The sequence below is a fragment of the Nelumbo nucifera genome, chromosome 5, assembly GCF_055504915.1.
Source record: "Nelumbo nucifera cultivar China Antique chromosome 5, China Antique-T2T, whole genome shotgun sequence".
In the NCBI taxonomy this organism is placed as follows: domain Eukaryota; kingdom Viridiplantae; phylum Streptophyta; class Magnoliopsida; order Proteales; family Nelumbonaceae; genus Nelumbo; species Nelumbo nucifera.
In genome coordinates, this window is record NC_142653.1 from 34,044,766 (window position 1) to 34,148,245 (window position 103,480).

At 37.5% G+C, this 103,480-nt stretch overlaps 3 protein-coding genes and 1 non-coding gene across 6 annotated transcripts; 1 reads left to right on the forward strand and 3 right to left on the reverse strand.

Annotated features, from left to right (window-relative positions):
- The first annotated feature begins 10,955 nt into the window (after positions 1-10,955).
- On the forward strand, positions 10,956-12,757 carry LOC104599889 (Plastid-lipid associated protein PAP / fibrillin family protein). 2 transcript variants are annotated; one of them, XM_010262633.3, is made up of 7 exons: positions 10,969-11,388; positions 11,516-11,631; positions 11,719-11,841; positions 12,002-12,100; positions 12,213-12,257; positions 12,392-12,465; positions 12,579-12,757. In XM_010262633.3, exons 1-7 carry the CDS (start codon positions 11,088-11,090, stop codon positions 12,661-12,663), a joined length of 843 nt encoding a protein of 280 aa, XP_010260935.1. In that variant the 5' UTR covers positions 10,969-11,087; the 3' UTR covers positions 12,664-12,757. The 2 variants fall into 2 exon arrangements, with proteins under 2 accessions (XP_088744170.1, XP_010260935.1); XM_088888044.1 differs by lacking the exon at positions 12,002-12,100 and having other exon boundaries at positions 10,956-11,388.
- An 842-nt stretch (positions 12,758-13,599) lies between these two features.
- Positions 13,600-13,683, reverse strand: TRNAL-CAA (transfer RNA leucine (anticodon CAA)). Its single transcript has one exon. It is a non-coding gene; the product is annotated as a tRNA-Leu (tRNA).
- Positions 13,684-19,094: 5,411 nt separating this feature from the next.
- LOC104599888 (pre-mRNA-splicing factor ISY1-like protein) lies at positions 19,095-20,796 on the reverse strand. Its single transcript, XM_010262632.3, has 2 exons — positions 20,640-20,796; positions 19,095-20,234 (listed from the first exon to the last, which is right to left on the reverse strand). The coding sequence occupies exon 2, from the start codon at positions 20,215-20,217 to the stop codon at positions 19,330-19,332; it is 888 nt and encodes a 295-aa protein (XP_010260934.1). The 5' UTR covers positions 20,218-20,234; positions 20,640-20,796; the 3' UTR covers positions 19,095-19,329.
- An 8,139-nt stretch (positions 20,797-28,935) lies between these two features.
- LOC104599887 (exocyst complex component SEC5A-like) lies at positions 28,936-100,675 on the reverse strand. Of its 2 annotated transcripts, none has more exons than XR_016076027.1 (21): positions 100,105-100,675; positions 88,522-88,673; positions 87,436-87,530; positions 74,588-74,782; positions 74,249-74,376; positions 73,979-74,137; positions 65,377-65,481; positions 62,919-62,993; positions 62,601-62,738; positions 62,294-62,485; positions 45,758-45,901; positions 44,579-44,705; positions 44,253-44,463; positions 39,357-39,472; positions 39,021-39,258; positions 38,122-38,218; positions 36,741-36,818; positions 36,574-36,630; positions 31,012-31,161; positions 30,170-30,345; positions 28,936-29,429 (listed from the first exon to the last, which is right to left on the reverse strand). XR_016076027.1 is itself a non-coding variant. In XM_010262631.3 (21 exons), the coding sequence occupies exons 1-21, from the start codon at positions 100,501-100,503 to the stop codon at positions 29,208-29,210; spliced, it is 3,294 nt and encodes a 1,097-aa protein (XP_010260933.1). In that variant the 5' UTR covers positions 100,504-100,675; the 3' UTR covers positions 28,936-29,207. The 2 variants fall into 2 exon arrangements, 1 of the variants encoding a protein (XP_010260933.1); XM_010262631.3 differs by having other exon boundaries at positions 30,170-30,385.
- Positions 100,676-103,480: the final 2,805 nt, after the last annotated feature.

Consider the following 103,480-nt stretch of genomic DNA (forward strand, 5'->3'; position numbering starts at 1 on the left):
AGCCCAATCTTAGTTTTATTGGACTAAACCGGGTTGGGCCTGGGTTGATAAATTTGGGCTTAACATTAGGTTGGACCAAATCCGAGTCTGAAGTTTGCATCTTTAGGATTAGGCTTTGGTTGGCCTTCAACCAGATTTGCACCCGTAGTTTTATGGAGAAATATGAGTGGAATGTGGAAAGTTCTAAACTTCAATCAGACCCTTGATATTTTAGACTGGTACAGTGAGAGGCTCACTGAAGTTCCATTGGACTCACCTCCTTCCTACGGACCCAACGGTCCATGTCATCCAAACTCTGTGTTTCAAAATTAATGGGAGTGAGATTTAGCGGCAGTTATCTTATAGCATCCAAACACCAAACCAGCGGTGGCAAAAATGAAAGGGGAGGAGGTAGTAAAACAGATTGGGAAGGAAAGGAGATGGGTTCAGGTTGTTGCCTCAGTTTGGTTGCCGCCGGCGGTTTTAGTTGTTCACAGCAGTGGAGTTCTCATTGGCTCCCCATAAAACGTACCCCACATGTGCTGCATATGACATCTCAACCGTGTGCCGTGTATTAGGCACATCTCCCCATGACAAGTACGGGAGATGTTCCCAATTCGCACTGAACTGTGCAGTGGGGCACATGTGGGTTGTGATGTGTGTCACAGCAGTGCAGTTCTGGGAAAGAGTTCTCACTCCTAGCTTTGGAGCACGTAATTGACGTTAAATACTCTCCCACTATTCTCACTCAAGAATTTTACTTGAGGTGGCGTGATGGAATCATAGGACGTGGGTTCAATTCCATTGGTAACTTTGGATTTGGACTGTCTAAGCTTTTGAACTTTGATCAAGGCAACCAACCGGACTTGAACCTGAAGCATCGAAAGTTCTTATATGATGGGAAGGGGACGCATATCATAGACCAAATAGACATCCAAGAATCATTTGTTCTAGCATTTCTCTAATTTCTTCAAAGTTCTATTCCACGTCAAACGAACTAAAGACATAGTGGTTGATGTTGATGAACGATGACGAGTTTGAATAGGTCTATTGGGGGTTCAGTTACGTTAGTTTTTGCCTTCTTGGTTCAGTTTGGTTTGGTAATTTTAAAAAGAAAATTCTATGATGCTGGAAAAACATCAATACCGGAAAGGTTTTGACCAATCACAATCTCTGGATTTTGGTGTAGGCTCACCTGATTGGCTCCTACTTTTTTTATGATGCTGGTTGATTGGTTGTAACTTGTAAGTTTCTCCAGTATCATGTCTTTTTTGGCGTCATAGTTGAATGACTCGGATCCATTTTAAAAGTATCAGTTTTCAACTTTTAGTTTGATTTTAGAAAAAAATTTAACGGAATTGAACCGAAAAGTGAGTTAAAATAGAATGATGCAACACCTGCCTCAGTGACACTCTAAAATTTCACATACTAGTGGCCTAGCGGGGACCTGTGCGATGCACATGCTTTGTTAAGTGACAACTAAACAATAGAAGCACATAAGAATAGACAATTGTTTTATATTTTAATTTTTTAAATAATTAATAATTATTTATATTTTATATACTACTTTTAATAATTTTTTACAATACAAAAATAACAATAATTAATTTTAGTTAGGGTTGTTCATTAAACAAATGAAACCGACCAACCCGACCCAACTCGACCCAACTAGGTTGGATCAATTTCAGTTTGGCCATTTGTAAATTGACCAAAACTGAACTAACATGACCATAGATATATATTAATTTTTTTTGTATTTTAAATATATATTTTTTAATATAGGAAAGTGGAAAATTTCTCATATTCCTTAGCCCAAAATATTTTATGTTAGGCATTTAACATTTAAATTAAAATTTTTGATAATACCTTTATAATTTTTTGAATTTAAATTTAATTTTTAAGTTCATGAACTGACCAGCGAAACTGAAAATCAACCCAAACCGATACAACTCGAGTTGGCTGGCTTTCATTAATGGTTAGTTAGTTTCCAGTGATCAACTCCCCAACCTAACCAAGTTGATTTGGTTGGCCAAACAACTTGCAATTAAATCGATCCAACCTGTAAACACTCCTAATTTCAGCTAAACTAATAGTCTAATCTCTAATAAATAATAATAGTTTAATCTGCAATAATTATTGAAGATTTATAGTGAAAATACATAATTATTGAAAATAAATTTATAATGAAAATACAATACAGAACTAATAAAAGTATAATAAATAAAATAATTACAAAAATATAGTAAATACTAAAAAATATATTAAAAATAATAAAGAAACTGTGTAATATCAAATAATAGTTTAATCTATAATAAATATTAATCAATAAATTATATCAAAAATACATAATTACTAAAAATAAATTTACAACAAAAGTACAATAAATTAAATTTAAAAAGTTAAATATTAGTAGTTTAATCTCCAATAATTATTGAAAATTTTGTGTTAAATAACAAAACAAAAATAGATTTCTACATAATTATTGAAAATATATCACAAAAAACAATAAATAATTCTGAAAATACAATACATCTTAATTTTAGTATTTATAATAAATATAGACTAAGAGTTTAAAATTATTATTAATAAATACCAATTTTTTTGAAAGTTATTTTCTAGAACTATTAATTGATATAAGTGAAACTAGTTTTAAATATTATTTAGTTATTTAAATAATATCATTATTTTAAATTTTAAATTTTAAATATTAATTATTTATTGAATTTAATAATCCATAAAATTATAATTTATACTATTATTACATAATGTCGTTATTAAATTTTTAAAATATTAAGTTATTATTAATTTGAATTTTATGAAATATATTACAATTATTTTTCTAATTTTAAGAAATTTTTAAATTTATTATATAATTTTGTTATTTTAAATATTTAAAATTTAGTTATGTTAAATATTTCATTATTTAGTATATTTATTTTATTATATATTATTTAAATTTTGTCATTATTTGAATATTTATTTTAAATTTATTAAAAAAAATTAATTATTTAGCTATTTTTAGTATTTTGTTATTTAAGATATTTAGTTATTGAAATATTTACATAATATTTTATTTTTTAATGTTAATTTTTATCATTTGAATAACATTTAAATTGAACAATCCGCAAAATTATAATTTATATTGTTAGTACATAATTTTGTGATGAATTTTGTAAAAATATAATTTATTAATAATATGAATATTATTAAATCTATTTTAATCGTTTTTGTATTTTTATAATTATTTAAAGTTATTATATAATTCTGTTATAATATATAAATAATTCTTACATAATGTTAGTTTCTTTAGATATATAGATAAAAAATGCTAGTAAAAAAAAAGATATAGATAAAAAGTGGGGGAAATGATAAATAGGAATTAGAGATAACTTAAGAGATAAATAGGAATTAGAGACAATTTAGGATAAAGTGGGGGGAATAGTGGTGCCACTTGGCTATTAGGAAAGCAAATTTCCTTTTATTTATCTATTGATTGTTTCCTTATTGGGATAATGAGCAATTATGTGTAATTAAAAAAATTAGAAAATTGAGAAGGGGGTTTGAAGCAAGGAGAGGCATGGTGACATGGACAACCTTGCTTTATATATATAGATAGATAGATAGATTGGGATATGTAAAGACATGTCAAAATCATCGTTTAGGGAAAATCACATTATCCCTTGCACCTTACTATTAATCTAAACCACTCATATGCTAGTGGGATGCTTTCTATGCTACATGAACTTTACTAGCAGGGACTCATGCAATGCACGAGATTTATTAAGCAAAAGCTAAATAATAGAAAGGATCATTTACTAAAATACCCCTTATAATTTCATGGATTTACTAAAATCTACCCTATAGTTAAAATTTTACTAAAACATCACTTATAATTTGCAATGGATTTAATCAATCTTCTATTAGATGATAGTGAAAAATGATAGTGTTGACCCTAGTATTTATTTAAATACATTTAATCAAAATAAAATAAAAATAAAAATACCATTTTTGCCCTTTATAGACACAAGCAACCATTATATTGGCTATATTTGGTTAATTTTGTTTTTTATACAAAAAAATGTTAGGGGTATTTTTGGAATAAAAATCATGGACCTAATGGCAAAACAAACACTCTTTAATGAAAGGTTGATTAAGTAAATAAGTTGTAAAACATATGGGATGTTTTAATAAAATGAAAACTATAAGGTAGGTTTAAGTAAATATGTAAAACTATAAGATGTGTTCTAGTAAATGACCCAAATAGAATCACATGAGAGTATACAATTGTTTTATATTTTCAAAATTTTAAATAATTAATAATTATTCATATTTTATATATTACTTTTAATAACTTTTTTATAATACAAAAGCAACAATAATTAATTTCAGTTAGGTTTATTCATCAAACTGATGAAACCGATCAACCCGATCAGCTCGACCCAAGTTGGTTGGTTTTCTATTATTTTAGGTCGACTTTGGCTCAAAAATTTCCCAATTCGACCAAATTGGATCAATTTCACTTTGGCCATTTATAAACCAACCAAAATCGAACGACCTAACCATGGATATATATTAATATTTTATAATTCAAATTTTTAATATGGAAAAGTGGGAAATTTCCCATATTTCTTATTATAAAATATTTTATATCATAAATCTAATTTTTAGATTTATTTTTTAATAATTGCACTATAACTTTTAAAATTAAATTTAATTTTAAGTTTAAATCTTTTGAACCGACTGACCAAACCAAAAAATCGACCCAAACCGATACAACTTGAGTGGGTCGATTTCAACTAACCAACTCCCCAACCTGACCAGGTCAATTTGTTTGGCCAAATAACCTACGACCGAACCGAACCAACTCATGAATACTCATAATTTCAGCTAAACTAATAGTCTCATCTTAGATAAATAACAATAGTTTAATCTCCAATGATTATTAAAAATTTATAGAAAAAATACACAATTATTGAAAATATATTGATAATTACAAAAATACAATAAGTACTAAAAATATATTAACTTAGTCAATAAATAGTATAATCTCAAATAATAGTTTAATATCTAATAAATATTAATCAATAAGTTATAACAAAAATACAATAAATACAATAAGTACAATAAATTAAATTTAAAAATTTCACTAATAATAGTTTAATCTCCAATAATTATTGAAAGTTTTATACTAAATAAAAAAACAAAATAAATTTATACATAATCAATGAAAATACATTTATCACAAAGACAATAAATAAGTATTGGAATATAATAAATATCAATTTTAGTATATATAATTATATAATAAATACAGATTAAGAGTTTAGAATTATTATTAATAAATTTTAAATTTTAAAATTTATTTTCTAGAATTATTACTTGATATAAGTGAAAAAATTTATTTACAATATTATGTAAAAATATTAAATTATTATTAATTTCAATATTATGTTATAATTGTTTTTCTACTTTTTAGAAATTTTTTAAATTTATTACATAATTTCTTTATTTTAACTATTTAAAATCTAGTTATGTTAAGTATGTTGTTATTTAAAATACCCAGCTATTTAAATACTTAAATAATATGTAAAATATTTAAGTTTTAAAATATTAGTTATTTATGGAATTTAATTATCCATAAATCATAATATATACTATTATTACATAATTTAATTATTAATTTTGTAATATATTAAATTATTATTAATTTCAATATTATCTTATAATTATTTTTCTACTTTAAAGAAATTTTTTAAATTTATTACATAATTTTGTTATTTTAACTATTTAAAATCTAGTTATGATAAATATCTAGTTATTTAAATATTTAAATAATCTATAAAATATTTAAAACTTTTTGTTATTTAAGTTTTATTTATTTAAATCTATTACATAATATTCAATGTTTGGAAAACATTTAAATCGATGATCCAGAAAAACATAATTTAAATTGTTAGTACATAATTTTGTGATATATTTTGTAAAAATATAAAATTATTTATTAGATAACTTTGTTATTTTAACTATTTAAAATATAGTTATGATAAATATTTAGTTATTTAAATAATCTATAAAATATTTAAATTTTTTTGTTATTTGAATTTTATTTATTGAAAGCTATTACATATCATTAAATATTTGAAAAGCATTTAAGTTGATAATCTGGAAAAACATCATTTAAATTGTTAGTATATAATTACGTGATATATTATGTAAAAATATAAATTTATTTTGTGTTTTTAATTAATATTTTAAAGTTATTATATTATGATTTTGTTAGAATATTTAAATAATTCTTAAATTTTTTTAATCCCAACTTTCTTTAGATAGATATTGATAAAAAGTAGGGGAGAAGATAAATAGGAATTAGAGATAATTTAGGAGAGAAACTCTCTACTAAATTAGAGATAATTGTGGAGATAAATAGGAATTAGAGATAATTTAGAAGATAAATAGGAATTAGATATAATTCTGGAGAAAGTGGGGAGGTAGTTTAGGATAAAATTTAGGAGAAGAGATTATTTAGGTTATTGGGAAAGTGAATCTCATTAGTTGTTTTTAAAATGACATGGAATTAAAAAACAAAAAATTCAAAAAAAAAGGAGAAAATTTATTGACCGCTCTGTTTTAATATAAATATAGATCTGTTGGACTTCAAATCCTAAAGAAAAGGGATTATGACCTTCCTTCCATGGGTGAAATGAGTGGGAGAGCAATCCATGGATGACCATAAATTGATTGGTGAATGCCTTGTGTGGTGGATAATCTTAGGGTTGTTCATAACAAGACACAAACCGACCAACCTGAGTTGGCCGGTTTTTCTTCAACATCGGTCGGTTTCAGGTTACAAAAAAACATAAACCGATGGTTCGGTGTGAAAACCAAAACCGGACTGACTTAGATATATATTATATATAATATATTTTAGATATATATTTGTGGATATATATATATCAGCTTTATTTCGGAAATATACATATTATATATCAAATTTCTGATATATAAACTTTCAGCTTTAATCCATCAAATTATTTTTAATTTCCAAGCACCCAGCCTTCGCTTCTTAGACTTGAATCCTTTACTGTTCACACCGAGAGAATCATTCACAAAACCGACCCAAACTGACTCAAACCGACCAGGTCAATTTTATTTAGTACTGGGTCGGTTTCGGTTTCATTTCTAGGTAAACCGACCATGTCAAGTCGGTTGGAAAAACGCCAATAAACCAACCCAACCCAACCCGTGAACAACCCTAGTTAATCTATATCTATATATTAAAATACAATGTGTCAAGCTAGCACTTTCTTGGTTTATGATTTATTCTCAAAGCCACTTATCTTTTTCTTAGTACTTATTAATGAGCCATGGCCATGGGGTCTTCACCCAACCTCCTAAAATTGTAAACTATGAACTTGGTTAGGAACATGGTCCAAAATATTGACACTCGCAATTCAAAGGGGCAATACTTTTAGGTTGTGTTTAGTTTGAAAGCCCTCCATTTCACTATCTTTTTCTTTAAAACCAAAGACAGTCTAAGAATATTGCCCATTGTTCCTAAACAAACACACCTTATCTTTCCCTTTCTTTTCCTATCTTTCAAACCAATTCCTTCCTTTCCCTACTTTTTATTTCAAACCAAACACAACCTTTGATTAAAAAGTTGAACATGGGCATCTCTAAGAAAGGCATTGAAATGGCCACATGTCTTAAATACCTTCATTTAATTTTTCCAAGGATTTAAAAGCTGATAATATCTTTTTTTTTTGGTAAGAAAAAAAAGCGATAATATCGAGACATACCATACCTTGAGATATTTTGAACCTTGGTTAGCAACTATGATATACAAATGTTTATTGTAAGTAAGGATGATTGTTTCCCCTATAGTTGATTTGACGGTTTGGGGTGTTCCATCTCCAACTAATAGATCCAAAGGGGAGGTACCTACCTCATTTGGGTCACCCTTTTATTGGTAGGACCTCCATAAAAAAGTCTATTGTCTACATTCAATTTCCTCGATTATTTCTTTTCACCACCCTTTTCAGTACAGCTTTGGTTGTACAATACAGCTTGTTTGGTTGGACCAAAATGAACTTTACATCCAGAAAAATAGTGAAGTATAGTACCATTAGGTACAAGTCCAACCTATGAATAGTGGATTAACTAAAAAACAAAGAACCATGTAGAGTAGATGGATTTTATCATAGATGAACTCATTGCAGTTAAGGTTAAAAATATTAGAAACGCAATATGTATCGGAGAGACACTTTTAAGAGATGCATCGAGATACACCTAAGATACGCATAGATACGGACAAAAAATGAAGATACATATGAATACACTAAGAAATTCATATAAATCCTAAAAACTTATATTAATTACAATAAATATGAGTTTTATATCACTATAAATAAGCTATTTAAACATAAAAATCCATATTTCAATGATTTATACAAAGTGTGAAATATTGAGACATAATTGGAAATTGTTGAAAAAATGATAAAAGAATTAAAATATTTGTGTATGCATACATTACCATAGTATTTAAAGAATCAATATAATTTGTATTAATATTTTTCATTTTTTAGAAAATAGGACTGATTGGCCTATTGGACCAGTTGAACCATGACTAGATTCAGTTAAAAATTTTCCAAAATTGCCGACCCGACTAGTCAAACTCGAAAACCAGTGAATCAATCCTAGTTTTAGAAAAACAATCGATTTTTTAAATTGTTTTAGCACATTAATGCAAACTTCTAAAGGCCATAACTTTTTGCTCATATGTCCTATTGCAGTGACCTTTATTTTTATTTTGGATAACTTTTTGAGATACGTGCCTCATAAAAAATTAAAATTAAAATAAAAAAATATATGTTATAAAATAATACAATTATATATATAATATTACATCATCACAATTTGACCTCGATTGAATCTCTCCTTTTCTAGATTGATGTCTAGCCCGGTTCTTTAAACATTGATATTTATTATATATATTTTAATGATGAATTTTATTTTTTATTGGTAATCATCCACTAACAAAAAAACTTAATTAAGAAATAAAATACAAATTTATATGGCAAACATTGTGGTATAACATAGTGGTGGACTTGTAGTTGTTAGAATCAAATGACTAGGGTCCAAATCCCTTTATCCCTTATTTGTGATTTTTAATAGGCAAGTTAGTGGCATGTCAAATTCAAATTCGAATTTGAACACTACCTTAAATGCACTATTCATATTTCTTTTAATAGCGTGTTATTAAATGTGATAATTAATTAAGAGTCATTAAATTTGAATTTGAAAAGTTAAACCTTGGTTGCAACTACTACATGCTTGTTCAAATGGGTTGAATTTATTCCAAATGGCCCAAAGGAGTGTAATGGCATTCTCTTGTTTATAATCACCTTTATGTTTCTTTTCCTCTAGTTGGTCCCACCACCCCGTGACATTTTCAACCTCCACCGATCATTGGCTTAGGGATTAATGGATCCATTGTCATCCAAATTTATCTTGCCATTTGTTAATGTTTAAAAATATGATTCATATCAGGGGTGAGTATGGGTCGGTTCAGTTTGGTTTCATGGCAAAACCTGGAACTTACCCGGTGAAGGACGGTTCCAGGTCAGTTCTAGCCTTGGTGGTTCCAGGGTCAATTCCAAGGTCTATCTGTGGAACCTTTTTCTTTCTTCACTCCCCTCCTCAAAAAGACAAAAGAAGCATATTCTTTAAGAATTTGATTTTCAATAAATATAATATATAGTTTGAAATGTGTATTACTTTTATTGATTAAATTAAGTAACTTGATATGTAGATTATCATTATGTGGTTCAAAACTTATAATTAAATTTAAATTTTGTAAATATTACCTTTTACATTACTTATTCTACACATTCAAATATTAAAATGAAAACAAATGATCAAATAAGTTAAATAACTCAATGGCCAAATGAGACATTGGCCTTTATAACCATGAATGCTTGGATTCAAATCTTTATAATCCAAAAGTATTTTTAGGGTTTATTTCAAGACAAGTTCGGTTCTAAGGCAGGTTCCACTAAGGCCAACCAAGGTCAATTCATTGGGTTAGTTCGGGTAGGGTAAACCCCTAGACCTTGGAACTGGCCTAAATGGATATTGATTTCAAGAATTTAGAACCAGACCCTACCTTGTAACAAATTGGATGTGATCAATTCAAAGCCAATTAGAAGTGAATTCCATTCAATTCCATTCCAGATAAAACCTACCTATTTGCTCACCCCTAATTTATATCCTCTACTTCCCCATAAAAAAGACATTCCTCTTGCGCTTTCAATCCCGAACTTTTTGAAAACTTTGAATGACAACAAAAGACATTTCCCTATGTTGTAAGGATTTGGATAAAAATAAATTACCGGATAGAACCTATCCAAGGCAAGGACCAAGGTCGGCTCAGGTTCGTTTGGCAAAACAGCCCAAATGAACTTAGATTAAAAGTCAGAAATTCTAAGAAGTAGACCAACTCCTGGCTCAAGAGTGAGGAGCCGGAAAATTGGGCTCAGGCTTGGTTCAATAAGCGAGCGGTGAGCCGGTGATCAATCAATGTTGATGGCGAGTCAAGTCAGCTCAAGCTAATTTGCAGATGTACTCCCAAGTGCTCTCTCGGCCACACATCCTCCTAATTTATCCATTGTAAAAATAAAGCTTTTAAAAGCGACATGTGGATCAATTTATTTATTTCTTGATTCTGGGGTTAATTTCGGCCCATACAATTTGCTATAGTCTATAGTCTATACACCTCGCATATCCAATGGAAAAGACAAAAGATGCTCTCTCTCTCTCTCTCTTTACAATAATACAATAAAACAAAAATAAATAATAAACTATTTTCTTCTACATTAATAGAGTCACTAAAAAGTCTAAAGACATCACCGCTTTATCAGGACAAGAGGCAACTACTAACTGGTCTAGGGTCCCAAATCATCAACCCTTTTTTCAGTCCTTTTTTTTTATTATTTAATAAACGATCCATGTATCTATAAAACATAAGCAAGAAAGTCCGAGTCTTGAGATTATTAATAGACCTGGTTCCTCCTCCTTCCTGCCCATTGTAAGGAAAACTGTTCCTTCGTATGCTTGTGACTGAATTCATGGCTATCGAGCTCATACAGCCACCCATCAGAGCTTGTCATGTAGTACCTACAACACACAAGATGAGAAAGATGATAAAAACTAGCAGAGCAACCCCAGCCACCCATTTAAAGCTCAAGAAGAGCTCAGGATTAGGTGAGCAGGCTTCTGGGCTTAGACCCACTTACATCGTTAGAGCTGCAGAACGGGGTTCTGGTTTGGTTGGGGAACAAGAAGCAGAGGTATCAGAAGAGTCCAAGGCAATCCCCCAGATCAAAGCAGCTCTTAATCAGGCTTTACAAGGTATATTCATCTCACCTGTGTATCAAATTTCAGTTCCTTCGCTCTCTTCAATTTGAAAAATTATCAGCTTATGTGGGTAATGCGAGTGGAAGTTGAGTTGAAATGGAATGAATAAACATGTATAAAGGCATCAACAGAGGCATTTTTGGAGTCCCATCGGCAAAGAAGTCTGAAATTTTAGGTCTGGTGGAGCTGCTGGAGGCCCAGAATCCAACTCCTGATCCTACTCAAGATCTAAACAAGGTAAGAGTAGTTGGTCTTTTACTCTGTATTTGCTTTATGCAACTGAAATTGGATGGTTGGTTACTTCTATTTTCTGATAATTGCAAGGTGGGTGGATGCTGGAAACTCATCTACAGCACAATTTCGATTCTCGGTGCGAAAAGGACCAAACTAGGATTACGAGATTTCATTTCTTTGGGAGATTTTTTCCAGAATATTTACGTTGCTGAGGTACTATATCCCAGTTTCAGCTCAAATTGCACAGTGAAGATGAAAAATTAGCTTTTTCAATAGTGTTTCCTTTTTCTTTTTCTTCAGAGAGAGAGAGAGAGAGAGAGAGTCCTCGTCTTTAATTGATTATTTTCAAGATACATGTGATGGAAAAATGCAGGGTAAAGCAGTTAATGTGATAAAGTTCAACGCAAGAGGATTGAGTTTGTTGAATGGAGAGTTGATCATTCAAGCCTCCTTCAAGATTACATCCAAATCAGTTGACAACTCTATTACTCCTTGCCAAGAGAGTTACTTTTGTTTTACAGATTCTGCAAATTCTTTTGGCTTGTAAGTCCCTAACATCCTGTCATCTTTCCTTCTTGTTGCAGAGAGTTGATATAGAGTATGGAAGTTCAACCATTACACCTGATCAGGTATGGTGGGCTTTTCAAAAGACTGTCATTCAATGGTTTATTTTCTGGAAAGAAACTAAAATATTACCTGTAAGGAGCTCTTCCACTCTTGAACTAACTGTTGCTAACTAAGATTGTTATGTGTGAGACAATAGTTGATGAATGTGTTCCAGAAGAACTATGATCTTCTGCTTGGTATCTTCAATCCAGAGGGTTGGCTGGAGATCACGTATCCTTTTTCTTTTACTTACAGTTCAGTCAAATTTGTATCGTTTTTTTGCAGAAATCAACACTCAAATGGGAACTACTAATTGTTTTTCCTTAGACTCGAGTTATATCCAGATATGTTGACGAGTCCATGCGCATTGGAAGAGATGATAAAGGCAATATCTTCTTACTGGAAAGATCAAAGCAGGAAAATTCCTAAATAGTTTTGTCAAGAGAAATCATTATCCCCATTTTTTTCAACCAACATACATTCCATGTATTCATGTCAATTTAAATGAAAAGTAATTTACACAGGGCATCTCTTGCTTTTTTTCCTAAAAATTTTTAAACAATTCTGTCAATTCAGAATCAAGGGAAAGAAGGGAGCTAACAATATTAAATTATTAATTCTTCCCTTGAGACAAACATAGAAGCATTCATGTGACAGGGCAGTTGTATTCCAACAAAATTGGTGACCTCCATTTTCATTTTGCCAAGGTGTGTATCCAAGAGGAAAACTGTCAATGAACTGAATCAGGTTACTGGCTTGCTGCAGAGCTGTCATCTGAAACCCCATCTACTCCACTAATTAACCAGTCACAGAATCATGTCAAAATCAGTCAATCATTTGACGAATAATTTATAGCAGGCTCAACATGAGATTTTGACATGATTCTGTGACTGGTTAATTAGTGGAGTAGATGGGGTTTTGATCCACATAATTTCTATGGAACCCATCAAATGGTGGTTGCTGGGTGTCAAGGCATGGTCTCCTAAACCGAGCTATTTGCTCATTATGATGCAGCTAATAAGAAATGGGCAGACTGAGAGCCGGGGGTGTGGAGGTGCTCCGGCCTCCTCCAGGGCACGATGGTTAGGAATGGATGGATTTATCAACCTTGTTAGCATCATCACTTCTTTAACAGAGCGTGCGTGAATCTCTGCTGAACTCATAGGCTCATATCTTTATTATTTACATCCTACACTCCATCCAAACGCCAATAAATATTGCATAAAAAATAATCGCAGTAAAGGTCCAAATATTGCAAGCTGGATAATTTTCCCTTCCTTTCCTTGCTTTTTCCTTCAAACCAAACATAACCTTTAAGATGGGAAACCGGATCTGCTCCTCACACCTAGAGCCACAAAAATAAATTGTCAGAAGTGGGTTTTGAACCCACGCCTTCTCACGAAGACCAGAACTTGAGTCTGGCGCCTTAGACCACTCGGCCATCCTGACAACTGAGTGAATGCTCATAGTAAAATATTTTATTGATAGCGAAACATTCACTACGTAATTCAATAATTAACACATTCACGTACAAGCAATTCCAAAACAAGATAGAGGAAAGCATAATTGCTTTGGTGAAGAAACTCGAGAGAAAGAATTCTGTGCAGTCGAAAAACCTGTGCAGATGAATGATATTGTTGCATCTACAGGAGAACTAAGGTTAAAGTAGGAGGGGGTGTATTAATAAACCTTTCTCTTTTTTTTTTTGTTTTTTTTTTTTTTCAAAGACTCAGGTTGGAACGACCACAAATACATAGAGTACAAAGCCTTATATTTTGAATTATTTTGTATGTATTTACACCGGACATGTACTTGTACTCTTTCCTAACTGAACTAAAGGGTTTAACCTTGATGCCAAAAAGATATGAAACAGGAAATGCTTAAAACTCAGGAGGGTGATTCATGATTGATCAAGCCTTTCTGGTACCCTGTCTTTCCGACATCATAGAATTTTTCTTTTCAAATTTTCAAAAGGCCACTTTTATGCTATTTAATTATTAAGAAATTCTAAAAATACATTAAAATAGATGTGTCATTGAACAAAAGATACAATACGAAAGCGCAGGGCACTTTGAACCTCCGTTGTAACTAAAATAGGAGATAATAAAATTGAAGAAGAATAATGGCAAACAAAAAGGTGGGGGAAGAGAGAAGTCGTCTTAACTCTTTTTTAAGTGTTCCATCTTAAGAGAAACCTCCTAAAAATCAAGTGCTTGGAACAAAGAGTAAGATAAATTGTTAAAATCCTCCCTCTCTTAAAAAAAGCTTTAATCTCCTAGAATAAATGCTCCTGCAAATGAATGCCCATCACCCACTAAATTGGCTTTTAAGTGTGAATGTTTTTTTGTAATAATAGCTTAAAAGCAAACTGCAAACTTACTGTTGGAGTTGCACCTTCAATCTCCATCAGAAATCTCTTGATGCAAAGTAAAACATAAGGTCTAAATACTACTAAAAATGTTAGGTTTCATCAAAAAACATTAGTTAAAAGAATTAAAGGAATAGGAATTAGAATTTTAGACCCCAACAATTTGACAAATGGAATTTTCAATTCATACATTAAAACTCGCCCTTAATGCAAGACCAGCCTCAAGATGCGATTGTGACTCTTATGGCTGCTTACTCGGTTATTTTTCTTGAGCTTTCACATAAAATAGTGTCAAAACAAGAGAGCATTCAACCTGAATTTCTCATCCAACACCGAGTTTTGTATGTAGTAGTTCCATAACTAATGATCTTACTGTTTCATTTCACATTTTCACTGGAGAGTTGGGGAAGACTTTATTAGAGTTAAGAGATTCAGGTCTCTGTACTGAGCTTGTTTTTATTATTATTTTTAAAGGTAAAGTATTGTTAGTAGACATAAGAAGAACATCAGCACCCCTGTACATAGAGGGGCCGTACAGTGGGGACTATACAGAAGTTTATGCATCAGAAAGTTACTATGGCAAAAACAAAGTACTGTGATAAAAAATGAAGTGTAAGAAGCTCCCTGAATTTCTTGCTTGTTGACAGCCATTAGCATGGCTTTCCTTTTACACAAATGCCTTGTTTTCAAAGATGTCAGCATTTCTCTCAGACCATGTGCACAAAATAACTGCAAAGGATGATATGTCTAAATATAATCTTACCTCTTTTAAGTCCTTGTATATTTCAGCCTTTAAAAAGTCTTATTGTGGCTGGGAAAACAACCATTCCACCCAAATGTATTTAAAGCTATATGCTAAACCGCCTTTATGAAGGAACAATGCAGAAAAAATGATTTTCTTGGTTCAGTTGCAACTTTGGAAAAATGGTGCTAGACAGGGACAATCTGTTAAGAAGAGGAATGGTGCTAGACAGCTACAGCTGTGTCATCTGCATTGATGAACCTGAAACGGTTAACCACCTTTCTCTGCACTGAGCTTCCCCTTCTTTTTTATGGTAATAGCATTGAGCCTTCACAGTAAGTTTCCTTCTCAATTATTGATTTCAATTTTTCATCTGCAATTGAATGTTTGTGAAAAGAACCATCCTACTGAAACAAAAAGAGGTTAAGGAAAGGAAACAGATAAAGATAAATTTCCAGGAAAACTTTCATTTAAAAAATAATTTTCAGTATTGCTAAGCTGATGACAAAAGGAATTCATATTATTAGGAATTAAAAAATGTACCAAACAACTTGGAATGATAAGATAATGGAAAAATAGCCATAACAGGTAATTCCTCACAGTTCAATGCTATAGTGCCTAAACTTGCACTAGAAGCAGCTTAACAGCAGCCACTTCCAAATAGAAAACTGTTATGGGCCCGGGAGTAGGATCTCGTCACGGGTCGGTCCACGGGAAAAACCCCTTATTTTCCCTTGTTCCTCCCTTTTCTTGAGGAACATATCTTGGCACCTTAATGGTGATTTGTTCAAGAGATCACCAACTCTCCTCTTCTCTCTTTCTTGACTGAAATTTTCGATGCCTTTAATCAATATTCTCAGCTCCTTAAATAGGAGATTACAAGAGATAAGAGTCCTACTTTTAAAAACACTCATTGCTAATTAGGAAGACTCCCTACTAGTCTATCCTACTGAACTGATAAAATAAGATAAGATAAGATAAGATAAGACTCCCTTAATCTATCCTACTGAACTGATAAGATAAGATAAGACTCCCTACTAATCCATACTACTGAACTGATAAAATAAGAACACTGAATAGATAAGACTCCTACTAATCCCTACTACTGAAAGCAGATAAGGCAAGAATACTGAATAGATAAGATAGGATGAGAACACTAAATTATGGATGTTGCTGCTGCCGGCGTCCACATCATTACTCCCCTCCTGGACTACGAGCTTGTCCTCAAGCTCGAATTCAGGATAGGTGTCTTGAAACATAGTTAAAGGAATCCCAGATAGGTGGAATGATTTTGCCCTCCTGGATCGGGTTCCAATGAAGAGGGTTCATCCTCAGACAGCTGTAGTGAGATACCAAGATTTGACCATGCGTAGATGCATTCTTTGCCGCAGCCAACTACAGCCTTAAGGTACTTCTGAGATGTCTTGAACTGTAGAGTACAAAGATTGTGAAGGCCAAGCTGGTGCCACTGAACCACATCATCTGGATCCTCTTCTATTGCCTGCTTTAGTGTGTACAAAGCCCGCTCTTCCACTTCCGTCAAATCATTATGTCCAGTTCTAAACGTTGCTGCAATTTCATGTTGAGCCTTGTGAACCATGGCAAGTCCTGCCCATGCTATCCAAAGCTCAATTGTTGCAGAGTCCCCTTCTCTGAGTATTGAAGCCATTTCATTCGCAGACCTTTCTACATCCTTGATACGATGAAGCGCAACAGCATATCGAGTTGACATGCAATTAGGCTCCAGTTTTGCTGCCTTCTCCAGGCACTTTCCAGCACTACTATGATCACCAACCAAATAGTATGCATTAGTAAGATTCACCCAAATATGTGCAGCCCTAGGATCTGATCTGACTGCAGCTAACAAACACTCTTTTGCAACATTTGCAGCCGCAACATGAGGCATACAAGCTCCTTCACCAGCACTTGCCCCAGCACCTGCAACAACTTGAAGATATGCAATCTCAAGATTCTGCAACACCTCGACGACACCGGATTCCTGCTTAATCGGGACATTCTGGGTGTTGCTACCCTGGGCTAGGGCAACGACCAGATGCTCGCCCGACGATTCTGCCACGTCTGATCGGCGGCCAGTTGTGGTTGCAACCCCTCCGGGTTCCTTTCCTTGTTGGAAAAGTACAACTCCATCAAGCGTCTTAATTCTCGGACGTCGTCCTTGATCTCGCGCACCTCCGTGCTATTTTCCACGATCTTGAGCTCCAGTTCATGAACCCTAATCGTCAACTGCTCAAGGTCACCCATGACGCCTTGCTCTGATACCAAGTTGTTATGGGCCCGGGAATATGATCTCATCACGGGTCAGTCCACGGGAAAAACCCCCTGTTTTCCCTTGTTCCTCCCTTTTCTTGAGGAACCTATCTTGGCGCCTTAATGGTGATTTGTTCAAGAGATCACCAACTCTCCTCTGCTCTCTTTCTTGACTGAAATTTTCGATGCCTTTATTCAATATTCTCAACTCCTTAAATAGGAGATTACAAGAGATAAGAGTCCTACTTTTAGGAAGACTCCTTGCTAATTAGGAAGACTCCCTACTAATCTATCCTACTGAGCTGATAAGATAAGATAAGATAAGACTCCCTTAATCCATCCTACTGAACTGATAAGATAAGATAAGACTCCCTACTAATCCATACTACTGAACTGATAAGATAAGAACACTGAATAGATAAGACTCCAACTAATCCCTACTACTGAAAGCAGATAAGGCAAGAATATTGAATAGATAAAATATGATGAGAACACTAAATTGCTGCTGCTGAGAACACTAAATTACTGCTGTTGCTGCTGCACTAAATTACTATTGCTGCTGCCGGCGTCCACATCAAAAACCCTCCCTACACCACCTTTTAACCCAAGTGTAATAGACATGCTTTCTGCTAGTAGCTATGAAACAAAAACCGTGCACATTAAAGTATGTCCTATAGAATGGCACCACAGAAACCAAATTTTCTACTTTAAACACCTTTATGTAATCGAATTCAATTACAATTGTGTTTCTTTCTTTGTAAAATGATGTAAACTTTTCAGAAACAAATATTTGAGCTATTAATTCTGTCCCTTTTACAATAAAAAAAAAAAAAACAAAGAGGCTTGTTCAAGCAGAAAAAAATATAAATATATATAGCCCAAAGGTTTAAGCAGAAAATTTTCCCCTAATTTTATGCCGAAACAAGCATAGCATGAAAAGATAACTTTTCATCAAGCAAGACCCAACAACAAAGGACAAACATATTTGATCCACAAATATGGATGGATGGATCTTTTGACCAATGGGAATGATTTTTATGAACTCTGTGAGTTCCATTATATATGCACCAGGGATTCAATGCAAGGCTTCAGATAGCATGGAAGTAAGTGGTGGGCAGTTCTTCAAGTTATTGAGTTGGCTAGGGAGAAGATTATGAAGGAAGTTCTTCTATTTTCTGCTGCAGCATCCATTATAGAAAGTTTAATTGGAGCTAAAGCAAATAGGATGGTCTCAGAAAGTTCTATATGATAATGTTTTCAATTGTTAGACAAAAAAAAAGATTATGTTTTCAATCTGTTTAACTATTTCGATAAGTTTTCTGTGATGTAGGTGAACAAATCAAGAAATAATACTGCTCATAATCTAGCATACAGAGCTTGTAAGTATGCTAGGGATATATTTTTTGATTCAGAAGGTGTACATGTAAATACTTTTCTGAAGTAATGAATTAGTAGTTGTTCTTTTGACAAAAGGAAAAAAAGTTAAGTTTTCATCCTGGAAGGAAAAATACAACTCAAAATTTTCAACCAGAAAAACAAATGGTTCATTTTACACTACAACCTAAATGAAAAGATAATGAACAAGTAATATTAAGGTTACGAGTAATAAAACATTTCTTGCTTCCTTAGAGTTTCATACAAATTTAAAGAGAGATTGGCATCCAGTAGAATAACATGATATCCTCAAACCACAGTGGATGCAAAATTGTTGGAACAGCTAATGCTGAACATTAAGCATGGCCTTTGCTTCAATTTGTTCTTCCAAGAGATTGTCACTCGTGTATTTACTCAACAATTCCATCTTCTTCTTCTCGACAACCATCCTTTCAATCTCTTTTTCATCTGGAAGAGGCACATGAACGACAAACTCCTGCTCTTTCTCGCTCTCTTTCTCCTTTGCCCTTCTTTCCTCCTCCACAATATCCTCTTCTTCCTCAAATAGTACTGTAGCAGCACTTGCAACTTCCCCGCTCTTGACAGCCATCTTTGCCTCCTGCTTAATCTTTTCCATTAGCAACCATTCATTAAGTGCAGCCTCTCTCACCTTCTTTTCTGCAGGAGCCTCAGCCTTTTCAAGAACCCCATCCTCATCATCCCGGTAACCATAATAGCTGGCGTCTATCCTTTTGAAGATTTCATACCTAGACCTCCTCTTCTTCAGCTCAGGTGGTTTCTCAAACAGTTCTCTAACACCAGGCAATTTCTTGGCCGCACCAAAATATCGATACCCAGGACCTCTGCCACCAGGATTGGGAACATCAACAATATTTCCTTCCAAATCAGTCATCTTAGCAGCATGTTTGGTGTAATTCGGGCCACCTAACTCTACAATTCTGCGTTCCCAATGCCATTTCTCCCTAATGAGTTTGTTTATTTCATCGTTCAGGTCACGAAGCCGGTGCTCACCCAGGCCCTCATTTTGGATATCAGCAACCTTCCGACCAATCTCTCGCATTATCTGTTGTCTCCATTTGTCAGCTTCAGCCAGATCACGGCATTCGGAAGCTAGAAACGGTCGGCGTTCTTTAGGTTTCTTTTTCTCTTCATTCTTCAACGTGATAAATCTGTTTAGCATAGACTGAGCTTTCTCCTCGTTTCGAGCCATCTTTCAATATTTCAGCCCTAGTAGTACAAACAACCGAGATTTTAGCAAGAAAAAATCTGCAGAATAAAGTCTTGAAAACCTAATTTTGTTCAAAGCTATAGTGGAATATCTAATTTAGCCTCTTGAGCCTAAACTTTAAATAAATGCCTGCAGAATTAATCTGAAGATGCATTTTTTTCTCTGCAAATCAATAACAATTCAAGCTCGTGCCAAAACATTGAAGCAAGAAAAGGAGAACAAATCCGCAGAGGTGGGAATAAAAAGGCTTTTGATCTAATTTGGTACTGGAGGTTTCACAAGTTTGGTTATGTAACAGACAAAAAAAAACCCTAGTAATGAATCAAGCAAAATCTGAAGTTCCGTTTTTAGGAAGCGAAAAACCAAAGCAAAAAAGAATGATTGGACAGAAATTCGAGACTCACCTTCGAACAGTAGCCGCTAAAGCAGTTATTCACTCGCCGATTAGAGAGAGAGAGACAGAGTGCGCGAGAGCAAGCGAACGAGAGAGAGAGAGGGAGAGGAGAGGGAGGGGGACGCAAACGCGCGCTTTGGTGTGTGCTTTCGTTTTTCCACTTTCCTGTAAAAATGGAGCGGACAACTGGGCAATTTCCAAACAGTGTTTCCAACATCGCAGACTCAATTGAAGCCAACGGGTCGGGTCCAACAAAAATAATAGCCGACCCGATAAGAAATATTAAGGACCCGAAATTGAATAAATCTCCAACCGGGTCTGTAGTTTAGTTCTTTTTTTCATTGGGTGGAGATGGAAAAGGAAAGAAATTAAGATTGGCTTTGTATTGGATTTGAACCTAAAAACTTGGGTCTCAAACTCTCCCCTTAGCTTGATTGGGCTTGGGTTGAGCCCTCGGGTATTGTAAACCTAAATCGGATTAGATTTGATTTAGGGTAAATAATAGATAGGTACCCTGTACTTAAGGGTAGTGACAGAAGGGTATTTTGAATTTTTCAATTGCAATATTTGAGCACCTCGAACTCTTAAAAATGGATACTTGGGTCCAACCGTTAGTATTCTGTCAATTAAATATTACATAATATCCTTCCATCAATTAAACTTATATAGTCTAATTAATTATCACATAAGTTATTAAGTTAGTTAAGGGATCAACCACTTTTGGTTAATGTATAAATTAAGTTTTTGATCATTTTTAATTATTTGATTTTTATAATTTAAGATAAAAAAGGGTAGTTTTGACATTATATAATGTTTAATTGATAAAATACTAATAGATGGACTCAAATGCCTACTTTTGAGAGTTCAAGATCCTGAAGTATTGCAATTGAAAGTTCAAAGTACCATCTGTCACTACCCCAAAATACAGAATACCTATTTATAATTTATAATAAATTGATAGCCAATAGTCGTCCAAACTTTTTCAAATGCACCTTAAAACCTTAACTTTTTCATGGTTTTTGTTTTAAACGATTTTCATGGCAGAAGAGAATTATAAGATGGACCTAACAACGATAAATTAAATTCATTGATCTAACAATAATTTGTGTAAAAATGATTCTTTTTTATTTTTTTGAAAATCCAAAAACCAGAAAATAATTTACTTTATATAAACTTAATTATTTTCATGGTAAGGAAAAGCTATAAGATTGATAGATCCATTAACCTAACAACAATTTAATGTGTCTTGCAATCAAGTTTTAGTAGATTGGGAGCTCAATTGTTTTTATTTACTATTAGTAGAATTGTTTATGATATTTATACATTTTAGACTCTTGATATTGAGTGCAATGTATCTCCTCATATAAATTATTAAAATATATATTTCTTATGTGTTTATATGGTTTTTCAAAAAATTTTCAACATTAGATGTAGTGCAATTGATATATTCTTGAGATCAGCTTCTCTGATGTATTCATATTGTTGGCCTAATTGGGGCTAGCATCATCCTTATGGTTCATGGGGCTTAACATCCTCAATCCTCAATAAGAAAATAAAGTTGTGCTCTCATCATTAGCTTAAACTTATCCTAAACTTGGTATTGAAACTAGGTCATGCGTTTGAGTCCCCGAGTTACGGGGAGAGGGGTGGAAGAGATTGGGGCCTGGCTGAGGCCAGCATTGCCCTGAGGACTCAGTCATAGGACTTAATAGAGTTCAAATCAGCCCCCCACAAAACTGTTCCCACATTACATCCCCACTATGTATTGGGAACATCTCCCGATGATAACATCATCATTACTGATATTATCATCGGGAGATGTTCCTAATACACGGCAGGGATGTGGTGTGGGACGTTATGAGGAACTGATTCGGTCTATACTTAACATTCCCACCCGCGATAAGAAAATAAAATTGCACCTTTATCATCAATTTAAGCTTTCAGTATAATAGTAAGCACTTGATCCTAAACATATCTATCCATTGTATATATCAATGTACCTCTAAAACATATCATAAAACATATAAACATGTACACACATATTTTATGCATGTGTTATGGACAGCCCGGGCCCATAACAGCATGCATCTATTTTGCAAAATAATATACACTATATGATACATGTATGCGAGATCTTCTTTTTATTTTGCATAGTTGGACAGTAGGACTGTAGAACCCAACGATAGGTAAATATGAGCAAGAAAATCTTCAAAGTTCAAACTTTACCAACCCACCTGAGTCTGCCAATGCTGTTGCCCAACCGAGTTGTGATACATTTGGCTTAGATTGAATATCCCCATATTCATGAACCTAAATTTTGGGGTGGGTACCGGGGGATGCTCGCCAATGTGAATGTTTTGCTTTCTAAAACAAAAATAACTGCCACATCAGCAAAAAAAAGTAATGTTTTTGCTGATATGGCAGTTGTTTCTGGTTTAAGAAACAAAATCATATACATTGGCCAACACCTTCCATATTCTGCAAACCAATTTCATTCCTTATTCATCAGAGTCCAGAATAGGCCTAAGAAATACAAATGGAATTACAGGAGAGCGCATACCTAGCCAATTTATAAACATCTCAGTTGTAGATTCTCGGGGTATAGGTAACTGAATAGCCTTGAAGGTGTGAGAGAACAATTCAAATCTCCTGCCCAGAAGAATCCTACCCACATGACACTTACAGCTGTATATTAGAAATATTTCTACCCATGAATGGTACCATGCAAACATGGGAGATATTCTCAATGTACAAAACCGAGGCATGGGTAGGGTTCTTGTGGGTAAGAGAGAGAAGGCTGTTGCTACTCATAATATGAATCTAAACAGTCCAAAGAGGTTAAGAATGATCCTCCAATAAGAGCTTAATCAAGGATTCAACGTCACCTTCTTCAGTAATGGCTAAGGAAATTCCAAGGGAGATTCCAAACTGGTTCATTTTGATATGGTTTAGTGAAGAAATTCCAAGGTTAAGAATGATCACGGCTTCAGTGATCAGTGCTGCCGGTTTAGCTTCAGTGAGACTCACTTTAGTAAAAAGGAGAATTTGTTCATTTTGATATGGTTTTAGAAAACTGACTTCCCCAACTGCCTTATGTTATTAAATAAAATAATAATAACAAAAAAAAAAAAATTTGGCCCCCACGACCCTTGAACTTTGCCAAAAAATTACTTTAAATCCTAAAAAATTAAAAGGGTCATTTTTTCCTTCAAGTGAATAGAATCACTTTAGACAACGTTAGTTGTCGATGACGGATCCATTAGGTAATGAATAAAATAATAAAAACATAGCACTACTCCAATTTGAAAAGGCCACTAAGCCACTTTAGATGTTAAAAAATCTATTAGTTAAAATAAATTTTATTAACCTTGATGTAAATTACTTCAAGGATTTTATCAAATTAAAATCATTAAATTAACAATGATTACGAGTAAATTACTGTTTAAACACTACTTAATTAGCTTAGCTAATAGTAAACTAAAAATCACTTAATTTACTTAATTAACTTAGTCAATTTAGTAACTCAATTTGCTTAATTTCATCAATTTATTTAATTACTTTATGTATTTAGTTTAGTTAGCTTAATTTCTTTAATTGTTCTATTTTCTTAGCTTAATTTATTTAATTTACTTAATCAATTAGTTAATTCACTTAATTACATGGTTTTAAAATCATCATTCACTTGGGTAGTCAAACCATTTTATCTTGGCTTAGAATTTTAAAAAAATGTTGACTTCGTCAACAAATAGCTAACCCGTACGATTGAATTGCTAAGCACTCATTGAATGGTTTTTGGGGATTTTTTTTTTCAAAACATCACAAGCTGGTCCATTTGAACCAAACGGTTGAACTATTGAACAAGGTTCAAAATATAGATATCGACCTGATACGTATCGTGTTGGGGGCTTCCCGATAGAGGTGTAAATTGGGTCGTGCCGAACTGGCATGGCACGGCCCGCATGCAGTTCGTGCAAAGTGCGGGCCGGACTGGGCCGTGCTTCCCTCTCTTGAGATACTTCGGGGGGTTGGCCCGAGCCCCATGTCAGGTTGTGCCATGGGCTTGGGCTGAACCAGGCAAAACTGTTTTTTTTTTTTGCATTATGTTTTTTTTATTTTTTTTACTAAAATACTTCACTTTCCTTAATTCAATAATTCCTTTGAGCTTTGGGAACAAATTGGAAAAAATAGGAATTTTATTTCTTGAATTTGAACAATACAATGGTTAATAGACAATGGATGAATGAAATATAGAAAATGGAATAAAATAAAAAAATATATAACACAATTATAAATTGAAAATAAAAAAAATTACATTGTTGAAAAAATAAGAACTAATATAAATAAAATTGAAAAAATAACAATAATTTTAAAAATTGAAAAAAAATTACAATAATTGAAATAATTTAATATTGAGTATACAAAAGAATAAAAAATATTGACTTCATCATTTTTCTTCAACTTCCAACTCCACCTGTATCTTCATCTAATTATCTCCTTGATTGTCATCATCTGCTTCAGGTGAAACATCTGGTGTAATGTCATGCTCTCCTTTGTTTTGTAATTTATTTTCAGCATCCAACCAATCTTCAAGGTAGATGCACATCTCTAGACTTTCATCATTCATACAGTTTCTCTTGGTGTCCAACACCTTAGTACCTACACTAAAACAAGACTCCGATGGAACTGTAGACACCGAAGGGGTTAGTATATCACGTGCCATGGCAGCAAAGACTGGATATTTTTTTAATGTCTTTTCCACTAGGCTAAAATATCAAAATTATTATCCCATCCCTCGTTATCGGAGGAATCAATTAAAATAGAAACACTTGCTCGTAAATTAAAATTAAGTTCAGTAAATGAACTTTTTGATGAACTGGTAGTACATTTCTGCCTCTTATGTAGTAGAGACCGAATTTTGTCTCAATTATTGGAAATGGAACTAGTTGTTTGAGAAGTGGAACTTTACAAGATTTCTTATGCCCACCCACTTGATATTCATATAAACTATATACATTTCAAATAATAAATTATTTTTTTCTATTTTATTTCCAACTTCAATATTTGTGTTTTCACAATATGATTCAAGTAAAATTTCTAAACCATCTTTCCTAATCCTAGGATCTAATATTACAACTAAGCAATAAAGGAGAGAAATTTTCTCTCAATATTTTTTAAATTTACTTTCCATTATTTCAATAATACTTTGACATTGTGGATTTTTCCTATATTTTGCAAAACATTCACTAATTATGAATAATTGATTAACTAAAAGACAAATAGTTGAGTAATAAACACTTGAAAATTCATTAGTTGCATCATAAAAAAATTGTAAAGAATCTTTTATACAAATTGTCATTTTTCAATCTTCCTCAAGTATAAGATCGCATGACATTTTTGCATTATAAAAATCACTAAGAATTTGTTTGTAAGCAATACAACTTTCTAACATAAAATAGGTAGAATTCCATTTATGTTGAACATCTAATACAAAATGTTTATACTTTAAACCATAATTTTGACATAAATATTTAAATTCTTGTTTTCTTGCTCCAAAACTTTTAATATATATTATACAATTTCTAATTTTAGAAATATGATGAGAAATAATATTTAAGGCATCTTGAATACATAAATTTAAAATGTGACATGTACATCTAATATGAAATAATTTACCATCTAAAAATGGTTTTAATTTAGATTTTAAAATATTTATCGTTGAATCATTATTACTAGCACTATCAAAACTAATAGAAAAAAGTTTATTTTCAATTCCATAAATATGTAAAGTATTTAAAATATTTACAACAATAATTAGGCTAGTATGTGGCCATTCAAGCCCAATAAAACTTAAAATTCTTTTATGTAAAAGTCATTTTTCATTAATAAAATGACTGATAACACAAATATAACTTATGTTAAATCTAGATGTCCAAATATTAGAAGTAATTGCAATTTTAAAATTAAGATTTGATAACATAGAAATTAAATTTTGTTTATATGAATAAAATTTTTTTAAAGCATCTGTTCTAATAGTATTTCTAGAAAATTTTTTAAATTATAGATTTACTAATCTATGTAAAAATATTTCAAGTTTAGTATCTTCAGCTAATAAAAATGTTTAGCATGCACAATATATTTTATTAATTCTTGTTTCATTTTTTCTTGGGAATATTTAAAACTACCAAAAGTCCCACTTCCTATTTGTGTTTATGATGTTTTTTTCCCTTCTTCTTCTTTCATCAAAATGGCGTTTCAAATGTTTGCCAAAGTGGTCAGTACCACCACTACTATTATAGCTAAAGTCACTCCTACATTTTTGACAAACGGCTCTCTTTCCCTTTCCTTCAACCTCCTCTATTTTAAATATTGTCTAAACCGGGCTAATCAACCTAATGTTCTCCATTTTCTTTCCCCTACCTCTAGTAGCAATACTAGGGCGGGAACATCAGCAATATCAGCAGCAACATCCATATTGGCACTAACACTATCATATTGCGACTGAACATCGACATTGTCGACATTAACTACATTGGGGAATTGGTGTCAAAAGCGAGAGGAGTCGTCAACCATTTTTTTAATTATAAAAAATTAATTTAATTGCACTAACCCAGATTGCTAGTTCGAAAATTCAACTTGATTTGAACGGTTGAAACCTCCAAGTCTCCCAAATTGCTAACTTGAGATACCCGAGCAACCCTTCTACTGTTGAAACTTGAATCAAGTTGAGAATTGGAGAGTAGAGAGAGTATGAGAGTATATGTGAGAGTATGATGCATGAGAAGAGATTGAGATTTGAGAGAGTACAAGAGACTAAGAGAGTATGAGAATTGGTGTGATGAGAATGGTAGAGGATAAGGCTATTTATAGGAATTGAAAATAATGTAATTCCCCAAAATACCTTAAAAACTAGTTGTTTTTTCGATGTTGAGAGAAGTATTTTGATCATTATAAAGTCATTTATCGCTTTACCTAAATGCCCCCTAAACTAGTTTTTATATAGTTATTGGGGGGCATTATTGTCATTTTATTTCACTCAAAGCCAAAATACATAAATACCCCCCTATATAGCTGTGAGGGCGGGGGAGGGTCTCCAACGACTAGTTCTTCGGATGGCCGAGCACGGCCAACTACAGGCCTACATGTCGGGTCGGGCTAGCTTGGCCCGATTTACACCTCTACTTCCCGATATGCATAGGGGGTGTTTCAAGGTCTCGATTGGTTCAGGGGGTGAGCGAACCTTAAACCGACCCCTCCGAACCATATTTGAAAAAAAAAACTAAAAAAATAAAAAAAAATAGGTACCTATACACACTGATAAGACTCTACCGACATATCAGGTGTATCAATACTTTGAACGTTGCCATTGACCTAAAAATCGATGGCCAAAGCAATTTTGCTTTTGGGTTAGTTTTTAAAAACATGCTTAATTAGCTTAATTTACTTATTTAGAACAATTAACTTTGTTTATTTACTTTATTTAATTATCTTAATTGGTATAATTTATTCAGTTTACTTAATCAATTTTACACCACCATAGACCTTAAAGTGATTTACTTAATTAGCATTATTAAAATGGCCTTTTCAAACTTTAGGGTCTAAAGTTTTTCAAACTTAAGGATTGCCACAAGAGCATGCTTTTATTATTTTATTCATTGTCTAATTAATCCATCAATGACTAATGCCTTAAGATGGCTTTTCCACCATAGCCTGAGGGCAAAAATGACCCTTCTTAATTCTTTAGGGTCTGAAGTGGCTTTTTTTGGGCAAAATCCAGGGGCTATCAAAGAAAAATATCCGAAAAATAGGGGAGAAACAATTGAATCGACTATGGCCTAAGGATTTGCTTGTTCGAACCAATAATCTTGAAACTTGTGGAACGGTTAGAAATTTGTTTGTTCCAATCTTAGAAGCTTGAAAGTTGGAGGGGAGGAAAACAGTTAAGGCCATGATGGTCTAGGACATTTTACAGGAGAAGTTTCTCTCAGAAATGGATTAAACGGAAATAGCCAAATAGGTGGCTTCCGCTTTTGCAAAACTTTGATAGAGAAATTATTATGGATGACACAGATTATAGGAGGGCTGGATTTCCCTGAAAAAGCTATTTGGCAATGTTGGACCGCCATGGACCCACGCATAGGGGACACTATTTTCTTTTCTTTAATATTCATATTGATTATTAGCTTCTGAGTTCTGAAGAGTACTTTTTCTTTACTAGATACTAAGCTGTGATGTTCCCATCCCTGTTCCACACAGAAAACTGCAATAGGAGTGTAAATTTCTTTTTGTTCAACCTGTAGACCTTGTAGTATATGAATCTTTTCGACTTTATTCAAAAAATTGTCATGATTATTTCCTTTTGATATAACAGTACAATCACTAGATAACCACTAGCTTTGATATTGGAAGATGGATCCCCAAAACTATGCTCTTCTATCCATTTGATATCACAGGCCAATTGCAAACCAACGCAGAGAAAGAATACAAAGATGACAAAAAAAATAACAAAATTAACAATGATTACAACACACAAATTACATTAAAAAACATGAGAAACAGAACAAAAACGTAATTTACCAGGTCATCTACGCCTATGGCGTGAGAAACTTGGGGATCCAACAGATTGTCTTCCTCTGTAGTTTCTGCTGGGAGAATCCACTGGTCCTCTAGGTGAGGCATAAGCAATTTTGGCAGGTTCTGGAACCGAGTCCAATGGAATTGAATCCACAAAACATGCTGTGTTGATGCGAGTCCTCTCTAGCTCCGCTTGAAGAAATTCAGAGCTAGACTGCTGTGCAAGAGCCTACGGAACAAAAAACGGAATCACTTTAATACAACGCACTGAAAAAGAACATAACATATTCATGCTACTTGGTCCATATACTTTGGAAAACGTCGAAGGGGGATCCGCCAGTGACGGGTCACACCAAGAAGACCCCCTATGAGAATTCACAGGGCGCCCCATAGCATATCCCAACCGTGAATTGGAAACATCTCCCAATGTTGCCAGTGGGAGATGTTCCCAATGCACGCTGAGAAGTGCATTTGGGGCGTTTGTGGGGCGCAGATGTGATCTCCCCCTATGACAAGAGTTAATCAATCAAATGGGTTCGGATTTCCTCACAGCACGTTGCAGCCGCACACTGGGAACGCCTCCATATTTTTATGTTTCATGGGGAGATGTTCCCAATGCACAGCTGGAAGGGATATGAGATAGGTGTAAGGACCATTTTGTTAGGAGGAAATCTGGATTCCAATTAAATATCCTAATCCTAACCATTTACAAGTTACGATAACCCAACAAAAGCAGTCTATAAAGCAAAACAGAGAAAGAGAACTCTTAAGATTGGACCAATTGAGGATTATAAGCTTTTGAAGATGCAACCCTCTAAATGGTGGATGTACTAAGTTTCCCATGTACGCGTTGCATGTGTTACACCTAAAAGATAACAAGGGACTGTTTCCAATCCATCTATGTTGATGTGAGCATTCACCAACGTTTAAAGCATCCACAATAAGGGAATACATGAGGTAACTCCTTACAATTAGGTCATCTGGAGATACAGACATTCCTTGCTGTCGATCATCTACAAGTGCTTCCTCACTCCCACGAGTTGGCCGACGGTGATGTCCTGGAACCTCAGTTGATTCGGTCCCACTTTCAGAGGCCTTCTCCAGTAACACCCCTTGTAAAGATTTCAGAGATTCACGTGCATCGGCTGTGAAATATGGATTCAATATGGTCTCGAAATACTCAAGCTGCAGAACATATGTACGTGCATAATTAAGTGTCAAGGCAAATAGACAGGCCTAACAAATAGTCATAATCTATTGGACAGATGTACACAGCCTTATGCCTGCACATACTGAGAGGCTGTTTCCAAGATTTGAACCTTGGTTGCCCAGGTCACAATGGAGCAACCCAACCATTGCGCCAAGGCCCACCTTCAATCTACAACCTCAATTATTTCCAAAAAATTCAAACTAAAAGGAAAATTCTGATGGATCATATGATTGTTTGCTTTTTTTTTGTCTTTTGTCAAAAGTGTAATATCAAAATCTTGTCAATGTCATGATGTTTCAAATAATTAAAAAATATTTCTTTGCTGGTTGTGAGAGTAAGAGAAAGAGATCATTTGTTACTTTTGTGATTCCAAATAATGTTGCACGCTTTTAGATAACCAAATGTATAAATGCCAGACATTGGAGACTGTTACTTTTGTGACTCCAAAAAATGTTGCATTTTTTTTGTCACAGAGGAATTAGGGGTGGGGAAGAACAGGGTGCACGTGAACAATGTTGCATGTTAAGTTTTAGAGCATTCAGCAGTTCCACTAAAGTGTTTTCCCAGGAAAATGAACAATTCAATTCTTAGGACTGCTCACCTCAAGCATAAGCTGACAGAAACCATTTGCATCCAATAACTTCAGATCTTTCGTATCATTCTCATGGAAAAGGTTGAGAAAAGTATCTACCAGACCTTCTATAAGAATGCCTAGTGTCTTGTCCAGCAAGGGCTTAGCACCAGCAAAAACCTGCAGCATGTAATAATTTTATGCCATAACTGCAATTTTCAAGGCAACATTGGCAAACTGATTTACTATCCTTGTCCGAGTCCCTAGATTCTTGCATTATCCAGACATTAAAGATATCAACAACAAATATGATAATTAGAAGCATGAAGACTAGATATTTTGAAACATAAGAGACCAGAAAATTGTTTCACCTAAAGGAAATAGGGGCCATGACTTAGTGCAATGCTAAAATCTTGAGATGAGAAGCATGAGAATGGACATTTGATTCTGAGAGAGGCAACTTTGTTCGAGAAAATGCCATAGGTTGGGTCTTTTTCCGATCTACCCAAGAACAGAAAGTGAGGACAATAGAATACTATAGGCAACAAGACATAGTAAAGAACTATTGGGGAGTTTGGGATGAAAGAAACAAACGTCTCTTTGACAACAAATTCAGGCCCCTGGAGGAGTTGATTTCAGACATTACTTACCTTTACCTCTGGATGATGAACTCAGATCTGTTCAAAGGACTCCCAGTCAATGATCTCAATAGAGATGCTTACCCCTTTCTGTTTCTCCCTCACCTCCATCAAACATCCTTGAGACATCCCAACCCCATCAGTGAAGGAGTGATGACCCTAAACTTCAATGGAAATGCCTTAGGTAACCCTGGCTTAGCTGGTATTGGAGGCATAGTAAGGGATGAAAGGGGCAACATTTGTTGGAGCTTCAGCGGTCCAATTGATTTGGCTGATTCCACAAAGGCTGAAGTGATGGCTGCTCTCACAGGAATCAGAATAATAAAAAATTTGGGAATCCAGAATTTAATCACTGCAGGTGATTCGGAAAATACTATAAAATGGTTAAGAGACAAAGAGGGGGGACCTTGGAGATTGAGTCACTATTTGGCAGAGGCTAGGGACTCTTTGGACTGTTTAAATGTAAAAATAGTTTGGATTCCTAGGGAACACAATCATACAGCAGATGGCTTAGCCAAATGTGGTGTGCATTTGAAGCATTTGTATAACAACAAGCTTCCTCCTTTGTAATTTGTAGGGGTTCTTCCCCTGCTCTGTACATCTTCTCATGTGCCTCTTCTTCCTTTAATGAATCCTGGTTAAATTTTCTCAAAAAAATAAAAAAGTCAAGATGATATTGGTAGGCAGATTTACCATAGCAGGGATAAGAGAAACTGGTGGAAAGTGGGCACTTTTTCCAGAAGCCCCAAATCTTCTCCAAACTGAACCCCCCCCCCCAACACACACACAGATACGTAGTGCCAAAATACTCCTAGGAATGCCTGAGAACCAATACAGAAGTACAGGAAGAAGTCATCAATGGTTTTCTTGATTTTTAGAATCAAGAACTCTTGAAAACCTAACCTTAAATTAGATTTCCCAAAATCCTTAAAGACAATTCAAGTATAAGTTATCAGTTTCTTCAAAATGCCATGTAGCTTGCTGATCCTAAGTATGCATGAGTTTCACTAGTTGAACATCGCCAGGACCTTGATGCTAATACCTGTTTAATTTCTAATCACTTATGTGTAGAATTATTACTGAGAAAGTGCAGAAAATGAGAATAGAAGAAAAAAACAAGGGCAAGTTTCTTAAACTACCCCTACTGTTTAGCAAATTTACTAACTCTACCCTTACACTGTGTTTGATTTGAAGGAAAAAGTAGGGAAAGGAAAGGAAAGGTAGAAAAACCTTTACAAACCTTGTATGGCTTTCCCTACCTTTCCCTACGTTTTCCTTCAAACCAAACATAGCCTTACTGCTTAACTATTGTCTTAAACTACCCCTATTGTTTCTGACAATTGCTATTGTTGCTAAATCATAACGGAAAAGAATCCCGTGAGTCAGCCGGTAATGATGCAAGTGACAGTATTCCGGTTGTCCTCTACCATGTCTTCTGACCCATGTATCCTGCTGCATCCTGCATGCGCTTCTTCACATAATCCAAATTCTCAGTCATTGTCCCTCCCGTCCCATACAAGTAATTCAGCAACCAAGACATAGACAATAACGCTGCCAGCCTCAAGGCACCCGCCGCGAGGAACCACATCACTGCTAAACCGATGGTGATAGTTGCAGGGACCAACACCAGGCTGAAAATTACGAAGAGTGGTGTCACCACCACAAGACCAATGATCGTGCCGGTTAGGGTTAGTCCTGCAGGGGTGAGTAGGAAACCACCAATGGGTAATAGTGTGGCCATGGCTAGGACTTGGGAGTTTGAGGATCTTCTATCAGGAGAAGGCCCTTGATGGTCTTAACTGGATATTGGGAATTGAGTAGGAGTTGCGCCATTGATACTGATTAATGGTTTTGTGAACCAGAAGATCAGAGATTGGGTTACAAGGTAAGTTTTGGGGAAGTTGGGTTTTCTTGCAGAAAGAGAAAGACAACAACCCGGATGGCAACCTTGATACTATATCTCTCACCGACGAGGTCCCACCAGAAGATCTGTGAGAGACTGGTCATCATGTCCTCGAGCTCCTCGTCTTTCATGTCTGAAGAGGTTTTCTTCAGATTCCAGGTGTTTTCTTGACAAAATTGGAAGAGGAACATTGCAACAGTTCTTCGGCTCAACTGCGCACAGTGAAAGACGAGGAGTGGAATGGTTGTGCTGCCGACTTCCATTGGGGAGTGGTTCGCTGCAGCTGCCGCCGGGAGAGGGACTGAAGAAGAATAGAGAGGGAGAGGGATGAAGGGTAACATTGGATTTTAAAAAATTTATACGTCATGTGTGTACGGATTTTGACGGAACATTAATGGATGCTAACGGCAGGATAGAGCTAGTCAATTGTCATAAACAGTAGGGGTGCTGCAAGACAATAATTAAACAGTAAGGGTACAGTTAGTCAATTAGCTAAACAGTAGGGGTAGTTTAAGAAATGTGCCCAAAAAACAATAAGAAAGGAACATTTGTAAGAGGACCAAAAAAGTATGGAGTATATGCATCAAGAGATTTGAACATTATAGAACTGAAGACTTTAATGTATGGCAGCAGGTCCCTCAACATTACAAAACTCCACATTAAAGGTGATTCAAGGACTGTCATAAGATGGTTACAATCTAACAGGCTCAGTTCATGGTGTTTCAGACAAGTGGTGAGGGAACTCAGGCAGCTTTCAAAGAGATTTGAAAACAAGATTCACCTGGATTCAGAGATCAGCAAATGGGCAAGCTGTTTCCCTAGCCAGACAGGGCATAAATAAGGAGATACTGCTGGTAGTGGGCTACTCATCTGTTGTACATATCTTTCTTCATTTTAATAAAATGGTTCTGTTATCTATTAAAAAAGCATGAAGTGTGTGCCTCTATAACATTTATAATATCAACCTCTAATTAACCATTACTACTACTCAAAATACTGCACATAAAGAAAAACTTATCCTTCAACAGTATCTTATCATGTGTATGAACCTGGCTGAGTATGTTATCCGTATAATGTGTACTTGTTTACTGGGTGTTGTGCATGACCGTTGCTTTTACCACCACTAGGTCTACCTCTATATTCGGTCATATCTCGTATAAATGGATCAGCCCTGGCTCAGTACCAGGCATAACTATAGTTGCATCCTACCGGTCATGGCACGGTCTTACTGATCCAGCCATGCCAAAGAAGTGTCCCGGATAAAACCCACCAAATAATTGTTTAACCTCTTCAAATTCCAAGTAATGCATAATATATTTGTTAGCTAGCTGATGAACCTGAATTAAATATAGTCCAGAGCAAATACAAAGCAAGAATTATTAATTACCCACAAAAAATTACGACTTTCAAACTACAAAACACATTTAGACTTATTCAGTAAATATAAGAAATAATTATCATGAACAACCCCAAAAAAAAGATCTTTGCTACCTTCATATTGAGAATTCTTAGAATATCTCTCCAAATTTATCAAGTTATGAACATTTTTTTTTATGAATAAGATGATAATTTATTAAACTTTAAGATAAAATTTTACAAGCATCCCTTAGAGAGGCACGGGATGATACCTCTCTATAAACAGAAAAAAAAAAGTTAGAAAGGAGCCCAAAACAACAAATCCCTATTCACCCCTTGCTTAGCCAACATCTGCCATCCCATTTTCAGATCTCCTTACCCATTGTATTCTGAGATTCATGTTCCTAGTAAGCCACTTAAACTTCTCTGTTTCATTGTTGTAGCACCAGATTATAGAGCCCGGGTCCTTTAGCCACCTCACCACCACTTTTGAATCACCCTTCTATCACCACATTTGCTAAATGTAATTCATTGGCAATCTGCACCCCTTGTATTGCTGCGAGCAACTCTGCTTTGAGAAAATTACCCAAACCCACAGGGCCAGAGAATAAAGCTACAAGTTTACCTTCTGAATCTCTCAATACCCCTCCTATACCTGAGGGGCCTGGATTACCATGACTGCTCTCATCAAAATTCAGTTTCACAAAGCTACAAGTTATGAACAACATTTGTACTGAATATGTGAATGATATGATTTTGCACAATACGCACTAAGCATTATAGGCTCATTTGCTTTTGCAAAAAATGAAGTGTTTTTTAAGCCTAGAAATGATGTGTATTAGAGTCAGCTGTCAAAGGGTAGTTTGGTCATTTTGTCTCACTTTAATTGAGTAGTGTTATGTCTTTTATGCTTCACTTTAAGTGTTCTGTCCCATCCTTAATTAGGAGCATAACTGTCATTGTAACTTACATTAGAAACATATAAATATAACCTGGCCGATTAGAGAGAGTAGTTTTGAATCCTCTCTAGATCAAACCAAGGGTTTTCTCTCTTAACTCTTCTTTCCTTCTCTTGCTCCTATTCTTTTTCTTTCTCATTCTAAGACTGAAACCAGTGCAGATCGAATCAATAACAATGTGGTATAGGATGCACATATATATATATATATATATATATATATATATATATATATATATATATATATATATATATATATATTCAAACATCATATTGCAGTCATTCAGAAGACTTGTGCCTAAGAGCCTAAAAATACCACCTAAAAACCAAATGTGAGCACCATTATTCAGAATATCTGGGCAATACTTGCCCAGAATGCTTGGAATGCATTTTTGACAATAATAGTTATAACCAGTCTAACCCAGAATTTGGGCAAGATCTGACTAAGCTTCCATACCATACATGGAAATTTTATGAATATGGTTTTACAGCTTGTAATATAATCAATAAAATGACCAATTTTATGATTCCAAAAAGCAGTCTTGAACCATCTCTTAGACAAGAATAAATATTTGCTATTGCATAGGCACTAAAATGAAAATCCATTAACTAGCAGCTTTCAGACATCATGGTAACAGCTTCACTGAAAATCCACAAACATTGAAGTGCATAGCATGCATACATATGAAGGAAGCCAATTAAGTTGCTGTTTGAGAACAAGAGCATGTGGTGGATACCTCTGCATGCACTGCAACGAAAGTATGCAGTAACTCAATGGCCGCATCTCGCACACCCTGCAAGATACTTTCAATGAGACTCATGAATGAAGTGCTATAGAGAGGATTTTCTAGATGAAGAAAGAGATCAAAAGAGCCAAGTACTAAGGTTTCTATTAATTCTATACTTTGACAGGAGGTGCTCCTCCCCATTGAACTCCAGCTTTCAGTAGATAGTTTACAGCAGCAATCCTGATAATATTTGCCTGATGAAAAGCATGAGGAGAGCAGAATAAAGACTTCAATAAGATTATTTAACCAACATTTACTATAACAAAGTGGAAATAGTATCTTCAGATTTCTCACTATTTGGATGGTCCACAGCATAACTGCATATCTAAAATAAAGTTCATTTGGAGTTCTGATTGTTTGTTTAGTACTTCATGTCAAAGTAAAATTTTGAAATGTACTTCTTCTCAGTCAAAAAGATACAAGAGTAGCATCCTATAGCAAAATTTTGTCAGGTTAATGTACCACCGTATGACTGTTAGTTTGATCCCATCACAACCACCTGATGCAGACATGGAAAAAGGGAAAGAAACCATGGAAGAAGAAATAAACTTTCTTCAAATTCTCTTTTTCCACATATGCATCATGTCCATGACCACCCAAACATCCTGCCCCACAAAAGTGAAGAAAGGAGAGAAGATTATCAATACATGATTATAAAAAGGTAGAGGATGCAGCATATATCTTGCCAAGGGGATTCATATACAGCGGAGATAAGTTTTGAGTTCCAAAGATAATGTGCCCCATTAAGCCTAGTTCCAAGATAGCTAGATATTAGTGCAACAAAATGTGTAAAACAATGATCTTGCCAAAATCCATATTCCAAACCAAGTTTGTAATGGTGTTGCATTCAAAAACTTTTACAACACAGCATGAAGCAGTCTGTGAGAAATTCTAAGAATGAAACTGGTTTCAGCCAGGTAATGTTTGACACATTTTCTGATTTTTAGAGAATTCAAATTGAATGGAAAATTTGCAACTTCTGGAACTGCTTTTCATGGTATTACATACTACTAGCTACAGAGAAGTTCATGATCCAGTTCAGCTCAATGCAAGGTGAAGTTCAGCAAGAAGAACAAAGGCAACTGCTCCCAGCCTATGCAGTTTCAGATTGTATAGTATTTTCTCCCATAACCTTTTTAACTTCGCATGACAAGCCTATTATCATTCCCAACTTGGCTTATAATGTGAACAAACCTAATGCAAATCAGTAATAACCACTCTTGTCCCTGCATAATTGATATTTAAGTTTACAAGAGTCGCACAATGGTTCATACCAGCACAATCAAATCCACGAATAGAAAATTTTGTTGCAATGGCTGAAATTTCATATCCTGAATAGGTGCATTAAACTAAAAGGCATCTCAAGATATTGTACAGAACAATAAATAAAACGAAACAAAATATTATAACCAAATGATTCTACTATCAAAACAATAAATAAAATGAAACAAAACAAGAATTCCAACAACCATTTCTTCAATCAATTGAAATACATACCTTTGCAAAAGTGTACTGTGCCAGGACCTTCTCTTCAAGTGCAGTGAAAGACATTATTAGATCTTGTATATCACTGTCTTCTTCTTCATCCTTCTCCCTGCAACAACACCCTTCCAGCAGGTAAGCAGCTAAAGGTAATTGAATTTTAGAATGAATTTCACAGCTTGATGAACTCTATCAGAGAGTAAGATGATTCCTATAGTGTAAAGCAACTCTAACTGACAATGTCTAGCCATTTAAGCATATTGAGATACAAAACCCCTAATAAAAGATGAGGAGACATACAATTTTATTTGTTAATTTATTTAATATTTAACCAGTTGAACAGTTTTCAGCATGCAGACCAACGATAATGACAGTTAGCACCACTACCCATTGAATACAAAGACAATCCAAGAAATGCCAGAAAGGATGTGGGTTGAAGAAGAAAACATTCATGGATGTGAACTGAGATAAGATTTGTCTAGCCAATCAACTTCAGTTTTCAAGTTGGCCAATAACATTTTAATAGTTCTTGCTGGAGAAGAATATTTCTTGGTGTTCAAATTAGTAGATACAGTAAAATAACAAAATAAGAGACCGGCTTCAGTCAGTGCAAGTCCATGCTCACACCGTTCAAACAGCCTCTTGCAACCTTGCATTGGGAATATCTCCCCATGAATAAAGCACATAAGTACGAAGATATTCCCAATGCAAGGCTGTAAAGGCTGTTCAAACAGTCATTGCACTGACCAAAGCCGAACTCACAAAATAAGGAAAAAATAAATATTTATGCCAGAAAGTTGGCAGAACAATCACCCTTTCAGATGCAAAATATGATCAGATAAGAAATAGTTAAAACAGATGTAAGGCCTAAAACATTCATCCATATACCAGGTAAAAAGGGGAAGAGAACACACCTAGACTGCAACCAAATATGTTTGTACTTGTTGTACAACTCATAAGAAAGTTCATCTTTGCAATATCCAATATTGCTCAAGATTATCAACAACTTCTGATGTGGATCACCAGCAATATTGCTAGGTGGAAGACCCTGATCTTTCCCTTCAGGTTCATGTAAATATCCATTTTGTAGGTGTGAAGTTTCTTGGCTTGATCTACTCTGTGTAAGTTCACCTCCAATCTGCTCTAACTGACCTGATTATTATGTACATCACAAGATAAACAATCTTAGCACTAGAAGAGAAAAAATTGCAGGTTCAATAAAAATAGTGATGGTAATTGAACAACTATACCTGCAAAATCAATGAAACAGTTTAGAAGTGCAAGTCTAACAGATTCTTGGATTTCTTGAAGATGCAGAAATATGTTCTCTGATTTTGTGGCTTCACTCCTCAGGCTCATTATCATCCTTGAATAGATAAAGAACAAGATTATTGAATCTGGGAAGAAGACTCCACTTTGAAGGACTGGACATTGTTCTGAATAAAGAAAAATATATGGTCTGCATGTTGTAAAGTTTAAACACTGCTTTTATCGAAAAAAAGAAAAAGTTAACACCATGCTCCTCAAAGAAGGAACTCGACCCAACCTGTCCACGATGTAAAATGTCCATAAATTTCCTAATATTTCACAACATGTTTCCATTTCCATGGGTAGCTACATGAAATTTGACTGGAGTCAACACACTCACGAGTGAACACAACCAACACTATGTGGAGTGCAAGAGATAGTATTATAAAATATTTGGTGAAAATATTATAGAAATGTGAAGTAGCAATCTGAAGTGCAAGAGATAGTATTAAAACATAAAGTTAAATATTAGTTTTTGTTTATGTAATAGATTATTTGGTTGATATACTAGAATCATTTGAATGTTCCATGAGTTTAAATTTTGCTTGAATGCATTCTATCATGTAGTTTTGGATCTTAAGGTTTACAAGGCAACTTCACAGCATATTATTTTTTCAATAACCTTAGTTTCTTAGCTTTATTTAATGATTTGGAACAAAATAATAATTTAAAAAGGCGTGCCTATGCTTCTTTTATCATTTCATAAAATATCATTCTATATTTTTGCATATTTTACAATGTTTCCAGCATGTCTATAATTTTACAATATATCTGTATGATATTTCTAACATGTTTCCTATGTTTGAACAACCAACACCAACACTTTAAACCTTGAACCTGTCCCATATATAGTGCATCTGCATTCAATCAAGCCTATATATATATATAAATAGTTCAATGTTGCAATGTCAATGGCTTGAGATTAGCATGTGTCGACCTCAACCCAAACATAACCCAAAACTCGATAAAGTCTGATCCAAACTTAACCCAATAGGGTCGGGTCAGTGCAGAACCCATTGATAGGGTGCAAATGGACCATATCATGATCCGATTCGAATCCGAATCCTATTGTCGGATTTTCTAATCGGATCGGGTCTCACATAACATAATTCACCCAATTAGACTAATAACTGGGTTTTTTTGTTATTTGGGTAAGCCCCATTCAGGAAATCACGTAGATGTTCCCTTAATTACATCTCTGCTAGGGGCAGAGAAAACCCTTTTATTCTGATTCAGAAGTACAAATGAATAGACTAAACTAAGCAACATTTTTCTACAGAATTTTCCTTTTGAAAATTCCGGTATATATTCCCTCTTTGTTGAGAGAAACACAAGCAAATAATAAACAAACTTTTTATACATAACAAGTAAATAGGTATCACAAATAGTCATATTTCATCAATAAGGCTACAAATGGCCTTTAAATTGTGGTTATGTGCATTATCATGGTGTGAGGAACCATAATCAACCAAGTTTCATGAACAAGGTTGTAGATGGTTTTCCCCCTCACACATAGGTTAATAGGTTGTGAGAAACCATAATCAGCCAAGTTTCATGAACAAGGCTATAGATGGTTGTCTCCCTCACATATGATTAAAATGAGACAAGGAGAAGAAAAAAAAAAGGAAAATAATAACAAAGAAAGAAAGTGTGAAAGGAGTATAAGGAAAGACATAAGTCTAATAGAGGAAGTTGTAGGAGAATCATAATGAAGAGGTGGAGGAGGAATACTGCAATCCCTACCTTCTTCTTTCTCCTCTTCTCCCTTTTCTTCCACACCACAACCTTCTCTTCTTTCTCCTTTGGTTTGTCTCTTGTTGATGTAAATTCTATCAACTGAATAGAATTAGCCAATAAAATGGCATTAGCCCCTTCTCCTTGTAGGAGAGGGGTTTATATAGAGGAGGGAGGTGGTTAAGTAACTCCCCATTCCTCTCTTCTTAGAGTGCCAAGTGTCACCCCACTTAAAATGGATTGAGGGAAAAGAAAACTCTTCCTTCCTAAGGTGACAAGTGTCCCCCCACTTAAAGTGGGTTAAGGAGGGAGAAGAAAACTCTCCCCCAGGATGACATGTGTCCCCCCACTTCAAGTGGTTAGAGGAGGGAAAATAACTCTCTCCCCTAGGATGCGTCCCCCCGCCCCACTTCAAGTGGTTAAAGGAGGGAAAATAAATGCTTCTTCCTAGGGCGGCATGTGTCCCCCCCCCCCACTTAAAGTGGTTAGAAGAGGGAAATAACTCTCTCCCCTAGGGTGACATGTGTCCCCCCCCCCCCCCACTTCAAGTGGTTAAAGGAGGGAAAATAGTTCTCTTGTTAGAATAGGACAAGTGGCATTCCTTTATAAATAAGTGGGACACCTAACACAAAATTAATTAATATAGATTTATTCTTTTAGGGCTTGTTGTTCCATTAAATCAGCTCTACTGCAAGCCCATTAAATGCTTATTGCATTACAAACAAGCCCAATTAACTTGGGGCTTGTTGTTCACTAAACTAGACTGTAGGCCCCTTTCTTTACTAAAATGTTTCAGCCCACCAATAGGACTGACTAGGCTTATAAAAAAGCCCTTTTTCTTCTTTATTATTATTTTTTTAAGTTGTATCTGGGAGTATCTTAATAACCTGCTCCCAGTCCAGCAATTTTTCTTATTTTTTTTTATTTTAAAAATATAAAAAAACTAAAAAAGTAAGCATTGCCTTGATTGGACCAATAAAGTTGTACATGATTATAGAGAGAGAGTGGGAATAATAATATGACATAACAAAGTAAAATATTAATAAATCAAATAATCTAAATAGATTGATGTTAAACAATCAAACATAAAACAACAAAATAAAAATATTATTTTAAAATTATCAATTTAAAAATCCACTAAACTTCCACTTAAAATAATAACTATTAACAAAACAATTAATTGATAGTTTTAATATAACATTTCAATTCAACTTAAAAATCAAACTTAATAAACACTAATAAAAATAAGAAATTTAAATACACAGGCAAGCATGTCCATGTCCTAGGCCCAGACAAATATTATTACACTTGAGATGTGGGCCAAGCTAGGCCAAGCAACCTTAAAAATTGTTAATACACTATCAAAATTTGGCCCGTATGTTTTATTTATTTATTTTTTTTTTTTGTTCATTGGGCTACACAATGGAGGTAGCTCATCCCTCATATCTCCTTCAGCTTCAATATTATCTAAAAATAGTTAAAACCCAAAAATAATGTATGCATAGGTTGCACTCGGTTTGGTTCAATCCAATTACGAATGTCACAGTGCATGCAACTTGGGTGGGTTGGGTCTAGATGAGGATCAATCCAAGCCTAATCCAAAGTCTTAAACCTTGAGTTCGAGCTTAGATTAATTTAACTATAGATTAACGTAATTATGACTATAGCCTAACTTTATATATTTACTAATATTTAAGTATTTTAAATATTTAAGTGATATTTACAAAAAAATTGTAACATTTAATCATTAATAAAGTAAAATAAATAAAATATAACACTTATAGATAATATAGAAAAATTAATTATTTTATTAAGTAATTAGCAATAATTTATTATTTTTGTTAAAAATATTAATACAATTAATCCAAATTACTAAATTAGTAAATCATTTTTGTAACAAATTATTAAAATTAAGATTTAATTATTTTAAACAACATTGCATTCCATCCTTAGTTATAAATTTTGGTTATTTCGCATTCCCTTGATAAATCCTATGCATCACACAGGTCCCCGCTAGTGTGTGTGTGTGTGTGTGTGTGTAAGATCATCGGATCAGATATAGGATTTATCAGATCGGATTCAAATATACCCCTATCCAAATTCAATTCAATCTGTTTGCATCCCTACCCATTGACATCCCTATGTTTACCAAATAAGAACAACTTGCTTAAGACAAGTCAAAAAGGATATCCATCAATTAGTTCCATTATTATTCACAATAGTTTGAAGTGTGGGGTACAACATTAATTCCATATTTTCTCCAAAGTCAGAGTTGATTTGTTCCTGGCATTAGTCACTTGATTATGGTCAACGCACTCACTGGATAATGACTTTGAACATCTTTGGAGGTTATCACATGTGACAACATTAAAGGCTGGTTTCGTATATATAGGTTCTTACTTCCTAGCTTGATGGCTCCCTGACTGAAACTCGACCATGGGAAGAATATTATCAAACTGATATGGCAACTGTCCCGCTGGCAACCTCCGAACTTCTGAGTGATTCATTACCAAGGTCCAGTAGGGTAGGGGTGGATGGTTTTGTGAAAGCCTTCACTCTTTCAGTTCAATAAGGTTCTTTTTTTATGGTAACTTATCAAGAACTTTATTAATGAAAAAAAAAATGAAGAAAACTCCACAAGCACAACCTAAGGACATGCCTTCCCTGAAAAATACAGAAAAAGAGAGCTATGCCCTTCAATGTTCTCCCACAAACATTATTTGATACTCAAACCTAAATAAAACCCCACTAGCTTAGGGTATTTGAACCCCTTTCTGGATGCTCTTTAATGAGATTCATCTCTTGAATATGAGAGAGTGTAAATGGGCCTGGACCTGGAGCTGCCAAGTCTCATTGGGTAAACATGGGTCTTGGCTTCTAACCATATGGAATTTGCAACACAGACCTTGTTTCCCCATTCCACACTATGAAAGGCCATACGTGGACATCCAAATTGCCAGCACCAAATAATTAGGGAAGGCCATAATCATCTGAACACGAAGATTCACATCTCCAAAACTGAAATATGATACAGAATGAATATACAGAAATTATGCATGTTGTGGTGTATGGAAATTTATAAGAAAGTTATCTTAAAAACTTACGAATTTATCTGATCCATTGCTGAGGATATCATTGTACGAAATGCTAAAGGTGAAAAAGATATGGTGTATGGAGATTTATTCCTTTCAAGGATTGATACTGGAACCCATGATTCATCTTTCAGTATCTCTTCTGTTGTTGTTCGCATCCACGAGCAAAGCCTCAATATGTAGATTTTCGTGATTTCTAATTGGAGTGCACACAGAGATGTAACTGCCACACTCAAACAATAATACAACCAAGAATAAGAAATGAGTCAATCCGAGAAGACAACAAAGTACAAGATAAACAATTCAAGAGGAAAATGAATTACGGAACGAACAAGTACCAGTACTAGGAGGAGCTGACTCTTTCCCATCAAAAGCTTGGCATGCTTTAGATATTTCCTTTACAGCATTACTCATGTATGGGCATAGAATATTTGATTCTTCAAGGTCATGGAATGTGTTATGAACCTATGCAGAGTAAGTTATACTTGAATCAATTTCATTAGCCCAAACTAATTCTCTAAGCAGAGCATATATGGAACAAGAAGAGATGCAATCAGACAGAAAACAATAACACATTAGGGTACAAAAATACCAAGCAGATAGAACTCCAAAGCTTCTTTAGCAGATTAAAGGGTGAAGGATGAGAAGGAAAAATATATTCCAGATTGAAAATGATATGGATTGATCAGGTTTGAGACTGATGAGATAAAGGTCTCAATGGGAAGAGTTCGGATAAATTAAAAGGCTAATTTTCTATATTAGTATGATTTTTTTTTTGATGAATTTCTATATAAGTATGATTTGTATTATATTATATGCAAAAAGCCATTTCTTTTGTTTAAAGATACTATGGCTGTTTTGTCCAAAGTTACTAAGACACCAGAAGACATGAAAATTTGAGAAATGCCAGCACTTTAACAATACATGACACTCCATGGCATCAGCAATAGAAAGGGGAAGCCAGAGCCTTGTGCAACAAGGAAAGAAAACAATGTCTTTCGTGTATAGATAACTCATTTTGCATGTGCCATTACATTAGCACTCCATGATAGTTTTGTAAGTTGAGTAAAGGGACATCTTGTACAATCATGTTCATCATGTATAGATAACTCATTGTTCATGTTTATTTCAAGGGTTCCCCCCTCTCATTAATACAGAAATTACACTTATGCTTATAAGAAAAATATGGATGTTCTTGTCAAGTTGTCTATCCTCGTAACTTATAATATCTTCAATTCCTCCAATTCTATAAATATCGACAAAAATGGAATTAAGTTTATCACAGATACAATCACTACAAGTTCTATATAGAAGCCATAAAAAATTCTAAGCAAATATCAGAAATGTTTAATCCCTTGAACAAGAATTAATAGCTTTCCAAGTTTCCATTACAAAGCCAATAGTTACTCAGAAATCCAACATAAATGGTAACATATTCTACAAGGTTTGTAGTGATATACTGGTAGAAGATGCAGCCACCATTTATGGTTATCTCAGAAAAGTAAAGGCATGCTTACCTTAAATTCATATGCAGATATGGTACTGCATATCATTCCAGCAACCTCATCAAGAGAATGAGTTGAGTACTTTGTGTCACCAGCTTTATCATCAAGCTTATTACTGGAAGCTTTGACATTTGGATCAGCAGAAACCTGGGAAGACTGTTCCAAAACAGTGTATATTTTTAAATGAAACCCATAAATGAAGAGAAAACCAAATTGTGGCTATAGAAAAAAGGAAAAAACACAAAAAAAAAAATGTCAACAAAGGGAAGCATCAAGCATCTAATACATGATATGATGATAAAGTTCTATATCACCTTGAGAACAAGGAATACAATCATTTGATCAAAGCTCACAAGAAAGTCCACAAGAAAAGAGACTGAAGACAAGTTGCTCTTATTGAATGGAGAAGCATTACTATGTCTCCTGCCCCAAGATTCACCACTGTTCTGGTTCCCCTCTCCAAAAAACATATATAAATAAACAAATAAGGTGAAGATCGACCAAATGTGAATTCCTGTGGCTGCAAATAGTATAAAATTAAATTTTGATTGTTGTACATTATGAAACCTGGAGACATTAGTGATATTCTAATTATAGTAAATGGTGTACCTAATCTCATATATTTTGTTCCTTTGGGGTTTGAGTTAGAGAGGCTTATCATTGAGGGCAATTCTAAAACCAGGATAGGTGAGTCAGGAGATTGGTCTAGGGGCCTTTGGAGACTCGGTCATCAATTCAGTAAACTGTGGTCTCAAACAACCAGATTGAACCACTCATGCTAATGGTACTCATGAAGATCTAATTTTCTCTTGGCACTGTCTTGCAGGTATGCTGTATAGCAGCCCTTTTTCTTGGGTTTGGACTGTTCCAAGCATAGTTTTCAAACTCTTATGAGTGACAATCTGATTCACAATTTGATCCATGAATATCAAGGGTTTTGATATGGATCTTATGTTTGGATCCTTTTCTGCAAAGTCTTATGATTATTGTTTGAATCCTATGATTCAATTCATGAATCTTACAATTCATGCAATTTGAATCAGTTCAATTAAAACTTCATTCTTATTTTGTCAATTCATTGTTTCTTTTAACTTTTTTTCAAAAGATTCTTGTTTTCCATCATGTGTAGGTTAAACTTGATAGTCAAGTTTACAATTATATCATTTTATGTGGATTGAAGTCCTTTCCATTCTCTTGATCACAGAGTCCCAAATGCTTCTGGAGTTGCATTCGGCTCCTAATGGTAGCCCCAAATACTTGAGCTGAAGACAACTAATGTCACAGCCCAGCTCCTCCACCAAACTATCTAAGTTAGCAACATTTCCAATCGGAAGCAGCTCACTTTTAGCTAGATTGACTTTCAGCCCAGACACAACTTCAAACCAATGAAGGGGGAATCTAAGATGCTGCATTTGTTCTTGTTTGTCACCACAGAAGAAGAGAGAATCAGCAGAAAATTGAAGCAGAGATCTTTCTTCCCCCATTACCTACTTCAGAGACTTTGATTAGGCATTCCTTCCCCTCAAAAAAATCTTCAAATCCTCTCTTTTGAGAACCTCTAGAATATTCGTAAACTTTCATTTCCCAAGATCTCAAAATAGCAACAAGACAAGACCAGAAATAAAACTGTCTCAATGTCTGAATTGGTTAATCTAGTCTCTTCTCTAGTATAAGAAAGCAACGAACCGTCTTTCAGACAACATATGACCCAATTAGAGTTTTCTATAGATTAAAATAAAAATATTTGGGTTGACTCAGATATATGTTTTTGAATTTCCCCTTCTAAATCCCCCCTCCCCCCCCCAAAAAAAAAACGGAAAAGATTCACTTTGCTACCTGATGATTATGATTTTCTTTTGCTCATAGAAAAATATTGCACCCACCACATGATGCCAAATGGCCTCATTTATAAACATAACTAAATGCAGATATATCATATTCATTCTCTCTTTTTTCTGATCAGCAGAAAATTATTTAATTATAAATGAGATTAGTACAACTTAATGACAAGAAAGTTATCCCCCAACAATCATAATCAAGGTTACATGGAAACCCAAAACAGTTGTTAGCTTCAATACCCCTTGTATGGCAAGGGAGTCAAGCTAATTCATTTGCACTTCTTCTTACCCACTTGAATTCACCATTTATGTCCTTCACAATTCTTTCTACTTCCCTTAAAATGTGTTTGAGAGTCCATGGGATATGCCTATTGCAGTTTTCCCATGAAATAACTACTTTTGAATCCCCTTCTATCTCCACCTGTCTATAAACCAGTTGCTTTGCTAAACGAATACCTTGCAGAAGTGCCAATAATTCTCCTCTCTTTTTTTTTTTTGAGAAAAAGTAACTGAAAGAAATAAGGTACATAGGATGATGTACAATCAAAAAAACTAGAGGGAGCCCCACAAGAGCTACACAGGTAGAGACCTGTCACTGTACAAAGCATCCAAATGAGCACCAGACTATGCTAGGCCATCTGCTATTGAGTTTAATTTCCTTGGAATCCAATGCAAGTTTACAGTCATGGCCCCCAGAATATCTCTAGCCTCAGCCAAATAGTGACAGTCTCCAAGGGCCGCCCTCCTTTTTTTTTTTTTTTGATCAATGGCCGCCCTCCTTTTCTTCTAACCATTTTATAGCATTTGCAGAGTCACCTTCAATGGTTATGTTCTGAATGCCCAAGCCTCTAACAATACGGATAGCAATGAGAGCAGCCAAAACCCCTGCCTCAGTAGAGTCACCAGTCTCAATTGGCCCACTAAAAGCCCAGCATATACTACTATGACTATTGTTGAAGATTAATTAGTTTTATGATGTTTTTCTGAGTAGATGTTTTATGTTAGTTGTTAGATAGGAGGTGGGGACCACAGTAGTTATGTGAGTCCAAATTTTGTTATGTTTTTGAGTGTTATATATGCTGTTTTATGTTTTGCCGCCCTATAAGGGCATAGTTGTCTTTGTACTGTTCTATTATTTTAGTATAAATAACAAGTGAAGGGGGCGGCCAGATTATTGCTCTCTTTTCTTTCAAACTTCTCTTCTTCTCCTTCTCTCTTCAAGAAACTACTTTTCTTTTATATTTTTTTTTAATTCAGCAGATTTCTACTTGGTATCAGAGCATCGGCTAGGGTTTCTTGAAGCATTCTCATGCAGCCCTAGATCAGCCGACTGCATGAAGTAGTAAAGGGCTGATCGATCTGCTATAGATTGCCCAATTCTTGGAGTTTTTGGTGGGATCTAGTCATCAGAAAGGTGATCTACTGTTCGGCATCAAAATCAGGAAGAACTGGAGTACGGGGAAGACTCCCAAAAAAGGTGGACTCTTTGTTTTTGATCTGATCTTGGGCGCCCAGGTATTGTTAGTTTTCTTTTGATTTTTTGAAGATGGCAGTTTGGTTTCTGGAATTTTCTGGGCCTCCCGGAGTGATCGATTCACTTTTCTCTCTGTTGGGAGGCGTGGGGAGGAGAGAGATTTCCCTCCAGCCATGGTTTAAAGTATCAATACGATGTGCCCCGTATCGGGCGTATCGTATCGTATCTTTTGAAAAAGGTATGGTCCGAAATGCCTGTTTCCAGATGTTTCGGACCCCCAACTTTTTGTAATAATAAAAAACATGTTTTAAGATTCCCAAAAAACCAAAATTTGAAAAAACAAAACTAAAAAAAAGTTGTTTCGGCCGTTTCTAAGTACCGATACGATACGGCCGATATGTGTATCGTATCGATACTTTGAACCTTGCCTCCAGTTAGGGTTTTCTTCTTCCGAAAGGGTTGGTTTTTGTGTGTGTGATATTAAATTATTTTTTGAAGGTCTCCAATCTACTTTTTTCTTACTGTTGAACGGTTTAAAGTAAGATGGAGAGTTGGAATACCGAGATGAAATCTACCGGTACTGTGGGACTAGGTGTTGGATGTAGTAGTGATATTTTTGGGTTTGGGATCATTACTACAGTAAAACTTGATGGCACAAATTATTTGGAGTGGGCACAATCAGCTAAGATAGCTATTGGTGCCCGTGGAAAATTAGGGTATCTCACTAGGGAGGAGAAGAAACCTGATACAGACTCTTCTCGATGGGTGTAGGAGAATTACATGGTAATGTCCTGGCTGTGTAATTCTATGTTACCTCATATTGCAAAAATTTCCTATGGGCTAATACTGCTAAGGAGATTTGGGATGGAGTGACTGAAACCTACTCTCAGAAGCAAAATGAAGACAGAGCCTATCAATTAAGAAATTAGGTGATAAGTATGAAACAGGGAGAAAAACCTCTTGTTGTGTATTTCTCCATGCTGAAAACCCTATGGCAGGAAATAGATCACTTAGAAATTGTGGTATGGGAAAGTGTAAATGATGCAGCAACTTATCACAGACTGGTAGAGAGGAATAGGGTTTTTGAGTTCTTGGTAGGGCTGAACCCTGAATTTGACATTGCTAGGCAGCATATTCATTCTAGGGAAAGTGTGACACTCTCTCAAGCCTATGTCTTTGTCTGTGGAGAGGAGAGTAGGAGGAATGTAATGCTGAGACAGCCTGGGATTGACCAGTCGGCTATGGTTGGTACAACAAAACCTAAGCCAAATGGAGACAGGGGGAGTAGTGAGACTAGAAGGGAAGATAAGAAAGACTTGGTGTGTGATTATTGCAAGAAGCCTAAGCATACCAGGGACACTTGTTGAAAGCTTCACCCAAATCTTATGCCCGCTCGGATAAGAAACAAGAAGGGAAATGCAAATGTAGCCACTACAAGAGACTCTTCAGCCCCTCTCTCCCAAACTTATTGGGAATCCATTGTAGTAGCAGCTGTGAGAACAGAATTGGAGAGGTTTGGACAGCTTATGAGTAAGAAAGATTCACCTAGCTCTAGCCTTCCAGATGGACAGCAGAATGCAGGAGCCAACTACACCACTTCCTTTGCACATATAGGTAGTTCATATGCAACTGCAAATCTTGCATCCACTTCAAGTAAGGAGGGACCTCCCTGGGTTATAGACTCAGGAGAATCTGAGCATATGACTAATGCCCCTACCATTTTCAGTTCCTATCAGTTGTGCTCTAGTAGAGACAGAGTAATGGAGTCTACCTTCTAGATGAGATTCCGAGACATCAGGGCCATCATGTTAGCAGCAGCAGTAGTAGTGGGTCAGAGTCAATGAACCAAATTATGCTTTGGCACAATTGCTTGGGACATCTTTCTTTTAGTTCTTTGAAATGTCTTTTCCCAAAGTTGTTTAAGTCTGTTCAGTTATCTACTTTGGAGTGTGAGAGTTGTTAGTTAGGAAAGCATTGTAGACAGTCTTTTAGACCAAGTAATAAAAGAAGTACTTCTTTTGATATTGTTCACACTGATGTATGGGGGCCATATCATATCCCTTCCATGGGAGCATTCCGTTACTTTCTCTTGTTTGTGGATGATTATACACGATATTCTTGGATATATTTGATGAGATCACTTAATGAGGTTCCTAACTTGGTACGACAGTTCCACCAGATGGTTCTCACACAATTTGGAGTGAGAACTAAGGCTTTTAGATCAGATCATGCCAAAGAGTACTTTGAGAAGGACCTGACCACGTATCTCTTAGAACATGGTGTAGTTCATCAGAGCAGTTATGCATATACACCGCAACAAAATGGAGTTGCTGAGAAGAAAAATAGACACATTGTGGAGGTGGCAAGGAGTCTCATGGTGTGTGCTTCAGTTCCTGTGCAGTTCTAGGGAGATGCAGTTCTTACAGCCGTGCATTTGATTAACCGTGTTCCTTCACGAACTTTGGGGTTTAAGGTGTCATTTAGCCTTCTTTCTCCAGATGGAGAGATATTTCATATACCTCTGAGGGTTTTTGGTTGTGTTTCTTTTGTTCACATTCTTGACCCTCATCGCAAGAAATTGGATTCTAAAGGCCAAGAAATGTGTTTTTCTTGGGTATGCCCAGAACCAAAAGGGGTATTGCTGGTATGACCCAGTGTCGAGGAGCAGATTTGTCACTATGGATGTTACCTTCTTTGAATCCACATTCTTCTTCTCGAGTGGTTCTCCTCAGGGGGAGAGTTTTGGGGAGGAGAACTCACAATTTGTTCCTCTTCTTGTTTCTGTGGTGCCTCCATCAGTTCAGCCAGCACCTGCACCTCCAGTTTCATTACCTGAGCCACTACAGGCAGCCTCACAGAAATACCAGTGCCGGCAGATGATGGTTGACTCCACACATCCTCAACCCACACCACTCTCTATCAGTCCTTCTGAAACTCCAGATTCGGAAGATACAGTTCCAGGTATTCCTCTTGAGCCTGAGCCTGTTATGTTTTCTGATGATAATGTTTCTATCCCTAACACCATTGTTGCAACTGATCCCACTGACCTTGATCTTCCCATTGCACTTCGTAAGGGGAAGAGAAAGTGTACAGCCCACTGCATTTCACACCATCTTTCCTACAGTGCCTTACCACCCTCCTACCGTGCTTTTCTTTCTTCCTTGGATTTTGTGTCTATACCCAGGAATGTTACTGAGGCTCTCTCCAAACTTGATTGGAAAACAGCCATGCAACATGAGATGGATGCTTTAGTCAAAAACCAAACTTGGGAAATAGTTGATCTCCCCCCAGACAAGGAGACAGTCGGATGTAAATGGGTATTCACAGTGAAGTATAAGGCCGATGGCAAGATAGAGAGGTACAAGGCAAGGTTGGTAGCAAAAGGGTATACTCAGACCTATGGTGTTGATTATCTGGAAACCTTTGCACCAGTAGCTAAGATGAGTTCAGTTCGTATCCTTTTATCTCTAGCAGTCACCTATTCATGGCCCTTGTTCCAGCTTGATGTCAAAAATGCTTTCCTCAATGGTGATTTATAGGAGGTATATATGGACATTCCAGCAGGCTTTTATGAAAATGTTGGTAAAGGAAAGGTGTGCAGACTCAGAAAATCTCTATATGGACTGAAACAGTCACCTAGGGCTTGGTTTGACAGGTTCAAAGGGGCACTCATCCGTTTTGGATACACATAAACACAATATGATCACACCCTCTTTGTGAAGAGGAGAGATGCCCTAGTGTCAATTCTGATTGTGTATGTGGATGATATAGTGGTGATAGGAAATGATCTGGAGGAGATTGATGATCTCAAAAAATCATTGCAGCAAGAATTTGAGATCAAAAATCTCGGTGAGCTCAAATATTTCTTAGGGATTGAAGTTGCAAGATCCAAGCATGGGATAATTCATTTCACAGAGACAGTGTGTACTTGACCTACTGCGGGAGACTAGGAAGCTGGGGACCAAACCAGCAGACACTCCTACTGATCCAAATCATAGAATTAATGGTGTGGATGGTGAGTTGGTAAAGGATGTGGGGAGATATCAAAGAATGGTGGGCCGACTGTTGTATTTGTGTATGACATGACCAGATATTTCTTATGCTGTCAGTGTTGTGAGCCAGTACATGCATGCACCTCGGGTTCAGTACTGGGAAGCTATTGAGAGAATACTTGCATATCTGAAAAAGCACCCTGGCAAAGGCATTCTTTTCTCAAATCATGAAAATCTAAAGCTAGAATCTATACAGATGCAAACTGGGTAAGATGCTTAGATGACAGGAGGCCTACATTAGGAGTGTGTACCTTTGTAGGTGGAAACTTAATATCCTAGAAGAGTAAGAAGCAAGCGGTTGTGGCAAGGTCAAGTGCAAAGGCTGAGTATAGATCCATGGCTCATGGTGTCTCAGAACTTCTTTGGGTTAGATCTCTTTTGAGTGAGATTGGGGTGAAAGCAGAGGAACCTATGATGTTATACTATGACAATCAGGCTGCAATCAATATTGCCCACAATCCAATTCAGCATGATAGGACAAAGAACATTGAAGTTGATAGACACTTCATAAGAGAAAGGGTAACAATCGGAGAAGTTTGTTTGCCTTATGTCTCTTTAGAGTTGCAGCTGGCTGATGTTCTCACTAAAGGGGTGGCAAAGAACAAGCTTGAACATGACCTACGCAAGTTGGGAATGTGTGACATTTACTCCCAACTTGAGGGGGAGTGTTGAAGATTAATTAGTTTTATGATGTTTTTTTGAGTAGATGTTTTATGTTAGTTGTTAGATAGGAGGTGGAGACCACAGTAGTTATGTGAGTCCAAATTTTGTTATGTTTTTGAGTGTTATATATGCTGTTATATGTTTTGCCGCCCTATAAGAGCATAGTTGTCTTTGTACTGTTCTATTATTTTAGTATAAATAATAAGTGAAGGGGCGGTCAGATAATTGCTCTCATTTCTTTCAAACTTCTCTTCTTCTCTTCTTCTCCTTCTCTCTTCCTTCTCTCTTCAAGAAACTACTTTTCTTTTATATTTTTTTTAATTCAGCAGATTTCTACTATGACTATCTCTTAACACTCCTCCAATTCTAGCTATTCCCGGATTGCCCTGTTAGAGTTGACAGCCTAGGGGTATTCTAGTCCTTTTACATTGTTTTATTAAAAGTTGTTTTGTTTAAGTAGGGTGTCCCATACATAACCAGGGGCATAAGAGAGAGGTTAATTCTCTCAAGCTGTGGCCATTCCTTTCTATCTCTCCTCTCTTCTACTTCTTTCTTTTTTCCTTTTATTCTAGGGCTAAGATTAGATCTGACCAAACTGGTAACATGCCCAAAGCACTTCCATCAAAGTTTAGTGTCATCATTCCTTCCTTTATTGTAAATGGGCCTTGGGGAATGGCTGGGGTGGGAGGAGAACAGGAAGTTGTATACACTGCTGTGCAGGTCACTAACAGAGATACCTTTGAATAGATCAGAGCTGGTGACCCACAAATTACAGCTATGAGCAAGCATCAAAATATTGAGACACCTGATACCCAAAAGATGGGTATCAGTATATTAGCTGCAAAATGCTTAGGTTTTTATGAAAACTGGTTAACTGGAGATGGCACCGGTTAACCGGAGCCCGGAGGCACGGGGGTCCCCAGCCCCCGATGGGGCTGGGCCAAAAAAGATGTAATCTTTGGGGCTAGTGCTGTTTTCTTAGAAATACGCAGAAGGGAAGAGGATTTCAAGGACTGAGATATCTTCGACACTCCAGCTTTGGCCTTCCCAGGGTGAAGTGCTAATCAAAGCTAACTCCAGATCCTTTTTTCCTGGAACTGGACAGGAAAAGCATGCTGGAACAATCCAAGTTCCTGCAATCTTGTTTGGTAAGAAGTTTTGACTTGAAAGAACTTGATCTGGAGAAAGTACATTCCTGGTCTTCAAGAGTGTGGAGATGTAATCAGGGCTTCGATGTGAGGTGTCTGGATGGAGAAAATTGGCTGTTCTTCCTAACCTCTAAGGAAGAAGCTCGGAGAATTTTGAATACCAGTGCAAGGTGTTTTGGGGGAACACATTTGCACCTAGAACCCTGGACGGAGTACACCGGGGTTTGGCAGAAAAGAGGGGATAAGCAGAGACACTTTTGGATTAGAGTGTTCGGCCTCCCGGTACATTTGTGGAATAACGAAACAGGACGGAAGATCGGAGATATGTGTGGGGATTTCATGGAAGTGGACGACTCAAGAAGCTTCAGGGAATCTTTCGAATGTATGAGAATAAAGGTACAATCGATGGGGCTGCCTCCACAAACAGTTAACATAGTGGTTGGGGAGACAATGTATGCAGTAACGATCTGGCTGTAAATCAAAGCTGAAAAATGAAAACCCCAGCGGATTACAAAGAGGCAGTCTCGATAGGCATGGGTATCTCTCAGATTTTAACAGGGAAATCAGCCGAGGAAGAAGCACGGGCAGTGTTGGAATATTCAGAGAAAAAAGACATGGAGATTGCTCCAGTCTACACTTCTGGTAACCAGCAAAGTGCAGAACTCACCGGAGGTCAGGAGGAAGAAGGATGGAAGAAAGTGGAGAGGAGAACAAGAAGAAGACAAAATTCTAGCCGTAGACCTTCAAACAAATCCTACGGTCTAGAGTTTTGCGCGCCTGACAAAGGAAAAAGGACAAGGCCAGGTCAATTTCAAATTTCAAATCCCTTTAGTTTGAAATATGCCGACGTGGCCTAAGTAGATAAGCTGGCTGACGCAATAGCGGACTGGCTAAAAAATCACACTCAGGAGTTGGGCTTTGAAGCCCGCGATTTCAGGCGAAAGGACAAGCCTGCCCATTCTTTTAACCCAGGCCTAGTCCATTTTAAAAGCCCAGCCTAAAACATCAATCGGAAGCCCACCACAGGTGGATCTGAAGGAAAAGGCAAAGGGAAAGCCCAAAATGTGTTTTTGGCTTCATCCTCCTCAGAGACTGAAGATACTGTATTCGATGGAGAAGGATCAAGCTTTCAGGAGAGATGGGATGCTGCGTATCAATGCAATAGTGAGAGAAGTGGTGATACACTGTATGAGAATGTCCTATCAGACTCAGGTGAAGCTGGTGAAGAAGAAGGTTCCTCCAGTAAAAGTCCAAAGGCAAGGGGCAGGTTAATTATTCTGAAGGACCTTGTTCAAGCCAAGTCATTCTCAGATGCAGTCAGAGGCTCGGAAGAGAAGGAAAAGGGCATGACGGCGAGTTTGGAGGAACAAAATAACATGGCAATGGTAGCTACAGCAGTGGAAGACGTTGGAGAAAAAGAAGATTTTCCACTGCTATGTCAAACACTGTTGCAACACACTCCAGAACCTCTCGCAGTGCTCCTACCAGCTGATGGATGCTCTCAGATCCATTCGCAATCAGTAAATCTAAGGTATGTAAAAGAAAATGAAATTTCAAATTGGGCTCTCTCTAAGTTTTTGAGTTTTCAGGATTTTCTGGGGGTTTCTTTCAAAGGGTTAGAGGAGGAAATGAAAGCACTGCTGGCTGCCATTGAAAATAGATTTTTGGTGGAAAAAGGAAAAAAAAAAGAACAGGAGGCAATCGAAAGAAATGTTGAGACTAGCCTGGGTTTAAACGACCCAACAGGAAGTGGGAGACGTAATAGGAAATTTTAAAAATCAATAAATGGAGAGAATTAAAATACTTTCTTGGAATGTTCAAGGCCTGTGCTCGGGCAGAAGGAGGATGGTAATCAAGGACTTTATAAAAGACAGGAAACTTGATATTCTAATTTTACAGGAGACTAAGTTACAGAATTTAACCTTCAGAGAGGTGAGTAGTGTTTGGGGTTTTGACCCAGTTGATTGGGTCAAACTCCCAGCAGTGAATACTGCTGGTGGAGTAGCTTTATTGTGGAATAATAGTGCCTTCAAACTTTTGGACAAGAGGATAGGTTTGTATTCCATATCAGTCAAACTTCTGTGGGAAGTAAAGAACATACAGTTACTGGTAACAGGGGTGTATGGGCCGGTGGACTACAGACTGAAAGAAGCTTTCTGGGAAGAGCTGAACTCAATTAGAAGAGATTGGGGAGACCCTTGGGTGACAGGGGGGATTTCAATGCCATAGTAGACCCAGAAGACAAGAAAGGTTGTAAAAGGAGAAACGAAGGCACGAGTCTATTCAAGGATTTTATTCAAATTTGAGAGCTAATCAATTTGCCCCTCTTAGGAGCTAGGTATACCTGGACCAATAATCAAGATAGGCCTTCATTGGTAAGACTAGACGGATTCTTGATCTCTACTGATTGGGAAGATGCCTTCCCCAACTCAAAGCAGGAAGCCCTTCCAAGATTTGTTTCTGACCACATTCCACTTCTATTAGACACGGGTGGTTTGAGAAAATTTTCACCCCCCTTTAGACTTGAACACTGTTGGCTGGAATCAGAGGAGCTGGTTTCCAATATCCAGCAATGGTGGGCTGAAAGTTTCTTCAAAGGCACAGCCAGCCATGTGTTTTTTAAAAAACTCCAGTGGCTGAAAGCTAAACTAAAACAGTGGCAGAAAGAAAGATCAAGGAAAGATGAGGAGAAAAAGGACTTTTTTCTTGAAATTAGTTGCTGATTTGGATGCAGAGGAGGAAACTGGACCTTTGGATGAGGAGAAGAGAAGGAGAAGGGCAGGGGCAAAGAAGGATTATGAATCCTTAGCTTACCAAAATGAAATTAAATGGAGACAAAGGTCAAGGGCTATGTGGCTAAAAGCAGGAGATAGCAATTCAGCTTTCTTTCACAAGTTAGCTAATGCTAGAAGAAGGCTAAATTCCATAAACCAGCTAGAGGTAGGAGATAAGACTGTATCTCAAGAAAAAGAAATTGCTGAAACTTGTGAATTCTTCTTCAAAAATCTTTTCAGTGAACCTTGCAAACGAAGACCAAAGCCGAATGGTATTCAGTTTGACACCCTCACGGATCAGCAGGCCAAGGATCTAGAAAAACCTTTCTCAGAAAGAGAAGTTAAGGAGGCTATTGACAGTTTGGAAGGGGAAAAAGCCCCTGGACCAGATGGATTTACTATCCTTTTCTACAAGAAATTCTGGGAACTAATTAAAATAGAACTGTTGAAAGTTTTGGAGGAGTTTTATGAATCGGCTGCTTTAGAGAGAAGTCTGAATGCCACTTTCCTATCTCTGATCTCTAAGAAAAGCGGAGCTAAAGAGATGAAGGATTTTAGGCCATTAAGCCTGATTGGTAGTGTATACAAAATCCTAGCCAAAGTACTGGCAACAAGGCTAAGAGCTGTGATGGAATCTCTGATTTCACCTCACCAAGGTGCCTTTGTTCATAATAAACAAATTCATGATGGAGTTCTTATTGCAAATAAATTAATTGACTCCAGGTTAAGAAGTGGGAGGAAAGGGCTGATTGGCAAAATTGACTTAGAAAAAGCCTACGATCATGTTAATTGGGCATTCTTATACTATATGCTGGATAGGATGCATTTTGGTTCAAAATGGAGGAGCTGGATTAAAGTCCGCATCTCAACCTCAAGGTTTTCATTAATAATAAATGGGTCAGTAAAAGGAAACTTCACAAGCTCAAGAGGGATGAGACAGGGAGACCCGTTATCACCCCTGCCTTTTCTAATTGTGATGAAAGGCCTAAGTAAACTGGTGGGAAGGGATTCAGATTTGGAGTTTCTAGACAGTTTTGAAGTAAGGCCTAATGGGACCAAAATCCCCATGTTACAATACGCAGATGATACACTCCTTTTCTGCAATGCTTCAGAGGATCAAATTATAAACCTGAAATATCTACTGTTCTGGTTTGAGATTATTTCAGGCCTGAAGGTGAATTTGACAAAAAGTGAAATAATAGCTGTGGGGGAAGTCCCTAATATTCATGATTTGGCTGAGTTATTGGGATGCAAAGTGGGAAGCCTGCCCTCAAGTTACTTGGGTCTGCCCCTTGGAGCTAAATGTACTTCCAAAGCTATTTGGTGAACAGTTCTAAAAAGGATGGATCAAAAATTGTCAACTTGGAAGTCAAGGTACCTCTCTAAAGGTGGAAAGGTCACACTAACCAAAAGTGTGTTAGCTAGTCTTCCAACTTACCTTATGACACTTTTTGCTATCCCATCGGAGGTGGCAAAGAAAATGGAGAAAAAGATGAGAAACTTTCTTTGGAAAGGCTGGAAAGAGACTCACAAGTATCATTTAGTGAGCTGGGATCAAATCTGCAAACCTCAATCACAAGGTGATTTAGGGTTAAGACATTTGAAGTTGTTCAACATAGCTTTATTGGGAAGTTGGCTGTGGAGATTCTCAACTGAACCAAATAATCTCTGGAGAAAAGTAATAGAGAAGTATGGCCTAAGGAACAATGGGTGGGATGCTGGACCACCCCCTCAAACCTATGGTTGTGGAGTATGGAAAGGAATTTGTAAGGCAGCTAGAAAGTTCTCCGACTGCATCAGTTTTAAAGTGGGAGATCGAAGAAAAGTGAAATTCTGGTCACACCACTGGATTGGTGACAGGCCCCTAAAGGAGATGTTTCCTGACTTGTACAATGTGGCCTTAGACAAAGAAGCCTTAGTGGCAGACACATTCAGATTTCAGGAGAATAGCATGTGTTGGACTCCCTCATTTAGGAGTTTCAATGACTGGGAAATTCAGCAGGTTGCTGACCTTCTCTCTCTGTTACAAAGCCAGCAACTAAATCTCCATTCCCAAGACACAAAAAATCTGGAAAGGGACCAAAACTGGAGTTTTCACAGTTAAATCCTTCTATTATAAGCTAGTGAGGACTGAATCTCCTTTTCCTAGTCAGGCCATTTGGGGGAATCTAGCTCCTACAAAAATTAAGTTCTTTGTTTGGGTTGCAGCTTTGGAGAGATGTTTGTCTAAGGAAATGTTGATAAAAAAAAGAACGAGCATTCCAGATATCAGGTGCTGTCTATGTAATGAGGAGGTGGAGTCAGTTGGACATCTCTGCCTATATTGTAAGCTTAGCACTACAGTATGGAGCCACTTTTTGAAATCCCTGAATCTGAACTGGTGCATGTCAGCATCAGTTAAAGCTCTTTTGGAAGAATGGAAGATTTCTGGACTTTCCAAAAAAAGGGAGACTTTGCTGGGCTTCTGTCCCTCCAGAAGTGCTATGGGCTTTTGTGTGGTCAGAAAGAAATACAAGGCTGTTTGAGAAGAAATCCTCTTCTGAAGCCGAGGTCATTAATTTAGCCATAGATGTCATTAGGAGCTGGTTGTCAATACATTCTAATTTCAAAGATGTTACTTCTGATCATACTTTTTTGAGAGTGGACCTTTTTTTAGGTCCTTTTTTGTACAGATTCTCGTTGTACAAAGGACCAGTTATTAATATAATCATACTTTACCTTCTTTCAAAAAAAAACACTCTTGGTTTTTTTATTTTATTTATTTTCAATGCATGAGAGGGTTACCTTTTGCTCCCAAACTTTCAAAACCTCCCAACACTATTTGTATTGGTGTATCCATGTGTTTCCATGGTCACTGATATCGCATTGATAATTTGATCCTTGGCTATGAGTAGTGTGTGAAACCAAGTCTTCCTGAGACCTGGCCTTATTATCAAATGTGTAATTATTCATTTCTTCCCAAACACCCCAGATCACCACATGATCATGAATACCCCAACCCTTAATGATCAATACACCTCCCTCTCCATTTCTATAACATCTCTAGCACTGCGATGATGAGAGACAGCATTATAATTTCTTAATAGGTATTATATTCATGTACAAATTCATCCAAAGGAATACATCAGCACCCATGTACACCAAGGCCTTGTACAATAGGAATATATAAAAAGAAACATAAAAAAATTAGCTATTTACAAATAGACTCTCAGAAAAGGAAAAAAAAAAAAAGAGTTAATATGAATTTCCTGAAGTCTCTTTATCACCAGTAATCACTATATCATCCCTGGTCAATTTCTATCCAACCAGGCCTGAAGTTGTTCAGACATCAACATCAACTATTAATGGTGAATTGGTGATTTAGTTGCAAACCAGATTGAAGAAAATGGATAAAGAAGAAGGGGAAAATAGAGAAGAAAAGATATTGGAGATTTGGAGAGAAAGAATAGATTAACCTAATCAGCCCACTCAATCATTCTATTAATTCAAATAGGAAATCAACTAAGGAAATTTACACAGTTGCTCCTTCATCCGCTCTAGGGGCGACCATTTGTAGCTCGGCCCAGAAATTTCCAGGCTTAGCCCTAGGTTTTGTACTTTTGTATGTATGTGTCTGTGTTATTTTATATTGCAATTTGTATTATATAAATAAGGTACGACATAAATTTTATGCACATACTAGGTGTCATATAATATAAAATATCATATATATCTAACGTTTTGTATTTAAAGTCATAAGCCCAGAAGCCTAGCCCATGATCACCCTGATTCCATCCCCAACACATTGAGTTTCTCTACAGATTTTGTTTAATCAGTAACAGAATAATTTTATAAATAATAAATGTGTATCAAACTATATGCAGTATAGTCATTTTTAAGTATGTATAATAGAAACGGTAATGGAGTTTCTCTACAGATCTAAACCACTTCCAACCTCAGTGACAGGTGGAAATGTTTTTAATTAATGCTTTGCTAACTGCAAATTTTACAGAATCTAACAGTCAATTAATTTTTGGCTTTCAAGTCCTAATGGTTTTAAGGTGGTAGTAGTTGCAACCATGCATACTAAAGTCCAGAACAAAAGCCAAGAGTTTGTTGATAAATTGGCCGCAATAGCACGAGTGATACATGATAGCAGTAGCAAGTAGCAACAACAAAAATGAGGCTATCTCGTTTGTTGATAAATTGGCAGCTAACTGAACAGGGGTTCTTGCTGTCACATGACAATGAAACTTAAGGGAGCACTGGCTAGGTCAAGTTGAAAGAGATTAAGAAAAAGAGAAATATATCTGTTGTGGTAATCCCCAATTGTTCTCCAGAAAAGAGAAGTATGATAGTTTTCCCACAATTAGAGAAAACACTGGTATCCAAGGTACAAATTTGCAGTCTAGAATCCTACATTTTGCCATGTTTTGGAGCAAAGAGATGCAACTATAAGCTACAAGGAAACAAGGATAAGTCATAAAGCTTTAATGACAACGAACTAACAAACTTAAATGAATGTATCCTGAAATGCAATTTCAAGATCTTTGAAGCAGCATTGTATTAAATATTCATATTTGATATGCTAGAGGGTTTATGTTTAAGAATTGGAAATACCTTTGCGAATTTCCCACTGAAGACAGAAACTGCTACTTTCCAAAAGGCAGGTATATGATGAATAAGAACAGCAGTTAACCTGCGGATATACCTTCCTCTCAGTGCATCCACATCTTCAGCAGCCAAATCTACCGACAATGAATCTATTGAGAAATGAGCATCTCCAACAATATTTGAATCGGCTACATCTGACTGATGATAACAGAAAAGACAAGTATCAAGTGCATTAAGCATTGAATGCAATTAGACGTGGTGATCTATAGATTAGCTTTTCTCCACACAATTTAAGATCAACAAGTGCACTTACAGATTCGGTTGAATCTTGTTGGATTTTCTTCCACTTTGCATCAGAAAGTGCCTTCTCACGGATCTCATTACGCAAAGCTTCCACTCTTGCTTCATGATCTAAGGTGCATTGTTCAAGCAAGCCCCGAATCCTGTTATTCTGCAAAAGATAAACCTAGGTAACTTAACCAGAACCAAATATGTGGTGCAAAAGACTAAGGAATTTAAACCCCATGCAGCAAGCAAATAGATAAGTGCCTTCAAAAAAAAAAAAAAAAAAAAAAAACTTCAATAATATGACCTGGTTATGGATCTCACCAACAATAATAGTTCTGCTAACCTGAATATTTAGATAATGCCAAACTGGATCTGACTCAGGATCCAACTCCAACAACAGTCTCACAGTGTTTTCAAGCTGATAATGATTTGAAGACAAGTTACGATGGTTAGCCCATAATAGATGTATAAGATCTTCATGGAAGTAAGCATGCATTGCTAGTTACCAAGCATAAGACTAGTGACTCATATAAATGGAATCATGCAAACTATAATACATGCAAAGTTCACAAGTTTTCTGTCAAGACTCTCTACTAAACAGAAGGATACCAGTAAAATGGAGTACAACCAATTTTTCCCAGATTTTCCAATACCTAAAGAGCCATTTTGTCCTGCCTATCCAGGGTCTTGGGAGGGCTGGACTGGATACAGACCTAACTTTTAACTTTTTTTTTTGCAAAAAGTGGACACTATCAGACTACAGAGTGTGTTCTTTCATGCTTGTCAGCCTGAAGATTTTATCAATGCACCAAGCAGTGGTCCGTCAGCTTTTCCAATACCTATCTTATATTGTTCATAAATTCCAAAATTTTGAAACAACTTCCTAATACATAATTAATATAAAGATGGATTGATATTTGATATTGCAATTTATATTCTTATGTGTCACTTATTTCACAGATCAGAGCAGCTAGTGGCAGGCAAAGTGCTAAAATTAGGGATATATAGTAGGGAGAAGTCTGTGGTGCTTGTGATCAAAAGACATGTGCTAAAAAGTGAAAGAAGACATGTTTCATTCACCTTCATTATCCAATCTTTCAAGTTTGCACAAGACTTTAGTTAATTGCTCCATGCCTTTACTTCCAACCTGTGAATGAAAGCTAGTCTTACTTTTATTTAGGTATAGAGAAGCCTGCGGTGCTTGTGATCAAAATGCATGTGCTAAAAAGTGAAAGAAAACATGTTTCTTTCACCTTCATTATCCAATCTTTCAAGTTTTGACAAGACTTTACTTAATTGCTCTATGTCTTTACTTCCAACCTGTGAATGAAAGCCAGTCTTACTTTTATTTAAGTTCGTACTTTTACATGAAAATTTAGCTTTGTATATAAAATAGATCCCACACCTCTTATACCTCTTAAAGATCTCAATATCATAAAGGACCAGTTTCAGGATCCTCTTGAAACGCAGGCAAATCTCTGGATGCCCATCAGCATGCAGTTAGTGTGATTGACCATATTAAATAACATGCACGAAAGGTTCTAGGAAGCATGTCCATGTGCTCAACTATATTAAAGAATAATGGACAGGATCACCATCATCAGGAGGTTTTAAAATATAGTTATCTATTTGCACTGATCATAGATGAATTAACTAAACATATTCAGGAGGAAGCTCCATGGTGCATGTTGTTTGCGGATGACATTGTTTTAATTGATGAAACTAATGAAGGATTAAATGCAAAATTAAGTTTATGGACAAATGCCTTAGAAACAAGAGGTTTTAAAATAAGTAGGACCAAAACAAAGTATATGACATGAATTATCAAAAAAAAACAGAGTATATGACATGTAAATTTAGTAATAATAGGAATGTAAATCAAGATACACTTAGGATTGGAGACCAAGAGATAATTCAATGTGACCATTTTCAATACCTTGGTTCAATAATTCATAACAAGGGAGAGATTGAGGAGGATGACACCCAAAGAATTAGAGCATGATCGGAAAAATGGAGGTGTGCATCTAGACTTTTGTGTGATAGGCGAATACCACTTAGATTAAAAGGAAAATTCTATAAACCAGTTGTAAGGCCAGCTATGTTGTATGAAGCAAAGTGTTGGGCAGTCAAAAAACATGTCCAGAAAATGAATGTGGCAAAAACGTGAATGCTAAGATGGATGAGTGGAAAAACTAGAAAGGATAGGATTAGGAATGAAGTTATCCATAAGAACCTAGGAACTAGGAGTAGCTCCAATATGTGATAAAATGAGAGAGAGTAAACTAAGATGGTTTGGGCACATGCATAGAAGACCAACAATTGTGCCAATTAGAAGTGATTTGCTACACATTGAAGGGGCTAGAAGAGCTCAGGGTAGACCATAAAGGGCATGGGTAGAAGTAGTAAGAAATGATTTAAGCACTAATAGTTTAACAGTGGATATAGCTTTAAATAGAACGGAATGGCGAAACAGGATTCATGTAGCTGACCCCATATAGTTGGGGTAAGGCATGTATGATGATGATGATACACCATCATCATTTCTCATATTGCAAGGCTGCTTATAGCCCATGCAACCTTAGGTCTATTAACTGCCTGTTTATCCAATACATCAACCATTCCATTTGCAGTTCTCCTTACAACCATGAATATTATTCCCAAACTTATATATTTATTATAACACAATTACCCATTCAACAAGAAATGAAGCATGCTTCATGTCAAATGCTTCTTCACATGTATTTGGATTCAGAATGACAAAATACTGCAGACAAACACAAACAAAGTGAATAAGAACTTACATCCGCTAGGTCTATTTGTGGATCTTCCATTGACTTGTAAAGCATGCCTTTGAACTCTTTCATCACTTTTTCCACCTCCTCAAGAACACGTTTAAGTATTCCAACCTGAAAGCAAATGATATCATCATGAGAACATGGTTACGGTGGAAAGACCACATCTGAAAGCAAATGATATACATCCTACTTCAGCTAAGACTTTACGCTTCTACCCACCCACCTACCCCCCATGGCTGGTTCATCAAGCTAAACTTCAATAGTTTGAGATGAGATAGGGCTCTTGTACTAGTCTCTCAGTTGTCCCATTATGCGAGTATCTTTCTTTGTACTCATATAATTCTGTTTCTACTAAACTTTTCTTGATCTTACTGCCCATCAATAGAAAAGGGTGGGTGGGGAGAACATTTAAATTTGTTTTGTGGCAAGCTAGAAGCAGTTTGAATTTGGTCCTGCCTGCAAATAAGGACTCATAATCACATTCTATCAATTTTATTACTGAAAAGCTTGGACCAGATATTACTTGGCAGTAACCAGCAGAGGACAACAAAAGACATACCATGATTAATTACTCTCTTAAGGGTATCCATCTAACCACCATCTATGGAAAAAAGAAAAGAAAAGAAAAAAATAAAAAATAAAAGTATTGAGACTGAGAAGAAATTTTTCTAGAAATTGAAAGAACTCCTAGGTACTCACTCTGTCACTTGTAACTGACAGGTACCCAGAGCAGATGGCAGAGAGAACCTTTGATGCAGATAACTTCTTTTTGGACAAGCCCCAGTTGAGACATCAACAAAGGCACTTAACTCATAGACATATACACAAAAGGACAGGCTAACTGGGTGGAGATCAGAGTTTCACATGAGGGCCATAGGGCAGTAGCCATACCATTGAACACATTACCTAATGTTACTCCATTGGTTTAAGGCTGCATCTCATCTGTGGGAAGATGACAACTGACTTTTGAGAAAATAAATCATTGGTCTACAATGTAGATATGGGTGCTAATATGATATGAATGATTGAAGCACAACCAATGAAAAAAAATTGGCATGGATTAGCAATACATTGAGAGTGCAGGACAAGATACCACATAGTATCGTCAACCGTTGACATCTACAATGTGCAGATCAAGACATGCTGTCAAGGTGCCTTAGAGCCTTGCTTAGAGGGCAGTCAACTGGGGGCTTCATCATCAGTTTCCAGATATATTATTCATCAGGTTAGTCCCCTCCCTTGTAGGGAGATATCAAACCATTTAATGGGTGATACTTGAATATTCAAGGAACTTTGGATATCGGGGCATTGAGAAGCTTTGAGGGGTGACTGCTGCACTCCATTCAAATCCAACAGGTAATGGATTATTTGTTTGGGGCCTTGAGGCTCCACTGGTGCAGGGGCATCACTTGATCCATTTCCTAGGCTACAATAGACTGGAGGTCAAGGAGAACTAACATGGTTATGATTGGCTGGATGTTGGATGGACAGGAAGTCCCTTGGTTTCTTTATCCTCGTCTTAAATAAGCAAGAGCTCTAGCAGCAAGAAGGAACATCTGATTGGGTATGGAGATCTGCAATGAGTTAGCAAATTCTCTAGCTACAAGTGGATGGGGAAAATGAATTAATTTGGGGCCTGTCCATTCTGGACTAGGTCCTATGTATTTTTGTATTAAAAGGGTATGGAAGGTATGATTGCCAATGCCAACCCAGTGGTCTGTAATCATCCTTTCACCTGCAGTTCCTTTTCCTTGTACCATTACTTATCTCTCATTTTTTCTCATTTTAATATAATTTTGATCCGGTGGCCAAATAAACAAATATCAAGGAAAAAACAGTTTATTTGAGTTGTAAATTGTAATTCTGTTCCTAGGCCCCTGGTTCAGGTCTGTTCCTCCTGAATAGGGCGCTTTGTAATCTTTGTCTCCTCTTAATAAAATTACATTACCTTTTTCAAAAAAAAATCTTAGATATCATAAGATTTTTTTATCATTAACTCATATATTGTATCCTGAGATTCAAGTGACAACCATTCAATGAATAGTAATTAATCTTGCATGGCACAAAAAGGATGGATAGCAGATGCTAACCCATAGTCACCATCTTATCAACTGTAAGGTGGCTTGTAGTCTGGCAATTTTTTCTTGACCTAGTTAGAGAAGACAGCTTCCACTGGAAGCTCCCAACTCTGGGAAAGAGGAGTAATGTGTATTGGACTGCAGTATTTTATGCTGTCATGTGGAGCATCTGGGAAGAGCACAACAAAAGAAATTTTGAAAACAAGTGCAGTTCTCTAGAGGGTTTTGAAAAGGTGTATCCTGGCTTTGTTTAACTACTGGATGCTGACTAATAGGAGCTTCAGAAGCATTTACTATGGTGATCTGGACAGAAATCTCTTGGAAATCCTACAATCTGCTCTCTCTCCAAGGCCAGACAGTGCTTTTACCCACCTTCTTGATAGTAATCTAAGAAGAAATCATGAGTCTCCACCAGCTGCTGGAATTGGAGAAGTCATTTTAAATCCTGGTGGGAGCCTGTGGGCCTTCAGTGGACCAACCACTGCTGATGCCTCAGAAGCTGAGGTCCAAGCACAACTAACAGGCCACCAGATAGCTAAATCCCTCCAGGCGGAGTCTCTTCTAGTGGGAGATTCCAGGAATGTGATTGGCTGAATTAACAAGAAAGGGACTAAGCCTTGGAGGCTGGCTGAATCAGGATCGGGAAGGGGTTTTTTGTATAGTGCAAATATTTTACCTGCATCGTGAGTTTTTGTTCTTTTTGTTGCTAAGACCTCCTCTTTGTGTACATCATCTCATGATCATGTACACCCCTCCCTCTCTTTTGGTTTAATGAAAGTTACTCTTTCTCAAAAATTAAAGATGCTAACTGTTAGTGGTGTTAGTGAAGGGGTATTTCAGTCTTTGTACTTGTTGAGAATGCTGATGTGTACTGTTATGTTAGTTCGAGTGCCTCTTACTTAAAGAAGGGCACTCAAGTCTTTTTCAATAAGTCAATAATATAATAATAGGTCTGGCCGAATCAAGGGATTAACTTTTTTCCCTAATTCGAACCAGCCTTTCTCTCTTTTCTCTCTTCTCTCTTTTCTTCTTTCCTCTCCTACTTCTTGCTGTCTACTTTACTCTACAGTCAACGAACAAGACAGAATTCTATGGCAGGTCAAACTTCAACATGGTATCAGAGCTAGGTTCACCAAATCAGACTTGCTAGAATTCTGCCTTCTGCGCATTCGAATTAGGGTTTCACTTGGGGTTCTCAGTTGTGAGTTGGAGACTGGGAAAAGGGCTGAAAAGGAGTGATCGCCCTCTTCCCTAGGAGGTCTCTATGCCTCCGATTGTGTCGTTGGTGATTGGTTGCTGTGGTTTCTAAGCCCTAGTTAGGGCTGGTACGTGTGGTGCAGTGGTGTCTCAGCCCTTCGTATGGTTGGCCTTCAGGCGATGAGGTAAAGTTTTTTTTTATATATTTTTTTTTGTTATGGAATACATGAGAGGTGTAGTACAGTTCGCATGATGGGTTCTCAGATTGCAGTATGCTAGGGTTTATTCTGGTTTGTGTGTGATTCGAATGGCAATAGTGTCTACTTAATGGTGAAGCTTCCTATAGTTGTGGATTAATGTTGGTGGTGTTACAAGTGTGGTTTTCAGCTTTTGATATCGCTGAAATCAGTGTGTAGACCTCGGTGAGTAGGGGTTGTGGTGTTGTAGTTTTCAACATTTAATACTGCTGAAATCAGTGTACAGACTTCGGTGAGTAGGGTTTGTGGTGTTGCAGTTCTCAGCTGTTCAAATCAGTGTGCAGATTTCGATGAAGTGTCTGTGTGTAGTGTGCAGTGTGTAGTGCTCCTAATTCAGTGCTCAGAATTAAGGGAGTTCGGCAATGGCAGATAACAGTGATAGTAAACCTAGTGTCATGATATCTACTGACTACCTGAATGTCCAAATGACCTCCATTAAACTGAATGGAGAGAATTATGTCCCTTGGGCCAAGTCTGTAGAGGTTTTTCTGAAGGCGAAGAAGAAAGTGAAGCATATAAGAGAGGAGAAACCCCCCGCTAATTCTCAGGAGTATGAAGACTGGGAACAGGAAGATGCACAGATCATTACATGGTTGTGGAACAGTATGGAACCCAAAATCAGTGTGAACTTCATGTTTCTTGACACAGCCAAAGAGGTGTGGGATCATGCCAAGAAACTGTATTCAGGTCAGGATAATACCACTAGGGTATATCAACTGTATCAGGAATACTTCAATCTGCAACAGGGAAATCAGAGCCTTGAGGAGTACTATGCCAATGTGAGGAATATCCGTAATGAGTTAAATGTCTATCATCCTCTCACTTCAGATGTCAAAGTTCAACAGCAACAGCGAGAGCAGCTTGATGTAACACGGTTTCTGGTGGGGCTGAAGTCTGAGTATGAACCAGTACGAGCCCAGATACTAGGGGGATCTGCTCTTCCATCTTTAGAGGAGGTGTTTGCTCGTCTTCGGAGGGCTTCCATTGGATCTATGGACTCTAATGTCTCCGATAAATCAGCATTTGCAGTGTCAAGAGGCCGAGGTGGCAGAAGTGGGACTCGAGGAACCCAGCCTGGCAGGAGTGGTAGTGGTGGATCTACACATATCCGTGGTGGTGGTCGTACTGGAGGCAGAGATTCAGGGGGAGCTCGTGGTAGAGGACGTGGCTCGGGTCCACGGAAGTGTACTCACTGTGGTTTGGATGGACATACCATTAACTACTGCTATGACTTACATGGTCCTCCCTCGACGTGGGCCAACCATGCCATGACTAGTGACACCAGTTTCAGCCCTACACAGGAGAAACGGTCAGCTGACCCGATGCCTTCTACTCCCTCAGATGGTCCAGGCAAGGAGATGGTGAGTGTTCCTCGTGATGAGTATGAGAGGTTTGTTCAATCCAAGTCGCAGCAGAACACAGCTTCCTTTGCACACTCAGGTATGGCTTGTTTGGCATCCACACCCAACCCCTGGATTATTGACTCTGGAGCCTCCGATCACATGACGGGAACTCCAGGTGTGTTTTCATCTCTCACTCATTGCTCAACATCACAATCTGTTACCCTTGCTAATGGCTCCACGTCATCTATCTGTGGTGTTGGTAATGTTGACCTAGACCCTGTATCCCTATCCTCTGTTTTATATGTACCTAAGCTTCCATTTAATCTTATGTCTGTTAGTAAGCTGACCAAGTCACTTAAGTGCTCCATCACTTTTTACCCTTCTATGTGTGTTTTTCAGGATCTCAAGACGGGGATGAAGATTGGTGGAGGGCATGAAGCCGGTGGACTGTATTATCTTGATGGTGGTGGACGAACGTCAACGGCTCTTCAGTCATCCATTTCTCCTCTCCAGTGGCACTGTAGATTTGGTCATCCTTCGCTGAAAGTGTTGCAGTCCTTAGTCCCTTCATTGAGTCAACTTTCTGTTTTAGATTGTGAGTCTTGTCAATTTGGGAAACACCATCGTGTTCCCTTTCGTTCTAGGGTCGATAACCGTGTGTCGAGTCTTTTTTCTTTAATTCATTCAGATGTTTGGGGTCCTTATAAAGTGATGTCATATAATGGATACCGATATTTTGTTATTTTTGTTGATGACTGTTCAAGAATGACGTGGCTCTATTTAATGAAAGAAAGAAGTGAATTATTTTCCATCTTCCAGAAATTTTATGCTGAGATCCGCAATCAATTTGGTGTTCACATCAAAATTTTCCGTTCTGATAATGGTCGTGAATACTTGTCTTCATCTTTTCGAGAATACTTGGACCAACATGGCATTATACACCAAACTTCATGTACCTATACTCCGCAACAAAATGGGGTTGCTGAGAGAAAGAACCGCCATCTTGTAGAAACGGCACGCTCCCTCATGCACCACATGAATGTTTCCAAAACTTTTTGGAGCGATGCAATGCTCACCTCTTGTTTCTTAATTAATCGGATGCCCACGTCTATCCTTGATGGTCGTTCTCCTTTTAGTGTCTTATTCCCCAACATGTCTCCGTTTCCGCTTTCTCCTCGGGTATTTGGGTGTGTCTGCTTCGTTCATAATCTGAGTCCCGGGACTGACAAGTTAGATGCACGTTCCATGAAGTGTATCTTCCTTGGTTATTCCCGAACTCAGAAAGGGTACAAGTGTTATCATCCTAGTTCTCGTCGTTCCTTGGTATGTGCTGATGTTACATTCTTTGAGTCTACTCCGTTCTTCGTGGGGTCCGGTGCTGCTGCTTCCCCCACATCACCACCTCCTCTTCCTCTTCCTGTGGCTGATCCACCTCCTTTGGTTCCAGTCATGCCTACGTCCTTGCCTCCGGTGCCACCATTGGTTGACCGTCCACCCATCCGTCACGTGTATACACATCGCCCACGTGTACCGGCTGCAGCTCCTCCAGCTTCATCACCGTCGACAGATCCAGCTCCAGCTTCGACACCAGCCTCCGACCTAGATCTTCCTATTGCCTTACGGAAAGGTAAGCGTACTTGCACCCTTCACCCTATTTCCAATTTTGTTTCACTTACCCACCTCTCCGCTTCCCATCGCCAGTTCATATCTTTGTTATCCTCCGTGGTTGTTCCTAAGGATGTCCAGGAAGCCCTTACCTCTCCAGAGTGGTGCCGTGCTATGGAAGAAGAGCTCTCTGCTTTGCATCATAATCACACTTGGGATCTCACCGCTCTTCCTCCTGGGAAGCAGGCTGTCGGTTGTAAGTGGGTGTATAGTGTTAAGTACTTGCCAGATGGTCGTGTTGAGCGCCTGAAGGCGCGGCTGGTTGCCAAAGGGTACTCCCAAACCTATGGCATTGACTACACGGAGACGTTCTCCCCGGTTGCTAAGATAGGGTCAGTTCGTGTCGTCATCTCTCTTGCAGCTATGTCTGGTTGGCCTCTCCATCAGCTCGATATCAAAAATGCCTTTTTGCATGGGGATTTGCTCGAGGAGGTCTACATGGAGCAACCACCTGGGTTTGTTGCTCAGGGGGAGGATGGTAAGGTATGTAGACTTAAGAAGGCTATTTATGGACTTAAACAGTCCCCTCGAGCATGGTTTGGTAGGTTCAGTGAGGTGGTCAAGAAGTTTGGTCTGAAACAGTGCCAAGTTGATCACTCTGTCTTCAGTCTTGACTCTTCGGCAGGTAAAATAATATTGGTGGTGTATGTGGATGATATCGTTGTGACTGGGAATGATAAAATGGGCATTGACAGATTGAAGGTATTCCTACAGGAACACTTTCAGACAAAGGACCTTGGCAAGTTGAAATACTTTTTGGGCATAGAGGTAGCAAGATCTAAGCATGGCATTAATTTGTGCCAGAGGAAATATGTGCTTGATTTACTGGAAGAAACAGGATTGTTGGGTACTAAACCGGCTGAGACACCTATGGAAACAAATACGAGGCTGAGCAGTGATATAGGTGAAGTGTTTGAAGAGCCTGGCAGATACCGACGACTTGTAGGCAAACTAAACTATCTAACCATTACTCGGCCAGATATTTCATTTGCGGTTAGTGTGGTGAGTCAGTTCATGCAGAAACCTTTGGTCCCACATTGGAATGCAGTGCTAAGGATTGTGAGGTATCTGAAAGGAGCTCCTGGTCGTGGTTTGCTGTACAGAAGTGGTGGAAAACTGGTAGTAGAAGGATACACCGATGCTGATTGGGCAGGTTCTATGTCTGATAGACGATCTACCACAGGCTATTGCACCTTTCTGGGGGGTAACCTGGTAACATGGAAAAGTAAGAAGCAAACAGTTGTGGCAAGAAGCAGTGCAGAAGCGGAATATAGGGCCATGGCACATACTGCTTGTGAACTAGTGTGGCTGAGGAACCTTCTACAGGAGATAGGATATGACATCAGTACTCCAATGAAGCTCTACTGTGACAATCAGGCAGCGGTTCATATCTCTTCCAATCCAGTGTTTCATGAAAGAACCAAGCACATCGAAGTTGACTGTCATTTTGTGAGAGAGAAGGTGCTGAATGGGGTGATAGAAACTGCATATGTTAGTACGGGAAACCAGTGGGCAGACTTGTTTACAAAAGGCTTGAGTCGGGGGAGAGTGGACTACATATGTAACAAGCTGGGATTATATGATATATACTCACCAGCTTGAGGGGGAGTGTTAGTGGTGTTAGTGAAGGGGTATTTCAGTCTTTGTACTTGTTGAGAATGCTGATGTGTACTGTTATGTTAGTTCGAGTGCCTCTTACTTAAAGAAGGGCACTCAAGTCTTTTTCAATAAGTCAATAATATAATAATAGGTCTGGCCGAATCAAGGGATTAACTTTTTTCCCTAATTCGAACCAGCCTTTCTCTCTTTTCTCTCTTCTCTCTTTTCTTCTTTCCTCTCCTACTTCTTGCTGTCTACTTTACTCTACAGTCAACGAACAAGACAGAATTCTATGGCAGGTCAAACTTCAACACTAACCTATCAAAAATATTTGCTGTTACCAATTTTGTACCTCATTCTTTTATTATAAATTAATAAAACTTGCTGTTACCAATAAAAAAATTATTTGCCTCAAGCAATATTACATGCAAATTATAATTGCTTAAAAAAGAGGGAAATTCATATGTACATGGGAAGGCAGGACAATCGACTTTGCTTTCATGTATTCTCTAACTGCCAAGTCATATTCACCCTTGTTGATGTTCCCACGAATTGCACTTGGCAAATTAAATAGTGTGCGGAACCTCTGGAGCATTCCTTGAACAGACCTGATCTTCTCTGCTTGAACCTACCATGATGTCAGTGTAGGAAAATAAAATGCATATCAAGCTCATTTGACCGAAATAATATCCAAAATCTTCAAATTTGATGATCAATTTGGTATTAAGATTTTTCCAACCTGCCTCTCAAATAATGGTTCAAAAGCACGCTTTGCCTGTGAACTAACACCTTGTATACAATTATACAAATGAGTAGTTCCTGCACCATCAGGATCTTCCTCTATCCGCCTCAATTTTGATTCAATATCTGCTCAAGAATTAAAACTGTCAGAAGTCCTCACAATAAAATTAACTGAGAAACATTCAAATGACAAGAAAAGTGATGCACCAGAAGCACAATAAGCATTATTTAAAATAAGAAATGAAAAACCACCTAGTGACAACTAAAACAAACTCGAATATACTGTTATCACAAAGATTATACCAACAAATCCAGATGAGATACAATGGTAGCATACCATCAATTGTTGTCTTGCAGGAGACAAAACAGTCAAAATTTTCTTTTACTAACTGCTTTCTCTGTTGAGTCCTTCCTTTAAGATCAGTTTTTAAAGCAAGAGCACCAGCCTCCAAGTCAGCAGCACTTGTTTCTTGGTGTATCCGGGATAAGAATAACTTTGAATCGAACTTCTCAGAAAAATACATCAACTTCTCTGAAAAAAATGCACACAGACATCCATAGTGATGCCCAGACATGATCCACAAAAAAATGGCCATTAAATATCAAAATAACCAACAATGCTCCAATAAAAAGTGACAAGACATTAATACAATGCTTACAAATATAAAATTTGCATTTTGTAGACAATTGATAACATCCCAGGAAGATATTTCTTGAGAAAAGTAACTAAAAACAGCCCATAAGGGAAATCCTCAACACAACAAGGGAGATCAATACGTTCTTCAAATGGACAAGGAGATCAGCTAATGGTTTAGCTGACACGTTGGCTAAACAAGGGACTGTGAGGGAGAGAATGTTCTGGGCAGTTTTGTAAGAAAGAGTACTGAGGGCTCAACACCTGTTTAGGGATTGACAGCTGTACTTAACTCTGGAAAGTTATTCTTAAGTTGTATTAATGAAGTTACCGTTTCCAATAAAAAAATGTAACTAAAAACAAAAATAATCAATGAAGTACCATGAAGGTAACTCATAGTTCATACTGTTTCCATCTTGTACAGACAAGAAAGTAAGTGTTGTACATAGTTTCCTTACTGCACTACTGTCCAGCAGTAGCACCTTGTATATGTATATTTATATATATTTTTTATTCATTTTGACCTATATGTAGCGTCTCTTCAATAAAGTAAGGTTCCTTGGAATGGGGATTAATGCTACTAGAAAACCCTTTAGCTTCTGGTTTCTCTCTTCTCTCTTTATGGTTTCTATATCACGTTATTTAGACTGGTCAGTTCTGAATCCTTGGAGTCTTGATCTCCACAGGTCATATGTGTGTGTGTGTGCACACCCACACTTATTGTCAAAAAGGTTTCTTAATTACATCAAGTAGGAAGCTTCTCTACATGATTAAACTTATTTCTGCCACAGGGAGGAATTTGGTGACCCATCTAAACCATCTATCAAGCTCAGATAGGGGGGCCACTGGATTAGCCATGCATTCATTCCCACAATCTAAATCAACCTTACCATATCATATACCCAACTTTGTACCAGTGGTTTCCCATTAATATTAACTGTTTAAAGTTTTCAAGTTTTTAAAATAAAATCTGTCCATAACCTATCAAAAAAATAAAACTTGTCCATAAAAGGTGTTTATTTTGACCAAATGGCAATTCTGTTGGGCCAAAACCTATGATACCCAGATACTTGTACAAGGGTGCCTTATCCAGGTCACATAGGTCAAAAGTTTTTCCATGAATATAGGGTGGAGAGAAGATCATGACAGAACCCTCTCAGAGAGATTTATAAAACAGAGGCCTCTGCTCTTTTAAGTTGAAGGTTGTCTCTTAAGTCAAAAAGAACCATTTTCATCTCTGATCAGCCACATTTTGACAATAATATCCTTTAAGGAGATAAAAAATATCTCAACCTAGTGTGTATTTCAAAGCTGTTTTGGTTCAGTTGTACTGGTTATATGCAGGGCGGTGGCCAATTTGGGTTAAAAAAAAGTTAGGGTATCCTAGGAAGGAATGATGTCTCGGTGTTGCCCACAAACAGTAGAGGAAGTGTTAGTAGATGTGTCTTTTGCTTGCTTGGACTTCTGAGGATGGAATTCTGTCTCACTTGAAGGGGTGGAGAAATTCTGCAGATATTGAAGCAGAGAGTTTCTTTTCTGGATAAAATAAAAGATGAGGATGGAATTCTATTGAAAATCAAAGAAAGAGAAAATCTTTGGTGATTGTTGCTAAAGAGAGGGTGATGCAGTTTAAAGGATTTTTGTATGTAGCATCGTTTGCTGGAGTGGAAGTTTTTGAAAGGAAGAAAGTGGCTGATTTGTTGCAACAATTTATTGAGGCAAGAGGTTTTGGCTACATCAGGAAGGACAAAGTAAAAACATGTGAGGAAGGATAGGAAAAGGATTTGGAGACTGGTTTGGTATTTCAGGCTTCTGTCAATTTGCCAATCATTTCAGAGTAGGTGGTTGTGGTATGTGCATTTGAGACTCAAACATTTTGAAGACAACAAGGTTCATTCTTTTTCATCTAAAAATTTGGAAGGTTTGAATGCTTTTATCATTTGTACAGAATTTGGTCATGTTGTTGTAGCTAAGCAGTGGCCAATGTCCAATAGGGTGGAACTAACTAACAATCCCAAAGATTAGTTGGTTGGCTCCTTTACCTCTGCTTGACTAGACCTGACATATCCTATGCAGTTGGTGTGGTAAGCCAATATATGCATGAGCCAAGGACCTTTTATATGCAAGTTGTCAATAGAATTCTTACATATTTGAAGGGATGTCCTGGTCAATCATGGACAGTTGAAAATTGAGGCTTATACAGATACAGAATGGGCAGGATTTGTTGATGATGGGAGATCTACATCCAGATACTATACTTTAGTAGGGGCAATGTGGTTTTATGGAGAAGCAAGAAACAATCAGTTGTTGCTCATTTTAGTGCAAAGGCAAAATACAGGGCAATGGCGCATGGTGTGTCTGAGTTGCTTTGGTTAAAAACCTTATTGATAGAAATGGGAATTCAGACAGATACTCCAGTGAGACTTTACTGTGACAACCAAGCATCTATAAACATTGCTCATAATCATATGCAACATGACCGTACAAAGCACATTGAAGTAGACCAACATTTCATCAAATAGAAGATAGCCAGTGGAGAGATTTGCCTACCCTTCATGAGATCAGGAGACCAACTTGCTGATTCTCTCACCAAGGGGGTCTACAAACCAAAGTTTGACAATAATTTAGGCAAGCTAGGCATGATAGACATCTATGCTTAGCTTGAGGGGGAGTGTTGAGAATACATTGTATTGAGAGGTTTTTTTTTTGATAATTTATCGAGAGGTTTTTTTTTCTTTACCCTCTTTTATATTTGGGCACCCAAATAAGGACATTTTTGTAATCTGTTCTTTTTATCAATAACAGGAATTCATTATATTAATAAATAAACTAGTTACAACACTCCAGAGAGAGATAAAATGGCTTAACTCTTTCCGAGAAAACAACATAAAAACTTACAATACAGCACAAGACATTTGATCCCTTCCCATCCCCTTCTTTGCCAAAGCATCTGCAAATGCATTTAGTGTTCTCTTCACCCATTGAAATTAGATTTCCAACCCCCTAATTAGCCATTTAATTTCCCTCCTCTCATTAGCAAATTCCCAAAGTCCACTTTCCTTCTATAACCAGCTTAACACTAGCTTTGAGTCCCCTTCAACGACTAGCTTTGTATATTTAGTTCATTGGTCTTCCTTATACCCTCCAGTACAGCATAGACTTCAGCTCTAAGAGAGTCCCCAACCCCAATGGGACCTGAATACATTGCATTCACCTCCCCATTCTCATCTCTAAAGATACCTCCTACACCTGAAGGACCTGAATTGCCCTCGCTACTACCATCAAAATTTAACTTTATAAAGCCACAGCCTGGTGGTGACCACACAAGACAAGCAGAAGAACGAGCAAGAGCAGAATTAGCCACCTCCATCCAACTGTTCAGAAACATATCCGTCGAAACATCATCAAACAAGTCCAAAGATTTTAACTAGTGCACCACCCTAACTGTTATTACTTCAATAACACCGTCTTTATTTCTTTCATTTTCAGAAAAAAGTTCTGGAGTTCCTTTCCTCCCAAATAGTCTAGCAAATAGCAGCCCTCACACACCTCCACATAATCTTTACCCTTTTCTTTGGCCATCTAAGGAACAAAGAGTTAAACAAGCTTTGAATATTTGGCGGTGGGGTCCACCTGCAACCACATAGAGAAAGAAACCAGTCCCAAATAACAAGCACCAAAGGGGCAAGAAATTACTAAGTGGTAAGAGCTTTCACCATTAGCCTTGCAAAGAATGCATCGATTTGGAGACAAGCACCAAAAAGGCCTTTTTCTTTGGAGTAAGTCACAAGTATTACATCTATCCAAGAAGGATTCCCAACAAAAATCTCCAATCCTTAGAGGAATTGGCTCACTCCAAACTTCCTTTACTGGAAAATTTTGTGCAAAATTACTGATTGAACGCAAGAGGGACTTAAAGAAGGAAACACAAGAGAAGGTCCCCGAGGGAGCTAGAGTCCACGATCTCTTATCCCTCTCTGAGGGATCCAACACCACCCCATTTAAGATCTGAATCAGATTCATGACATTTTCAACTTCTAAATCCCTTATAGAGGTGTAAATCGGGCAGTGCCACCCGTGGCCCGGCCCAAATTTGGACCGGCATGGCACAACGGCACGCAGGCCGTGCCAGGCCCGGCAAAATGGTCCAAGTCGTGTTGGGCCTGGGGTTCCAAGTCCATGGGCCAACACGACACGGGTTGCGCTCGACCCGCCCGATGAACTAGTCATTGGGGACTTTTTTGGAGAGGGTTACAGAAATACCCCCCAACAACTATATAGGGGGGTATTTATGTATTTTGGTTTCTTTTTTTTTGGGGGAGGGGGGAGAAAGAATGAGACAAATGCCCCCCAACAGCTATATAGCAGCTAGTTTGGGGGGCATTTTGGGTAAAGTGATAAATAACTTCACAATGACCAAAATACCCCTTCCAATAGCTACACTTGATGTTTCACCTGAAGCAGATGATTAAAGTCAAGAACAATAGGAGAAAATGATGAAGTCAATATTTTTTGTATACTCAATAGTTGTATAGCATTTTTTCAAATTATTGTAATTTTTTTTATTTTATTTTATTTATTTGATATTTTTTAATAATGTAATTTTTTTATTTTCAATTTGTAACTATATTGCATTTTTTATATTTTATTAATTTATTCCATTTTCCAATTTTCATATTTCATTCATTTGACCATTGTATGCTTTGTATCATTCAAATTTAAATGAAATAAAATTCCTATTTTTCTTCCAATTTGTTATTCAATTTGAGTCTTTGTCTCTTTGACTTCTTATTTGGTAAAGTATTTTTTTCATTTCTTTGTTAGATTTCTTATTTTTTCAAATAGTTCCCAAAGGAAAGTTAAATGTTTTAGTTTTACTTAGCAAAGAAATAAAAAAATGTCAAAAAAAACTACTCTGGTCCTATTCGGCGCACGCCCAGGCCCATGGCATGGGCTCGCACGGGCTTGGGCCGTGGGTCGTGCTAGGCCAACCCCCCAAATTATCCCTGGGGAGGGGAACACGGCCCGCACTTTGCACAGGCCACAAGCATGGCCCGTTTTACACCTCTAATCCCTTAGACCTCTTCTAAACCCCAGATCCCAATCCAACCCAAAGTTAGACTTGAAAGGAACCAAAAAACTAGACACAACTTTGTCTTTATAGCGGGAGAGAGAAAATAAGGAAGGAATTTGGTCTTTTAAAGGTACATCACCCACCCAAATGTGCTCCTAGAATTTTACATGATTCCCAAAGCAGAGGTCATACCTGATATGCTGCAAAAAGGAAGGAAGAATGGCATGTATAGACTTCCAAGGAGAAGCTCTAGTAGACCTTGCCAAAGTCCCAATGTCCCAGCCATCATCTTCCAAAAACGTTGGGAAATTGTAAAGTCAGATCTCATGGAGTTTTTCAGGGCTTCCATTCATCTGCCATTGTTAACAAGGGCCTTAACTCTACCTTTCTCTGCCTCATCCCTAAGAAAGGGGGAATCTTGGAAGTTAAAGACTTTAGACCCATAAGTTTGGTTGGGAGCATATACAAAATTTTGGCGAAGGTTCTAGCCAACAGACTTAAAGAAATCCTTGAAGATCTAATTTCCCCAAATCAGTTTGCTTTTGTTAAAGGAAGCCAAATTGTGGACAGCATTCTTATTGCAAATGAGTGTGTAGAAGACAGAAAATCCTCTGGGATCCCGGGGGTCCTTGTGAAACTTGATCTTGAGAAGGCGTACGACAAAGTGGATTGGGACTGCATTCTTGATTACTTAAGGCTAAGAGGTTTTGGGAGAAACTGGATCAGGTGGATTAAAGGTTGTATTGGCTCTCCATGGTTTTCAGTATTGATAAATGGTGAAGCGAAAGGTTATTTCAAGGCAAGCAGGGACCTAAGACAAGGTTTCCCTCTTTCCCCTTTAGTTTTCACTTTGGTGATGGATACATTTAATTATCTCTTTGACAAGTCAATTCTTTTCAACATGGTGAAAGGTTTCAAAGTGGGTAGGGATAAACTTCACATCTCTCACTTACAGTTCGCCGACAACATAATCCTATTCTTAGATGCCTCTATAACCAACATCACAAACTCTAAAATGGTAATTGAATGTTTCGAGATTCTCACTGGTATGAGAGTTAATTTCTGCAAAAGCAGTATTATGGCTATCAACTCGGTGGAAGTGAATCTTCTAGAAAATTTCAAATCTTTATTGGGGTGCAAAGTGGAGAATCTCCCCATTACCTACCTTGGGATGCCTCTTGGAGGGAATCCAAAATCCCTCAACTTTGGAGTCCTGTGTTGGAGAAATGCGAGAAGAAACTATCGACTTGGAAAAAGTGTTATCTCTCCAAAGGGGGTAGGCTTACCCTCTTAAAGGCCTCCTTTTCAAATCTGCTGGTCTACTTTCTCCCTGTCTTCCAGATTCCGACCAAAATCAGAAATCAGATTGAAAAGCTTCAAAGGAATTTTCTTTGGGAAGGTGGTGGAGATAAGAGAAACCATTTAGTCAGCTGGAAACAAGTATGCAGACCAAAAGAGGAAGGCGGTTTGGGTATTGGACAGCTTAAAGAGAAAAATTCCTCTCTTCTAGGCAAATGGCTCTAGAGATTTCCGAAAGAACCTAATGCTCTTTGGACTGCTGTCATCTCAAGTAAATATGAACGAAATACAAACAGGTGGGATTGCAATCTCCATTTGAACAGGATAAAGGCCATCAATCCTTGGAAAGGTATATGTTCCATTCATACTTCCTTCTTTCCTTTTATAAGGTATAAAGTGGGAAATGGTTCTAAAATTAAATTCTGGAAAGATCTTTGGCGGGGGGGAATCTACCCTGGATGCCTCTTTCCCTAGGATGTTTAACCTCACCCTTGTCCAAGAAGCCTCTATTTCTGATTGCCTCCCAAACCAGTCCGCCAAGAATTCTTTAAACCTCCACCTCAGAAGACCCCTAAGGGACTACGGAGATTTCTGATTTAATAGCTTTAATCCAAACCGTCAAAGATGCCTATATATCCCCCTCACATTCTGACACCCGAATATGGACCCTTCACTCAAATGGCGAATTCTCTTCTAAGTCTATGTTCAGGGCTTTGACTGCTGAAGATCAGCATCCCTCTTTTCCTTACAAGAAAATTTGGTGCAGCCACATCCCCTCAAGAATTTGCTTCTTTGTATGGGAAGCTTGTCTCCAGAAAGTTAATACTTGTGATCTCCTTCAGAAAAAAGCTTTTGGGAAGACGCTCCGTTTCTCCTCATGCTTGTATTTTATGTCTCAGCGAGGGTGAATCTGCAAATCACATCCTTCTTCATTGCAGCTTCACTCAAAGGATATGGTCCCATTTCTTGAATATGTCAGGGTACAGCTGGGCTTTTCCAAAACACATTATGGACAACTTGAATCAATGGCAAGGAATAGGGCTTAGCAAAAGGGGTAAAGTCTTTTGGCAATCAGTGCCTCATGCAGTAATGTGGGGCGTTTGGGATGAAAGAAACACCCGTATCTTTGACAATAAAAGCAGAACCTTGGAGGAGTTAATCTCAGATATTACCTATCTTTGCATCCTTTGGTCGGTGAATTCAGATCTATTTAAAGGACTTTCAGTCAATGATATTATCAGAAATATTCACCCCTTTCTGTTTCTACCTCATCCTCAGCAAACTCCCTTGAGGCATCCCGTTTCCATCAGTGAAGGTGTGATAACCCTTAATTTTGACGGTTGTGCCTTAGGCAATCCGGGTTTTGCAGGTATTGGTGGTACAGTAAGGAACGAAAGGGGCAATATCTGCTGGACTTTTAGTGGCCCAATCGATTGGGCCGACTCCACAAAGGCTGGAGTGATGGCTGCTCTCACTGGAATCAGGATAATTAAGAATTTGGATATTCAGAATTTGATCATTGCAGGTGATTCAGCAAATACAATAAAATGGTTAAGAGACAAAAAAGGGGGCCCTTGGAGACTTTATCACTATCTGACTGAAGCTTGGGATTCTTTGGATGGATTGAATGTTAACTTAGTTTGGATTCCTAGGCAATACAATCATACTGCAGATGGCCTAGCTAAATTTGGTGTGTATTTGGAGCATTTGTATAGCGACAAGCTTCCTCCTTTGTAACTTGTAGGGGTTCCTCCCCTGTTTTGTATATCTCCTCTTGTCCCCCCCCCCTTTTATTCTCAATAAATCTTGGTTAAATTTTCTCAAAAAACCATGAATGCTCAAAATTACCCAAGTCCACAACTTATCCCTCTCACCTTCAAACCTCCACGATCATTTCCCCAACAAAGCTTCATTTTTCTTCCAAATGTTACCTAATCATAACCCTCCACCAGCACTACTTTGAGATACTATTTCCCAATCCACCCTATGATCCTTCCTCTCCTCCCCTGGTTTCCACAAGAAGTCCCTCGTCAACTTTCCAAAACCCTACTTATCTTAGAAGTGTTTTTTTTTTAGAAATGTTCTCATATTAGATTTTTTTTGTGGGAGTGAACAATAGAATACACAATACATTCGAATGAACCCCTTTCTTCCTTCTTCATTCTTACAACTGGTCTCGCCACTAGTTTTGCAAAGCACACACACATGAGGAGAGAGACGCATGTTAGGCCTTCTCTTCTGTAGCATATCACAAGTATTGATCTTTCCAAGGAACACTTCCCAACACAAAACTTGAACTTTAGAAGGGATAAGCTTACACCAAATCTCTTTCACTGGAAAGTTCACCCCCAAGGAAATAAAGTGGATAAGGAGGTTGAAAAAGGATGCACAAGAAAAGACACCATCAAAGGAGGTGGACCAAATTCTAGTGTCCTTCAAATCTTGACCCAAGAAAACCTTATCCAGTTTGGCTAATAACAAAATGAGGGAATCACATTCATTATCCCTTAAACCCTTCTTAAAACCAAAGTCCCAATTTAATCCTCAAGGGGAAGCTAAACCAAACAAAACCATATTGTTTTCAGTTCTCAAAACAAAAATAATGTTAGATAATGTTTTTGTTTTGCTGCTAACAGAGAAATTTCGAAAGCAAGTAAAAATAAAAGCATTCACATTGTCAAACACCCCCCTTAGATAGACATAAGAAGCCTACTTCTCCCATACTTTCCACACTAATATCGAAATACCATCATGTCCTAATGTCTTTCCCTTCATCTTATTCAACATCTCTTTCACTTCAATGGTTCTTTTTTTTTTTTTTTGAAAAGTGAAGATTTCATTGATATTCAGAAAATAAAAAAGATGTTGTTGAGGGAGAGGTTTCCTCCATAGCCAATTACAACATAACATAGATCATTTAATCAAAGGACATGTTATTTCGCAAAGGTACATGTTATTTATAACACTATTAGCATTAATGATCTCTACTCTCCTCCATTAGCACCCTCTACATGTTGTTCATTTAATAATTTTTCAAAATAGTTTTCCCATCTTTCCTTGATTTCTTCATCTTTTACCAAGACTCTTTGATCTTCCTCTTTAATGCACCTAACATGGTTTAAACTTCTATCTTTCCTTTCTCTCACCTTTTCTAGTTTATAAATTCCTAGTTTAGTTTACATATAATATTTGATATTATTAAAAAAAATGAAAAAAGGTAACTTAAATTTATTAACTGAAACAAAATCATACAAGTAAGCCCCAAAAGAGGAGCAACCACTGAGAACAAACTCCCAGATTACATTACACCTGCAGTCCAAGACACTAATTTTCCCACAGCGTAGGAGATAAGACAGTCTACATTCTTAGCTTTATTTTGGAATATTCTTCTGTTTCTCCCCAACCAAATGGAACTGATCACAGCTGCAGGGATGGCCCACCAGACACTTCTAGCCAGCTTAGAGAGGCCTTGCAGGTCCCAGCTCGATAGCAGATCCGAAATTTGCTTTGGCATGACCCAGGAAAGACCTTCAAAAGAAAGGAAGTGATCCCAAAGTGCTGCCAAAATAGGACAATGGATGAACAGGTGATTATTATCCTCTTCTGCTTGACCACACAGCTCACACATCATGTTCTGAATCAGGACTCCTCTTCTGGCCAGATTCTGGTTAGATAGATTTCTGTCCAAAACTATAGCCCAAAGCAAAGCATTCACTTTGAAGGGGGGAATCTGGTTCCAAATTTTAATAGCAGGAAAGTTTTCAATTCATCCACCCGCTAACCTTCTGACAGAGGAATCCACAGTGAAGCTTCCATCTGCATTCCACTTCCAGATCCAATAATCTCCAAGGGGCTCAACATCTGGTTGGAGAGCAAGCCCGGCATCTCCACCACTTCCCAGTCTTGAAAAGGTCTTCTGAAAGCAGGAATCCAGGCAAATCTATTTCCAATCACTTCACAACAATCTGCCACCCTTACCTCTTGGTTTTCTGCAAGTTGAAAAATCTGGGGGAACATCTCTTCAAGGGACCTGTTATTGCACCACTTGTCTTTCCAGAAACTCAGGCGATGCCCTAAGCCCAACTTAGGGGACAGACCATTGCAGCCATTGCGGAGAAGAGGGTAGACTTCCATTATCTTCTTCCAAAGAGAGCACCCCAGGGAAGGAAGGTTTGGCTTCGCTAACCAGTCCCCTCTACATGTTCCATACTTGACTGCAAGTAAATTCCTCCACCAACTATCTCTTTCTCTTGCAAATCTCCAAATCCATTTTCCCATTAACGCTCTATTGAAAGTTTTCAGACTCCTCACCCCCAAGCCACCTTTTTCCTTTGAGGTACAAACCTGATTCCAACTAAGCAAATGGATTTTCTTTTCCTCCTCCCAAGCTTTCCACCGGAAATCCCTCTGAAGCCTTTCTAATTTCTGAGTCACTTTAGTGGGGATTGGGAAGAGGGAGAGGAAGTAGAAGGGAAGATTAGAGAGAGAGCTTTTTAGGAGAGTGATTCTACCCCCCCCCCCCAAGGAAAGATGTTTGGCTTTCCTGGAAGCCAATTTCCTTTCTAGTCTTTCCACCACCGGTTCCCAAATTAGTGAGGAGGAGCATTTGGCCCCTAGGGGGAGGCCAATGTACATTGTCAGCAAGAAACCAACCTGACAAGCAAGAGCTTCTGCAAGGGTTTCAAGATTCTCTACCTTCCCCACTGGAATTACTTTACTCTTGGCCCAATTGACTCTCAAGCCTGTCACCACTTCAAACCAGCTCAGCACCCCAAGCATGACCCCCACTTGATCTAGATCTGCATCAATAAAACACAAGGTGTCGTCTACAAACTGAAGTTGAACTTTTTCTCCTCCTGGAGCTGACTCAAACCCTTTCCACAAACCTTCTTCGCCCACTCAGTTTACAAACAGAGACAAGATCTCCATTATACAAATAAACAGGATGCCTTAGACCTCTAGAACTCTTAAAGAAATCAGCCAGTTCTCCATTAACTAGAACTGCAAATTTGGGTGAGGAAATACATACTTTGATCCAGTTCCTCCATTTTTGACCAAAACTCGTCTTCTCCAAGACCAAATCCAAACACTTCCAGTTGACATGGTCGTGTAGGCCTTCTCCAAATCCAGTTTGCAAACCAGCCCTGATTACCTTCCCATTTCCTTGAATCTATCAGCTCATTTGCACCAGCACACTGTCTAGCATCTGTCTACCCGGCACAAATGCGAATTAGTTCTTTGCAATCACAGTTCTCAACATTGTTTTCAGTCTTTCTGCTAGAACCTTAGCTAGAATTTTATAAAAGCTATTCAGCAAACTGATGGGTCTAAAATCCTTGATGTTAGTGGCCCCTTCCACCTTAGGAATTAGAGATATGAAAGTGGAATTAAGGCTTCTTTTCAGAGCTGCAGTTGGTGGAAATCTTGAAACGCTTTCATCAAATCCTCTTTCACCACTTCCCAGCACTTTTTATAGAAAAGACTAGTTAGACCATCCGACGCCAGGGATTTATCCACTTCCATATGTTATATTATAAAAATTATAACATAAATATTATACATAAAAGGCCAACAAATTTCCATAAATTATAAATTCTATATTTAAAGTCATAGGCCCAAAAGGCCAGCATTGGTCCAGGCTTTATATTTCAGGCTTGGGGTCTGGGCCAGGCCAGGCCTAGGCTACACTCCTTATTATAGGTGCTAAGCCAGTCCATCCTGGCCCATGATCTAGATAGGGGCAATGCAGAGATCATTTGACTACTAGGTTATCCAGACCCAGATGGGGTAGGAATTTCATTCAGGGCAGAACCTTGTTTTCCCCTTGAAGGAATAAAATTATCTTAGTCTTCAGGCTGGGTTGGTTTGTTGATTAAAGGGGAATGCCAAGAAGTGGTTAGTTGGTTTGTTTCAAGGGCAGAAGGCCCTTGCCCCTTAGAAAGATGATTAGGGACTCAAAGGTTTTGGCTTCCACCATTTACTCTATGTGTATGTAAAAGAATTACATTACAATTTAAAGTGCCAGGCACCCTCTTTAGTTAGCCTTGGTAAATCACAATGTATATATTGGACAAAAGAGAAAAAGTTAGTCAACAACAGAACATTCTTGAAAATAACTTAAGACTAATCAATATTTTTGTATGAATTAAATAAATCAAATGGAAAAACAATGGAATACCACGAGTTGCTGCATCTAAATAATCTCTATCAGGCTTAGCTGGAGAACTTTCTGAAGCCTCAGTAACCAATCTTAATGATTTGTTATCTATTATCCTGTCAGAGTACACAGAAAGCTATATAAGGAAACTAGTGGAGCTAATACATGATAAGGATAACCATAAGAAAAAGAAAAATAGAAAAATAAAAATTTCAGGGGCAGGTACACAAACTACATTATTTTGATTACCTCAAATAGTTCAAAATCAAGGTAATATTCAAATGAAAGTGCTTACACTAACATTGAATTGAAATGGAAACACCAATGTTGCATAGATTGTTTTAAATGAATGATGTATCCAACAGTCCAACACAAACACACATCAAAATCTGACACTCCACAGACACTTAAGGACACTTCTACATATCATTTCCTTTTTATCTCCTAGTTTATTTGACATAAATGAACAAATAATGTACAAGATGAATGCCATTTTCATATCAAAAGTTACTTAGTAATAAAGCAACATTTTAGACCCTTTTGCAGGTATGTTAGAATTTAAAAATATGAGCTATTTTAATAGTATATACTTTTCCATAGACATGTCCATGGGTCCATGTTTTCTCATCTTACAAAGTCAGTTGACATGTGTTGGATTCTGACTCGTGTCCCCTATCATGCAACACTGGGATTAACATAGGCATTAAAACGTTAACTGATTATAGTAACTCCAGAAAAAGGAAGAAGAAGAAGAAGAAGAAGAAGAAGAAGAAGAAGAAGAAATGTTTTGACATAGCAAAGCTCAATTTTATAAACCAAAGAACAACAATCATATAGACTATAGGGAACCAGCACGGTAGGCCACAGGAGGTTCCAGGCCCTCCCAGGCTGCACCCCTACTCTCTCTCGTTAAGTTCAAGTAACTCTAATAGTAGTCAAAGTGGTGTCTTGCACTCTTGCTGATATATTCTTTCTATCATTTTCTTTTCTAAATCTCAATGAATTGATAAAAGAAATATCAATAGAAAGTTAATGATCACCAATACCCACAATAATTTGTGGGCGTGAAATTTAAGAAAATGTTCTATCAATGAAAGAGAAGCTTACCCTAGTCCAAGAGGATCTATACATTCCATGCCACGAGCAAAAGACTGTAAACTGTTAAGCCCTTTCTGACCCAAGGTTGATCCCTTCCTCTCCAAGCTTTGAGCTACTGGGACTGCTTTTGTTTCTCGCATCTCACGAACCCTACGGGCAAGCTGTCATAAAGGCAATGGAATCAATATTTCATCCTTTGACATATATTATATATAGAAAACAAAAAATGGAAAGGTGGAGTGGGCCATAAAACACTAAAATGTGTAACAAAACCTCAGTAAATACAGAATATAAAGAGTAAAAAAATTTAATACCTAGAAGATGTCACTTCTGAGCCCTACTGCTTGATCTTTTTTCCCCAAACTGGTAACTAATGTAGTTATAAAAGAATTTGCAAACCAACAATAATAGAACAAGAAGGTGAAGGAGCTAAAATAATAGAAGGTCGTTATAACAAACCAACAAAAATTATGGAATCCCTCCTTGGCACGTTTACTATTCATTTGACCCCATCAACCATTAAGGGAAAGAGATAACACAATAACTACATCTTTATTGAAGCTTGGTTCAATCAAATATAGCTGCTTGTCAAAATAAAGGAAGTAATTCAACCTCCTTCCACCACAATCAATTTGGAGAGAAGTTACTTGAGAGAAAGCTAACATCTGAACTTGTCCAAAAGTTTAAAACCTCAGAATTGGCATATGAAAGAAATTCATCTTTCAGCACACATGCCACAATTTCTTACTAACAAACCAAAAACCAAAGTTTACTCACACAGTCCTTGAAGATATTTTCCATTCCCCACAACTCTTTCATCACAAAATTCTAGCCAGCCTTGAGGAAAAAGAAAAGAATACAAGAAATAAAACAAGAATTACAAGAACCAGTCCTTCCCAAAGTTGACTCTGTTTATCCCATTGAATTATCCAAATGCTAAAATGCAACCAATAAAGATAGGGGTGTTCATTATATGGTCTAAACTGCAAAACTGCACCGAACCAAACCATAATTGGCAGTTTGGCCTTGAAACAGTTTGGTTTGGTTTGGGAATTTCTCAAACCGTAAACCATATTAAACCGAATTATTAATAATATATTTATTAATGTATATAATATATATAATGCATATGTTTAAACATATCTATGTATGTATTCATTTAGCATTTCATACATTATTGTTGTTTGTTTCAATTTTTAACTTGTAATTTGATGCCCAAGGAGTTGTTTATGGCTGAGAAGTGTGAATGTAATTTATATAATAGTAATAAGTGACATTTGTTAACATTTCAATTTGATATTTGAATTACATTTGTTATTTATGTAGGTATGCATGCTATTTAGGCTTTCTAATTGGGTTAAGCCCAATAGAATGGCCCAAACCGTATTAGAAACCAGACCAAACCATACGGTTTGATTTCTATACTAAAACTGTTCAGTTTGATTTGAGGATTTCTCAAACCGTAACTTACTGGTTTGGTCTGAGATCTTCTCCAAACCGGACCATGAACAGCCCTAAATAAAGAAGAACCCAGTAAAACAAAAACACATGGGAGTTCTCCACTCTCACTTGAAATAGTATTCCTCTCCTTTCAAAGTCCCCAAAAGATGGCAAATGACCATAAATAAGCAATTAGGACTTTAGCTACTATAATGTCCTCCACTCTACTTCCCTTGTCAAAACTACAGCAACTCCAATCCTTTCAAATCAACCAATAAACCATGAAGGGGCAGAGGAGGTTCCAAAGGTTTCACCCTCTATAACTACAGCCTTGTTCTAGTCAAGAAAGAATCAATCAACAAGGTTCCTGGAATATCTAGGCTCAATATCAGACTCCACCCAAAAGTGATATCGCATTTTAAATGATTTGAGATGCTAAAGTCAGTTAATTGTCCTTACATTTACCTGATGTTGAAGGTCAATTGTAATTCAGTCAACCATCTCTTCACCCACTTGGCAACTACACCCAAGATCTGCTCCCACTTCTCAAGACTTCTTGATGTGAACTAGGCATCTCTCAGTGATATTTGTGAGTTATAGATATAGACTTGGTATGGTGAACCACTGTAAGATCTTAAGAATACTCTGAGTCCCTGACCATGACCATCAGTCTATGAACATTTAGAATGAGAAGAATTCCAAAGACCTCAAAGATTTTTGTTTGATGAAGAAGGAAATTTTATTAAGAGTGTTAGAGAATAAAACCTATTCAAAGACCTCACTTAAAAGCTTAAGCTTTTAGGTTGAATAGATTTCTTGTCACCCCCGTTATAATTAATTAAGTTTCAGCACAAGGTATGGGTGGGCCTGTGCTGTCCACACTTCAAGCCCAATGGGCTTTCGTGTGAGGGGGCATGTTAGAGAATAAAACCTATTCAAGGACCTCACTTAAAAGCTGAAGCTTTTAGGTTGAATGGTTCTTTGAGAAAGAGAAAATAGGAAAATACGACCAAGTGGCAAGAAGTCATCAGAAAAAAGGAAACAGCATAGAGCTAAAACTCCCTACTAAGGAGGGCCAGAAACAGAAAAGGCAAAAAAATGACAACACAGACATCAAAAACCACCATTTATACCAACACCACTGCCCTACCTCCCATCCAAAGAAAAGAAATTCTTCCAATATGGTTCATCTAGCCTCAACACCCTCCCAATAACCTCCCTTTTTTCTGAGTAGTAAAGGTAAATATTATTAAACAATATATCAAACTTGAGGTTACAAATGTGTGGGTAAGTTACCCACACCCATAGAGATAATCAAATACAACTAGACACTTCAGTCCCCATACCCAGCCTTACAATTTAGCCCAAAATAACTGCTGCCTATTTGCCCCCTGTTTAGCTAAAGAATCTGCAATGCCATTTGCAGTTCTTCTCACCCATTTAAAAGTAACATTTAATTCCCTTGTTAAGCTTTCAATTTCCCTGATCCCGTGCCATTAAACCCAAGGAATTTGTCTGTGAAATTGTGTCCAGGAAATTACCACCTGAGAGTCCCCTTCCACTTATAGCAACTGAAACCCAAACTGCTTTGCAAGTTTCAGCCCTTGAAGTAGAGCCAATAATTATGCTGTTGCTGTCAGTGGATCTCCTCTTTTTTTCAGATCAATAACAAATAGCTTCATTGAATTTCAATTAAAAAGAGAATACATACAATCAGAGGGAGGTAAACTGTCTTAACTCCCCCACAAGCAAAGTAAAAAAACAGAATTAGAAATAAGACCAAAACAAAGAATCTCCATTCACCCCTTGCTTAGCTAGCCACTCAGCAAAGGAATTAGCAGATCTCTTCACCCAGCTGTATTTTATCTCAATATCCTTAGCCAGCCATTTTAACTTTTTCCTTTCATTGCTGTAGTTCCACAATTCAGGCTTTTCTTCCTTTAACCATCTTACCACCACCTCCAAATCACCTTCAGTAATCAGCCTCCTAATGTTCAAGTCCCTTGCTCTTTGGATTCCCTCATTGGCCCATATATCTCGGCCCTGAGAGAGTCACCCTCTCCAATTGGGCCAGAGAACAAAGCTAAAGCATTCCCTTCCTCATTTCTGAAGACACCCCCAATACCTGACTTCCCTGGATTCCCAATGCTACTGCCATCAAAATTCAGTTTTATGAAACTAGTGGGAGGAGAGATCCAAGGACTTGTGACCCTCTTAATCTGGGCAGAATTTGCTATTCCTTTACAGTTTCTCAGCAGATCATCAAGGTAAAGTCTGTGAATAGGTCCAAGGATTTCATCTGTTCATCTCCAGTCCTCTTCTAAAACACTCCTCCAGATTATTGTGACTATGTGAGACAACTATTTCTGGGAGAAAGATGTTATGATGAACGAATGGCAAGATGGGAAGTGATCAGTTTGAGAAGAAAGGAACAATAGGATCTTTAAAGGAGTGGAGAAATCCAAGGAGGAAATTGTAGAAAGGATAATCATTATGACTATTCAATGGTTGAAAACTTTGGATTTCTTTAAAGACTTCTCAGCTGAAGACATTTATAGGAATTGGGAAGCGGTGGCATCTACAACTTCCATAAAACCTACTATACAGGAATTGTGGTCCCCACCAACACAACAAAGAGTGAAACTGAACTTCGATGGGAGTTCTAGAGGTAACTCGGGCCCTTCAGGTATAGGAGTATTCAGAGATGAAAATGGCAGAATTGTGGCTATGTTTTCAGGACCAATAGGAGTGTAGGAATCATTGAGAGCAGAGGTGATGGCCTTGCTTCAAGGTGTAAGATATGCCAAACAGTTGAGGTTACACCAAATTGGGATAGAGGGAGACTCTAAATTGTTGATTGAGTGGCTGCAATCGGGTAAGTTGGGAGCCTGGATTTATAGACAGCCCATAAGGGAAATCCTCAACACAACAAGGGAGATCGGTGCATGCTTCAAATGGACAAGGAGATCAGCTAATGATTTAGCCGACACGTTGGCTAAACAAAGGACTGTGAGGGAGAGAATGTTCTAGGCAGTTTTGTAAGAAAGATTATTGGGGGCTCAACACCTGTTTAGGGGTTGACAGCTGTACTTAACTCTAGAAAGCTATTTTTAAGTTGTATTAATGAAGTTACTGTTTCCAATCAAAAAAAAATGGCAATGGGGAAGAACAAAACTAGAATGAGTATATCCATGGAAAATTTCAAGTATCTCCAATAGAATGATTGAATAAGGGAAAATAGACTACATATTTTTTGTAGTACACGAGGATGGAGGATTTCGCATCAGCAAGAAGATGGAGAAGAACCCTTGGGGAGCTTCTAGGAGTGTAGTAACCTTGTGGAATGAAGATTCAATGGAGTGTGTAGAGGAACTGACAGGCAAATTCTCTGTCTTTGTTAAACTGAGAAGTGTGGCTGATAATTTCATGTGGTTATTGACAAATGTCTACCGGTCAAATTCATATAGGGGGAGGAATGAGTTTTGGGAAGAATTGGCAGACACAAGAGGTCTATGGCAAGGCCCATAGTGCATGGGCAGGGACTTTAATGTCATCAGATTTACTGAAGAATCCAACAACCCAAGACAACGAATTACTACAAGCATGAGGAATTTTAATGGTTTCATTGAAGCGTTCGAGCTTAAAGAAGTTGGATTGGGGCAGATTAGATACACCTGGTCAAACTGCCAAGAGAACCCCATTTGTTCAAGATTGGACAGATTTCTAGTCTCTTCAGTTTGGGAGGGTTTGACGGGTAGAGTATTGCCTAGACTCACCTCATATCACTGGCCAATTTGTATTGGGAAGAGGCTAAATGAAGGAGGTCCAACACCCTTTAGATTCGTGAATATGTGGCAAACTTCAACAGAGTTTTTGAAGAAAGCCAAAGAATGGTGGGAAAGGGATACTCCAGAGGATGTGTGGGAAGGGGGGTTAAAATTCCATAAAAAAAAAAATAAAAAAAAAAAAAAAAAAATTAAAAGATCTGAAAGCAAAGATCAAAGATTGGAATCTCAAGCATTTTGGGAGAATTGAGGAGATTGTTAAGAAAGAAGGATTAGGTCAATTTGAGGGGGGGGGAGCAAAAGAGGTTTCAAATGAAAAAGGAATTCGAGATCACTTTATTAAAGGAGGAGATATCTTGGAGGCAAAAGTCTAGAGAAAAATGAATTAAGGGGATGGGAACACCGGTTATTTCCATAAGCTTGCAAATGGAAGGAAGAAAAAGAACTTCATCTCTATGTTGGAGTTAGAAGGTGCAAGAATCACTAACCAAGAAGAGATTGCAAAGGCCTTTGTGGACTACTTTAAATCAATCTATAAAAGGCCAGTTCTGGAGAAATGGAGGCTAGAAGGTTTGGATTGGCCATTGTTAGGGAGTGTTTTACGATGCGAATTAGAGAGAAATTTTGAAGAAGAGGAGGTTAAGGAAGTTGTTTTCTCTATGGACCGCTCTAAGGCCCCGGGCCTAGATGGTTACAGTATGGCTTTTTACCAAGATTGTTGGGAGTGGCTAAAAAAGACCTCATGAGAGTTTTTAAGGAGTTCTACAGTGATTTAAAAGGCGTGCCTAGGCGCACAGGCGAGGCACATTTTAGGGTAGGTGCCTCACCCAAGTCCTAGGAGAAGCCCTTTCAAAAGGCACACGCCTGGTGCGCCTTGCACCTCAGCCTAGGTGTGCGCCTTTTGAAAATTTGACACTTTTTTGCTTTTTTTGAACCTAGAGGTTAGACCGGGACCAAAGCGAAGTAGAACCCCCCCTATTTGATAATGTTGTTCATTCATTCATCCTAATAAAATATCTTCTTAAAAAGCAATTAAAATTATAAAATCATTATTTTCTATGTGAGAATTAAGAATTTAAGACCCTAACATAGACTTGTTTGGGCTTGCCTCAAGGGGCGTTGGCACAAAGGCAACTCGTAGAATCAGGAATGTAATATGTTTTACATCACATTAGCTACTTGAAGTAATGCAATTTAGAGAAAAAGAGATTGTGGGTTTTACATGCTTGAAAATGTTTTATATGTTTGATTTTATTTTTAAATTCTCGTTTGAATATGCTTTACATGTTATGTTTATCTATTTTAATTTTAGATAATAAGTTTTTTAAAACATTTATTTTAAAATTTAAGTTTCTATTTTTTATTAATATCATGTTTAATATTTTTTTGGTTTTTTTAATTTTTTTGGCATTTTTTATTTTTCTAACATTTTTTTATTTTTTAGCATTTATATTTTTGCGCCTTGCGCTTTTAAAACTTCTGCTACAGAGGATGTATCAATTGGGGAGTAAATGCTACTTTTATTGCTTTCTTTCCTAAAAAAGTGGATGCATGCCACCCAGGGACTTTAGGCCAATTAGTTTGGTGACAAGTCAATACAAGATTTTAGCCAAAGTCCTGTCCCTTCGCTTGAAAAAGGCCTTCCCATCGATTATCTCTCACTTCCAAGGGGCCTTCATTCAAGAAAGGAAAATTGCGAATCAAATACTTATTGCAAATGAGTGTGTGGAGGATTTTAGAAAATCCAGGAAGAAAAGAGATTGTGTGCAAATTGAATCTGGAAAAAAGCCTATGATTGTGTGGACTAGGAGATTTTGATAGAAGTGCTGGAGAAATGTGGGTTTGGAAGTAGATGGGGCAAATGGATAAAGGTTGCTTACAATCTTGCCAGTTTTCAATTGTGCTAAATGGGGTAGTCAGAGATCTTTTTAGGCTCTAAGGGGTATAAGGCAAGGAGATTCGCTGTCACCTTTTCTCTATACCCTTCCCTCATACCTCTCCTCCACTCTGAATCTGTCTTCAAAATGCCCTCTTTGCCTCTGCCAAAGATAAAAGATTTCAGGAAATGGTGTCCACCATGACACCTAGATCATCCCCCTCCAAGGACATTTTTTATGAGGTCATCACAAGGGTTGCTCATTCAGTCTCAACAATTGATTATTTCATAGGCATCCAAATGATGTCCACAGTGAAAGATTGTTTCCTCATATCCGTGTCCTCTTCACTGCGTTTGCAGATAGTCTGGTCTTGGCCACCTTCTGTTCCAAGTACCAATTAAACTAAAATTTTTGTAATTGCTAAGTTGGGAACCCTGGCTCTCCTGACATAGTGATTTCACCAGCAACTGTTCTAAGTTTCTAAGATTTTCATCTATGCATTTTTTTTATAAATGATTAATACTTTATTGATATAAAGAGCTTAAATCAGTACAAGCATCCCTTTGAGAGGCACGAGTTGCAACCTTCCCCAAATTTAAAACAAAAGAAACAGATTAAAAGCAAATTACAGCTGAGCCCAATATAAAGTATCCCTGTTTGTCCCTTGTTTAGCAAGACAATCAACCAAAGAATTTGCTGATCATCTGCCCCAGTGTACTCTTACATTCACGCCCCTCGTATACCATTTAAATTTTTGAATTTCATCTCTGTACTACCAAGGAACAGAATCCAAGTTTTGTAGCCATCCCACCACCACCTTGTAATCTCCTTCTATTATCAAATTTACTAGGCTAAGTTGGTGAGCAATCTGAATTCCTTGTAATGCATAGATTTTTCATCTATGCATTTTCTGGGCTTGTGATTATCAGAAGCTTCATCGGGGCAGAGATTTAACTGTTATCTAGAACCACAACCTTTCTTTTACCCGTTTCTGAGGAATGCTAGATGAGGGAATTCAGTTATTGTGATAGGGTGATTTTAGCAGGTCAACTATAGGCCTGTGGAAACTCCACACTTCATCAGAAAAAAGCCAGAGTTATCACATTTAGATTTGACAGGTAGTTCTACTGGACACAGAAGCCATGTAATGCCAACAGATTTGCCAAGAGTGGAACTTCTAGCCTTCACAGTAATGGTATGACTGCCTCCTTATGCAATTTCCTCTTCATCAATTGCTTTAAAACATTATGCTCATTTTCTTTTTTCTTTTTTTTTTTTTGAAGATAATTAAAGAAAAAATTATTGCTAAAATGAAAACAGTACAATATAACTAGGTGACAAGATGCCACCCCCACCAGAATACAAATGAAACATTGCAAGATCACAACAAAACAAAAACAACACTTCAGGAACAAAAACAGACATCAGCATTCTTTTAATGAATTCAGAGAAGTCCAGAAATCAGCACCAAAATCTTTTTTCTTCATCCCTTGAAACTCTGGAAGCAGCAGTGCCCATCCAATAGCTGTCAAACTGATAACAGCCACCACCTCTTCCATACTTTTCTTTTTCTCCTCAAAGATTCTTCTGTTTCTTTCCTTCCAGATCTCCCAGCAAACAACAAAGGGAATACAGGTCTATAAAATCTTAGTTTTAACAGCACCACGGATTCTTGGCCAACAACTAAAAATTTCAGCTGTATCTGCCATATAGCTCCTGTCCACCTTGAACAACTTGAAGAAATAGGACCAAACTGGAGATGTAAAGCTGCAATGAAGCATTAAGTGAGAAACATCTTCCTCTCCAGCAAAGCACAGCAAACACCTACTTGGAAACTGAAGACCTCTGACAATCAACCAAGCAAATGCTTCAGCCCTTGGTAGTCCTGGGTTAGAATGCAGCCTCTCACAATCAACCAAGCAAATGCTTCAGCCCTTGGTAGCACTGGTTTCCCCCAAACACCCCTAACTGGATCAGCCTCCACCTGATTTCTGATCAAAGCCGAGTACATTGATTGACTGTAAACTTCCCATCCTTACATTCTTTCCATAATCTGACATCTGCAACTGAGGGATTGATCTCCAATGCCTGACGTTTTGCCAACAACTCCAAACACTCTGCCTCCCAATCAAAAAGGGGTCTTCTAAGATTTGGATTCCAAACCACAGCACCATTAACTACTTTATAGCACTCTGAAATAGGTAATCCTTTCTTGCTCAGATTGTATAACCTTGGGCATATTTCACAGAATTTCCCAACCCCCGACCAGTCATCTTCCCAAAACCTTATACTCGACCCACCCCCCACTTTCCATGTATAGAAAGGGATCATCAAAGAGTTGAAACGCATGATTCCTTTCCAAACACCAACTCCATACGAGTGTTTCACCTCCCTTGAATCCCACCCAAAGTTCACCACCCCATACTTACAAGCCACCACTCTCCTCCAAAGGGCCTCCCTTTCTCTTCCAAACCGACTTCCCCAATAAAGCTTTGTTGAACATGCTCATTTTCTGTCATTGTCATTTCTTAATTGTTATACTAATTTTCTGTTCTTAATTTCTATTAATATTAGGATGCTTTGTTCTGTTATACAAATTTATGAAATTTGTTAATTGTGAACTTGTAAATTTGTTGCTTGTGAATTACCTAGTAAGAACTAGAATGCAATGATTAATGGTTGATAAGCTCTTCTTGTCTGTTTTTTTTTTTTCTTTTTGGTTATAACTTGATTAGGCAATGCAACCATTCATTGTATCTGTTTCTAGAAAGCCTCATAAGTATTTTGCTTGGAAATTTGTTAAGAAAAGCTCCCCACTTTTGTATTTATTTTATATCATCTTTAATTGTTTATGAATAAAGAATATATTGTCAGGAGGCTTATGCCGCTTGCACTCTGGCTTATGCATCACATTTCTGCATTTTAAAAACACTGTTTACTCCTTACTTCTGGTTAACATGGGCATTGTCTTAGGGGTATCTCTTGTTTTTTGATCTTACAAAAGTTTTCCTTCATGCATATCCAAAAGAAAAAGAAAATATGACTAATAAAACCGAGATGAATACAAAGCAACTTTTGTAGCCTCTAATTTGCAAAACACTATTTACTTATGCTGCATACAAGTATAAGCTAACCAACATAAAAGAAAATCAAGGGTCCCCTTGACCTCTATTGGTTTGTCCCACGTATATTTTTCCAGGTCAAAGATAAACCTGTGGTTTGTAAGTTTTGAGCAAACTACTCCGAATTCCCAACTGTGTTTATAGTTTACCTCAAGTTAGAAGAGGATAACAACTAACTAGGGGTGTTCGTTATATGGTCTAGACTGTGAAACCACACCAAACCAAATCCTTATTAGAAGTTTAGTCTGGTTTGGACTTAAAATGGTTTGGTTTGGTCTGAGAATTCCTCAAACCGTAATATTTTGGTTTGGTTTCATTTTCTAAATTTTAGAAACAAGACCAAACCGTAAACCGTATTAAACCAAATTATTAAGGATATATTTATTTATTAATGTATATAGTATATAATAATATGTTTAAACATATGCATGTATGATTGTATGTATATATTCATTTAACATTTCATACATTATTGATGTTTGTTTCAATTTTTTAACTTGTAATTTGATGCCCAATGAGCTGTGTATGTTTGAGAAAGTGTAAATGTAATTTATATATAAGTGACATTAGTTAACACTTCAATTTGATCTTTGAATTATATTTGTTATTCATGTAGATATGCATGTTATTTGTGCTTTCTAACTTGGTTAAGCCCAATAAAATGGTTCAAACCGTACTATAAACTGGACAAAACATAGAATTGTTTGGTTTCTATACTAAAATGATTTGATTTGGTTTGAGAATTTCTCAAACCGTAATTTACTGGTTTGGTCTGAGATCTCCTCCAAACCGAACCAAACTGGACCCTGAACACCCCTACAACTAACGAAATGACAAGTCCAGTAGTCTAAACAAACTTCAGATGCTTTTATTTTATCCACCTCATTGTTCTTTCACTTCTACCTTTATTCATCACCTTGTAGTTTTCTCATCTTAATCAAATCTCAAGTAGTAGGAACAGAGAAGATGAATATAAAGCATCCCAATATGTTGTGGAACGCGTCATCAACATGCTAATAATTGAACTTCAAGCTTTTTAATATTCTAACAAGATGATGGAAAATTTTCAAGTAACCCAAAGCTCATACAGTCCTACCTTCTAGGCTTCTACATGTAAGAAGCACTTGAAGTTTAAAAATTCGCCCTGAACTAACTATTATAGTATTATTCTAGGCTTCTACATGTAAGGAGCACTCGAATTAGCAGTGAATAGCCAGTGTTTTATGATTATCTGCCCAACGCCCGTATCAGTGGAAAATTTTAAGTTTCGAAAATTAAAGCGAGAATCAATAACTTCACAGATTGAAAATTTAGTTCCATTCGAATCGTGAAATTAAGAAAACTAAACAATGGGAAATTATCACTTACCTCGGCCTCATCAACATGCTTCCAACAAGTCGGTTCTTCTCCGTCCCAACCCCGATCACCAGTATCATCTCTCCCTCCTCTTCCACCACCGCCGGCACCCCGATTCTTAGTACCAAAAGCACGACCTTTAGAAGAATCCTCGTCTTCAGATGAAATACTAAGCAATTCAACCTCAGAATCATCATCGTCATCGGCAGCTCGACGAGATTTCTGCATCTGAGCAGGTTTTACGCTAGGGTTTTTCGGCGCAGAACCCTTATGAGGAGGTGGAGGTGGTTGAACAAGATTAACGACTGGCTTCGAAGTCTTCGAAGCTTGGGTCTTCTGGTAATTGAGATCTCTCTGGGCTTGCTCTTGCAAAGCGATCTGCAGAAGCTCGTCCTCGCTGTCGCTTGACATTTCAATTGCTTTATCTCTCTTCTGTTACTTCTCTGGATCTGACTATGAACAGTGATTACAAATTTGCCTTTTTCCTTTCCTCTTTGTAGATACAGTGTGAAACGAGCAAGGTGATGAAATGAAATGATGAGTGATGAATACGGAAAAGTCTGAGGTTTGAGACAGGGAGCGTGTTTTTTTCCCCTCTTCTTGCTGGCTTTACTTATCTGTCGTAATGCTTGTGTACGATCGTACGGCTATAATTTTCCAATCTTTGGAATGTCTCTCAATGTGTATCGTGTGCCGTTGGATATGAATCTTTGTTGTTGTTTTGTTATCGTGTCAGATGCCGTTCGTTGTTATATGAATAAAATCTTATGGTCACAAAGGATTTAAATGTTGATCTTTGGCAACAGATTATCATCTTCCTCTTTTCATTTTTGTGCAACGGCAGTTAGTCATGAATTATTAATTATTTGCACGGGGCATGTTGATACACTTTAGAAATAGCCACCTGTAAATGCGGGCCCAGTCGATATAGGTCTGTTTTTCTGCAAAAATTCAATGGATAAAATTTACTGACTTGACCGTGGTCTACGCGTCTAGCATTCTTTCTATTGTCATAGGAGTGCAAAAGAATCGATTAGATATTGGGATATAGGTAGATGGAAGGTTTAGTGAAAAGGTAATTTAAGAAACTTATTGGATAACCTATCAAAAAAAAAGGTAAATCTCTTAAAACTACCCCTATTGTCTTTTTGCGAAATTGATTTACTCACTCCTATACAATTGACTAGCTCTACCCTGCTCGGAATGGGCTGAGGACAATACTATCAATTTGCTCGTAAGCCGAGGTGGCCAAGGACTAGTAGATTAGTTCTGCAAGGAGTGGATGAAGGAGGGCATCAGAGGTCTCCAGTTGGTGCCCGAAGCGGAGCTTCCAATGCTCAAGTTAGTATGAAAGGTATAAGATGGATGAGGTCTGAGGTGTAAGCACTAAAACTAGGCCACAAGAGTTCTCAAGTGCTAGCTAGAGAGTCTAAGTTTCAATCCTTTACCTTGAGGGGGGTACCTTCTATTTATACTTAGGCCGCCAGGAGGTAGGTGAGCTCAGACGGTCCGGATACGGTCTGTACGCGAGGAGCGCAGTCATCCAAGGTCGCCAAGTGACGCCACGCCATTGGTTCTGGAATGCACGTCAAGCTCTATTCTGCATGCGCCCTGATTAGGTCTGCTTTGAAGGTTGCCGCCTAAGACGTGCCACCCTGCCATTGAGCGCGGTCACATGCACCTACATCATTTGCCCCCCAATCTCGAGGTTTGAGATGAGGGCCTCTGCTTCGGCCGAAGGGAGTGTGCTAGTTGTGTTGTGGGAGGCGCCATTGGGCCTTCTAGGTAAGGGCCTCGGCCTCGTTTGTTGGGGATGAGAATGACGTGGCCTGTGGTGGTGTCAACTTGATCTTCATTCCTTTCTCTAAGGGATGTCGTAGAGGCTCCTTCTGTTGGGAGGCCGAGGCCTCGAGGTCATTGGTGTAGGTGGACGAGGGGAGACCTTTCCCCCCTGCCCTGTTTCCGTGTTGGTGTGGAGGCAAGTCCGTGGAGGCCACGTCTTCGGCTGTGGGTGCCAAGGGCAAGGCACTTGGGTGCCCAAGTTGGTGACTTAACTACTTGTGAGGTGTAACTCGCCATCGTCGGCCTGTGAACCGTAGAGTAGACGGGATCCGGGCGAGTCGGGTCGCACGTTCACTAGGTCAGCACAGTTGGGCGAACCAACGAGTTGCGGCAAGAGGACCGGTCGGTTCGCTCGGCGTCATTTCGTCTTCCCGAGGCAAGCGATGCCTATTGGTCAACGAACAAGGTCGTATAGGCGATCGCTGCGTAGCCATTGGATCGGGTGCGATCTAAACCATCCATTTTCCTTTAAATAGGGGCCTTAGTCATGTTTTTTCTCGCCATTTGCTTTTGGGTGCCCTTGCCTTCAAGAGACCTTTGCTTCCCAGAGCCCTCGACTTACTCACTTTCCTTAGAATTTCCCAGCCCTCGTCCTCTCCTAGGTAAACACTTCATCATGTCTTATTTCGATTTCGGCCCCGAATGCTACAAGCTTCCTGACCTCTCGGGAGCGAGCTCTTATCAGACCCTTCGCTTGCCAGTTCTGGTCGAGGCTCATCGGTAGCCAAGGTCCCAACTCCGAGGCATGAGGTCGAGGTGCTGAGGGAGAGGACTGCCCCCAAAGGCACCTAGTGTGGCCAATGGGGCGATGGTTCTCCTTGTGAGAGCGCCGCGTCCGTGACGCCGAGGGGTCCCCCCAAGTGGTAATGGGGGAAGAGGTTCCTGAGCCCAGCCCGAGGACGGTGGCAGAGTATGCTACCCAAGGGGTGATGATAAGTCGTCTGCCATGCTCGGAGTACAACAGTATTCTTGACTTCAACCATGTGAAATCCCTAGCTAGGAGATATTACATTCCCGGGTCCTAAAGACTTAGGGTTCCCGACACCGGTGATTGGCCATGGACGTCGAAGGGGGGGGGGGGAATCCGTGTCTATCAACACTTCCTAGAGTTTGGCCTCAAATTTCCCCTTCATCCTCTGGTCTCCGAGCTGTTGAGGTGGTATGGGATAACCATTAGCCAGCTAGCCCCTAATGCCCTTAGGCCTATTATTGCTATACGGGTGGTGGCTCGGCTTCAAGCCATGGACCTAACACCGAAGTTATTTCATCCTATGTTCGTGCCGAGGTTGACGTGTATTACTTCACCATCGGAGAGGCCGACCCATAGACAACCCTTCGTCTATCCACAACTAGAAGAGCAAGTTCTTCTTCATTTCCTGTCCCTAGGGTCGGCCGTTTAGGTCGAGCTGGGGGGAGATACACCAAACATCCGAGAAGGTCGTGCCTTTACTTTGGGTCAATGAACCCACTGCGGTATCCCACCTACTCCGGTTGGGGACACTCTGGGCCAAGCCCCTAGTGGAGGTGAACATTCCTTTGTTTTTCG

What these genes read in the sequence shown, in the direction of transcription:
- LOC104599889 (XM_010262633.3), top strand. Translation starts at nt 11,088, where the DNA reads ATGCTTGTGACTGAATTCATGGCTATCGAGCTCATACAGCCACCCATC. An exon ending in AGAATATTTACGTTGCTGAG is followed by an intron (nt 11,842 to 12,001) that starts GTACTATATCCC and finishes GGAAAAATGCAG; the next exon opens with GGTAAAGCAGTTAATGTGAT. An exon ending in TCAAGATTACATCCAAATCA is followed by an intron (nt 12,101 to 12,212) that starts GTTGACAACTCT and finishes TTCTTGTTGCAG; the next exon opens with AGAGTTGATATAGAGTATGG.
- LOC104599888 (XM_010262632.3), bottom strand. Translation starts at nt 20,217, where the DNA reads ATGGCTCGAAACGAGGAGAAAGCTCAGTCTATGCTAAACAGATTTATC.
- LOC104599887 (XM_010262631.3), bottom strand. Translation starts at nt 100,503, where the DNA reads ATGTCAAGCGACAGCGAGGACGAGCTTCTGCAGATCGCTTTGCAAGAG. An exon ending in CTGTTTCATTGATTTTGCAG is followed by an intron (nt 39,259 to 39,356) that starts GTATAGTTGTTC and finishes CATAATAATCAG; the next exon opens with GTCAGTTAGAGCAGATTGGA. An exon ending in CATATTTGGTTGCAGTCTAG is followed by an intron (nt 38,219 to 39,020) that starts GTGTGTTCTCTT and finishes GTGTTGTTGCAG; the next exon opens with GGAGAAGGATGAAGAAGAAG.